Source organism: Phoca vitulina, unplaced genomic scaffold (genome assembly GCF_004348235.1).
Source record: "Phoca vitulina isolate PV1807 unplaced genomic scaffold, GSC_HSeal_1.0 scaffold19, whole genome shotgun sequence".
NCBI classification, from domain to species: Eukaryota; Metazoa; Chordata; class Mammalia; order Carnivora; family Phocidae; genus Phoca; species Phoca vitulina.
Window position 1 is genome coordinate 18,868,732 of NW_022589722.1, and position 144,179 is coordinate 19,012,910.

Consider the following 144,179-nt stretch of genomic DNA (forward strand, 5'->3'; position numbering starts at 1 on the left):
TCTGACAAGAAATAAAAAGGCAAACCACAGAATGGGAAAAAATATTTGCAAATATATATCTCACAAAAGCCTGTGTCTAGTATATATAAAGAACTCTCACAACTCAATAATATGAAGATGATCAACCAAATTTCTAAAATGGTGGGCAAAATATTGGGGAGACACTTAACAAAAGAAGATATTTGGCCCAAAAGCACGTGAAAAGATGCGCAATATCATTAGCCATCGGGGAAATTGACATTAAAACTATAATGAGATACTACATACTCACTAAAATGACTAAAATTTAAAAGACTGACAATGCCAAGTGTTGGAATGGATGTGGAGCAACTGGAACTCTCCTCTATGTGTTTTTGGTAATAATGTCAAACGGTACAACCACTATGGGAAACTCTGTGGTTCTTTTAAAGTTAAGCCCATGTACCATATAATCCAGCAATTCCACTCCTAGGTGTTTACCCAAGAAAATGCTAATATATGTCCACATAAGGATTTTTTACACAAATGTTGAGAGAGGCTTTATTTTAATAACAAGTTGTAGTATGTTCATACAATGGAACAGCACCTAGCCATAAAAAGGAATGAACTAGAGCTACTTACAACCACATGGATGGATCTCAAGATACCGTGCTGAATTAAAGAAGCTAGACACAAAAAAGTACATGCCATATGCTTTCACTTATATGAAATGGTGTCAGAAGGCAGGTTGGTAGTTTACCTGAGACCAAAGCTGTGGAGGATGGACAAACTGGGAAGAAGCACTAGAAAGACTTTTGGATGGTGAAAATGTTCTAGATCTTCACTGTGGTGGTGGTCGCAGGCACACACGCATATTTCAGTACTCCTCAAAACCAAATTCATGTATGTTTTATTGTATGTAAATTATGCCTCAATAAAGTTTATTTTTAAAAAAGACACTTTTTCATAATTGTGTGGATAATGGAATGATAGCCCGTAGCCCTCTAGGTTGTGGTGATGAAGAGAGAAGGAAAAGGCATGCAAAATACAGTAAATGCCAGGATAGAAAATGAGTTTTTTCGCCCTCCAAAGTGTTCGCTCAGGAAAGAGATGGTTGCCTATTGTGCTGTTCACCTGGCATTTCCACTGTCCCAGAATAAGACTACGTTTCTCTGTCCCTCTTCAAAGACGGGATACGTCTGTGTGACTTGTCCCATGAGACGTGAGCCCCGCACCATATTATCACTTCCGGTGGAAATGTGAAGAGCCAGGATGCATTTCCCCACACTCTCTTTCCACCAGTGCACTGGACATAGAAGCACATGTCCATATGCTCTCTCATTAGCTCCAACTTAGCCTCATGGGCAGCATCATCCCACGATTCTGGATCCCAAAAGGATCTGAGCATGTGATCATGAGTTGTTTCTCTGAAAAGGGGAGTCAATGTTTCCCAAGCATCCATAACTTTTTACTTTATCACCATGGTGCCCAGCTTTACATGTTTATAAGAAGCCAGTCTCAGCAGCTTCCACTCCCAGGAACCATCTGTACTGCATAGAGACTGAACCCACAAGCATGGCCTCTTAGGAGCTGACCAGTGAGCCTGGTTCAGAGGTCTGCATCTGGCTTTCTGCTCTGCACACATCCTTCTGTCTGGGTGCCAAAGCCTGATGGCTGAAGCTTCTGGAATACCCCAGGCACGGCCGCATCAGATGTTTCTCAGCTTCAGTGATTCACAAATTCCTATTTGAAGGACTTTCTCAGGATAGCTATATTCTTGGAGCCTCTTTTCTCCAGCTGCCTCCAAAATGAGCTCTTCCCCACCCTCAGTTTCATCTGACAGTGAGGTGTTCCTCTGGAAATCGGATTTGAGGCCATGCCTGTATCATCACCCTGCTCTGGGCTTTGAAGACATGGCAATGTTCTGTTTTTTGTGACGGAAGTTGTTGCAATGCCGGATACCAGGCGGGTCCGTACAGCCAGCCTGGCCTCCTGTGTTTCCATATGGCTCTAAAGCAGTTGCTTTGAGCTGTCAGTCCCCAGAAATGGGGCTCCCCTGAGGCCCATCAGCACAGGAAAGAGCGTATAGAGCACAGTGGGGTGTGTGTGAGTACACAGATTTGGACAGAAGAAACCCAGTCCACTGGGCCCACTGCCCCACAGCATGTGCTCAGGATGGAGAAAGACTCACTCCTTCATCCCATTCCACTCTAGAAACCTGAACCAATTCTATTCATTTTATCTACTGAGACTGAATCTTCTAGAACCTGACACCATATTTTGTTTGGAGAGTGCATTGACTTGGGTCGATGTCGTCATCCCTGATGATGTCCGCTTAACTCCTGCAGGAAAATGCCATTTACATGGACAAGGATGGTGACAAGATGGGGCTTATGATCAAGGAGTCTGACCTAAGGATCATCCCAGGGGCACAACAGAGCAGTTAAGAGCTTGGGCTCAGAAGCTGGTCAGCCAGGCTTGTATTTGATTCCAGCTCCACATTTACTAGTTGGGTGACTTCGGCAAGATACTGCACGTTTCCAACACTGTTTCCTCATCTGTAAAAATGGAGATCAGGGAATATTAAAACATAAAAGGAGCATTAGAAGAGATGATTCATGTAAAGGGTAAGCACACTGCCTGCAGCTCAGTAAACACTCAGTTAATATCTGTTGATATTATGCTGCCCTTCCCTGTGGGAAGCAGACAGAAGCTGTGACAGAGCCATTGTGATGTGTCCATCTGACTCCATTATATTTTCCACTTTTTAAGTACTACGGACTCAAAGACTTCCCAGGAAGTCAGGCTGGGGTCAGGTGACTGAGTTGCAGCCAGGAGGAGAAGGGTACACGTGATGTTCCCACATTCAAGCCTGACCCTTGAAAGGTGCTCACTTGTGCTCTCTCTATCCCCCATTTGCACAGCTAGAAACAGAGGACCCCAAGATGGCAGACCCACGGGATGGATGAAGCTCAGGTCCCTGAGTGCCTGCGCAGAGAAGACATGCTGAAGAGAGTTGCCCAGCGCGTACTGGACTTGGTGATAGTAAGAAATAATCATTTATCATATTGAGCCACTGCCATCTCAGGGCTTGTTACTTTAGCATAATAGAGCCTATCCAGACTAAAGCACAAATGGAAACTAGCACAGGGAGTGGATGGGAAAACTAGCAGGTCAAGACACAATGCATCTTCCCAGTCAGGTGGAGATGAGCACCATAAATTTTTCATCACTAGGACAAGGATTGGCACAATTTTTAAAAAATTGATTGCTCATTTCCCCCACAAGTCCCCACTGGAGCCAGACATTTGTGACAGCTTGGGGCAGGTTTTGTGACATGAAAACCTTAGTCTGCACTTTCTGGTCTTCATAGAGCACCACTGCGGCTCCACTTGCATGCCCCAAGCTTCGCATGATTGTGTGGATTAAAAACATCTTCTCCATAAATTTCAATAAATTGGCAGTGAATTTCTGCTGTGGAAACATATTCTTATTTAAAATTGCACGTCATGGCATGTATTTCATCTGGGGACCACCTGTCACAGGAAACGGCCATTTGTAATTAAGGCTACACAAAGTCCTAGATGATCATAGCCAGTCCACGTGAGAACTTGGCCACATATGTTTAGCAAAACACCACACTCCCTGAACCGTGGTTGTCCTATGCCAATGGACCAGAAATTAACCCTACAAAGCTCTGTTTTGAAGACCCCAGGGCCTTTGTATATACAGTTCCCCTTGCCTAGAATACTCACTCTTCATATAGCTAGTTCTTCAAATCTCTGCCCAAATGTCACCTCTCCAGAGATGGCTTCTCTGACTACTCTCTCTGCAAAAGGTTCCTCCTCCCTTAATTCTCTATCTCGGCACCCTGCCCATTTCCTTCATAGCACTTACTATAATCTGTTGTTTTAGGGAGGGGTTATTTGTTTGTTTATTGTCCATTTTCCCACTAGATCTAAGTAACCATGAAATCTACCTTATTTCTAAAATTCAAAGTATATGAGCTAATAAAACCTTTTCTGTGCTTAAACCAGTTTCAGCTGGATTTTCTCATATTATAACTAATTTGACAACTAAAATCTTCCTAACGAATATATCTGCTCTCTATAGTTTTATATTGTTGTCTTTCCTGACACTATCGGTATAAATTAGAAATCTTCTAATGTCAGAACACCTGGGTGGCTCAGTCGGCTAAACATCCAACTCTTGATCTCAACTCAGGTCTTGATCTCAGGATCATGAGTTCAAGCCACATGTTGGATTCCACTACTGGGCATGGAGCCTACTAAAAAAGAAAGAAGAAAGAAAGAAAGAGAGAGAGAGAGAGGGGAAAGAAAGAAGAAAGAAGAAAGAAAGAAAGAAAGAAAGAAGAAAGAAAGAAAGAAAAAGAAAGAAAGAAAGAAAGAAAGAAAGAAAGAAAGAAAGAAGAAAGAAAGAAAGAAAGAAAGAAGAAAGAAAAAAAGGAAAGAAAGAAAGGAGAAAGAAAGAAAGAAAGGAGAAAGAAAGAAAAAAAAAAAGAAAAAAGAAAGATGAAAGAAAGAAAGAAGAAAGAAAGAAAAGAAAGAAAGAAAGAACTCTGAAAGCCAGGGATTATGTAATGCTATTTTATAGATGACGAAATCGAGGCCCAAAAGGTATAACTTTGTTTCATTAGCTCTGCATCCCTTCTTTTGGGAGAGCCGCCCTCCCCTGACTTCATGTGATACTGAAGGAGCGATCATTCAAGTATACCACAAGGGTAGGCACATGATCCAGGTGGGCCAATCAGAGCATCTCTCCATCTGGACCCTACGAGTAGGCAAGAGAGAGACACGTGACCCCCAGCAAAGCCAATCACACTCCTTCCTTGGCACATAAATGCTGGGATAGTAAGCATCTCTCTCTGACTTCAGGATCACACACTTAAAGGACCTCATAACACCACTACTACCAGAAGCTATCTTACCACCATGTGGAGAGAGCCTGCCTAGGAATGAAACCCACATCCAGGGAGAGTGAGTGAAAAAGAGGCCAATGGCATCTCGTGAACCCCTGGATCTAGCTGTGCCTGAGACATACTCCTTAGACTTCTCAGTTACATGAAGCAGTAAATTTGTCTTGTTACTTCACATGGTCTGAGCTGGGTTTCTTCCACTCGCCACTGAATAAGGATGAAGTGAGCACCCTGAAGAAGCTCCATAAATATTAGTTCTCTCAATCTTCCTCCTTAAAGTGACCACTTCTCGTTAACCTCACCAACCTATCAGTTGGCATGTAAGCCATGCCCCTCCAGCTGCTCCTATTTCCTCCCTATCCCTTATATTCAGTGACTATTGCTCTGTAATGAAAGGATTACGGATTCCCATTCATAATGAGTTTTACACTCAAGGCAACTTTGTAGAAATTAGCTCTTTCCTTCTTCATGGACCCATTAAAGTTGGGTAAAGGTAGCAATCTATGTACCCATCAGACAGATGAGAAAACAGAGGCACAGAGACACGAAGTTTGCCTCATTAACAATCAGCAAGTCCAAATCGGAATTGAGATTCTTCCCACTGCAGCCCAGCTGGAGAGGCACAGACAGACGGGTCCTAATTCGGCAGGCCACATCATAAACATCCATTCCCCAACCCTCAACCTTATCAGGTGCCTGGTCATTTTAGCCAAATAAGCTCCATCAGATTGGGTTCCCAGATAAAATACAGGAGGCCCATTTAAATTTGAATTTCAGATAAATAATTTTTTTTTTAGTATAAGCATGACCCAAATAGTGCATGGGACATACTTATACTAAAAAATCATCCATTGCTTAACTGGATGTCCTGTGGTTTTATTGCTAAATGTGACAAGCTGTATCAGATGTTCTCCCAGTAGACCAGATAAGGGGTGTAAGTTGCAATTTCTTTGCAAAGTCAGACTTTTCTGATCCCCAAACACTGCTATTCAGCACAGAGCGTGACTCTAATGTTTGATACTAGGGTAGGGTTTGATGTCATTTGCTATTGTAACTGGGATCCAGTCTTACCCTATTATTCATCCCTCTTTCTAAGAGCTTCCTGGAGGGTCTGTTCATGCAAGGAATAGTGGTAAAATGGGACTCAGGGTGCCATTTTATCAGAGGCAGGGCAGTGGCTTTTCCCATTGGGAAATAATACCCATTGATCTTGGACTCTGAGCAATCAGATTAGCAGCCTGGCTGCCCTGGGAACAGAGGGGGCTGCCGAAGAAGGGACAGGCAGAGGGAGCTGAACCAGAACGAGAGAGCATGACTGGCTATTAACTTTCGATACTGTCTCTAGTCCAGTTTGAAGGAACCCAGTCAGTCGTCTCTTCTGGAACTCAGAACTGAGAACATGTAAATTTGGAAGCTGTGAGGTAAACCAAGGTGGGTCATAAAATCAGGGAGAAAGCTAGGCTACAAAAGGAGGAGGAGGAGAAAGCCAGTGTGCAAGGAGGAGCAGAAAAAAGGGCCTGTCATTCTCTCGGCTCCTCCTCCTCCAGTTCTCGTTCCTGCTGCCCTGCTAGCTGCATTTCCTTTTCCAAAAACTTCAAATAAATTCCCCCTCTGTGCCTGAGCTAGCTTGGGTGGGTTTCTGTTACTTATACCCACTCTGTCACTTACTTCCTTAACTAAGAGGAAAACAACCAAATAAAGAAGCAAGGTCCCAGTTCAGTTCAGTTCATTGCAATTTATTTAATTTAAAAATAAAAACGGAAACAAAACAAAACCAAAAAAAAAAAAAAAACGAAACGAAACGAAACGAAAAACAGAACAAAAGTCAGTTTCCAATGAAAATACAAACACTTTGGGTGGTTATCCAGCTTTTTCCCCCCTGTAGGCTGTTCTGGGCTCAAACCAATCAAATGAACAAAAACCAATTTTGACTGGAGCCATAAAGCATGTTGCACCAATTAAATTACACCAATATATTATTATAATACCTTTGAAATGTCTTTCAGACCAATAAATAAAAAAAAGACAAATTCAAATAAAAAAGTCAACTTTTTATTACCAAAACAAAAAAAAAATAGAAATTAAATAAAAGTCACAACACGGATTAAAAAAAAAAAAATGTGCAGTCAAGTTTTTTTCTCTCTCTCTCTCTTTTTTTCTTCTAGGAATGATACCATGCCAGTAAATCCCTACAGAACATCTCCAGTTTGGCAATAAGCAGTCAGTTGATCATTCACATTTGTACTCAAGACAGCAGGCCAGGGCGACACTCCCCTGAATTTCTCCCTGGAAAGTGCTCCCCATCATCTGAAGAAGCAGCACCTTATAACAGGGATGGAAAGTCAGGGAGCACTTAGCATTTTCATTTCGCCTAGGGTCTTGAAGCACTTCCTGAAAACTGATCATGCCTTAAAATTTACCTGTAAAAAGAAGTATAATTCTACTCCTTTGGCAGATGTGTAAACTAAGACACAGAAAGGCCCACAGAGGCCAGGAAAGGACCAGGAGAGCTGACATGGAATCTCCTGCTTGGTCCACCAGGTCATAAAAGTGTCTCTCACTTGTAATTCCATGGAAATGAATCAAGCATGACTTCCTTGGTTGGGGATTGGCTGGTAGGGATGATAGCACTTAATCAGGAAGCAGGGAGCTACGCGTCAGGGCTTTTGTCTCTAGTCCAGGTTTTTCCTTGAAAGGACAGAGTCAACACAGTATGTAGAATCAGAGGATGTTAGCAGAATGTCAGAAGCAGGCAGGGGGCCTGAGAGATGGGCTAGTCGCCCCCCCCTCCAGCTCTCATTAAAGGGAAAACTTAGCTTCCCAAACACTGCAGGTGCCTCAGGCCACCATCTAGTTAGCAGCACAGCAGGACTCAACTCAGACCCTCGGCCTCTGAGTGGAGGACGGTCTTTGCCACAATCCACTGTCTGGGTTGGCGGACAAAAGAGAACATGCATGTGTGGGGTTTTTCGGGGGGAAGGGGAGAAATAGAATGATTTTCCTTAATAGTGTCATTTTAGAAGGATGGAAAATACTAAACAGACACAATCACTTGGCGAAAGGAAAAAACACATCACCCAGTAGGTAGGTGTTATACCTTAGGCGTATTGACAGCTACGAACTTGGCCAGCTGCCATGCATGCAGGACCAGCAGTGGGGCAATACGTGCTGTCCGGAACAGATCACATAAAATGAGACAAGGAATGGGGAGCTTGGAGGCTGCAAGATGCCCTCCACACACCCACACTTCCCACACACACAATTTGCTATCTACAGAGTTTTTTTCCCTTTGAACCTATATTGGAGCTCAGGAAGGAGGTGCAATTGAAAGAAAGAAAACGGAGGAGCTTCCCATAACACACCACTCAGCTCGACCTGAAGGCGTGCACAAAGCCACAACCCCAGAGCTGGTGACAAGGGGAGAAATGGAGCCATCTCCTTAGGAAAAGGACAGTTTCACTCCAATGAATGTTCTCAGTGCCTTACGGTGAATTCTTTCGCATCTCCCTATAACTGTTTGTTGTCTGCTGGTTTTCCCAAAAATACCCACCCGCCCCCCAAGACTAGTCCTCCTTATATATTTTTGTGGCTAGCAGAGGTCGACCATCTTGAAACAAGGCTTTCAATTTGCCCAGGCCAGTAGGATCTGAAGTCATCCCAGATTCCCCAATGAGACCATGAATTCCAAACCCAGTATCTGAAAATGTCCCATTGTGGGACTGACATCTTATCACCTGTAATCTGGGTGTCTAGAAGTTGAATACCTAGTTATATTACTTTTTATGATAAGAGTCCTGCTATACCTCTTTCCTGCCTCCTCCAGAACCATCTGGATGGCTTCTTGGGAAATATTCCCTCTTCTGTATGCTTCCTCCCAACCCACTGTGCTCTTTCAACACCTTATTCATTTGAATGGGTGGAACTTTCTTTTCCCCCAGAGTCTAGGACTTCAAACCCATGACAGAATCCCTAGATATGGGGGGAGCACCTTATGCCTACCTTCCTTTCCTCATCCAAATATCCCACCTACACACTAACTCCCTAGAAGCAAACTCGCCCGCCTCTGTGGATTCTACACTTGGTGGATGGGGAAACCGTTTGCTATTAGTAAACAGAGTAAATGGTTGAGCCAGTTACTCCTTGGAGAAGACTGTGGACAGCGTCACATCTGATTCATGCAGGTGAGAACCCAAGAGGCAGCATTCCAGTTAACAGTGAGATGTTAAAGAAATTGACAAGTTGCCCTCTTGCTGGTGTGGATCAATTTCCATTCATCTGCACAAAAACCACCGAGGGTCCCAAGCTCTGTTACACACCAGAGTTTTGACCTCTGACACCACCATTCTTTTCCCTGTCCATCCTCAGGAGATTGTGCTGAAGAGCAAGGCAGACATCAGGAAAGAAGTGGGAGACAGCAAGAAGCCCAAAAGTCACCACAGGCTGACTCTTAAGTCCTTAGCGGTGTTCAGAGCATTCTCACTCTGCCCGAGACCCTGTCTTCCATTCCAGGTAGAGTAGCAAATTAACAAAGGCCACATGAGTGGCATGAAAGACAAGCATAGATCCCACAGGATGCCTCAACCCAACACTTTCAAGGCTTAGCCATGTCAAGGATGGCCACCGCATGGCATGAGTGCTACTGCCCCCCTTCCCTTTCCCAAGGCAGCCATTGCTATTCAATCACAGCACTCCTTCCCATGCGCCTAGGCTACTCACAGCAGCACACCCAGCAGCCACTACCAACCGATCACCGATGCAAGTTCAGGTGGCTGAAATCGACTTGCCAACCCCATGCAGTCAGACCAAGCCAGCTCATGTGAGGAGGGAAGCAGCAAGTTCTGAGCTCATCCAAGGCAGATGGCCCCAGTCTCTCTTGCCCTTCCTCCAGAAGCATTTGGATGACTTTTAGGGATATGTTCCCTCTCCCATATGCTTCCTCCCCACCCTCTTCGTGCTGGCCAAGACCACCTCCCCTGGACAGCTGGTCCTCTAGGAGGTGCCACAAAGTAAATGCCAATTAGGACCCAAATTCTGACTGGCAGCTGGCAGGACTGGCAGAGAGCCCACTTCTCCCTTTCAGGTGTTGGCTCAAGGCTGCAAACTGGGCCAACTAAGATGGCACCAATCCTTTCTCAGCCTATTGTCACAGGCCAGCAAAGAGGTAACCAGCTCACTAGCACAAGTCATTGCTCCCACGCCTCCCCCGAACCCACCCACAACCCAGCCCCACCACCCCCGGGGAGCTAGTTAAGCTTGTTGCAGATCTCCAGCGCTTTCTTGTAGACCTGAGTCACATCGTCCATGTCCATGAGGAGGGAGAAGCTGCTGTCTCCCAGCCGGTTCCGGTACCGCTTCAGGTACTGGGGTCGGGGCCGGTTCTGGAGCCCCTCAAAGTCCTGGATCTGGAGAAAGTTTTCAGCAGAGACGCAGCTGCGGATGCGCTGGCGGGCAGGGCGATTCTCCTGCAAATCCAGCAAGTCGAAGGAGTCGCTGGACAGGACGCTGTCGTCACTGATGACGCTGGAGGGCCGGCTGTAGCTCCGGGAGAGGCCCTCGGCGGGGGCGCCGGGCTCCAGCAAGGATTCCAGTGTGGGCATTTCAGGGCTGACGAGGGCCGGGTCCGTGGTCCCCGCTGAGTACTTGCTGCTGTGTTTCAAGATGCCCTTCCTGCGGCACGAGAGGCCGTGGGACGTCCCCCTGGTGGGGTCCGGGGGGCTGGGGGAAGGGAGGCCACTGCCCAGCCCGTCGTTACTGTCCAACAGCTCCGAAGACTCACTGCGCTCCGGGGACGAGTAGTAACCTGACTCTCTCTGCTGGGTCTTCTTCAAGATGCCCTTCTTGGGCATCGTGGCCGACTGCTTGGGGCTGAGCTTGCCCGGCACCTCCGCCTCAGGGGGGCTTGGGAGGGGCACGGCGGTCCGGCCCAAGTCGGGCTCCATCTTGAAAGCAGAGGGTAAGGCAGGGCTCACGACGCCTTCAATGAAGCCGGTGCTGTGGGAGCGATGTTCACTGTTGCTTCGCTTCTTCAGGATCCCTTTGGGCCTCTTGGAACTCAGCTTGGATGGGCTCTCGGGCACCGAGTCCTGGCCGGACTGGGCAAAATCGTTCTCTTTCTTGGACTTTTTCAGGGACCGCTGCCGCTCCAGCATGACCTCGGAGGCCCCGGGCTTGGCCAGGCCCTTGATTTTGGCTTCGGCCTCAGCCTGCAGCCCTGTGGAACGGTGGTGCCAGTCGATGATGCGAGCCAAGAGTGGCGACTCGGAGTTGTGGAGCGCATCACAGTCACAAACGCTGCTCTTGTAGCCCCAGTTCACCCACCAGTGGTTGGCGATGTCCTCGATGGTGGCCCGGCGATCGGGGTTCACCATCAGCATCCACCGAATGAGTCCTCGGGCGTCTGTGGCACAAGAGAAAAAAGGATGCGTCACATGGAAGCCTTTGGCCTTGACGGGGCTGACGCTGCAGGGGTGAGGGGACACGTGCACTCCGGCAGGAGACCTGGTCCTGCCGCACCAGGGAGCAGGAGCCAAAGCCTTCCAGACGGTACACGGAAAGCATCATTGGGACACAACCACAGGCCAGGGCACGGTCACACCCTGGCATGTTTTTCCACAGAAGCGAAGGAATGTTCTAGAACTACCGAGCTCTCCATCAACTCAGATCTTCATTAAATGGGGAAGGCCAGGGAACTGGAACAGATTTCAGACCCGACCCCAAGCAGGGCCCCACCATTCCTTCGGTGGATATTATTTTACCAAAAGGGAAACCAGGGGGAGGTGACCCTGGCTTTTCTGTAGTCCTCCAAGGTGGGCTTGTATAAACACGCAGTGCTCAAGGTCATGGGGAAAGTGTGTCGGCATGAAAACGACATCTAAGGCTGAGACGGTGAGAAAGAGGCTCCTTATCAAAGAGGGAAAGAGAGAAGGATGGCACACGTGGGCAGTGAGAGGTGCCATCCCCAAGGCTGGCCTTACCCCAGGCTTTTGCCAGGTGCTGAGACCCACGCCCAGCGAGCTCACCTCCTCTCCCTCTCTGACGTAAGCTGTAGCCTACCGAGCCGTCAGCTCAGAGAGCTCATCTAGATCTGCTATCCGCTTACGGCCTGGCTGAGACATTCCATGTGCACATTTCGGCTGCCAGAGAATTAGGGGAAAGCCCCGAAGGGATGTTGAGGAGGCCACAGGAACCAACTGACTCTCACAGCTTATAAATTGACTTATAAGATTAAACTGTGCTCCCCCAAAGGGAGGTGAATTATATCCTGGGAAGGCGCCACCTCCCCCTCAGGCACTTATGTGGGCTAATGAGTAGCTGGCAGGGGTCAGGCAATGAGATCGGGGTGAGCTGCACCCCTGAAAAGTAACAGGATGTTCCTTCAGTCATTCAGTAAATATTTTCTAAATTCCTGCAATGTGCCAGGAGCTGTGTTGGTACCGGTTGGGTCACCTGAAATTTCTCAAACAACAACAACAACAACAACAAAAAACAAAAACAAAAGAAAACAAACAAACAAACAAAAACCCAGGCTGGTCTACTGAAAAAAAAAGAATGCGTATGCATACATATATATATATATATATGTGTATGTATTCATTATTCACAGATTCTGTATTATAAATTCTCCTGCTCACTAAAATGTATTTGTAGCCCCAAAATCAATACCCGGGCACTCACTCTCCTTGTCATTTGTGTCCATTTGCAAAGTGGCAAAAAATTTGAGTCACCCCCAGCGTAGCACGTACGTTCCCACCTGAGGTCAAAGGGGGTGCCGCCTCCCTGCCTTCTTGTTTCCACTCTCATGCTGTAAACAGGTGTACTTCTCACGGCCTGCATAGTCCATGTTTTTCACACTTTTGACCTTTTTGTTGGTGATTTCACTGTGTAAAATGGCCCAACGTGCTAACTATGGTTCCCGAGTTCGAGAAGGCTGTGATGTGCCTTACGGAGAAAGTGCGTGTGTTAGATAGGCTTCGTTCAGGCATGAGTCACAGCACTGTTGGCTGTGAGTCTGATGTGAATGAGTCAACGGGATGTTTTAAATGAGGTGTCTCTGGACAGAAATATACATAACACAAGGTTATATATTAATCAGTTGACACCAGTACTGTGACCAGAGCTCGAGCCCTGTATTTGCCCCAGGAGCAGCGCGGTCTCAGTATTCACTCACTCCGTGCTCATAGCAACTTTGTGAAATGTAACTACTGCAAAGAATGAGAAATCAGCTGTGCGTGTGCATGCGTGGGCAGCATGTCTACATAGGAAGGTCTGCGTTAACTACTTTCCAAAGATGACCATGTGGACACACACTTTCCATCCACACATCACACCACCCTAGCAAGAGATGGAGCTTATGATCTTGGTTGCTTTGACCCATAGAGCGTGGCAGAAGTGACATTATCTGCCTGCCCAGCACAGAAGGCTTGGAAGCTTCTTCTTCCTCCACCTTAGAGCCCTGAGCTGCTGTGGAAGAAGTCGAGGATTCCTCCTGGAGAGAGGGGCCTGGAGAGGCATCTCATGGAGAGGGAGCCCACGTGGAGGAGCACTGAGCAGCTGTCCCCCAGTCAGACCCAGCCCAGCTGCCATCCAAATGTCACGGTAGGAGCAACCCAAGCATGGCCAGAAGAGCTCTAGCCAACCCAGGGAATGGAGAGACAGGGTTCCTAGTTGTTCTTTAAACCATCAAGTTGACTCAGGGCGGTGGGGGAGGTCGGGGATAGAGTTGTTATAGCAATAAATACTGAATAATGAAACAGCGCCCATGGGCCATGCCCCTGGCTGGGGGCACAGTGGTGAAAAGGAGCAGTTGCCACCCTCATGGCACTGAGTCTAATGAAGGTGGTTTATATAACCACGTAGACTAGAAAGGACTTCATGTGGTATCTCTTCCAAAATGTGAATTTATAGTGGAGAAACTGAATCCACATGGTAAGGGACTTGCCCAAGTTCACACAGCAAGCACACAGGACTCCTAGGTTGCCTGGTGCAGAGGACATTTGTTCTAGAAATTCCATTTGGGAAGGTTTGGGCAAAGCAGCCTAGCAAGCCAGCTTTGCCAGAAGGCAAAAATCTGGAGAGAAAAAGAAGAGGAAAAGCAGGAGATTCCTTGCAGATGTTAAAACAAAAGCAAAAAAGTGTGAGCTACACACTCAAAAAAGGGTAATAAGCCAACCACTCCCGCTCAATCCCTGAGCCTCCGAGGGCACGCACCTGACGGCTGCGTAGGCTCCCGGTACTCTCCGCTGCTGATCTGCCGAATGAGGTTTTTGTGATCGAAACCATCGAAGGGCATTGTTCCGTAAACTAGAGTGTAAAGCAACACGCCCAGGGCCCAGCTGTCCACCTGGAGCAGAGAGACGGGACATACAGGAGCTCAGAAGCAGGTTCCGGGATGCCTTCCGATCCATTAGATCACAGACTGTGAGCAGCCACCCCCAACGACCCCAGGAACTGAATTTAGCACTCGGTGGATGGGTTCCCACTGCAGCCTGACAACTGATATGCGGTGCGGCCGTCAGCTGCTGCAGAGCCCGACCTTTCCATCTCAGAGACCAAGAGTCCCAATCTGCGTAAGGACTTTCTTAAAAAGATTATCTCCTTGGATCCTCAGTATGATGTTGTGAAACAGGGAGGGCCTGGATTATTTTCAACCCCATCTGACAGATGGGAAGACTGAGGCACAGGAAAGCTAACTGATTTCTCCAGAGCCCCTCTCTGCCGCCTGGATGGGTGCCGGACTGGGACACGGGGCTGTTCACTCTAAATCCAGGCACCAGTGCCCTCCTGCACCTTCTTCAAATGGATCAGGGGCTGCCAACTCAAATGCTTACAAGAGCCAGGCATGCAACCAAGATGAAAAAGCAAGAGAGAATGTGGGGTACAACGTGGGAGTGCATGGATCCACCTGATGGAGGCAGCCTCCCCTTGGCTAACTGCTGCCACACAGTAACGTAGGCCCGGCACTGCCAGATCCTTTCGGGAAGTCAGAAACCAGACTTTAATGCAAAGTCTCCCAATTATTGAATGTTTGGTCCATTTTCTTTTAGAAAGACTAATGTGGCCAGATAAAGCATGTTTGCTAGCCAGATCACAGGCCGCCAGCTTAGAACCCCAGAAAGAGATCATCAAAGATCAAAGAAACATTCATTACCTATGATAAATGGACAGTGTCAGGTTTCTAGAGTTTTGTAAATGGAATCCAATGTTCCTCCCTTACATTCTTATTTTAGAAAGACTTTCTCTTCACTGCAATTGGTAGAGGCCCTTGGCATACTTCTCTTCACCCTCCAGCCCTGCCTTCAAACACTCTCCAACAGATAAATATTTGGAGGGAAACATTTCAACCCACTGAGCAGCTGCTCTTTAAAGGATAAGGAGTGGATGGATCTCTCTGTAAAGAGAACCATCCTTTTAAAGAGCATAATCGCTCGCAACTCACCCATTTTCAAAATAGCATTTCCACATACACATCTCTTACAGTGGTCCTGAGAGCTTTAAGTGTATAAAGAAATGCATTTCTCGTGCATTAGAAGGTTCGATTAAAACTGTATTTCCTTAGCGGAGCCTGGGTGGTGCAGTCGGTTGAGCATCTGCCTCTTGGTTTTGGCTCAGGTCATGATCTCATGGGTCATGGGATCAGGTCCTGCAGAGTCTGCTTGGTATTCTCTCTCTCCATTTCCCTCTGCCCCTCCCACTCATGCTCTTTCTCTCTAAAATAAATGAATAAATCTTAAAAAAAAAAAACCTATATTTCCTTAATCAAAGATACATGCTGTCAAAGATACATGCAAAAAGATATTCATTGCAGAGTTAGGGGTTTTTTGCTTGTTTTTTTGGTTTGTTCTAACGGGGAAAAACTGAAAACAATCTGTCTAAATCTAGGGAATTGATTAAATTATGGTATATTCATAAAATAAAAATTATATCATCCTCAGAAACCACGTTTTTTAGTAATAACAAATTCAAAATATGTCACAATATAATTTTAAGTCAATAAAAGGCCACATGCACATATGTATACACGTGTATATAATGATTGCCATTATTTTTTGAAATGCAGAGATCGACACTGGAAAAAAGTCTAAAAGAAAAGTGACAAAAATACTAAGTGGTTATCTCTTGTGGGGGAAATTGCAGGTAACTTCATTTTCTAGATTTTTCAAATTTTCTCCCAGGTGTCTATATTGTGGCTTTTATAACCATATAAGGAAAAGCTTTCTCCACTTGCTTGCCTTTTTGTTTGTTTGAAGTATTTCTTATATCCAGTTCCTGCCCTCCCTCCTCCCTTTGCTCCCCCACCCCCACCCCCATACACCCCAGCAACTTGCTCACCTCTGGCCCCCGGTAAGGTCTCCCATTGACAATCTCAGGAGAAGCGTAGAGTGGGCTCCCACAAAAGGTCTGCAAGAACTTGTCCTTCTGGTACAGGTTGGAAAGCCCAAAGTCAGCAATCTGCAAAGAGAAGCAAGACCCAGAGAGGCCGGTTAGCATTCCAGGGGGTACCTACCTTGAATCATCTGAGCACTAGGGCACCTGGGTGGGTCTGCCAGCTGGGTCACCATTTTTTCTCCAGTCCTTAGTCTCCATAAAAGAACCAGTCCACCCACAGGACTGGGCCAGTGACTCCCAGCCACAATCTTTGGTGTCCACAACAGATTCTGCTGGATCTGCACACATGTTCTCTTACTTACTCAAAACCGCTCCCTGCATGGACTTGACCTTCACTTCAGTTTAGACCCACTCTGAGAAACAGCCACAGAATCACAGCCCTGACGTTTCTGACGCACAAGACAGTACACAGCTATTAATCTGGGAAGTGCCCATCTGTAGCCCCCCTAAAAGCACATTGCACCCACAGCGACTTTCGAAAAGTCACACTTTGGAAAACCGTGACTGATATCACTGATACCAACCCCTTCTCATCCACCCCCACTCTCCCCAGAAGTCTATTTTGCCAATGTCGTGAGCCCAGATGAAATCTAGGACCCCAGAGTCCTAGATTTTGAGTCACCATATATCAGCCCAAACTCTGCCATTAGCCATCCGTGTGACATGGAAACAGGTCCCTTAGCTACTCTGAGCCTCAGTTTAGCCACCAGAAAATGGGAACCCAGGATCCTTTCCTGTTCTGGACCGTAGTATTAGTGTGAGAAAAAAAAAAAATCAATCACTCAAGATGAGACCATGAACGTAAACCTTTAAGTCTTCAAATTCCATACAAATGCTCTACCTAACCCTGCTTCTTTCGTACTGCACACCCCTTGGAATCACTCTCTTCTCTCCTGGTTTCTTGAAGCGTTTTATTCATTATCCTTTATGGCAGTACCCTTCCCTGTGTGAGTGTATGCGGGCGCGCTTGTGTGCATAAGTACATATAATCACATACATACACGTCACATATATACATATGTATGTATGTATACACATATGTAGCATATATAAACATACACACACACACACACATATATATAAATAATAAATTCTCCTTGCCCATTAGACTCTGAGTCCCCTGAAGCAGGTAGCATGTTCCACATTTTCCCTCATCTTTGTGTCATCCACTGTTTAGCACCTGCCCCCACCAAGAAATACTTGTCACTCGAACAGGCAAAACCCTTTGAAAAGCACAAGACAACGAACAGAATATGCAGAAGAAGAAGAAACTTAGTCACCGCTTCCTGAACAACCTCCAATGATCAGGCCCTGTTCTGAGCGCTTCACCCTCTCTGATCTAAGCCCATTTACACAACAACGTGCATATACTTCATGCCACTGACCTGTACAGCTAAACATGGTTAAAACGGCAAATTTCATGTTCTGGCTATTTTGCCTCCATTCTTTAAGCAGATCAGGAAAGTGGGGTTTAGGGAGATGTGATGAGGCATCTCAGGAGAGCTGACTAGCAGGCAGCAACATAAAGCCGTGCCTCCAAGCCTTCACTCCGGCCTCCTGAGACAAGCCACCGTGGACTTCTGCCATTCTCCGCGCGGATTTCCACTGGAGGCTTATAAATAGGCTGAGCAATTCACATGCCCAGCGAGCAGCCCAGCCCCGATGGTGCTGAGGCTTTCTTTTGAATGCAGCCCCAGAATAAGCCTATTCTAAAAGTCGCCCCTGAATGAATGAATGGAATGGCATTGAAAGCAGCTGGTGTATAACCAGCCTCAGAAAATGCATTCTCCAGGCTCAGATTGCATTTAATTGCCCGGAATTCCACTTTCTTAGCAAGGCCTCTGATTCACTTGCAGGAAGTTGGTTGGAAGCTTATGAAGTGTGCCCTGTCCATCAGAAAAGGAATGGAATGGCCACAGCCCGGGAGCACGTCCCAGGGCTTTGTCCTCGGTGAGCGCAGCCAAGGCGAGGCCCCAACACTGTGCGGGGCCCGGGGGCGGGGGGAGACATCCCCTTGCCACCCCGCGATGTGCGATGTCCGCGGCTTCCAAGTACACACACCCGTGAGAGGCACCCACCACCGCGGCGTGCAAATCCCTGCACGCACACACTCACGCCGGAGCGCTCCCAGTCCGGGCACGCTTGCTCTCTCTGCAGCCGTCCTGAGAAGCGTGTTTATGTTAGGGCCCACTCCCATCTCCACAGACTGATGTTTATCAGCCTCTCCCAGTAAAACTGTCATTTGCCGCTGACAGAAGATTCATAGAAATGTAGATTAGCCTGTGTTCTTGGCACTTCAGTGGAAAAGAAATATTAATCAACACATACACACACACACACACACAGAGTTCTCAAACCTTGAACCACCTAAACTCGGGCGGCAGCTCTAAGATTTCACGCCCTATGGAGCCTCTATCAACCAGAAGAGCAGGAATGGCCACTGGGTATAAAACCTCTCAAAGCCTCAATTTCTCATCTGTAAAGTGGAAGCAGGAAGAGCACTGACTGCCACAGTGTTGTAGTGAAAATTAAATGATGGAAAGTATGTAAAATGCTTGGAATAGTCATTGGCACAGAAAAATGGGCCTCAAGAAATCTTTGCTTCCCACCCTTAAATCCATAATAGTAGCTTTATCAACCTCACGATACTCAAAACAACACTGGTTTTTCCATTTCAGGTAATTATTTTAAAGCTTCTTCCTCAAATAAATATACTTTTTAGAAGGGAACTGCACTAAATATGAATATTAAGTAAAAGAACACAGAAGGTTCGAGGGAAAGGCGAAAGCCAAAGAGCGAAAGAAGAGAAATTTGGGAAATTTGAAAAAGCTGAAATTGGGGAAACAGTGATTTTAAACATAATAAAACAAAATAACTGAATGAAAGTCATACTTTGCTGACACACCAGTAACCTCTGGAGAAAGGTAACTACTCTGCATTTTTGCTAATGATGGGATTGTCCCCTGCCTGCTATGGGCTCCCAATTATGTCCCCACACTGGGCTGATACCCCATTCAGCCTGGGCTCTGGAAAGGAATCTGAGAAGCCAACACTCAGGTCCTTAATTTCTGGAGTTTTTGTTATTACCAAGCCGTTCTAGAGGTGTGCGCTGCTGGATAAAAATCAGAGTTAGAAAGACAAAGTAGGAAGTGATTCTTCACATCTCCAAACAATTAGCCTCACTACAACACGGATGCACCATGAAGACGCTGAGCTAAGTGAAGTAAGCCAGACGCGAAAGGATAAATATTCCGTGGGTCCACTTCTCCGCAGTACCTAAAGGTGGGTTAACCTCAGATCTCTGTGAATAATCGCTGTGAGCTCACTGGATGAAAAAGGAAGTATCCAGTTGCTGGTGGGTAAACGCTGGGGGAAAACACTCAGGAGGTCAATAATATAAGTGAAGGGCTGATGGTCTTTCGCAGTGTCTGAGAGGAAGTGCAGTGGGCTGGACAAATCAGAAGAACCTGGGGCTAGCCTTGGACTTGGCCCTCCTGGGTGATGGGCGGGCCCTGCCAAGTCACTCAGTCTCCTCATCTGCAAAGTGGGAATAATCACAGAACCCACCTCAGAAAGCTGTGTGGGGACTGAAAAACAGGGATGAAAAGACCTTGGAACAGTCCCCGTATCAGCTGATTCTAGATGACAGCAAGTCACTGCTGGTGGTTTGGTCTGCTTAACAATTGTTTGCTAAGACCCAGTGCCCACCCCAGAGCCCAGAGGAATTATCGTCACCCACTTCTGGAATAGGCATGCCCAGAGTGAGAGGCTGCACTGCACGATGGGAGAAGTAAAGGATGCGGGGTTTGAGGGTTTGGGTTCAAATCCCAGCCCTACCTCTTACCAGCACTGAACTTAGGCAGTTAATTAATCCTTCCCTGCTCCAGCTCCGGTACCAGCTGGGAAATGATCGACCCCAAGCGATCTGGGGAAGCTCTTCACTGAGGGCACCTCCAGGATGCAGCCTCTCAGGGGACCCCAGTGAGCAACCTGTCATGACTCACCACGCATTCAACTCGGGCATCCCTACGTGGGTGCTCTGGCCACCACGACACAGGCAGCCTGGCCATCGGCCACCATCAGCCACCATCAGCACTTGGAGAGTCCCTCCTGGGAACAGCTGTCTGCAAGCTGCCTACAGACAAGGTAAGGCAGGCTGAATCAAGGACCAAAACCGTGCCCTCGTGTGATGCTCTCCTAGATTTGGGGCAAATTTGGGTAGTAGTGGTAGAGGTAGAATTTATCAGGTGCCTGGCCCTTAGAGTCGAGTGGCCTTAAGTTTGCAGCCAGCCCCATTGCTAATATTAGCTGCAGGAACCTCCTCATCCATAAAATGGGGGATAATCCGACCCACCCCGGTGGAGACATTCTGAGATCCAAGTGAGATAAAGCACATGGAAGGTCTGGCACAGGACTCTGGCTTCTAGCAGAGGCTCAGGAAAGGTTACTTCCATTTTCCAGCCTCCATTCCCTATTCCTGTGCTTGCTGCTCCTTCCCTGTAGAAGGCCGTCAGCACATTTCTTTCTGTCAAACTCCTACCCATCCTTCAAAACCAAGTTCCATCACCACTACCTCAGGAAAGGCTTTTTGGTCTGGTTATAGTTAACAGACCCCCCACTTCCTGCTTAACGCTTCCAGAACACTAGACAGGGCACTATGAGGCACATAGCAGGGCCATCTGGCCCTGCCGAGAAAGGAGGATCAGGGAAGGCTTCCTGGAAGAAGAGGCATTCAAGCTGAGACTGAAAGGAGGGGCAGGCAAAGAGCAGTGAGAAGAGCATACCAAGCACAGGGATCCATGTGTGCAAAAGCCAGGGAGCCAGAGAGAGCTCAGTGGATTTGAAGAGTGTGAGTCCTACGCAAGTTGCTTTCTCTGACCACCCTAGCTAAAAGCACCTGCGAGCCTCCGCCCTCACTCTGCACAGATTCTCTTCGCCACCAGACAATTACATTCTGTATTTATTTGTCTGCTGCTTGTGTCCGCAAGTGGAATTCTAAGTCCACTAAGGCAGGTACCTTATCTTCCTCACTCATCTCCGTATCCTTCTCCTGGCCCCTTGTTATTGCTGGCTGAACAGCTTCGAGATTCCGAGCTCCATGATAAAGACCTGGAATGCCAGCATCCAGCACAGGGCCAGGTGCATAGTAGGAACTTAGTAAATATCTGTGGTCGAGTATATCCTGCCCCCAGGAGATACCCAGTTTGCTGACTGCGTAAGTGCAGGAATAGAGGAGAGAATGTGGGCATGCGTGGATACACACGTGTACACAAACACATACATAAATGGATGAATGAACAAACAAACCGATGGGTTAATTAATGCACGAATGCAGAGTTCTCACACGCATATAATCAAAGCCCAGGGGCCATATCCCGAGCTGCCCCGTTTGGCCTTGTTCAGCCTCTGAGATTTCTAGCTCATCTTAGCCCTGGCCATTCAAAGCTGCTTTTCTTGTCCACAGCAGCGGCGATTCCATTGTCATCAGGGGCAACAGGCCATTTCCCCTCTGCCGCTCTACTCTGAGCCCTGGGAGCTCACCAAATTCCCAGCCCTCTTTGAGGAGGCGAGCTGACCCCAGTGCTTGGACCTCTTCTTATTGTAAGACATTTTTACAGGACCCTTCTATGGGAATTGTCGGCATTCCATTCTCCCAGAGAGTGGGATGTGAATCTGGCCCATTTTTATTAATTGCAAATTAATGCAATGCTGGGTATCTATTTTCGTAGACATAGGCTTACTCCGCAGAGGCTTTAGCAGGCTTCTCCGGAGTACGGAATGCAACCCAAAGAAGCACATTGCTCTCATTCTTTCTGCCAACAGACTATGTGAATATTTTTAGAAGCCACGCCCTCTCGCCCTGGCCAGATAAATAATTTCCAATGCCAGATGTGCTCTTTGCAAATCAACATCAGGCTGAGAAGAGGGGAGGAACAAGCTACACAGCTCACACCAAACTACAGTGACATGCGACAAGTTTAAACCAGTAGCATTTTTACAGGCCTCCCACCCTTGGAATACGGAAGATGGAAGCGCAGCTAGAGAGGCACCAGAGGGGGCTCCAAGAGGGACCTGGCTACTCACATCCCGTTGCTTTCTCTGCCCGCCCTGGAGCCAGATGCTGATGCCAGAGGCTCACTTGAACATGGAGGCCGGCGTCTGGCCATGTGTCTGCTGCCTTTGCCACCGGTGCCCTTTCTAAATATGTTTCCAGCAAAATGCTGAGTCAGGAAGAGCCGGGCAGACACAGCCGGAAGACAAATCAACACCAGCTGAAATGCATTTTTAAAAAAATCTTGGAAATGCATGTGAGATGATGAAAGAGAATTTGCCCAGAAGTCAAACATGGGAGTTCTCCTCCTGGCTGTCATCCCTTCACCCCAAACCCAAACAACCTAAGGGTACCTACTGTGTGGCAAGCACCGGGCCACACTCCAAGGAAACAGAGACACAATAAGCCCACACTGATTCCCTGCGCGTGACCTTGGGCCTGTCACCTAGACCTATAGGGCCTCCATCATTTGAGCGAGGGGGCTGGAAAATGACCCTCAGTGTTCATCAGGCTCTAGGATTCTCAGATCCTAGCAGCATCCCTTGAACAAGCAAAAGGAAGAACCCGTGTTGGGGAATGGGAAGGTTTGGTTTCTGTGTGTGTGTGTGCACGCACGTGTGCGTTTTACCTTGGGAGATGCCAGGAGAAGAGATTCTTAAGGAAAAGACAAGGAGGAAAAAAAAAAAAAAACATGAGTGAAAGTTCAATTTTTATAATGTTCTGTGTGTCTGCTCTTAACCTATACAATGGACAGGGAGCGCAGATGGAAGGACGTGGTCCTGGGAGCTGGGAGGCCCAACACCACTACCCCATTGCTCATTCAAATGTGCCATTCCCCAGGGCTCCTGCGGCATTGTTCCCAGCACAATTGCTTTCAGAATTCTAACTATTCTTCTCCTCCATTGGGAAATTCTATGACTCCATAGGAAGCTATGTGCCTTATCACTTCTGGGACTACATCATGGGACCAAGAGGTCACACTGTCCCACAGAACCCAATCCCCAAGCCAGAGGCTCACATTCCAGGCCTTGTAAAGACTACATTTTGTTTGGAGAGCTCCGGAGGCAGGTGGCAGAAAGAATCTGCAGAGAAAGTTACCAGGGTGGATGACACAAACCCTTAGAAATGTGCCCCTCAGACCAGCACCCAGTTCTCTAGCCGTGGCCTGGCCACCACTCCCGAGGACCCAGGCACCTTCACGGCAGCTGACTCCCCGTTCAAAGTCCTCTCTGGTGACCAACAATTGGCGCAGGTGCCTTGGATATTGAGAGTTGAGTGCTAAGTGCTCTGTGCACTAAAATCCTCACATTTGCCCTTGACTCCCCAGGCACCCCGGGCACAGGGCACGCACATAACTGCTCGGGAAATACTCACTGAGAAAATGAACGAATAGACAACCACCCCCAGAGTCAGGACTGGCATCCCTACTGGACACACCAGAAAACTGAGACAGGGGATTCATCTCTCCAAAACACTGCCATTAGTCAGGGACAGAGTCGTGATTCAAATTCAAATCGCAGGCTACCCAACTCCAAAGCCACCGCTCTTGATCTTGACTCATGCACGGTGCTCAGCAGTGTATGAAGCTAAACACGGGGTATCTTGTTTAGTCCTGAATGCAAGCCTGTGAGCATCACTGTTACCCCGTTTTATAGTCACAGAAACAGGATGAAGTGGGTTTCCCCATGGCAAGCAGCTAGGAAGCCACACAGGAGGGAATTTTCTGACTGGACAGCCAGTGCTCCTGCTAGAATAATCCAGAAAGGGAGAGACCTTGAGATCTCACTTCCCGATCCTAGGAAAAACTGCTTTGACCAACTGCTTCCTCCGTATTCTATGGACTAACACAGAAAGAGGTCAACGACTCGCAAAAACAAGAGGTCATCCTGACGTGACTTCGAGGATCCTCTCAAAGGACAATGGTAACTAATGGTGGCCGCCATGATCTGCAAACAGTGTTAATCCAAACTCGGAGCAAGGCAACAGTCTCCCTGTGATGCACCCCACCCCCTCCACTGAGCGCAAGAGCAACCAGGAAAGGGGGCGATACAAGGTCGTTCCCATGCTTTGTCCGGGGCCCAGGGATGAGGCACTAACGTCACTGGTGGCCAGTTAGAGGGATCCCCTGGTGTCAGGAGTACTGAGGCCATTTCATAATGAAACCCATGCAGCGAGCTCCATTTATTTTGAAACCGTATTTGCTTATTTTGCAGCCGTGATCAAAAGGATGCTGAGAGTGCTCCGCAGGAGGTGCTTGAACCCCGTGGGCCAGGAGAGCTTGCTTCAACTGCAGCGGCAGCCAGCAAAAACACTCTCCGTGGCAGTAAACCCCCTCACCGGACGGTCTGCTCCTTTCCCAGCAGCACATACCACCACAGCCAGCTGCCCAGTTCCACGGCTGGTTCGGGGGCTGGGAGGGTCGGGAGAGAGAAGGAGAAGGCACGGCGCGGCAGGGACAGAAGGCTGGCAGGGAGAGAGTTCCAACTGTTACATAACCTGGGGACCCACTGGCAACTCAAGCCCTCAGGAGTCAGACACACACGGGCTCAAACCCAACTCCACTTACTTACTGCTGTGTTACCTCGGGTTGGTTACTTAACTTCTCTGTGCCTCGCTTTCCCTATCTGCGAAATGATGTCAATAACGGCGCCCACCTCATAGGGTTGTGAAGATTAAAGGTAAGCGATAGCAGGCGAACATGACAGGACATACACACGCAATATGTTACGGCTGTAGGTGTTTTTATGGTGACGATTGCGGACTACAAGCTTCCTGAGGACAGGGACTGTATTTTGTCATCTTTTTCTCCCAGCATGAAGATCGAGGCCTGGCATGTAGTTGGAGATCGATAAATGCTGGTCAAACTGAGATGACTCCCCGCATCCACCGGCCAGGGCAGGACGCAGCCGCCTGGCTCCGAGGCTGCAGCCTGGGGCACCTTGAGCACCCCGTTCCCCCGCCCTGCGTATCAATCCACCAGGCAAGAGCTTTACCTTAATATTGCAGTTGTCATCCAGCAGGATGTTTTCCAGCTTCAAGTCCCGGTGGACCACGCCGTTCTGCAATGAGAAGACAGGCGCGGACGTGAATGGGGCGGCCGGCACGAGAGACAGAAAGAGGGAGCGGGAGGGTGAGCAAGGGGAGACATTTGACAGATGAAAGAAATGCGCCAGCCCCGGTGGTCTTTGCCTCCATCCTTCAGGGCTTCTCTTACTGTCATAAGGCTCCCCGCCAGCCAGCGACCAGAGACAGGAGAGCATTAGTCACTTGCTGTGCGGTGAAGGGAAAAATGACTGGAATCCATTCTCCCCCAGAGCCTGTAAAACAGCAGGGGGATTCTTGGTCGGAATGTAATTCCACTGTGTGAAAGCAATAGAGTCACGGGCGGCGGCGAACAATGTCTGTCTGTGCTGGGCTTCTCAGGGAAGAAGCAGATTTCTCTGCTGGAGACTCAGAATGTGGGGCTCACGGGCCTCTCTTGTCTGTCTGTCTGTCTGCCTGCCTGCCCCCTCCCCCCCCGCCCCCCCGAGGATAGCAGAAGTCCCCCCACGGGCATTTCCTGAGCAGCTGGGAGGGAAGTTCTGCAAGACCCTCTGGGCTCAGCTAGACTCAAGGGCGAAGGGTGAAGGTGGGAGGGGCCCAGGAGACCCTAGCCACTGGGCTGACCCAAGCAGGTCGCTGCCCTACCATGTGACCTTTCTGTTCAAGCAAACTCTGGCAAGGCTGGAAGCTGGCCTGCACTGACAGGCAGACAGCCCCGCTGAGGCTGAAAAGGAGTCATTAACCAATAGGCTGCTGGTCTATCCCGCGGTAACACCTGGTGCGCACAATTCTTTGTAAAGCCCAGTGATCTTTTAATGGGATGGGGGGAGGGCATGGGCAGAGGTGGAACAGAAAGAACCAGCTACTTTGGGCTGGGCGGACAAATAGCAAGGAGTAAGTTTTTCATATCGTTCAGCATAAAGGACATTTGCGATTGAAGCTCCTCTTTTAAGCAAACCAACTGGCCAGAACATCTCTGTCTTTCGATCGAGACTTCTTTAGTTCAGAATCGGCATGTTTATTACAGTTGGTGCTTTAATTGTTTATTTTCCTTTCCATTTGACAGTCCCTACCACCTCCAAAAGCAAACCTTCCAGGATGTGTTTTGACTTCAGAAAGGCACAAACCAAGGCTCCTGGAGGAAAGATACAGAATCTAAGGTCCCCGATTTTTTCTAATTTTAAAGACTGGGAGCAGTTTTGGTTTATATTATTGCATTCCTAATTTTCAGAGTAAGATGGAATGAGTCTGACAAAGCGCCATTCATACAAAATCTCAAGTACTCACACACCTCAAATAATGAAAATATGATCTGCAGTCCTTTATGATGATGCCTGATGATAAAGTACAAAATACTGTATGATCTGGGTCATCAGTGCTTTTCGAGTCAGCAAAGAGAAGTCCAACAGTGTTCGCATGGGTTAAAGGTTTTAGATTTGAATAATATCTTCTAGTTACTTACGGAGCCGCTCTCAATTAACTGGAATATTTAACATACCAGAAGGCCCCATGTTGCAATCATTTGAACGAAGAAGCTGACTCTATTTTGGATGCCATGTTGGACTCAAGTCACTATTGTCCTCAAAGTGAAAGACTGTTCCAGGTGTGACCATTCTGGGGGAAAGTGCAAATACGATGGGAATCATGACTAACATGATTAATAATGATGAAGGCTGAAATACGTCTTGGAAGTAGCTATGTACTTCATTTCCTTCTCCAAAGACAAAGGGTGGCTTACCTGACTGTATTATGAGCACAACCCATTAGGTGTGTTGCAATAAAATGTATGTGTAGGTACGTAACCTAAGTGGATATGACCTATGCAAGGAAAGATACTGAGAGCACAGGAAAGGTCACAACCAGTAACTTCACTTCTGGATTTTCCCTCAGGTGAATCATTCAAATGAGAGGAAAAGGTTAATATATAAAGATGTGGATCACTATATATATTAACCGGAAATTGGAACCAGCCTTAAATGTCCAACAATCACAATAATTACACAGAATTTTTAGTAACATAGGAACATGTTCTGATTAAAATACTAAGTGACAAGGCAAGACGCAAATGTACAAATACATGCACTGTGGTACTCCGAATCCTGAAAAGGAGGAAGAAGGTCATTGGCGGAGAAACTGGGGAAATCTAAATAAAATCTGGAGTTTTGTTAATAACAGCGCCCAAATGTTGGTGTCTTGGTTTCCACAAATGTACTATAGTAACGTAAGTTGTTCCCATTAGGATCAAGTGAGTGGGGGGCATATGGGAGCTCTCTGTACTAGCCTGGAAACGTCACTGTACATCTAAAATTATTCAAAATAAGAAGTTCAAATAAAAAAAACTAATGTTAGGAGTAGGAGGAAGAAGATGGGAAAGAAACAAATGAAAATGTCAATCATGGGTTATGCCTGGATTCTGGAATTCTGGGTGATGGTGATTTTCTTCTATTTCATAAATTCTCCACGCAGACGATAATAAACAGGTATCACCTGCAAACTGTGAAAACAGTCACATGAGCATCAAAACCGTCGGCGACCCAGGCTCTGGCAGGGCTCGGCCATACCTTGTGACAATAGTGCACAGCAGAGACAATCTGCCGGAAGAAGTGTCTGGTCTCCCTCTCGCTGAGGCGTCTCCGCTCACTGATGTAATCGTACAGCTCGCCCTTGCTTGCGTACTCCATGATGATCACAATCTTATCTTTGTTCTCAAACACTGTGGGGGGGACAGCAACACACAAACACCCTGTTTATCCAACAAGCTCACTTATGACTCCAGAGGGTGCGAGGGAGGACAACGGAGATGTCACTGAGCAGGGGCCAAGAGCGACCGGTCAGGACACAAGTCAGGCCGTTCCACGGGCCGTTCCCGCCCAGGAGCTGGGCGAGAGTGTTCCAGCCAGGTGGACAATGACATCACCGCTCTTGTGACCAGACACACCTCTGCAACCTGACGGGAAAGGTGCCTCTCTTTTCTGAGGGCCCCCCCACCCTTCACCAGGCTCGTTCTCCAAAGCCTCGCCCACCAGAACGCCCCCCCAGCTACAGGACAGTGCAGGATAACACCTACCTTCTATGAACTGTTCGATAAGGACCTCACAAGCTACTCTGAACCCAAAAATGGGTAGTTGGACTTGTCACCTCTTTGCTCAAAACCTTTTAGACTTCTAGACTTTCCATCTCACTCAAAATAAAACCCAGTGTTCCAAATTGGCCCAGCAGGTCCTGTGTGATCCCGTGGATCCATCCTAGCCCGATTCTGTGTATTCTGCGTATTTATTTAGCTCTTCTCGCCTACTAGAGTGTAAATGAGGGTTGGTCTATTTCATTCACAGATGTCTCCCCAGCACTCAGAACACTGACAGAGGGGCTCAAGTCACAATTATCAAATGAGCGAACTCAAAACTTCCTAAGTGCATTTGGACAATTACAGGAAATAATTACTATGTGCCAGGCTCCTGTAAGGTTTTGAGTACCTGACATGTACTGACTCATTTAGATCTTGCAACAAACTTTCAGGGAAATACCACTAATTTTACCACTAGTAAAATGGGGACACTGAGGCCTGGAGAAGTTAAGAGACTTGCACAGTGTGGCTGAGCCCTCCAGACTGGACGGGGCTCATCTCTGGCTTCCAGTGTGGATGGGGACCCGTGATGCCACCGGCTGATGGCATGTCAGGACCACTGCAATCACCCCAAGCTGGGTTCCCTGCCTCAGCCCCTTCCCACGCAACCCCCACACCACCATGGAAATTGTTTTCCCAAATGCTTCTCTCTCCCACTTCCCTCTCACCAACTCTGACACTCTAGCCGTGATGCTCACACTCAGCTGGACTAAGTCCGTGGGAGGAAGAGCCAGGAAGATGCCCACAGGAGCGGGTTCGGGGAGACCACGGAGCACAGGTGCTAGCTAGGTCCTCAGCATCCCCTCCACCAAAGCCACCCCATTGCTATCTGTTTCCTACTTTGGGCTTTCACATAGATGTCCTTTGAGCAAAGAAAAAATAAATAATTGTTTTGAAACCCATCCCTCCCAAGGGACATGGCATAAAAACCTTTGTAGGGTATCCAAGATCCTTCCTAAAGGATCCCTGCCTATATCCCTCTGTCTCATCAGCTTCCACTGTTCCCCATCAGGCCCCCGATGTCCACTAATGCTGAACCATTTGCTGTTTCTCACAATCTCTGTCTCTGTCTCCCTGTCTCTGTCTCTGTCTCTCTCTCTCACACACACACACACTGCTGTTTCCCACCTCCTCCCCTCTGCCTTTACTACCTGCCTTACCTGTGGGGGAAATTCCAACCTATCTGTCAAGACTGAACTCAAATATGGCTTCTATTTTGCCTCCCTCTGCCTCTCACTGTGCTACTCAATACTTGTATGATAGCCCTTTCAAACTGCATGGATTTATTTGCTGGTTTACATATCCATTCCTCTGCCTGGACTGTGAGTCTGGACTTTTAGATGTAGAAAGTTTAAAATCAGACCCTCCTAAGTAGGATTCCTGGATCTGCCTCTTACTTGCTGTGTGACTCTGAGGGAGTTGCTTGCCCTCTCTGTGCCTCAGTTTCGTCAACTGTAAAATGTAAATAATACTAGTAAGTACTTCTTAGAACTGTTGGGAGTGTTTATTGATATTGGGTGTGTTAAATGCTTAGAACAAGGCCTACACTTATAGCATGCACCCAGTGACATTAGCTATTATTGTACTATTGATATTATTGGACCCCAGGGCCTTAGCACTGAGCCAGACTCCTAGACACACTCAGTGAGAATGGAATTGAACTGGAACATGCCCAGGCCTGGGTCCTCTGTCCTCCCACACCTTGTCACTGGCTGTTAGAAGCTCAAGCCCCTCCAGTTCCTCCTTGGCTCCTTCAAGTCCAGCCAAACCTCTCTGATAAAAGGAAGGGGGAAGGAGGAGGGAAGGGAGGACGAGGAGGCAAGAGAACGGCCAGATAAAATTGGCTGCTCCCGTGTCTGCTGACTTCGGCGTACCCTGCAGCTTTGGCTCTTGCCAGGGATTTCAGCCTGTTGTGCCCTTTTCATTAACAATAAACTCCGGAAACTGCAAAACTGCCTCGGGGTGCATGGCTCAGGCTCTGAAAATGATGGAGAGTTGGCCCGGGAGAGGGCAGCGGGCTTTCTAATTTTAAAAAGTACTTTGACAGAGAGGGAAAGTACTTTGACAGAGAAATAAATGAGGGAGGTTCACACCCCCAAAAAGTCTGATGTGTCCCTAAAGGAGGCCAAAGTCACCAGTCCCTTCAGTGATTATCAGAACGTATGGGTCGCTGGTCTCAGGCAGACAAAAGGACTGTTTCGGTGACAGGATTCCTCCCTTTCCAACTGGCCCGCCTGGTATCAAGCAGAGATAAACACGATTCATTTCAACACCAAATATTTTACTACGTGAGGAACCTCCATCAGCGAGTCCTGCTAGGCCCACCTCTAAAATACATCCTGATTCTGTCCTCGTGTCTGATGTCCCCGCTCACCCCTTGCTCTAAATCTCCATCCTCGCTGGTTTCCTGCCTTTTCTCTCTTGCCCCTCAGCTGATTTTCTGTATTCAGAGGGGGCTGGGGAACATTTCCAGATGCGCGTGCCGTGGAGCACGGGTCCAGCAAGATATTCTGGAAGAAAATGTGCCTGTGATCGAGCATCGGCAAAATGTTTTTTGGACAATGCTAATACCTGATTGCCCTTGGAGGGTCTGGTTTCTTTGACTCTGAGTTTTGCAGGTTGATTTGGCCATTTCAACATTCCTCCTGACATCCAGAGGAACTAATGGGGAGCCAATCTGGTAAACAATGGGTGGAGAGGGCGCCTGGGTGGCTCAGTTGGTTAAGCGACTGCCTTCGGCTCAGGTCATGATCCTGGAGTCCTGGATCGAGTCCCGCATCGGGCTCCCTGCTCGGCGGGGAGTCTGCTTTGCCCTCTGACCCTATCCCCTCTCATGTGTTCTCTCTCATTCTCTCTCTCTCAAATAAATAAATAAAATCTTTAAAAAAAAAAAAAAAAAATGGGTGGAGATGATAGGCGGGGCTCACGGGCAGCCAGGTGAGAGACCTGTCCAAGTGGCCACGTGGGGCTCCACCCTTCCCACAGGAAGCAGCACAGCCAAGCCTCACGGTCAAGGCCCTCATTGTAACCCTCAATTAACTAAATGCAAATAACAGTTCTAGACTTGGTACATCAGTGATTCATCAAGGAGGCCCCGTGATGTTAAGTATGAAGCTTCCAGTCCTTCCTGATAACAGTGGCACTTACTGAAGGCCTACTATGTGCAGACTCTGAGCTAATAAGCACTTTGCTTGAATTATGTCTTATGGCCTTGGTCCTATGAGTATCCTCGCTGTACACATGAGAAATTCTAAGTACAACCAGGTTAGTAACCACCATGGCCACAGAGCGAGTCCAGGGCGGAGCCAGGCCTAGGCCCGCAGTCTGACCACACATGCCATGCTCCTAGCCACTACACCATTTTACATATAGGTAACCCCCCTGAACCTCGGTCTCCTCATCAGTCAGATGCAGGGCCCTCGGTGAGCTCAAGGGTCCTGCTCCTTCCAGATGGTGCCTTTGCCAGTGCTCAATAAAGGGCAGCTATCCTCAGAATTTCTCATCTGCCTCCTAGCCAGCTTCTGCAAAACAAAACCGTAAGACTTTTGTCTCCCTGCTGCCATCACTCTTTAAAACGTGTTGTGGCTGGAACACTTGGGTGGCTCAGTCAGTTAAAAGTGTCTGACTCTTGGTTTCAGCTCAGGTGGTGATCTCAGGGTGGTGGCATTGAGCCTGGCTCTGTGCTCAGCACGGAGTCTGCTTGGGTTTCTCTCTCTCTCCATCTCCTTGTGCCCCTCCTCCCTGCCCCACATGCACGTGCTCTCTCTCTAATAAATAAATAAATCACAAAAAAAAAAGAATGCCTACTTCTGAGAAACACTTGCATATTAAAAAAAATAAAAATAAATTTAAAAAAATAAAATATGGTGTGGCTTCCTCAGAATCACAAAATTTTCGAGCAGGAAGGGCCTTAGAGACCAACTATTATTTTTCCAGAATAGCCAAGGATTTCTAATGTATAAGAGCAAGGCCTTGGGAATTTCTCCTGAAGAATGACCAGCTTCCGCACTCCTGGCCCAAGGCTCCTTGCCCATGCTAAGGTCACTATCAGCGAGGTGATAGGAACCCTCTTGGCCATTCTTCTGGCAAAAGGGGCCGCTTCCCTTGGGCACTTTTACAACTGGTTATTTATAAGCCCAGAAATCTTGTCTGTGTTTATGTTATTAGTCACTAAGCAAAAGCTTATTTTCCACCAGTTGGGAAGGGTTTCCTTTCTGAAAAATGAAAGCCTGTGTCTCTTGGCCAGACAGCTTTACCCAGAAGCCTGGTGGCTCCAGAATGGTAAGGAAAACTATGGCCCTTGACATGCCAGGCCTACCAGGAAAATCAAAACCCTGAATAGAAACTTAGCTCAGCTTGAGTCAGACCGCAGCACAGGGGCCATGTCCATGCACTGCAGACCCAGGTTTGAGTTCTAACAATATACTTGTATAAAGTACCTGCTATGGGACTGGCACTGGGGATACTGAGAGAAGACTTTACTAGGGGAAGAGTGGGAAAGGCAGGCCAGGCAGGGGGAGCAGCACGGGCAAGGGCAGAAACGGGAGCAGAACCACCAGCAGCTGGCAGGTGCTGGGGACTGAGGGACTCGAAAGGAGAGGCAGGCTATGAATGAGCCACCGAGGCCTTGAATGCCCACAAGGAGCACAGTGGGGGAGGAGTCAGATGGGCCCAAATGTTGCCAAGAACAATAAATAGATGGGACAAGGCACAGGGCAGCCCCCAGGATCCTGGGCCTATGAAATAGCCCAGAGCACCCTTCTTCCCGAGAGCCTTCCATGCTGGAGAGTGATCTCTCCTTCCTCAGAAGGCTTATTTGTGGTAACAATAGATAACACGTACTGAACAATTACTGCATGCCATGGATTGTCACATTTAATCCTAACAATCCCCTATTTCATAAATAGGGAACCAGCACTCAGATGGAGAAACAACACGGCCAGCACCGGGCAAGGCCTACCTTCTCCGTGCCCTCTTTCTCTCACTAACTATCTCCCCAAGGATATATATAAGCCAATACCATGAATAGGACGACTATAAGTCAGTACCATAGATAAATTTTGCCAATTGTCTAAAAATGGAATCATGCTGAATATATTCTTTTGTGTCAGGCTTCGTTAGCTCAATGCTGTAAGAATAATCCCATGTTTGTTCCGTGTGATGGAAGACTGTTCGCTCTCACTGCTGTAGAATACCCCTCCGTGTGAACGCAGCAAGGCTGTATCCATTCTACTGTTGATGGGTATTTGGGTTGTTTCCAGGTGGGGGTCATTACGAATAGTGCTGCTGTAAACATTCTTTCAATGTTCATCTGTATGCATTTCTGTTGGGCAGATAACCAATAAGGATTTGATCCCAAATGTATGTGACCCAAAAGCTTCTGTTCTTCCCACGACTCCCCACCACCATCCTCCATCATCCCTTTACTTTCCTTATGTAATACTCGATAAAGAGTCTCCTTCGTTAAAGAGACCAGCATCACTGTTTCTTTCTGAAAATGTTTTGTTTTGTTTTGTTTTGTTTTTTATCAATCTGGAGCATTTTCTGCTTTGTGTTGAAGGGGATACAAATGCAACAGAAGGCACAGTCTTTGTCCTGGAAGAGTTGTAATGTAGCTGGATACCACCAATAGTGTTTATGAAATAGATCAAGTGTTAACCTGTATGATACAGACTTTAAGGACCCAGATGATCAGAATCAGGGAGATAACGCACATGGCCTAAGAAAGTTCCTAGAGAAACAAGCATGCAACTGAACCACCCAAAATGCCTTGGGTTTTGCTCGACTGAGATGGTTTTACCATTGTTTTTGCATAGACCGATATCCAGACTCTGCTTTCTTCTACTGTCCCACAGAAAGGCCTTCTTCCCAGACACCAACTTGAATGATTTCTCTTGTTTTCTGTTTATTTTCCATTTCAAGGGAGAGTGGGGATTGGTTCCTATAGAAACGGCTACTTCTCCAAATTAATTATGAATTTCATCAGATGTTCAGTTTGACGGTCCAGCTCTGCCTTCTGATTGTCTCGCTTTCCCAACCACGCTAATTACCCAACTCCTAACGACTCCCTCCTGTTGCCCCCAGGGCAAATAACACAACTTGTATAACTTGAGCAAATGCGGATTACAAAATAATGCTCTGGCCTGGGAGAAAGGCTGATGAGTGACGAGATCTTGGGATATTTTAACCGTCCGCCAGCCATTCTAGAACCAAACTCACAATGCCATTTGGAAGGAAATGAGCTTGGGAAGGGAGAGGGTGGGAATCCCTTTACAGGATGCTCCATGGACAGCAGGTTACAAAAAAAGGAGGATGTCTTTCTGGTTTACATGTAACCTCAGAAGAGGAAGATTCGTTTGTTGGTTTTAAGCAAAAAAGCCAATGGCCTAGAGTGGACCAGTCAAGATTCTCCTCATGCCTTTGCCTTCAGTCAAATTAGTTCATTCTTTCCATAGGGTTGCCTCCCCACATGACAGCATTTTTACTGCCTTCCCGAAACCTCAGACAAATGGACCATTCCACTCCTCAGGGGCGTGCTTCTGTTAAAGGTCGTACGATCCTCATGGAAAGTAGCTTATTTTTCATTTCAGAAATGGAATGGTCTTTCCTTTGCAAGAACTGTCTGCAACCTAATTAGGTCCTTTAGTCAATGCAAGATCCATTTTTCAAGAGTTTCCTCCCCAGAACTAAATTTCAAGCACCTCACAGGCTCAGGGCTTCACAAAATGGTCTTCTGATCCCTCAAGTCTGAAAGCCCATGGCAGTGAGAGTGAGAAAGTTATATTGGGCTGGCAGTTCTCCCACAGCCAATGAGTTGGTCCGAGTTGAATCAATGTGTTTCCTGGTTTGGACAATGAAAGGCTCTTTTGTTCACTAATTGTCTTTTCTTAAACCAAAACTCTCTCTGGATGTTGGCTGGCATATGCAAGGAGAACCATAGCCAACCAGGCCACCCACTACCAGCAGTGGACTCCACAGAAGGTAGAAGAAACGGTAAGAAAGCATATAAGCTCCCTGCGGAAGAGGGGATGCAGATGTCTTTCCAAGAACCATTCATTCCTGCCAAGACCATCAGTGTTATTTGGGGGCCCAATAACAAATCCTAGGAGGGCAGGGGATGTGGCCAGGATAAAGGAAGGAGCTACATGGGAGAGAGAATCAATGGCACCGTGTTGGTCCAGCCATTGGATTCCATTCTCCTTCCACAACCATCCCTGGGGTATTTCCGTGGAAACAAGTAGGATTGTGAGGTGATGCGCCCCATCAACCATCACCACACACTCATCAGCCACACCCCACAGTCTCCTTGATCATTTTCGTTATTGCTCTGTCTGGGCTTTTTTGTCTCACACACACACTCACGCCATCCTGAATCTAGACAATTGGTCGGAACACCTCAGAACCACCCCAGGCTAACGTTAACGCTCTTGTACTTGACATGGTGAACTCTGAGAAAAAGCAGGCTCCTCCAATTCAGGCAATGAATGTGGTAGAAATCCATCCCCTGTAAAGACAGGGGGCGCCTGGGTGGCTCAGTTAGTTAAGCAACTGCCTTCGGCTCAGGTCATGATCCCGGAGTCCTGGGATCGAGTCCCACATCGGGCTCCCGGCTCAGCAGGGAGCCTGCTTCTCCCTCTGAACCTCTCCCCTCTCATGCTGTTTCTCTCTCTGTCTCTCTCTCAAGTAAATAAATAAATAAAATCTTTAAAAAAAAAAAAAAAAAGACAGCCTTACCGTTCCCCTCCCCACAGGACGCTTTGCTACATGGGCGCATCCCACCCTTACCAGCAGCCAGGGTGGAAAAGTCAGCCCTGTGGTTATCACACCTATGCTTCTAGCCATTGCTCACCCCACCGTGTATGGCTCAGGACGAATCCTGTCAACTCTAAATTCTGGTCCACCTGATCGTGCAAACACAGTCTTGTTGTTAAGAGCCTGAGTCCCGGAGCCAGGCTACCTGGGTTCAAATCCAGGCTCTGCCACTTACCAGCTGAGTGACCTTAGCAAGTTACCTAAACTTTCTGAGCCTCAGTTTCTTCATCTGTTAAGGTGAACACCACCGATCCTCATTGTGAAGGTTATCACAACATGCGTCTGTGTGTTAGGCTGTTATTAGTAGGCAGCAAGTCTTAGTCATGCCTGAATCAAATCCAGGATTATTAAGGATATATGTATTGGCAAAATCTACACCTGAGATCACATGTGTTCCCTTGAGGGATGAGAGGGAGGTGGGAGAACAGAGAAATAGACTAAGACTCAGGGACGTCAAAGGACTTGCAGCCAAGCCTGAGGTGGAGGCAAGCTTAGCTCTCCTAATTAGGGTCCGTTCTTCAGACACCAGTGGTGTTCCAAAGCCTGGATCTCAACCTCAGAGCCACCCCTGCCAGATGAACCCACTGTCAGAAATCATCTGGGGAGTGGGCCTCTTCCATGCCCCACAAGCCTTCTTCAATGCATGCTGTTAACCACCGAGGCAAATTAACAGAGCCATCACGCTTAAGTTCAAAAGATCTTATATTACCAGACAACACGGTTCCATTTTTTTTTCTTTAGAAATTAACTTCAAATACAAGTGGTATTATTTGAGGCACTAGAAAATATTGAATTCCAGGAAACCCGAGAGGGCGAGGCAGGACAACCAGGGAGTAGCATTCGTTTTTAGTTGTTTTATTTCTAATCTCCAGCCTCTAGAAAAATGACTTGGGTGTAATCAAATGAAAACAATGAAAATAATACACTTGAAGGTCAAACAGCTAACTTAATAGGAAACTCATTAGAAACGTGGCTGGACAGATTCACAGCTGAAGAGCTCGTGCCCGTGACTAAAAGTGAAGGAAACTCTGGTGCTGTGTTATTAACCAGGGCGAGTCCTTCCTTTTGGATCCAGCCTGCAGAGACTTCATGTGGAATTTGTGGACCTGGCAGCAAGGGGAGTGTGTTAAAATGCTCAGCGATTTGCCATGGGTTCAAAAGAGTAAACACAAGCATAATATACCACTTTGCCAAGTTCAACAAACTGTTTCATGGGGCTCTGAGTCCCTGATGAGGGCAGCAACCAAATGGCTAAGTAAGGAAACCCAAGCCCAAAGGTATCACTCACTGCTCACTGGTGATCGCTGCCAGACACACTTTCTTCTCTGGAATTCACTGATGACAAATGATCAGACCAAGACAAGTTTCGAGAGCAGGGCTCATTTCCTCTTCGTTGCAGGATTAAGTCCGTATTTCTCAGTCTGGCCAATTAAATCTGAATCCCCAGGGGGGGAGGCTCGGGCATCAGCATTTTTTACAGATGTCCCATGAGATTTTAATGTGTATCCAGCGCTCAGTATCACTGGTGTAGGCAATCTGGCCGCGACCTTCTCTTCTAACTCCTCCCAAAAGAGGGTGATACTCCAGCCATTAAGGACCTCTCAGAGCCCTAAACATCACAGCAGGAATAATCAGTGTTATTTATGGAGCATGTACCTGCCACTGTGCTTAGCGATCTTTTCCTTATCTGATTTAATCCTCACAAGTTTATCTAGAAAGTAGCGAGCTATTGGCCCCATTTTATAGGTAAGAGAACTGACCCTCAGACAGGTTAAGTCACTGGCCCAAGGTCACATAATAGCAACCGGAAGAGCAGTTGGCTCACTCAAATCGAAGCCTGCTTGGGACAAGAAAACATATACTCATCCTACTAGAACAATACCTGCCTGGGACGTAAGTACTCAATATATTTTTGTAAAAGCAATGAGTGATCCCATGAATGAATGAGAACACGGGGTAGAATTAATGACTAACAGCCCTTGTCAGATCAATTCGGCCATCCCCTGCCTTCGAAAAGGCCTCAATCAGGATCTGCTTGCTGGCTGAGAAGGCTGGGTTAGGGCACTTGACCTGAGAAGAAAAACGTGAACTGGTTCGACTGTAGGATTTCCAAATAACTGATGCTAGAAATGAGCCCTGCCTTGGTTTCTGCTCCACGGAGCAGCTGTTCTCTAACACGGTGGTTCTCAAACTTGACAGTGCATTCGAGTCACCCAGAAGGCTGGTTATTCCACACGTGGATCTAGGGTGGGCCCAAGGAACACGGACGCTGCAGCTCCAGGGTCCCTCTGAGAACCGTGGCTCACATGCATTGCTGGGCAGTTGATCAGGGTCCTGCCATTCTCAAGGGGTTACTTTGCAGGGGCAGCCACACTTTGTGACTCTGGGACCTCTGCTAGACTTTTTGGATGTGTCTTGCACCAGCCCCACTGCCCCTGGCCAAAAGTTGAGGGGCAGGAGAAGGCGGGAGGTGGAATGCCCTGTCATCCAAGCTTACAGCTCACAATACAGCCTCTGGGCTCTTCCACAGGCCCTGCCTCTTGATGTCTCCTCTGCATCTCTGGCTAGATTATTAGAGCAGTGATTTTCACCACCAGGCAAGAACCATATGCCCTTCCAGAAAAATCTATCAAATTCTCAGGAGACACAGGTAGCTCGAAAAAGCATATTGTAATGTATACTTCTAGGAAGATGGAAGGAACTTTTCACTGATCTAAAAAAAAAAAAAAGAACAACTCATCCAAAGTGCCTTTATGGCAGGAATTCAGAGAAGTTTCTAGAATACAGACTCCTTTACGTCTTCTCCTAGGCAGCAGGTTTAAAGCTCACAAGACACACATGCTTATCAAGGGAGGCATGTTTGTTTGTTTCATTTGGCTTTTTTAAGTTTCAGAAACTCTTCCAAAGGTGAGAGATCACAGCTGACCAATGTCCAATAGGCTTCCCACTTTGTTCCAGAAAGCCAGAATCACCCTTACCTAAGACACGGCACGTGATGAAAGGGTTGGCCCGTTCTAGCATACTGCAATGCAAAGGGTCAATGAAGGGATGAAATCTTGCAGGGCCAGGAAGAGAGATTTCCAGGAACAAAAACCAAGGGCATACAAGTGAAGGCACCAGCAGAATCTCCCCCACTCACTCCCCCGCCTTTTCATTCCCCTCCCCCCTCCCCAGCGGGACTGTTACCAGATGGGGTGCTAAGTTTCCCTAAAGTGTTGTGTGGCAAGACGTTCATTCTCGAGGTTTTGCAGTTTGTGTCTCCTAGGCTTTCAAAGGGGAAGCCAGGGCGAGACAATGTGCCTTTGATGTTTGCACTCGGGTCCTGAAATCAGAACCTCAGGCAAAAACTGTTTTTATCTCTTCCATCCTAGGCAGCCAAGTTGAAAGCTCTGGTGGGCACTTCCTTTTCAGCTGTTCTTTCCATATTGTCAATTCCCACCCTGCTGAGAGAATGGAATTCCTTTGACTGGAAACAGGGGTCCATCTCAGAGATGGTGCCAGAGATTCCTTTCTTCCTTTTCTCTCTCCCTTACGTTATTACCCTTAGTATCACACACTAGAAGGTGTGTGTCTATCCTCTTTTATTTACTTAGCATTAGAAACCAGTTATGGTTTGTGTTTACATGGAGTCGACAAATTTGAGGGTTAATCACCTTCACCCACAGGTCAATAGGAGAGTAACCCCAGGGTCTGGTTTGAGAAAGAAACATTTGAAAGGAATTATTTTTGAGATTTGGTGAAGAGCAGCGTTAATTCAGTGAAGTCGCAGATGTCGTGAGCCTGTGGGTACTCTGAATAATGTACAAATAACTTACATTTCCATAGACTGCAGTGTAGAAAACACTTGATCTTTGAGTTGACCAGATTTGGGCCTCAAGCTTCTTCCTGAGATGTATGTAGAAGTATTTTCTAAAATACCCACAAAGCTGACATTTAATGCTCTCATGTATTTCAGACAACAACTCCCGTGAACACCAAGAATTCTCTGTATCACGGGGCCCAGAATAATGCTTGCCCCCAGTTAGGGGTCACGGCAGACCACCGAATGACCTGGCTTGTCTTAGGTGCACCAGCTTCAGAGTGACTAGGTTCAGCGCTCAGATCTCCCACTTCTTAGTCGGTGTGACTTTGGGAAATGTACTTAACGCCTCTCAGACAAAATTTCCTTACCATAAAATACGGATGTTAACAGTTGCATTTCATGGATGTAAGGATCAACTGAGATAATACAAGCACACATCCTAGCACAGGGTAAAACTCAGTAACTCCTAGCTATTATTAGTACTATTTTAAAGTGTAAATAAAAGCTACTTTCTTCCTCAAAATCAGTGGCTTTGCCTTATTCTTGGTACAAAACCCACAGCTCTCCTTAGCCAATCTGGTCAAAATCTGGCCCTCCCTGACCTCCTCTCTCCACCACTCTCCTACTCACTCGCTCCCTCAGCCTCACAGACCCTCTGTCACTTCTGCCGACACAAGTTCCTTCCCTCCTTTGAGCATTGTTCCTGAACACACGGGGTCAGACGCATCCTTGCTTTGCCATGTTGTTGCTTTTGCAGCTGCTACTGCTGTGTGTGTGTGTGTGTGTGTGTGTGTGTGTGTGTGTGTGTGCATGCGTGCCTGTATTTTAAATCACAAAAGTCCTGGCTGAAGAAGAACTCGTAAGGTTCTTCCACAGTTCCATTCACTTGGCTAATGTCCAAACAGCCAGTTCATTCAGCAAAATCTGCGCATTGCTGAACCCAGCGAAGGCTCCTGATTGGCTGGTCAGACAACCAATCAGCTTCCAGGGAGAAGGTTTCCCTTTCACACAGCGATTGGCCGAGAGACCTCAGACTCGGCCCCCCACCATTGCTGCCACCGCACTGCCCCTACCACACCAGGGGGCCTAGAAGGAGAGAAAAGGGGATACCTGGGGCGCACAGGTGGGCTGCGGAGCCAGCAGAACAAGACACAAAAGCAGAGACATAGGGCGGATGCCCGGTGGTGGAGAAACCAAATGAGGTCAGGAGGCCTGTGTGCCAGGGCCACCAGCGAGCCATGGTACTGAATGGAGTCATGAACTGAATGGGGTCCTCCAAATTCATATGTCGAAGTCCCAACGCCCCATGCCTCAGAATGTGACCCTACTCAGAGACAGGGCCTTTAAAAAGATAATTAAGGTTAAATGAGGACATCAGGGTGGGCCCTTAATCCAGTGTGACTGGTGTCCTTATAAAAAGGGGAAATTTGGACACGGACACAGAGAGGACAGCACATGAAGACATGGGGAGAAGACAGCCATCTATAAGCCAAGGAGAGAGGCTTGGAAGAAAGCTACCCTCTGATACCTGGATCTCGGACTTCTAGTCTCCAGAACTGAGAAACAACACATTTCTATTGTGCAAGCCACCCAGCCCATGGTATTCTGTTGTGGCAGCCCTGGCGAACTAATACACCCAGCGTATCTTAACGTTCCAGGGCCTCCATCTCCGCAGCTGCAAAATGGGACACCTGGCCTGCCCCTCCCACAGGTGTGCTGCAGGGATCGACTGAGGCTCGAGGTGGGGGAGCTTTGTCAACCATACAGAATTCCACGGATGACCTCGGGAGGTCTAATTTCACTCTCAGGGCCCTGGTCCTGGGGTCCCGGGCAGTAAAGCAGATAAAGTCAGAAGCCCCTGGGGACTGTGGGGTCGCAGTTAGAGATGAAGGAGCTAGACCAGGGCCTTGGCAATCCCCTGCTCCAAACCTCCAGGGAAGAGACTGGAGTTGCCCTCCTCCACAGTTATTTAGTGGATGTGGGAGAAACAGAACATGCGTGGGAGAAGGAAAAGAGAACAGAACAGAAATCAGAGATTTCTAAGAAATGAAAAGAAAAAAAAAAAAGCCACATTTATGTCCCTGGGAATTTTCTGGATAAAAACAATACATTTTATTTGTATGGTACTCTGCAGGTCACAAAATACTTGATAGCAGTAAAGATTTTTCTTTAACCTATCTGAGGTCAAGAATCCCTCTGACAATCTGATGAAAGCTATGCACCCTCTCTTCAGAAAAAAATTAACCCGTGCACTCAACATCTAAAACATTATACACCAGCATGGTCCTATCCTGCAATGATGAAAAAGTTCTGTATCCATACTGTCCAATATGGCAGCCACTAGCCACGTGTGGCTATGGAGCCCTTGAAATGTGGTTAGTGGGACTGAAGAACTGAATTTTTAATTATTTTATTTTATTAATTTTAATTTAAATATCCATCTATAGCTAGTGGCTTCTATATTGGACAAGGCAGTTATCCAATATTCCAGAGGACTTACAAACAGCCTGAAGTTCCACTGACCCCTGCCAATGGACCAAGTTAGGAACCACTTGTAATGATTATACTGTCTTCACAATAATTATCTTTTTTGAGCTTACCAGAACCTGTATCATCTAATTTAATCCTACCAACAACCCAAAGAAAGAGGTAGAACTGTTATCCGCATCTTACAGGTGTAGATATTGAGGCCCTGAGAGGCCCCCCAACTTGCCCAAAGTCTCATGTCAAGGCCACAGTGAAGGATTTGGGACTAAAACCCAAGAGCCTGATGTGAAAACTCAAGCTCTTTCCTGAGTCCCCAAAACCTGGTGATAGGGTTTTATGAATTGAGGCCCAAGCTCCCACCTGAGGCCTCGCTGGAAATTATTTCTAGTCACCCAAAGAACTTTAAATTATGTGGTACCTATCTTCAAAGTTATAAGCAAGGGTCCTTCTCTACGCCAAGAAATCCCAAACACAGCACACTGGTCCACACTGTGGAGGTCATCCTTCACAAGTACCTTCAGGTTCCCATGGTAACCAGGCCACAGGGAGCAAAAACACTCAGAATTGTATAAAACTCACTCTCCTCCTGCGTTGTGTATCCCCACTCACTTCTAACCTCTAGAAGTTCCTCTCATTTGCAGACATACTCAGATTTGTTTTCTCAACCTGGAATTCTCCTTTCCCCAATTCTTCCTCAAAATAACTCCTTCAAGGCCCAGCCTATATGCCACAAAAGCTTCTAAGCTCCAGGACTCTATGGTCCCAGAATATGTTGCTTGCATATCTACGTAACATTCTTCCGTCATGCCTTGTAGGGTGCCTTGAATAGGAGATCCATAACCTGTTGTCTCTTTCAGTTTCTAACCACATTGAACATGGTGCTTAACACGGTCACTCAGTAGACCAGTGGTTCCCACACTTGTTAAAACATGGACTGCCGGGCCCCACCCCCAGAGCTGCTAATTCAGCAGGTCTTCAGTGAGGCCCTGGAATCTGCATTTCTAACATCCCAATTTATATGGATGTTACCGGTTCAGAGACTGCACTTTGAGAATCCCTGCAAGAGATGTTTGTGGAATGAATACATGATTGAGTGAATGAAAATTTCTCTTAAGCATCCTCTCCCCAAGGGCTCCAAAAATGAGCTTTAGAAAAATCAAGATAAAAATTGTTACCAACATTTACTTCTGGATGAGGAGCAAAAATAGAAGCAACAGGGAGAAAAAATGGCCAAAAACAGCAGGGAACCAGAAGAAGGAAAATTTAAGATAGATATCAGAAAAACTTTCAGGTTACCATCTGGTTTCCTCTTAGCCATTACTGTGTAAACGTATTATGATCAGACCATAATTAAAAATACTATGATGAGACCAAATTAAAAATAGGTTCAGTTTTCTGACTCAACCATTTATTTAAAAATATTCTGGAGAAACACTCTGATTCAGTAAGTCCAAGCCTAGAAAAATTTTCATAAGACAAAAAATAATAATTATCAGAAATGAATATAAAAATGATTACAAGGAGGGTCACAAAAGCCCTGCTTATAACCACCAGAAATTTGAAACAACTTAAATGTTTAACAAAAGAAATTAGATCCAATAAATTATGGTATGTCCATAAATGGAATACTCTATAAAGCCTTTTAAAATGTCCTTACAGGGAATATCTATTGACCTAGGAAAAGGTACAGGATATAAAACATGAAAAAAAAATTAAGTCAAAAAACAGTGTAAACAGTACGCTCTAACTTTGGATAAAAATCATATACAGATATAGAGAGATAGATAAAAATATAAATATAGCTAGAGTGCTATTTATCAAATGGGGGGTTAGAACTGAAATTATTTTGAAATTTTAAATTGTGTATTTCAATCATTTCTGCAACAAATACATATTGCTTGAGTAATTTTTTTTACAGATTTAAAAAAAAAAGAGAGATAGGCTATAGGAAGTTTATACTCGCCATTTCTTCCCAGGAAGGAGTAACAAGTTGAAGCACAAGCATTTTTGTAACTTTCTCCCAGCCCCACTCTCCTACGAACACCGACTACAACTTGGATTCCATCGGTGAAGCATCTGCCCCACCGAGAGATCCCTCTTCTTTCTTGGTACTTCCGGGACCTGCTCAAAGATAATTCCCAACTCAAAGAGCCTCCACTTGGAATAACTCATGACTCCACCACTGGGGCATCTGCGTTGGGGAACGACATTGACAATGGATCCACCGTGACCCTGATCACCCAGCAAACTGCCATTTTTTGGAAACCGTGGCTGTCTCCCCTCCCGGCTTTTAATAAGGCGGGTTGCTTAGCAACCGCCAAGAACTGGCAAGAAGGCAGAAGGCAGCACCAGCCAGAGCTATTTTACGACCAAAGTGAGCTGTGCTACGTGTGTCTGGTTGCATTCAAGGTAAACAAGTAAGAGAACACCTAGCTATTTTTGCATCATGAGGAAAAATACCTGGCTCCTGACCAGAAGGGCAATTACCTAAAAATCTTGGCAGGCCCCATTCATGGTATGAGAAATGGTAACTGATACACGGGTGAAAAAAAAAAAAATCACTGACCTTCATAAATACTGATGATATGAGGATGGTTGAGGGATGACATGATCTCAATCTCTCGTCTGATGTGAACCATGTCTTGTTCATCCTTAATTTTGTCCTTACGAATGGATTTTATAGCAACCTATAAAGTCAGGAAATGAAATGTTACCCAGAGAACTAAACAGATGCAAATCAGCCATTGGGGGAGTTTGGAAAATAAATACAGATGTTACTTGTTGGCAGAACCGACAATAACCAAAACAAAGCTTCGAAATACCCCCTGTCACGTCTTTCATTTATAGCAAAAACACCCTTCTCCTAACAACAGAAAACATCAGGTTCCAACAGCCTAGGGTTTGGGATGCTGGGTTGGTTTTTTTTTGTTTATTAGAGGGTTTTTTGTTTTTGTTTTTGTTTTCCATAAAGCAGAGGCTGCTTCATGTGGCCAGATCCATTTACTCCAGGAATCCTGATCCTTTGAAAAAAGGAAAAAGGAGAGCTCGGTTTACAGGGTCTGGATGATTAAATATGGATGGGTGAAATCAGTATCACTCAGCTCCACCGGGCAGCTGCTGCAGCAAAGACTAGAAAAAGCTTTACTGCATGGGGCTTCTCGAGGCCAGTTCTGCTCAAACGTACGGTTTTCAAGACTCCAGCCTGTGCTGTGTTTGTGCAATTGCTCAGCGGCCAAATCCTTCCTTCATCCTTCCTCTTGCCCAAGGACCTTTGATACACGTGACAAGACAAAAAGGCTCTGCTATAGAAAAATCAGGACAAAACAAAGGGAGTGACAGCCAGACTCCCTGCCCAGCCCCAGTCGATTCCCGTGCCAATGTCTGTAAATGCAAACTGTAGTGAGCTGCCAGGGCCAACGCACAGAGCAGTTCCTCAAAAGAAAACACATAAATAAAAAAGCATTAAATGACAATGGGAATCTAATAAGGAAAAACGTGTTTGCCAATGGACTCATCTTTGCTCATAAACAAGTTGCTTCGTAATTTAATCCACCCTGGCTCTAAGGGAGGCAAAAAGTACTTTGGAGGGGGAAGGTGTCCATGGGTAACAAGGAAGCCCGCCAACCAATGTGCTGCCATCTCCAAAAGCCTGCTTAGTCCCCTCCAAAGTGGTCCTCCTGTGATGTCAGCTCTCACCTGGACCACCCTCTCCTAGATGAAAGGCACTTAGCCCATCCCTCTGGATCGCAAAGGCATGAAGTGCTCCTTGTTCCCAGCAGGCCATCCCCACACCTGGATTAAGACAGGGTGAAGCCCTGTCAGCCTCAGCAGGAATGCACTCCCACCTGTGAGCATTAGCAATGCTTCTGGCTTACACCAGGTCCCCACCAAGCACAATACATGGAAACATTTCTAAAATACAATTGGTCCATCTATAACTCAGTAAGAATTGGGCAGCTATTATTATTATTATTATTATTATTATTATTATTGTTTTGCTACTTGCTGACCTCCCAGCAAATGGGGGAAATGGACAGGCAGGTCCCCATTTTTCTCCTCTGCAGAACCCTCCCCAGCTGTAATGAAATCAGTACTTGTGTCGTCACTAGTGGGGATCTAATTCACTGCTTTATCTCCAGTGCTTAACTCCGTGTTGGCACGTGGCAGGCCAGAGAAAAGCCTTAGTGTGGGCAGGTGGGCAGGTGCTAGGTAGACAGAAAGGGAAGGGGCGGGGGGCAGGGGTGATGTCTGCCGTTAGGTTATGAGAGCCCAGACCAGAGATGTGATGGTGGAACCGGAGCAAAAAAGGAAGGACACCCTAGACAGACACCACCACCGAGACAGGCACGCTGGGAAGCTGCTTCGTTCTTCTTTGGCATCTTACCTGCAAGGGGAACCGAGGAATGGACAAAGTAGACCGGAAACACGGGACGCTGGGCTGCAAACCCAGGGGCCGGCACCATCCTCCCTTAGACTGGGGGCAGACCCCGAGGCTGCATAAAAGGAGGCTGCCCAGAGATGAATGAGCTTCCAGCTTCAAGGCCCCTTTTCACCAGGGTGCCAGGCTCAAAGCCACCCCGGGCCCTCCCGACAGCCCCATTCCGTATGCAGCAAGAAAAGTCTCCCCGTGCTTACGTCAAATGTAAAGATATGACTGGAAGGCTTTATTTTGTCTGAGCTGGGACTGTGATCTTGAGAGCTTGCTCTGGGAGGAAGCAGACAGTGAACACACACAGGCCGTGGAGGATGTGGGTGGCTGTTGGACCAACTCCTGCATTCCTCCAGGAACTAAAGATGGGCCCGGGGAGAAACCACCCCTTTGATTATGCAGCAGGCTGAACTTGGCCTCAAGGAGGCCCTATTGTCAAATGACAAGAGGCATAAATTCTTTCCCCTTCCAGGGTCAGGGGAGGGTGGTGACATTCTGGGGGGTAAGAAAATAAGCCCAGTTGTCAGTTCCCCCCAGCAGTGGAGTACGTTTGCCAGGGGGATGCTTTCAGCCCAGTATGAAAAGGAAAGTGCTCACATTCTAATAAAACCCCACTCGGCACTGAGGAAACTGAAGGGGCTCCATAAATGTTAATAACCATGGTGGTTGCCCCTCCACAAAAGCTTCCCTCTTCCTGCAATGAATCTTCTATTGAAAATGTAAAAGAGGGCTCATTCTGCCCCCTCTCTCAAAGGGTTAGAGGGAAGTCAGTCAGAGACAAATGCTAGAAATCACTTAGAACCATGCAACTGTCAAGGCCAGGGGGAGACTCTCAGTTCAACTCCCAAGAGCAGGGAGCTGCCTCACCCAAGGTTGCAGAGCCCGTTAATGGCAAACCACGGACACAGTAACCCCACAGTAGTAATAGCAGCTGGGCGTGGAGCACTTCACATACGGTGCAGACCTGGTGCGAAGTGCTCTTCACACCGCCCATCTTTACCTCCTCATTCAGGCGTCAGCTCCAGGATGCCCTAGGACAGCCCTCCCTGACCCCTCTCGCCACACCTGCCCCCACTTTATCTTCTTTGGGACCTATCGCACCATCTGAAATTCTCTTGCTTCTCTGTTTGCTGCATATTCAGCCCGTGACCAAATCCAGGTTGTGGCCTGCTTCTGTAGGACCCAGAAAGCTAAGAATGGTTGTCATGTTTTTAAAGAGTCATTTATAGAAGTCCAATGCGCTATCCATTGTGCTACGGAGCCACCATCGGGGAAGGGAGGGAAAAATGAAACAAGATGAAACCAGAGAGGGAGACAAACCATAAGAGACTCTTAATCTCAGGAAACAAAGCAGTGGAGGGGGGTGGGAGGGATGGGGTGGCTGGGTGATGGACATTGGGGAGGGTATGTGCTATGGTGAGCGCTGTGAATTGTGTAAGACTGATGAATCACAGACCTGTACCCCTGAAACAAATAATACATTATATGTCAATAAAAAATTTTTTAAAAAGAGTCGCTTATAAAAGAAGACAGAGATCTATAAACATAGCTCCTGTAACGTAAGGTAGTGCCTGCTTCATGAAGTCCAGGGGAGGAACTGGGCCAGCACGCAGGGAAGCAGGGTTGCCTAACGGTCAGGGGCATGGCTGAGTCCCGGCTGAAACCACTCACTAGCTGCTGTGTGACCTTGGGCAGGTTGCATAACCTTTCTGTGCTCCAGTTTCCTCATCCATCAAGGAGGTACCCTGTGAGGATTTAGGTGAACTGGGGAATAAGATATTCCCACTCGAATCAAAAGTCTATCTCAAGATACCCACTTCAGCCTCTGGATTTGGACTGTTCATTCACTTCTTTCTTTGGAGCACCTTCCAGGTACCAAGCACAGCGCTGGCACGACCCAAAAGGGAACCAACAAGATTCTGTCCCAGCCCTCAAGGCTGGGGGGAGGGCGGGGAGTGGCAAAAATTGCACAGATAATTACGAAATTTTCCTGACGGCCAAAGGCTACCGAAGAGGCACACAGAGGTGTGGGCATTCTGGAGAAAACCTCCTCTCCAGTTTTCCCCAGTCCTCACCCACATCGACAAAGAAAGACAGAGGTAAGGAAAGAAGGGCCCAGCAGGAAGAGATTACCAAATGTCTGAAATCATACACCCTCCAAAAAAAAAAAAAAAAAAAATCCAATTTGTTGCTGCAGGAGCCAAAGAGATGTCACTCCGCCTGCAAAGTGATGGGAACTCACGCGCAGTACAGCCCCTTTCATAAATGTTCCCAAGTCTAGACAGCACCGTGTGCCTTATAAAAGGGTCTGCCTTTGTATAAGGCCACCCTATGGTTTAATGTCTAAACCGTCTGCAGCAGCAGGTCTGGCCGGGGACCTGTGAATTCTGCCCTGCGGCGCCTGCCTCTTTAAGAGGCGCACCAGCCCAGCCAGCCCCCAGCCCTCGGGAACCTGAGCGGCCCCTTCTCCTCTTCCCTCCACTCGCTTTTTCCTTTTTGGAATAATCACCACAAACCACCTGTTCTGCAGCCTGCTGGGCGTCCTTGGCCACAGTGGCTGCCACCAATGTTAAGAGCTGGGTGGCCGGGCAGGTTCTGGGAGGCAGCAGGGTACTGCGAAAGCTCAGGCTTTTGCTGGCTAGCTGACCTCAGGTGAGGTCATCAGAGCATCGCAGATCTGTTTCCTCACCTGTAAAGGGGGGCTAGGAAGCCCCCCTTCCTTGGGGCTGTTGTAAGGAGTGGGACTAATGCGAGGAAAGTACCTGGCACACAGTAGGTGTTTACTGAATGGTGGTGACAATAGATGAGGCCTGGCAGTAACGGGGTCCTGGACCATGTTTTAGGGGTGATGAGCCCCAGCAAATCATCTTATAGGCCTCTCCCCTCCCCATGCCCCACACCCATCCTCCCCATCCCCACATTTGTACTGAGGCAAGAGCAAGTTAAAATTCGTACCTAGCCTGCCTGCCTGCAGAGAGTAGGGCAGCCAGCCGTCCTCCTGGCCTGCTCTGGGGAGTGGGGGAAGTTCTGGACAGGTGGTATGTTTGCCAGCCTCTAACCAAGAGCATCACAGCCCCCTTCCCTCCAGAGCCACCTCCCATGGATGCTCACTCACTGCCACATGTCAGCCTGCCGGGAGTGTCCTAGAACTGTGTCTCTCAAACAGGGGTCATGGACACCTGGTTAAAATGCAGATTCTGAGTCCAAAGGTCTAACAGGGGGCCTGGGATTCTGCACTTCTAGCAAGCTCCCAGGTGATGACAGTGATGCAGGTCCAGGGACCACGCTTATGAGTGGCAAGATCTCAGTGCTCTGTCTTTGGCCCCGACATATCCGCATTTTAAAATCAGTGGCAGTATTCTTATCAGTGGCAGTAACTAGCATTTCTTAAGTGTCAACTGTGTGTCAGGGGGCCTTATCTCATTTAATCCTAACTACAAGCCCATTTCACAGGGGAGGAAACTGAGGTACAGAAGAGACAAATACTGCCCAAACTCACACAGCTTGTGAAAGAGAGAGCTAAGGCTTCCACTGAGGCTGCTGATTCTAGAGGCTCTGGGTAAAGCCAGCGTGGACGGCAAACATGGCAGGTGACAGACTCTCTCCCCGGATCTCAGAGAGTCTCCAAAACTCGGTGTGATGGGCCCCCTCCAAGCAGATGAGGTTTTATAGGGTCATCTGTGAGGCAGCCAGGAGGCAGCATTTGGGGTCTGAGTAGCAGAGAAGAAACACGGCCATAAACACGGCATTAGCATCACTTAGTAGGAACAAGTTTGCATTCTAATCCGGGCAATGGGAGCTGGCAGCTTCCCTGCCATTCACAAGGTGTGATCTCACCCCCGGCCACGTTCCCCGGGAGCTGCCCGGCACTGAGTCAGAGCGGCTCGGGGATCTTTTCTCACCCAGGGGCCCAGAGGCCACTTGCAGCGGAGGTGAGCAGCCAAATCAAGTTGGAGGCCAGTGTAGGGGTCCCTGCTCGTGTCTGGTTGATGGTCAGAGTTCGGGGCAAGGCACGGTTTCACACCGGCCACACAGAAAGGCTGTGCACGGCCATCACCGCGGTGGTGCGACCCAGGAGGCCATCCTGCAGCCAAAGCCCCTAATTAATTAAATGACCTCCAGCTCTTTGTGAGGAGCCTGGCCAACTCAGGACAACACTCGAGCAAGTTGCCATGATGCAACCGACCCCACAGGGACCCAAGCCAACTCCTCCACGGGGCCCATGGGCCTCTTCCTCTCCGGCCTGTTGATTCATGTCATTACATGGATGTTTTTTCAGACAGAAGCAGATCAGGAGCCAAGAGTTGTATCAACAGGCGCTGAGGAGATGCACCCCGACGCCAGGAAGTGCGGCATGTGGAAGAAAGAGCTTTTTCTTCAAAGAACAGCATCCACCGTGCACCACCAGCAGCCCTTAAACCTTACAAAAGGTTCTGAAAATAGAATCCTCTTAAGTTGGTTCTCCAGCCTCGATTTCCCAAAGCTCCCCATCAGAGATGATGTGGCCTCAGATGAGGCTGATTTCTCCCCCGCCGTGAAAAATGTGTTCTATTTCCAGGGGCGCCTGGGTGGCTCAGTCGGTTAAGCGTCCGACTCTTGGTTCCAACTCAGGTCATGATCTCAAGAGTCGTGAGATCAAGCCCTGCGTCAGGCTCGGAACTCGCGGGAAGTCTGCTTGAGAGTCTCTCTCCCCCACCCCTGCCCTTCTCCCCTGCCTGTACTCTCTCTCTCTCCCTCTCTCTCTAAAATAAATAAATAAATCTTTTTTAAAAAAATGTGTTCTATTTCCAGAATTTGAATAGCGAATTAGATTTTTATCTGAGGGGCCTGCTCAAGAGGACCTCAGAGAGGCCGGGACGTCTTTATCTACAGCCATAGGCTTCCCTTCCTCCCCACACCTCCTCGTAAAGGCCTGGGCTAAGCATGGCATTATTGCATGGGGTGATGCCCCAAGGGAAGTGGAAGTCACGGCTCAGAAACTGTGGGCACACTTACACTCCCCGTACCACCAGGGGTTTGCAAACACCAGATAGTGGCCACAGCTGACCAGAGAGGAATCAAAGGAGCGGCAGAAAAAGGAAAAAAGAAAAAAAAAGCCCGTGGAAAGTTCACAACAGTAGCAATGCCAGCAAGCGACGAGCTGGATGAGAGCATGGGATCTGATTCTCTGGGAGAGCAGCTCCTCCCTCAGAGTGCTGAGCACACCGCCCGCATCAGATCCGGGGGTTGGGGGGGGCCGCCTGTCAAAATGCGGCTTCCGCCCCCCCACCCCACCTACTGAATTCCCGCAGCAGCATTTTTTACAAGCTTCCCACGTGACTCTGCTGCACTCTGACGTTTGAGAACCGTCAGGGTAAACGCGGCCATGATGGCACTTCTTATTCCAAACTTAAAGGCTGCACAGTCATATTAAACATGAGATGATTAATGAAAATTAATGAACTGCCCATCCATATAGAGGCGACATAAAAACAAGCTGCTTTCCTGAGGGGACTCTGTGACCCGAATTAATTTAACCCTGGCAAATGGGAGGTCTGCTCCCTGGGGACAGTTTGCTCAGCGTGGACCTGTGGATGCTCGAAGGCCCCAGAAGCTGGCTGGTAATGGGGTGCACACATGCTCTGCACACAACCTGGGGCTCCCACACCTGGAAACGTAAATGTCTCCAAAGGAAGAGAGAGGAAGTGAGCCCTGGAGCCTCCTGTTCGGCCTGCTCTGTGACAGAGGATCTGGCTGGGGCTGCGAGGAGCCTCCTCTCACCAGGATCCTCCAGAAGTCTTTCCAGGCTCTGCCCTAATGAATGACCCCAGGGCCCGCTGCAAGCAAAGGCCACTGGAAGCACAAGAGATGGGACCCAGGCAACAGCAGGGCCACAGAGGGACTGAATTCACAAGGCTGTTTAGCTGGAACCCGAGTGGCCAAGCAGCTGTTTATTTTTGGACTTCCACATTTCCGAAAGCCAAATGCAACCCCAACTCAGAATTCTAAAGTGCAAGCTGCTTTTCTTCCAGGTTCCAACTGTCCCAGGGAGGGAGAGGAAGGGCCGGGCCAGAGGGCCGATGCTGGACAGCTTCGCCTGGTAGCATCTGATCGCTCTGACGCTGTTCATAACCCGGCTTGGATAAGCAGAGGGTTGTGCAACTTTTATTTATCAACCTCCAAGCCCAGCAGAGCCCAGGCCAGAACGGCTGGGAAACCACATCAGCACCTTGGCCTTGTCCTCAGTCACAGCTACTTGGCCAGGCGCCCCTGCACAGGGGTACTCAGACCAGCACGCCAGAAGCTCAGTTCCCTCCTCTGCAGATGAGGATGCCAACAGTGCCAACCCCATGAGGTTGACAGGGGTGGGGGGGTCTTAGCAGATTGTGTACAGCACGGAGGGCGGAGAAGGCACGGAGGCATATGGCACCAGGTGTAATAATCAGCAGATGTTACAGCTGCAAGGACCTCAGGATGTTCCATGCCAACCGCCTCATTTTACAGGTGAGGAAACTGAATCCCAGGGAGGTTAAAGCACAGGCCCGGGTTCACGGAGTTAAGAGCAGCATTGGAGCCCCAGTCTGGGATTAATACTCAGGGCAAGGAGTGCTCGCCAACTTCCAAGCCACAGCTAACACCAGGACTAAAACTGCCACCCAAAGATTTACCATGCACCTGGGAGGCAGGCCCCAGCGCCGCCAGGCCCCGGACTGCCGAATTACGAACAAGCTGAGATGGGGAGTGACAGATAACTCCTAAGCGTGCCGGCAAATTATGACCCTTTTCACAGCACGGCACCTCCCTCTCATGCCAGGGGGCTGCCTTCCCACAGACATGCCCGAGACACTGTCTTCAGTCCAATTCAGTCCAGAAATTGTTCCAATTTCTGAAGGCTGATTTGATATCACACACGAGTAGGCATACTTGGGAGGTTTTTATCCCATTATTTCTTAATCCGCTGAAAACACTGCTTTTAAATATTAACTTCGGACTGCTATCGAAATCACTGACCTTGGGAACGATGAACAAGGGATGCAAAAGACCTAAGAACCAAAATTAGTTTTCCAAAGGGGGAAAAAAATTAGTCGACTGAATTTAGTTGATCCAGGTGAACAGAACAAAGAAAAAAAAGGTTTTTAATTTCTTAAGATGGTAAAATATATAGAACATGCAAAAAAAAAAAAAAAAGCATGGCTTTAAATTATATTGCGTATTTTAACCATGGATGATTTTATAAATAAGTGAAAGGGAAGATTCTTCAGATGTTATTTTTATCCCGACAAAACTCGTTCGGAGAGCTGATTCGTCGCAATGAGAGTGTGAGAAGACACACCGGACAGGTAAGGAACAACTGTCAGGCTGTAATCTGTCCCCTGGAAGCTCTCACTGTCCATTACCCAGAGAGTTAGCAGGCTGGGCCCTGCTCCAGAGCCCCGCTGCAAACCTCCCCCCCACCCATGCTTATCAGCCCACTAATTACCCCCTACAAACCTGCTGGAGAAGCTGTCACAGCAGGGCCTCCAGCTATGCAAGCACAGCCCCAGGTGATGTCCGCTGGACCCCCAAGGAGCATATGCTCAGTCCCCAGCAGGTTAGCTGTGTGAGCTTCATCCAACACCCACCACTCAGTTCGTACCCTCAGGGAGACCGGGGTAGGGGTCTGTGGCTCTTACAGGGACCCCAAAGAACAGCCTGGGCAGAGAATGAGGCGCTCCTGGACATTCGTGCTTGTCATTTTCTCCGCCGGGACCCCTCCACACCCAATCATCTGCCACTAATGTCTTCAGCTGACGAGCTCCTCCGTATCCATCCCCCGCGATGGGGCCCCCATAATGCACATACAGGTCCGCTTCCCAACCTCGGTCGCCATTCACACAGAGACCGTTTCTGTTGTATTCACCGTTCTCCAGCGCCTCGCAGGTGCCTGGCATATTCGACGCCAAAAAGCTGTGGCTCAAAGGGACTCCAAGTATTAAAAAGGACCCTTAACATTTTGCTAAGTGAAATAAATCAGACAGGGAAAGGCAAATCCTGTATGATCTCACTTACACGTGGAATCTAACACAGACAACCTCATAGAGGTAGAGAGTACACTGGTGGGTGCCAGGGCCACGGGGTGGGGGAAATAGGACATGTTGGTCAGAGGGCACAATCTTCCAGCTTTAAGCCGGATAAGGTCTGGGGATCTCACGTGCAGCACAGTGACTACAGTTACCAACACCGTCTTAGGTACTTGAAGGTTGTTAAGAGAGTAGATCTTAAATGTTATCACCACGCATGCGTGCGCGCGCACACACACACACACACACACACACACACAGACACACACACACACACACATTGATGATTAGGTGAGCGGATGAAGGTGTTAACTAACCTAACAGTGGTAATCATTTTGCAATATATCTGTGTATCAGATCATCGAACCATACACCTTAAACTTACATACGTTATATGCCAATCATATCTCAATAAAGCTGGGGGGGGGGAAGGACCCTTAAAAAAAAAAAGTAAAGCAGGACATCTTATCAGTGCAGAGCCACCTGCCACTGAGTCTTCTTTTACTTACTCATCTCTCAAGTGTTGAATCCCTACTTGTCCTGAAATCACTGAGCCTGAACTTGCTCATCTCTAAAATGGAGATAATATGATGGTGTTTAGAAATGGGACCTTGAGGGGTTGATCAGGTCCTGAGGGTGGAGCCCTCATGAATGGGATTAGTGCCCCTAGGAAAGAGACCCCAGAGAGTTCCCTTGCGCCTTCCGCCAAGTGAGGACATGAGAGAAGGTGGTCATCTATGAACCAGGAAGGGGGCCGTCTCCAGACACAGAACCTCTGGGCGCCTGATCTTGGACTTCCACCCTTTGAAACTGTAAAAAATAAGTTTCCATTATTTATAGGCTAATAAATAAATAAAATGGAGATAATAACAGGATCCACTCCAGAAGGGCTGGGAGATAATTCACAACAACAGCTAACAGTAATCCTAATAATTACAGACTATCAAGCCCTGACTATGTGCCAGGCACTGGGCATCACCATGTTGCTCCACCTTTCACTCGTTAAATTCTTGCAGAAAGATTATTATTTCTGCTTCTCAATGAATATAAACTGAGTCTGAGACAGGTGATGTAACTTGCCTTAGGGCACACAACTAATAAATCGGGAAGCTGGGTCTCACAAAGCCCAATAACCGTACTCTCAAGCTCTGGACCACACCCACGAAGCAAGCCCCACAGCACCCAGCTCCTAGCGGGGATCCGATAAATATGAGCTGAATCCGAGTCTCTGAAGATACAGCCTTGTCTCCACCCTAAGTCTTGTTTTAAGCTAATTTTTAAACTGCTTCCATCTTCAAAAGCACATCCATTGGTGTTCCTTGCTTTTCTCTGTGAGGCCACCCAACACAGTCGGACAAAAGGCAGAATTGGAGAGGGGGTTCTGAGAGGTGTGTCCTTAAAAATGATGCAATCATGAGTCAATTCTCCAGCAAGCAATTTGGGCAAATCTGCTCTGGATAAGGCACTGATCTAGGCCCTGCCGAACATGATCCAGACATTCCCTTCAAGTGGCTTACAATCCTACTGGAAAGGGCAGGGGACACGGGGGCTCCTCCCTGCCCTGCAACTATTCACCCTTCTACTGATAGAAACACCCTGACTTTGCTCTGGGGATCCCAGTATGTGCAGTTTTAAAGAGACAGTCAGTCAAGATAAAGCACCCTCCCAATGCCAACAAGTGGACCCATGATCCTAGGATCTGGCTAAGAAGATTCTCTCCCCCCAGAATTGAGTTTTGAGTGGTCTGAAAATAGCTAGGCCATTCATCCCAACAACAATCTCTGAAAAGAACTAGTTCCTTGGGGCTTCCTTGGGTTTTGTCTCTTCCCCAGCCTGGGCCTCTGGGATACACCAGACCTTCCAAATTCATCTTCTCCTTAATGAGTCACAGAGTCCATTTCTGTCGCTAGCAACCAAGACCCCTAACTTCTACCGGGAGACATCAATGCGTCAGCGTGGGAAGAGAGAGCCTGCTGTGCTTGGGGCTATAGAAGTCAGAGCAGGCTCCTGGGAGCAGGTGGGATGGGGGACTGGACCAGAAGATACACGGGCTTTGGCACAGACAAGGACACTACCAATCAAGATATTTCACCCTCCTCAAGCCAATAGGCAAACACATGGGCCTAGAGATTGGCCAAGATGATGCTTTTTCTAGGACTGTAAGACCCTTCCCAGCAAAGTGTCTTTTTGTGAGATCACAGGCGAACTGATGTAGGTATGCAGAGATGGGGCCTCCTGAGAAGTCCTTCCATGCATCACCCCCACCATTTCTACCTCTGTGTCTCACTCACACTCCTAAATAAGACCAAAATTGAGTCTCACTTTGCTCATTCATTTTTCCATCCCTAAAAAGGACACATCTCCACTGTCCCCCTTGCTCACACATACTGCACACCTACACTCAGTCACCTCCTTCATGAATTGGGCCATGTCTCACTTGACTGGTACACGTCAAAATGCCAATCTTCAGGGACCATCCAGATGTAATTTTTACAATAATTTCCTCTCGCACCACAATAAAGCCGTATTAAATTGTTGTGGAGTTTTGCCTTTTTTTTTTTTCTGGCTGGTTGGGGGTTCAATAAGGATTATTTTGACCTATCTTGCAGAAAAGTGGAGAAAGTCTAACCATATTCTCTGCCAAATAGTGTTCACATCTGTATTTACCAGTTGTTGTAGACTGAATTGTGTGTCCCCCCAAATTCATATGTTGAGGCCCTAACCTCCAATGTGACTATATTTGAAGGCAGAGCCTTTAAGGAGGTAATTAAAGGTAAATGAGGCCATAAGGGTGGGGGCCTGATCCAACAGGACCGGTGTCCTTGTAAGAAGATGAAAAGACACCAGGAGCATGCACACACCCATGATAGGGCATGTGAGGACACAGTGAGAAGGTGGTGGTCTACAGGCTAGGAAGACAGGCCTCACCAGAAACCAACCCTGCCGGCACCCTGATCTTGAACTTCTAGCCTCCAGACCTGGGAGAAAAGTAATTTCTGTTATTTAAACCACTCGGTGTGTGGTATTCTGGTATCCGGCCTGAGCACACTAATACCCTGGTCCTTGTCCAATTGACCTAAATCACAGTCAACATATAATCCAACCAAAGGGAGGGTCATTCACGGTCAATACCAAGCATAGCAAGCAGAGCCTACAGGACAGGAACCCTAACTGTCTTGTTTATCCCTGTGTCCTCAATATCTAGGAAAGAGTCTGGCACCACAGCAGACATTCAATAAATAGTTGTTGAGTTGAATGTAATCAGACATGATGAATATTGTCTTAACTTTTCTAAGAATGAGAATACCCATCCACTCACTGCCACCAACCTGGCCCAGTACCTACAAGTTGCTAAAGTCAGACAACCTACCCAGATGATATCCCGGATTCCACTCCAGTCCATGTCACTTCTGTCCTGGTGGGGAAGATCACAAGCCCAGGGATGCAAGACCACGGTGCGTAAATGACCCCCACGCACTATGCATACAATGCCGTCCCGCTTCACTGTACTCTCCCCACCAGCCCGAGACAGGCTCCTCATTTTGCAGTAGAGGAAAACAGAGACTGAAGAAAAAGGGACTCCCCAAGTCACAGGTCATGAAGGCCACACCCAAGTGTCAACCGGGTACTTAGATTTTGTGGCCAATGCTGCCTCCGCTGGGCCACACCTGTTCCCACAATTTCATCAAATCCACAGAAGCGCAGGGTAAGGAAGAAACACCCTGCGTCCTGGCACTGGGATGCTTCCTTTCTCGGGAGGTTAGGCCTGGGGGGAAACTAGCTCAGATATCAGACTGTTCAAATTTCGTGGACGATCCGGCCAGGGAGCTAATCAGAACAATTTGGGTGTGCGGCTAAACAAGGACACCCCTTCCTGGATCGAGCACTGCCTTGATGGCAACATTTCATAAGAACCGTTCCCTTACAACGAAACTGTCAATCCCAGCAACCGCAGGCCAGAAACATCCGAGCTGAGCCCCACCAAGCTGCTTTCTGATGTACTGTACACACAAATACCGATATTCCCCAGATGTTCTCTATGTAAAACATTTGGTTTGAGACACAGCCCTTCTTTCCCAAAAACCCTTACATTTGTTTAATGGACTCATACAGTTCAGCTAAAATGTCCTGGATCAGACATCTGAAGCCAGCCCGGCTCTGATGCAAGCATCCCATCTGCAGAAAAGACGAACAAGTAAATAAGACAGTCTTTCCCCAAGATTTATGCTCCCTGCATCTTTAAGCAGGTCATAAAATGTAAGCTATGTATGGCTAATAATGCAAGTTGCTTTCAAGTGTGTTTCTCAGTCCATCTCCGAATTAATCTAAGACTGATGTTCCAACAGAGAGTGGGTCTGGCATGCTGAACAAGAGGCCACATTCTGCTTCTTACTCCCGCAGGAAAGAAGTTTAAAAAAATCAGTCATTTGAGCAACCTTGAGGTAAAGGTAGGGTTTTCCCGGTTTTAGTTATTCAAATATGGCAGTATCTCCTTTAGTTCCAACGCCACTGACCCCCTAACCCACACTCCGAAACACAGGTAAGAGACGGTGAAATGGAAAATGTTCTCCCTGAGTGACCTTGGCCAGCCTTGCTCCCCCCACAATGGCTCATCCTGTCACATGAAAAACAGAAGTTCATGAGATTCACGGTCAGGGCCCGTTCAGCTGTGAAGATTATAAGAGGAAAGGAAATGAACCCTTAGGAAAGCCACCCAAGAAATGTCATTGAATCCATGCACTGAGCCCCCGCAGACAGCAACCCACAATTTTCCTACTAATATTTATAATAAGCTTGGTCACAGCAAATCTTCGGGGAAGTGGAAAAATGGAAGGAGAAAGCCGTCAGAGGGAGCCAAGACAGGACAGAAGCAAGACAGGACAACTAATTTTTACCTTCCATCTTTAACTTCTGTGTCTTGTGAGTTTTCAGTATTGGGCAGGCACTATCCTCTAAAAAGGTCACAGACAGGAATGAAAGTTGATGAGGGAGAAGGCCGACAAACTATAAATAACAGACACGAGAACCCCAAAATAAACTTCTGAGGACCAGTTGGGAGAAGTTCCCCCAAAGACATCAAGAAGAGGTCTAACGTTCAAGTACTTTGTTTTAAGAAGGAAAGTGTACATACACTTGAAAAAGATTTCCATAATAAATGGCTATAATTTTTTTTAAAAAATTGGCTCTTAAATGGGTAAGCTCCAATTACCTGGAAAAATACACTTGGAGCTCTCTGTGATAACTTAGTATGTCCACTTACCAGGCACATCAGATTAACCAGTACTCTCCATTTCTTTGACTGAGGCTCATGGCAGGTTGAAGACTAGGGGTTGCACCTGCTACTCTCTGCTTTCCCTACAGCCTTCTTGTTCAATCAGCCAATTACCCACCATCATCCCAGGCAAGTCAACTGCCCCAATATGGCGGCCTCTACAGTCCATGGAACTCCTCATCTTCCAACAAGGCCAGCAAATCGTGACACGATTGTAAGCCCTTCCACCCTAAGGATAAAAAGCCCCAGATTTCAGACTTTTCTTTACTCTCTTACTGCCAAGAAAATGCAAAATGCAATAAGATAACACACAGAAAATACCCCGGAGGGGTCCCAACAACACTAAGTGCTCCAAAATGCTTTTACGATTATAGTTAACAAAGAGCCCTTATGCAATATATGTAAGTAAGAAGGGGACCCCAATGAGACCTTCAAAATCTTGAGAGGTCAAGAGGACAGTGTCAGAGGGCACAGTGAGAAGGGGCTGGGAGAAGGGGAGCAGCTGGGGCCACTTTCGAGAGGACATTTCAGGTCACCCCACTAAAAGAAGTCCCTCCAAATATACTTCTGTAGCCCCCAGGGAATTGATTTTGCAGGATGGGATTATTTTGCTGAAATAAACAGACACACAAAGGTCGCTACAACTGGGGCCTAGAAAGAAAACAAGCCAGCTGCCGCATTTACGGGCAGCTTCTGATGCAATAGGAGCAAAAGGTCCCGGCCCAGGTCCAGGGGGATGGCTTTGGACACACCAGTCCTCCCCAGAGAAAGAAAGCATACCAGGGGGCAAGGCTGGGAGCTGGGGGAGGACTTGCCTTCCTGTGGGTAAGGTCCCACTCGGCCAGGCATTGAAGGAGACATCTTCGGGAGTGCAGACCTCGGACCTCTGCAGTCAGCGTGCGCCAGCCAGTGACCTAGGGGACTGTTTAAAAATGTTGGTGCCCGGGCGCCATCCCCAGAGAGCTTTTAAAAGGTTATTCTAATGCTCAGCCAGGACGGAGAACCAGTGGTGTAGCGGGAATTGCCCTCAGCGGGGTCGGACGGACCAGAGCCAGCGCAGGTGCGGCCTTGATCCCTTGGGCAGATCAGCTACTCTTTCCCAGCATCAAGTTATTTAACTGCAAAGTGGTAGTTAACAGTCACCCCATCACAAAGCTGCTGTGAAATGAGAGGATACGTGTCAGCGGCCTCCTTCGGTGTGCCTTGCAGAAGGCACACACGTGCACCCTGTAAGTGTCAACCTTTCTCTCCTTTCAAGGCTCTTGCAAGTGGGTCGGGAATTCCGGGCCGCTCCCAATCCTAAGGGGCTTCCTGAATTGCTAAGTGGTTTAAAAAAAGGTGGGGGAGAAAGGCACATCTTTCCTTATGCTGGATCCCCACCACACATAAAAAATTCACACACACGCACACACACACACGCATGCATGCACCCCCTACTAGGTGAAATGGGCATATTCTATAGTGAAACTATGTAAAAAAAATCGAGAGTCACAAGCAGCAAACTGAGGGAAAGCCTAGTTTCTAAGATCGGCATTGCTTTTCCTGTCCAGAAGAAAACCTATCCGGGGTGAGACGCTTTCTCAGAAAGCCCCTGCCTCACCCCCATCTCCCCCATTAGGCCAAGGGCAAGTCTCTTCCACCTGGCGGCCCTGTACAGGGCTGGCACATAGTGGGCCCAAGGGAATGTCTGCCAAATGAATGAGTTAATTCCGCTCCTTAAGGCCAGGGATGGACACGTGTAGATCAACAGAGCTCATAATGCCCACCCGTGTTAATCCCCTAAACAGGCATTTGCATAAACGCACCTGAACTTTGATTCCAAGCAACTGGCAGAAAAGGATAGGAAGGTCCATCCAACACGCACAGGAAGCAGCTGCTCAAAGCCCAGTGACCATGAACAGCAGCGTCACCACATTTCAGGGTTTGAATCCCACCTCCACCTGCAGATGTGGGCAAGTGACTTAATTTTCTGTGCCTCAGTCTATCCACTGTAAAATGGGGATAATCATGGTGTGCACTTGTTAAGGTTACCATGAGGATGAATTTAGGTCAGTGATTTAACACGCGTGGGCTATAGCCAGGTATAATCACTGCTATGCAACTGTTTGCTATTATTACTACTCCATGGGAGGATATCGGGCAAAGAGATCTCACGTTTCAGGCCCACTAAGAGAACCCCAAGATCTGAGAGCCTTCTGGTTATCACAAGAGAATGTATGGACTAAAGAAAGTGGGGTGCTGTATTCCCGTGTGAATACAGCAACTAGCCTCCCATTGTCCAGCTGAGTTTTTCTTTTTTTTTTTTTTTAAGATTTATTTGGCGGGGGGGGGGGAAGGACAGAGGGAGAGGAAGAGAGAATCTTAAGCAGACTCCCCGCCAAGTGCAGAGCCCAACGCAGGACTCGATCTCACGACCCTCAGATCACGACCTGAGTCAGCTTAACCTACTGCGCCACCCAGGCGCCCCAGAGCTGTGTTTTCCAAAGTGCAGACCATGGACCAACCCCATCACATTCGCTTGAGTTGCTTGGTTAAAATGCTGCAGATTCCCAAATCTCCCTAAGTCCCACCCCAGCCCAGCTGGATCAGACTCTCTGGGGTAGATGCCAAAGATGGTGCATTTTGACAGGCACACCCAGCAGAGTCGCAAGTCCCCTCAAATGTAAGAACCACTGGATTGGCTAAGCTAGAGGATCCAGGTCTGTATCCCCCGGAGCCTCACACAAGGCCTGACACAGAGCAGGTGCTCAACAAACACCAGGTGAATCCACGCAATGGTTCTAACTCTCGAAGTGTTCGTTCAGTTTTTGGAAGGCCCACTATGTGTAAGGCCCATACAAAGCAATGCTGAATCAGACTTCATTCATTCACCTAAGCATCTTTACTGGGTGCTTACAACATGCCAGGCAGTGTTCTAGACACAAGATACAGAAAAGATGATGAATGGGGTTGCCGTTTACAGATAGTGACAAGTGCCGAGTACGGAGCTAATAAAGCAAAGTAAAGGGCGGCACGCTACTCTCATTAAACTCAGCATCTAGAGCAACTCTGCCCTTCAGAACTTCTGTGATGATGGAAAAGACCTTTTCAGCACCGTCCAATGGTAGGGAGGCACTAGCTACAAAGAGTTATCAGGCACTTAAAATGTGGCTAGTGCAACCAAGGAACTGAAGTTTTCATTTTAATTGTAATTAATTTTAACAGCCACCCGTGTCCTTATTAGACGGTGCAGGTCTAGAGGCAGAAGAAGGAATGGAAACGGGAAATGATAACACAGGCATTATGTACTACAGGGGTTGGGAGGGAGTGGGGAGTGCTTAGAGCACCATGTGTTATCAAATGCCTCTCACCCAATTACCAGATGCCCTAATGTTCTCTGGCTCCGAGAATTGAAAGAACAAGGTCAGGTACAAGGCATTGTACTTGGGCTGGAATTTTTATAGCCCATGATCAGTTGGAAGAGGTATGCAGCCCGGCCAAGCCCCAGAGACTGTGGTTCGGGAACACACTGCCACCCGCAAAGCCTTCCCACAGCTGCCAGAGAGATCTCTTTCGGCCCCACCGCTCTGTGGATGGTCAGTCATTCTGTCCTCGGCTAGAACGTCCCACTGGGCCCAAGACACTGCACGGATTTTATGAGATTTCCCCGCTTCAAGCCTAAGTACAAATACAAGCCTCCTAAATTCCACCGGAAAATTGGTGGCTAATCCAAACATTTCATAAAATTAGAACTCATTGTGGGGCTGAAAGGAATTCAGGCTGTGCCGCCACCAGAGAAATGGAAGATATTTGTTATAATTTTTTCCTTCATGAGCTGTTTTAAGAAGCAAGTGCTTTTTCTGCTTGAAATAAAGAAGGCACGTGGGGCGGGTGGGGGGCGGGTGGGGGAGGAGGGCAGTGGGAGGAAGGGGAGAGTTTTTGCTCTTGTTTTGTTTTCTCTGTGGTTTGCAAAAAAGCATCACCAGATGACAAATCAGAGGAATCCTGCCTGACTCCCTCATCCCGCAGCTAGCGGAGATAATAAACCTTCCTTCCCAATCCCGGCTGCAGCTCGCTTTTGTAAAGACGGTGTTTTTCCTGGAAAAAGGGGACTTTTGCTCCTTCATTTTCTTCTTGGGCTTTAGCCCCAGAACGTTCACATCCAGAGATTTCATGAGCAAGGGGGATAGCCGAATCATTCATTCGGGCATGCGTGCATGCGTGTCGCCAACATTGATTCACCAGGCACTGGACTAGGCACTTGGGCTACATCAGTAAGCCAAAGTGATGAAAATCCCTGCCCGGGGGGTGGGAGCGTGCATTCTAGTGAAAGAAGACGAACAAGGGAGGATTCGGTGACTGCCACTTCAGAGGTATGTGGGGACAGGGCGTGAAGACTCGCCAAGGGCAGACTCTGGAAGAGGCGGGAAAGGGGGCTCTGGGAGAGCAGGAACCCCGTCGTCTGACTGTCACTCTCCCCTTTCACCCAGAGCAGAGCAGTGTCTGACACAGAGCCGGCCCTCAACAAACACTTGTTGAGTGAATAATGAAGCCTGACACCAAAATCGGTCCCAGAGCTCTCATCTTCCAGATGAGTTACGCAAAGCTATCGAAGGGATGGATCTTGCCCCAGCTCGTGCAGCTCAAGTTGTGGCAATGAGGGGACTGACCCCAAGTCTCCTGACACCAGCCCCAGACTCATGATGCCCCACAGCCATTCGGCAAGTATTGATGGCATTCTTATTGTGGGCCAGGCCCTGAACTAGGCACTGGGAGGACAAAGATGAGTAAGACACAGAATAACTGAGATTATGGGACAGAGTTCCTCCAATTACCATTTTCACAAGCTTGGAGACAACTTCTCTGAGCTTTAAGTCTGGGTTCAACGGGTGTCTACCATCCAGCATGCAGATAAAAAGTCAAAGCAGGAGGGCTGCAGAAGCTTCCAAGGTCCCAGACCCATGAAAGGCTAGGGAACCCAGTGGTTATGACCATGACCCTGATGTCAGACAGCCCAGTCCTAAATCCCAGCTCTGAGACTTTGAGCAAAGTCATTGACCTTTCTAAGACTCCTCTTCCTCATCTGCAAAATGAACATCCTAATGATACAGAAGAATGGGAGAGAAGGCATGTCAAGTACTCAGAACAGCACCTGGCATACACCGGTCACTCAATAAATGTTTCCTGCTATTAACACTGTTAGGGAAAGGACCCTCCATCTGCTCTGGAGCCTCCTACACACTCAAGCAGGTGCACAGGACTCAGGGGAGATTTCCACTTAATTCCTCTCCTCTCCAGGATTTCTGCTACCAGCTGCATGCACGCCCATTCACACACCAGTTCCCTCCCTGAACGTCACATTTGATTCTGCCTGGAAAACCTATCATTTGACCATAAGGAAGATGCAAGGTAGGGTTCTCTCCCTAGAGTGAGCACATCCCTGCCCTGCCTTTCCATCCAAACACATTCACATGCTGGGCCCGGAGCTCACCCCATCAATGGAGGCTTAGCCTCTTCCCTCCCACTCCCTCTGCTAGTTGAAGGAAAAGTTCACTTTGAAATCTACTAAGAACCATTACAAGGTAATTACATGGCATCTGGGACCACTGAGAGTTTCTCAAAGTTTGTCCGCATCTTTTTTAATTGACTGAGAAAGTCAAGGCTGGCTGCATGAGGGATGTACTTGAGGCCAAGGCATGAAATTCTGAGAGATTAAAGCAACACACACACACACACACACACACACACACACAGACTCACAGACACACACCAGTGAATCAGTCTCCTTAAATGGACCAGCTAAGACGGGTAAGTGTGGGCCACAAAAATCGGGATCTGAAATGACCAGAGGTAGCCGCAAGTTCTAGAACCAAGAGGTGGTTGAGTCGCCTTGGGGCAGAGGTTGTATCTTGCTCTTTATTTTCTCCCCTGTGCCCAGCACAGTGCCGGGCACACAGGAGGAGCTCACCAACTATCTGAATAAATATTTTTAAATGCTACGTGGGAGAGGCAGAAGGAACACTTGCCGCAAGAAAAAAAAAAAAAATGACAGCAGATATTTCTACTCCTTCTTGGGAAGCTGTCTAGACTCATAGCTGAGAGCTGAGACAGACTTGAGTTTCATTCCTGCCATCTTCCCCAAGTGACAAAGAGAGTGGCCCTGGGCCTCAGTCCCCTCTGCAGGGAGGTGGGAATAGCTATAGCATCTCTCCCTTAGAACGGGTCTAAGCACGACAAGGACATCATCAGGTGATGTAGGTGACGCACTTACCCCGAGGCCTGGCAAAAATAAAGTGCTCCCTAAAAAGGAGTTTGATCGATTGATCAATTGATTCCCTCTTTAAGGATAAAATAGTAGTAAATGCATGAGTCAAGTCTCCCTTTTAAGTGAAGCTGCCAAAAATATCTCTTGCCCTGCGAAGATATCTCTTGCCTCCTTAGTCTTTTCCTCAACCCTCGAGTCTTGCCACCACCCCACCTGTCGCCAGGCTGAAGGAGCTGAGCCCTCCCGGGATGCCAAATGCCCCCACCACTGCTAAAGCCACGGGGAGAAAAAAATGTGGTCTTCAGGGAGAGCCACAGGCAGGACCAAGAGCAGAGCCAGCCTGGGCTCTGGCTTCACCAGGGCCCCACGGAAAGCTCTACTAAGCACTAGGTATCTTAGGGATAAGCAAAGATCCCTCTAAGCAAACCCACAGAACATGAACTTGCCCTCCTCCAAACCCCGAAGAATCACAGCTCACATTTATCGAGGACTGGCTACATGTCAGACCCTGCTCTCAGCACCATTCCTGGATCCACAGGCCCACCTAGGAGGCACGTCCTACTATTACCGTCCCATTTTACACATGAGAAAACGGATACATCCTTGGAAAGTGAGAATTTTCTATCTCACGCAGAATCTAGCGCAGAACCCACCTCACAGACGTGCTTAACAAAGCACCGCCTGCCTTGGGCTGAAGGGGGTGCGTGTGCATCCGATGAGACCAGGAGCTGGGAAGTAAGAAGGCCTCCCCACTGCAGGCTCACACTCCACATGGGGAGACTCTCCTCACACTTGTCAAAGCCTGCACCAGACCATCTGAAAAGAGTTTTGAGAAATAAAGATACTTCCCTTCCCCCGCAACAAGCCTCCTTCTGCCAAAAACCAAGCAACAGGAAATGAAATCTACATTTCACCAATTTCAGTGAATCCCAGGATTCTCTTTCTGTGAGCCTGGAGACCAGTCTGTCTCAGCCCCTCGATTTACAGGTGAGGAAAGGGGGTTCAACACTGGGGTCCCTACTGCACGTGATGCGCAGCACCCAGGCTGCCCAAGGCGCGGGCACAGCCGACGGGCTGTCCGGCCTTTCCCAGGAGGGTTTCTTCCAAGAACAACACGTAAGGAGCATTTGCTGTGGACCACACACGTTTCTAAGTGACACACAGCGCATTTATCCTCACAGCCACTCCCATTTCACAGATGAAGAAACTGAGTCGGGCTGACCATCTCAAGGTTGCACAGGAGGTTCAAGCGGGCTCTCAAACCCAGGGAGCCTGGCTCAGAGACCATGCTCAGAACCCACCCTCACGCTCCCTTCCAGAGCCACAGATGGGATCATCCACTTTCCTTCCACCATCCTGGAGAAAACACAAGAGCATCCCTGCGAATCATCCCTGAGCGGAGCCCAGTTCTTAATGAAACGGCAAGAGCCAGCAAGGACTCCCAAAGCTGCAGCAATCAGCTGTCCTTATGGCTTTGGAGCTACAGAAATAGGAGAGCTTGACACAAGCAGAGGGGATGGGAGGGGATGGGGTCTTTAGGACATACTAAGACAAAGAAGCAACTCCTCCTATTTCCCTGGGAAATTGCCCTCAGGCCCTGAGCCACTTGACTGCCATTCCCTTCCCCTCCCAGCGAAGGGGGAACCTGCCACAGCTACCTCCCAGCCCCTTCGCCCAGAAACCTCATGCTGTCTCAGTATCTCTCATGAAAGCAAGCGACGTGGAATTCTTTTCTTGAGTTTAAAAGGCAAATCATGATGGTGTTTTTTCCAGACATACATTAACTCTGCACTCCAGCCGGTTTACAATTCTTAAAGTACTTGATTTACAACCCAGGGAGAAAATGTTTTGAAAACCTTGCAAACGTACTTTGCATCTAAAGCTTGCCTACTCTACAGAGCTGATCACCAGGCTTCTCAGATGAGGGGCTGGGGTCTCCTGGGAAGAGGTGAGAGTGTGGGAGCAGCCGCCCAGGGTGGGAAATGGGCTCCCTCCTCCTCCCCCTCCTCCTCTCTGGTAGGGGTGCAGAGCTGCAGCTAACAATGCTGGGCTCTTGGGGCGCCTGAGTGGTTCAGTCGGTTAAGCGTCCGACTCTTGTCTTGGTTCGGCTCAGGTCATGATCTCGAGATCGTGGAATTGAGCCCTGCGTTGGGCTCTATGCTCAGCACGGAGTCTGCTTCAGATTCTCTCTCCCCCTCTCCCTCCTGCTCATGCTTTCTCTCAAATAAATAGATAAAATCTTTAAAAAAAAAATTTTTTTAAAAAGTGGGCTCTCCACACCTGTCCACACAGTGGTGAGGAGGGGGGTGACTCAGAAAGGGAAGAGGGTGGGGACCCAAAGGGCCTTTCCTGCTGCCTCCCATGGTCACAGAGCTCCCCCCTCAGCATTGCTGCTGCACTTCTCATTCATTCATTCCTTCATTCCTTCATTCCTTCATTCTTACTGAGCACCTACTGTAGGCAGAGCACCAGGCCACAGGCCAGAAAGCAGTGAGGAGTAAGACAGCACCCCTGTTTCCTTCTAATGGGGGAGGAAGGGGAAGGTATACACAGACAAATCATCGAAGCTGCATAGTTTACATGTTCTGAAGGAAATGAACAAAGGGCCAAGACAGAGGAATGAAGAAGTGGGAGTTTGGACACTGGTAGGAGCCTTGAAGGATGTGGCAAATTCCTAATTTAGTCCCCACACAACCCATGGCAGGGTTTTAAGCAGGGAGAGCCACGATCTAGGATAAAAAGACCACCAGCTACTCTATACTCTATGCTGGTACTTCTCACCAGAATAAATAATAATACCAGTCCTGGTTTCCTAAAGCCTGCTAGGCAGCAGGCTCTGTGTTGGAAGCTTCCAGTTCTACTTCTCACGGCAATCCCACTTGGTAGGATGCCGAAAGCTGCCCTTTCTAGGTGAGAAAACAGAAGCTCGGAGAAAACACGTAGCTTGCCCAGGGTCATCTAGCTGCCAAGTAGCAGGGATGAATTTGAACCCAAGTCCGCTTGTCCTACAGCCATGATTTCTTCCCCTACACCTCATTTAGATACTACCTTGCACTGTTCCCAGATTATTCCAGATGTATGACTCACATGCCCCAACTAAAGTCTCAGCATCTCAGTGCAGGACTTGTCATGTTCTCCAAAATGGCCAACAGTCCTGAGCACTTAGGAAGCACTCATTCAGTACATCTGGTTTACCGCTAGATTAAAAGGAAAAGGAGGCATGCCAACCCCCTATATACGTTGAGTCTTTATTACGTGTTTTTAGTATGTTGTGTCTGAATGTTACTACTCAGTCACAGAGCAGGGAGGAGTGGTGGATAATAAGAAGAATGAGGAAGACCACCAGCAAGTGCTGCCAGGTAGGGATGTGGGGATCATATGCACACAGGGCGCCCCATGGAAAAACAAGTGAATGGCAACCCGTTCTCCCAGAGCCACCCGTCTGGGGGCTGCTTTGGGCCAGGAAGGGAACCTTTTCAAATTCATCCACCTCGAGGGAAGCCGTTTTCTATTTCAGACAGATGTACCTTTTAGACTAACCACAGCCCCAGATGCACTTAATACACATCTACTGTGTGTCAGGCACTGGGCTAAAGGCTCAGCTACATCACATCATCTTATTGAACCTTCTCAACAGTCTGAAAAGTAAGAACTAGTATAAGCCCCAGATGAGAGAACAGAGGTTTCAAGGAAACTAAGAACGAGGCCAAGGTCACACCATTGTCAAGCTGTGGGATGGAATGTGGATGTGGGCATCTGGTTGACCATGGCACACAGGACACTGCTTTCCACTTCCAACACAAAATGAGCGTGAGCGTTCTGGGGACCCACAGATTGGAATCTTGAGGGCCTGACAGATATGGGGCTTCCACTCCCATCCCCACTCCCCACCCACTACCCTGAGCCCCGCCTTGTTTTGTTGTGTTTTTTTTTAAATAATAACTTTATTGAGATCTAATTTACACATCACAAAATTCACCCATTTAAAAATGTACAATTCAGGGACTTCCAGTATATTCACAGAGTTGTGCAACCATCACCACAATCAATTTTAGAACATTTCCATCCCTCCAAAAAGAAACCCCACCCCCATTAGCAGCTACTCCCCATTTCCTTCCAACCCACTCAAGCCCTAGGCAACCACTCGTCTACAGTCTGTCTCTCCGGCTTTGCCGAATTTGGACATTTCACAGAAATGGGATCATACAACATATGATCTGTTGTGACTGGCTTCATTCCCTTCGCATCATGTTTTCAAGATTCATCCGTGTTGTAGTGCGTTCGTAGTACTTCGTTCCTTTTTACTGCAGAACAATAATCCCTAAATATTCCATAAATAAAATTATGGAAAGGATCACATACAATAGTCCACAAATAAGCTGAACATACCACATTTTATTTATCCGTTCATCAGCTGATGGACATTTGGGTTGCTCCTCCTGAGGGCTCTTAGAAATAACACCACTAGGAACAACTGTGTTCACATTTCCGTGTGGACGTGTGTCTGCATTTCTCCTGGGCAGGTCTGGAAGGGGAATTGCCCATCCCCATCTTAAAAGGCAATTACAAGTTCACCGAACAGCCCCACCGTGAAGTCAACATCTGGCTGCTCCTGGGCCGTTTCCAGAGAATTTTATCAATATGGCCAGACTCCCCTCACGGGTGGGTCATCTGGCCAAGCCCCTCCTATTCCGGGGCCTGGGATCTTCTCATTCCCGCCCTGTACGGTGTCGTCTGGGCCAGCACAATGATAAATGCATTCTGCTCTAAAACAGATACTTCACAAATCATAACTTACAGATGCTCCGGGACTTTCATGTGGGAAACACAAACGAGACTTAGGCCGTCTGACTCCAGAGCCACTGAGGACAGGAAGCCGACAGGCCCGGGACGGCCGTCTCTCCCCCTCACAGTGCAGACGCGCATGCAGCAGACAGGGAATCCGTGCACGGAACGGTCCGCCCGGCTCCGCAGTGTTTGCCCGTGTTAAGCCGCATTCATTCCCAGCAATTGTTTTTCAACCCCAGCAAATCAGAGAGCTCCTTGAGGTCACAGAAGACGGCCTACGGCCTTTCCATGTCCTAAGATAGTCCCTTTTGCCCAGTGTATTCACATCAGTGTCCATCCCACAAGCCTTTGTTGAGGACCTACTATGTGCTAGGCACGATGCTAGGCACGACGGGAGGTTGAAGACAGTAAGGCCGGGTTTACCGGCAGACAAGGCACCCGGCCCCAGCCCTCCTCTACTGCTGCTTCCCAGGAGGAAGTGAGATGTCCTGCGTGCTGTGGGTGCATTTCTATCTGCAGGCAGGGAAGTGAACCAGCTGACCCCTCCAGGCCTGCTAGGGCTTCCAGAATCTGAGGCTACTCGAGGAACAAAGAACTCAGTGTGTGTCCAGGTGGAGAGCTCCCTGACTTGATTCATTAAAACAGACTCATGGCCCAACAAGCAGACAGCTCGCCAGAAGCAGACACATTAATGCGGTTCCGATCCTTATCTTCTCATACCTCAACTCTTGCGAAAACCTCCAGGCTAGCCTCCCTGCTCCAAGCCAGCCCACCAGACTGCTGGGCTCAGAGCCCCGCTGATACCAGAACCCAGCCCAGCCCATCTAGAGGAAGAGATACGGTCAAGGTCTCCGCATTCACACTGCCAGCGTCCAAACCCGGGCCCTGCTGCTGCGTGTGACCTTCACGGTCTGCAACTCAGTTTCTTCATCCAGGAAACGGGATAATAACAGGCACATTATGACAATTAAATCAGTTAATATGTACCTGGCGGTGTACCTGGCCCATGTTATAAGCACTCAGAAAGTATTAGCTGCTATTACTACTATTAAATATTATTATTACTACCCCATCCTATCTTGCCAATCTTGCTTCCCACTGCATCCCAGCATAAACCCTGCATTCTAAGTGATCTGGCCTGTTCACCCTAGAATCCCCTTTGCCTGAAATGCCCCATATTTCAGTCTTCCGAAACCCAAATCAAAGATCATCTTCAACATCATCAGCCCTCCCTAATCTTCCAGAATGCCACAGCCCTTTCTCTCTATTCCTTTCCTGAACAGTGCAGAGAAAACCGCCCCCCAGGAAAAGAATCACCCCATGGCTGGTCTTCCGACACCACGAGCAAAGTATCATGCCCAAATCCAGAGGTCACCGGTTGTGCAACATAAGGAAGGTTCTCCATTTCTCTAGCAGCAGTGGGTTTCGAAACAGACCACGTGACCCTCCAGCTGTATGACCCTGGGCAAGTTACTTAACTTCCCTATGCATCATTTTGCCCATCTGTTCAATGGTTCTAACTCGAGTGCACACCTCTCGGGGTTGTTGTGTTAAATGAGAGATGTCTGGAAAGCAGTTAGTGCAGCGGGACACACACCAAGCTTTCAAAAGTGTCAGCTGGTAGTAATCATAGTAGCTGTGGCCATACGGGGAGGGGGTGTCCCTGTCCAGAATCGAACGCAATCGAACAAACTAAGCTTCAGTAAGCTACATTCCAACTGGACAATCACCTGATATCATCCAGTCAGTCCTGTACCAGGCACTCAGACCAGGTAACTGCTTACTGCGTCTTCCACCAGATGGGGAGATCCGTGGGCCTCGGTCACTCCTGTGTCCCAGCATTTTAACGTGGAGAGCAGCATACAGGAGATGGTAATAAATCTTGCAGCCACACAGAACTAGTTCAATATCTGTAAGTACATTTTATCTTGGCTACTAGACTACAAGCTCCTTAAGCGTGAGCATCACGTCTTGCTTTAGTAAAGATTTATTAAATGAGTGATGCAAAAAATACCAAACCGAGAATCAGGTTGCTTAGACCCAGCTCAGTCACTGGGTCATTCTGGAGGATTAGGGAGGGCAGATGATGTTGAAGATGATCCTTGATTTGCGTTTCAGAAGACTGAAATATGGGGCATTTCAGGCAACCCCAGAGAAGTCCCTTAACGCGTCTATGCTTTATTTTTCCCATCTCCGGGATGAGAAGTTTGTACCATGTGTTGGCCAACGCGTCTTACTCCCTGAAACTGGGTTTGGGTCTTCAGTGCAACATGGCCCTGCAGATGACAGCCATCTGGCTTAGCAGGCCAGCTTACGATATGATAGCACCCCTCATTTGCAGTTTTCCAGCACCAGGCAAGGAGTAACTTTGGGCCAGTGCTTAAAACACCCATTTTTGGTCAAATCAGTTCCTTTGCGGAGTGAGGACGCCCCATCACCCAAGCTAGAGCTCTGGTACCCCCAGGCACACCAATGGTAAACTGGGGGCACACTGTGCCCACTGGTCCTGCACCTCCCATGCCAGACCCGCCCAGAGACCTCGCCTCCTGCTCATACCACACAGCACACTGCTCACAAGAGATAACCTGGTGCAGAGGGAAAGTTGAACTTGGCCCTTGGCGGGGAGGTGATCACATGACACCGCTCCTCAAGATGTTGTTTGTTTTTGGGTTTGGGTTTTTTGGCAATAGTTTGCACAGCCTGAAGGTCCGGGCAGTTTGGCTCAAAGAAAATGCATGCCGTGTTATGCCACAGGGGCTCCGCTCAACAACGGCCCTGCCCAAAACTGTATTAAAACAAAAGTTGTGCAAGAAACAAAGCCCAAATTCAAGGCTTTAGAAATGCATGCAGATCCTATCAGAATCTGGCTGATGGTCTTGGCTTCTTATGGGTGCACTTTTCTGCGAACCTCGCATTCCTTAATTAACCTAAAAAGTGGGTTCTTTCCCCCACCATTCTCTGAGTGATAGCATGCTGATTTTCCAATGCACCATGTCTCTCTGATGGTCTTAAAAATCTAAGGGAAAGTCTACGTGAGGTGAGAAAAAAAATTCTGCTAAAAGAAGGAACTAAACCAGCTAATTTCACCTCTTGAGGCTTTCCATCGATTATTTTATTTAATTATTACACAAGTCCACGAAACTGGTACTATCGGTAGCCCATTTTACAGATGAGGAAGCTGAGGTTTCAAAAAGTTACAGAGTGCGCACCAGCTCACGAAGCTAGTGAAAAGTTGGGATTTGAATGTCCGCCAGGGCTCTTAGCCCTTCTGCAAGAGTGCTTCCTTGTGGGGTGTGTTAATCTCTGGAACAAGCCACTTGGAGTCCTTGTGTCATGGACACCCTCCGGCAGTGGCCACAAACCACATTTGGGAATTCAGAGAGGAGTGTGCCTGGACTAGGCCAGGCCGAGGGCCACTCCAACTCCTGATCCTGCAACTCTCTTCGGAAGTGGCTTTCACAGAACACAGAAGATGATGCTGCGTGGTGCTCTGATTCAGAAGGCCCTTCCAGATGTACAATTAAAAGCCACAACATTTTCATTTTTAAACACTTCTCTGCCTCTGAGCTGCTTTCAACGGGAGTGCTGATCCCACAGCATCTCATGCCCGGGACGCCAGCCACCAGCGCTGGCAAAGCGGCTTAAAACCCCTGCTCCTCTTGAGAGGTGCCATAAAAGACATGGCAATGAAGAAGACAAATGACATGAAAACGTCACTTCGGAATTCTACCCAAAGCCCGAAAAGTCAGACCTGAGAGAGCGCTCTCTCGATTCTCCTCCACTGCACCCCGAAAGCAAGTGATAGCTATTCACTGCATCCTTAGAACCAGAAGAAAACTCCCAAGTTCATACTTCAGATGATAACGTCTTGCTGCTCTTGACAGATTCTGAGTCACCAAGTGCTGTACAGGCGAGAACGACTTGCTGACCAATTTTTTTGGGTGTTTGTTTTATTTTCTATTCAGCCAGGCACAGGGAATTTTCCACCTGACAATTCCTGTTTCTCACTTAAGTTCTTACACCATCTGTGAGCACTGTGCTCAGCAGGGGGAGGACTCAAGGCCAAGGAGGGCTTCCCATCACCAAACCTCAGTTTTCCCATCTGGTTAATGCAAGCCTTTCACCAGATGATTCTGCTAAGGTTCTCAGCTTATCTATGGAATAGAAAGCAGTTTGAGGATTGCCAGCTTCTGAGCCTGGATCTGCTACCAGATTCAAAATCTTTACATAATTTTTTAGTAAAACAAGAGATTTGGCTGAAATTAATAGCACAATGGGCAACGACCAGGGCTGGACAATAACAGAGCAGGACTGGAGTCTGCCGGCGGAGAAATGAGCCTCTCCCGTTCTCAGGGCGCCCCCTCGTGGTCGTTCGACTAAATCCCGACGGAATGTTCAGAGTTTCTGCAAATAAAGGGAAAGACACCCACCAAAAGAGAAAGGCAGGCTCCCGTCTACTGATGCAATCCCTTTCACTCTAACCTCGTCTGTGGATCAGACAGCGAGACGAATGCCTGACAGGAAGCCCCAGTGAAACTCAAAAAGGTGTCTGCCATAGACAAGATTTCATTCTTTCAAACAGTTGGCGGCAGCTCCCCAGCATTCAGGCTTCTGTGTCCTCTGGCAGATCCCAGACACACCCTTGCCACTCAACCCCTCTCAAGCTCACATCCTCAACCTGCAGCTCCGACCGTGTCTGTTTTTCATTATTCCGCTTTCCAACTTCCCAGCGCGATTCTTCAACAGCTATTAAGACAACACAAGCAAGGAGCTAGGCTTAGTTCTTGCTTTTTCAACATCCAGCCTGGGGAATATCACCTCAGAAGAAAAGCATGAATGAAGTGCACGTTTCTCAGCTTCTTCTTCCGCAGACCTGAAAGTCTGTTCCTCAAAGGACATCTCTACAACCATCTCCTCTTTAAAATGCTCAACCTACGAAAAAATGGCACCTGCCCAGAGTGAATTCTTAACTACTTGCTGGCTATCAGATTTGTTTATCGGAGACAGCTTTAAAAATACAATGTACAATGTCTCAAATTTCCAATTAATCTATGAAAGACTTCTTTTTTAAGCTATAGAATACAGTTGGATCAACCCAAACAGTGAAGCTTAGGATGAGGGAGTTATCCAGGTATCCAAATATTTGATAATTCGGGGCTAAACCTTCTGATTGGGGCCCCATTTTCTCCATAGAACGGTCCCTGTACACATTGAAAAGAAAATTACCAACATCAACCTACCTACTACTTCATTCAACAGTTCATTTTGCTTTTACCCTGTGGTCATTCGTTAAGTTTATAAGCAACCCTGGGCCCCGAAACACCCCAAAAGTGCACACGAGGCATACCATAATTAGTTCCTGACTTTGGCCCTAAATTGATTAAAATACATCTGATACGCTTCAAATCAAAGAACCATGTTAATTTTCTGCCACACACCACACAAAATCTTTCTGCAACAGTCAGTCACTTTGAACCCAACCCTCTGGCCACAAGCAGTGTGGATTTCAAGGGCCTGTTCCCCAGAAAGGAAAAGGACAACAAGCCAAGTTGGGGACACGCAGAGACCCCAAGGTACTCCAACCGCTTCCAAATGGGGCTGGGACCCTGGCAGGGTTTCAGCTGTCACAAAGAGTGGGGCAGCTGGCCCAGTCCCCTAAAGCAATTCAGCAGCCCTGCAACCAGGACCTGAAAGGCAGTGGGGTCGGCTGCAATTCAGCATCTGTGTGGCTACCCGTGCCCTGGGCATTTCAGTCCTCCCCAAAGCGGAGGTGAACTGTCACAACCCTCAGGCATGCAGTAGTCTTTACTTTTGCACCCTAACCTTCTCTCTTAAAAAACAGGCAGGAGTCCACCCTCCCTTGCAACTACAGCAGCACCGGGGTGATGGGGAGTAGGAGTGGGAGGGTGGGGGTCGCCTTCACGTACAGGACACGGGACTCCGGGGACCAGCTCCCTGCTGAGGATGTGGGTCTGTTCGGAGTTAGAGCAATAAAGCATTCCAGGGCTTGGTCTGAATGCGTGCCCGCGAGGGAGACCTCCACGGTCCCAACGTTGCAAAGTGTTTGCAAATCATAAACACTACTTTGCTGCTGGGAGAAAAACCCCCAAAATATGCGCAGACAGGATGTAACAAGTGTTTCGAGAGAGAGACACGCCTGAGTCACGGGGAGCTGGGGAGAGAGTGAGGAGTCTGTCTGGGGGTTCCCGGGAAGCCCCTCTCGGACAAGAGAGTCTCAGAGCCCCAGCCCCCCGGCCGGCGCGCCCTCGGTCCGCAGCCCCGTCTGGCCCTCGCCCCGGGGGGGGGGGAGGGGTTCCCCCACTCACCACTCGACCCGAAAACCTCTCGGTGGCCCTCTTGACTTTGCCGTAGGTGCCTTTGCCCAGGGTCTCCTGCAGCTCGTAGCGGTGCTTCAAGTTGTGCTTGTGGTGATGCCGCTTCACCCCGTGCGGCTTCCTGGGCTCCGGGGCCGCCGCCGCCGCCGCCGCGGGGGCTGCGGTGGCCCCCGCCACCACCTCCGGGGGAGAGCCCGGAGCCCCCGGCCGCAAGTCGGGGCCGTCCCCGGCCGCGGGAGCAGCGGCCCCCTCCATGTCGGAACGCAGGGCGAGCCGGGCTGGAGAGGGCAGGACTGGGCACAGCGTTCGCGGTGTCGGGGTCCCCGCCGAGGAAGCCGGGGCGCGCTCAAGGTCGCCCCCGCAGCATTGGGGAGGCGGCCCGATCCCGCTCGGGCTGCGGCTCGGTCACTGGCGGCGGCGCGGACTGCACATCTGGCGCCCCCGGCGCGCACGGTCCGCGCACCGCCCCCCGGCCGCGGCGAGCTGCGGAGCGTCGGGCGAGGTGGCGGCGGTGGCAGGGGAGGCGGCGGTGTTTGCAGGAGGGAGGGGAGAGGGGTGGCTCCGAGCGCAGGCGGGGAGTGTTATGTGGGGCGCCGCGCCCCCCGACCCCTCCCCGGGAGGACGCACAGACGGGGCGGGGGCGGGGGCGGGGGCGCCGAGCTCGGCCGGCCTCCGGGGGAGGGGAGCGAGGGGCGGCGTGGCCGGGGCTTCCCCACCTCCCCGCCGCCACCCGGGGCCCGGGGCCACCCGAGCTGGGAGGGGGATGGGTGCGTGTCGCGACTCGCCCTTTGTGCCGCGCGGGGTAGGCCGCAGCGGCGGCCGGGGGCGGGGGGGGCTTTGTCCTCGCTCGGCCGCCACCCGGACCGGAGGCTTCCAAGCCGGGGCGCCCCCTCCCCGGGCTCGCCCGCCGCAGCTACCGCGGGCCCGCCGTCGCCGCCGTCTCCTGCTCCGGCCGCTCGGCCTCCCCGCCTGCTGGCGCCCGGGCGGCGGCGGCGGCGGCGGCTCGCCGAGCCCCGGGGCGGGAGAAGCAGGAGCGCTCCGAGCCGGAGGCCGCCGGGACCCGCTCGCGATCCGGCCGGGGGCGCCACGGGCCTGGGCACCCCTTCATTTTGTTTTAGGTGTCGCCGCGGCCGCCAGGCCGGAGACGGAGGAGAGGCTGGGGGAGGGGAGCAGGGCGGGTGTTGGGTTACAGGCGGTGAGTCACGGCCCCTCCGCCGCAGTGCGCACCCCTCCCGCCCAGCCGGGGCTGGCACCCCGCCTCCGAGGCCCCCTCCTCCGGCTGGGGCGGCTGCGCTCCGCGGAGGACCCCAAGAGGGGCGCCTCGACCCCGGCCCCGCGCCCTCGCCGAGGAAAGGCGGAGGCGGGGAGGAAGAGAGGCCCAGAGGCTGAAGCTGGGGTCCGCCGCCGGACTGCCGGCCCTCCGACACCAGCCAGGACTCTGGCCGCCAGGGAAGGGAGAACAGTTGGGGGCGTGGAAGACGTGGGGCGCCCACCCTGTCCGACGACGGCTGCCTTCGGAGGTGGGCGAACCGGGGACCTCAGAGGGAGCAGGGCCCGGAGCCTTCTGAGCAAGAGGCGACTTGCAGGCCTCTTGGCCCCCTTGGGCCTTGGGAGTTTTCCTCGAACTGAAAGGCCCGGATCCCGGAGTTGGTAAGGGCGCTGTACCCCACAAGTTGAGGGTCAGGCAGGAAGGGCGTCCGACAGCGGTGAAGCAGCCCCCCCCCCCCCCCGACCACCACCACACACACACCTTCTCCTCGGAAGCTTCAAGGCAAGAGAAAAAGAGGCCTTAGGGAATTTTTTTTTTTGTGATGGTGCAGTAGACTGGGATAGGAAGAGTGAGGTATGAAGAATGTCTGGTGCCTGGTTGGTCTTTACTGGCGCCCCTCTCGACCTTCCTCTGCAGCTCTCAGGTCCATCCCTTCTGCATTCCTGCTGTCTTCACTCTTGTCTCCCCCTTATCACCTTATCCTGGACTCCTGCAACAGCCTGTCCTGCCCGTCAGCCCCCTCCCTGCTGCTAGAGAAATGGCCTAAAATGCTGCCATCATCATATCCCCCATACCTGTGCCTCTGCCACACTCTTGTCCTTATCTGTCCTAACTTCTCTCCTCCGGATGCTGACATAAACCTCTCTCTGCCCCTTCCTGCCTTCTCCAAGAGCACACTGGTTATTGCATAATACAAAGACAAAGGCCATGTCTATTCAATTCCTATGCTGTCCACAATTGCAGGGCCTCCCTGCCCCCATCCTGAAAGTGAATTCTTTTTTGTTTTGTTTTGTTTTGTTTATAAAGTCTGTAGACATTGTGCATGTAAATTGAAGAGTCGGGGTGAGCAAAGTGTGGGTTGATTCTGGCTCCCAGGTGGATAGGCTGTGTGACCTTGGTCAAATGACTTAACCTCTCAGCGCCTGTTTCTTCTCCTTAAAATAGGGAATAGCAGATCTGTTTTACAGGTGAAAAGACTGTGTCTGTAGTGGGAATTGAAACTGTTCACCAAATATTTCCTTGTTCTTTCCCTCCCGAGGGATGTGGTAGGAATCCACTACCCTATATGACTCACTTAGGCCAATGGAATGAGAGCAGAAGGGATATGCATTGCTTTCAGGGAGAAACTTCTAAGGGCCAATGGGCAATCCCAAAAGTTCAATCTTGGCAATCTTATGTTGTCAACCATGGAAGTGCAGCAACAGAGCCTCCCCCAGCCAGCACAGGGCTCTGTAAAGATGACTGAGCAAGCCCAGCTAGCATGCATTAGAAAAGTAGTGTGAGCAGATTTTAGACTTGTGTTGTGTTAAACCAGTGAGATCTGGGGGTTGTTTGTTACAACAGCGTAATGTTGCTTATTCTAGCTAACAGTGTTGCTCCTAAATGCTTGGGACTTAATCAGTATTTGTTGAATGGATAGCATTCTGATACTATTCTGATATTATTCTGATACTATTTTATGATAGTATCTGATACTATATGATAATAATAAACCCTCTGCTGTAAGGTGGCTGTGATAGTCCCTATTTTCAATTAAGGACACCATCTCAGAAAAATTAAGTAATTTGCCTGAAATCGCACAAGTCATAAATAGCAAGGCCAAGGTTTAAACCCTACCTGTGCAGTTCCAAACCTCATGCTCTTCCTCTTCTACACTTTCCATGCCACATCTCCTTAAATGGGAAGGATGGAAACACCCAGTACAATGCCTGGCACACAGTCCTCCTCAAGCACTGGGAGTTCCTCTCCAGACTGAATTCCTATAGCATTTATAATTGGAGCCACACTTCAGCACAATATTATCATGCATTGTGCTCAAGTGTTTTCACATAGATAAAGCATTTCCTCCGACAAGATCCCAGGCTGCTTGATTAAGAGCTTGAGATCTGGCGTCAGACTGCCTGAGTTCAAATCCCTATTCTGCCACTAGTAATTGACCATCTTGGACAATTCTTTTCCCTCTCTATGCCCCCCTTCTCTCATCTTCAAAATGGCAGGTGGTATTAGGGGTGCTAACAATAATAGGCGTGAGGGCTCTTGTGAGGATTAAGGGATATAATATATGCACTCAATAAATCATGGCTATTAATATCATACTTGTTTTTATTATACTTATTCTTTATCTTGCGTGACTCCTACTGGCATTGAGGCAATTATAAGCCATTTAATCATATTACTTACTTGATTAGACTCTGATTTCTGGCTTCATTCTCATTACGGGACAGAGGTACTAACATCTGAAGTTAGAAACATGACATCCACACTGCCCTACAGCTCATATTTACATAAGGCTCATTACTTGTTCTTTATTACACTTTTCTATTTTCAAAGCAATTTAAAAGAAAGTGTGCTTGTTTTCTTAAGAAATATTTGTTCAGAAAACATAGTAATACCAGTGTCCTTTATCCACCATCTACTGTCTGCCAGGACCTTTATATGTATTGCCTCTAATCACCATCATAAAACCGTAAGGTGGACGTTATGAGCCCCATCTGGCTGTTAAGAACAGGGAGCTCAAAGAGGTTAAGGTGCCTATGACCAGGAAGTAACTGGCCGAGTCAGAATTGGAACCCAAGTCTCTGACTCAGGTTTTGCTCCAACCCCTATTTTAAGCCGCCCGACATTCCAGTTCATATCAATGAATGCCTGTGCTTTGGTTGACAATCATTTTCCATTTTTCTAGATGAGGTTTTGGAAAGCTACCTCAGATCGTGACTTTTTTTTAAGAGAGAGCGAGCGTGCACGCATGCGTGTGAGTGGTGGGGGAGGGGCAGAGGGAGAGCGAGAGAGAATCTTAGGCAGGCTCCACACCCAGCACAGAGCCCAATTCGGGGCTCGATCCCACGACCCTGAGATCATGACCTGAGCAGAACGAAACTAAGAGACGCTTAACTGACTGAGTCACCGAGACGCCCCAGATTGTGTCATTTCTAACGTAAGTATATTGTTTGCTAGACATCTTACACTGAAGAACCACCTGAGAAGGTACGTATTCTTCACTGTGGCAGAAGACTGCTAGCGAACCACCAAATAGTCATGTTTGTCTTTCCACGGGGGAGCTGACAGACAGCTGCTCAGCTGGGGATGTATCTCCCAGCCTCCCTTGCCTCCAAGCCTGGCCACGTGACTACTTCTCTCCAGTGAAATATGAGCCAAATGATGTTCACTTCTTCCTAGGCCGGGGTGTTTAAAAATTGCCTAGCAGGAAACCGAGGACTCCAAGGCACCAGAGGATGGTGGAGTCACTAGATAAAAGAAGCTCGTGTCCCTGAATCTCATTGAGGAATAAAGCCACCCTTGGGGCAGGACATTGGACTGGTCCATGAGTGAGAAATAACCTTCTATGAAGTCCCTGAAATTAGAGGGTTTATTTGTTACAACAGCTAATACTGCCCTAATACATACAGCTTACACTAAGTCTGTATTTACGTAGGAAAAGCAAAATGGAAGATGATCACAACCATCTGAAGAGTTAGAACCAAAAATGCCACGTGTATGTTTTCTGTCTACTTGCTGACTTAAGGAGAAAGCAAATTATTTCGGGCCAGAATTTTTCTTTTAGTTTTTCCTGGATTACATGTATCAGAGATCAAAACAGAAAGCTGTGTTTCTTCCCAAGCTGAGCAGCTAGAGAAACAGTTAGAAGGGTGGTTAAGAGCCTAGTTTCCAGAATCAAAACCAGCTCAGTTCAAATCCTGGCTCTACCACATTCAAGGTGTGCGATCTTGGGTGACTCGGTCTTTGTTTCTCTGTTGTCTCACCTTGCAGATGGGGACATTAATAATGCCCCACTCAAAGGGCTTTTGTTAAGGATTGATTGAGTTTATGCAATAAAAAGCACTAAGGTCAGCACGAGGTAGTGGTGACACCCCATAAATGTCAGCTGTTACTATGATTTGCCACCTTCCCTATTCTACATTACATTCTATTTTGTGCATGCAAGGGTACAAGGGAAAGCCAGGCACAGAATCATGAACAGAATCAGTTGCTCTTACAAGAGTTCAACCAAAATAATCCAAACTGAGCCTTCATTTGCAACAGGTCTCATCTATTTGATGACTGAGAGGGCAGAGGACCCCGCTGGGAAGGAAGAGCATCAGTCTGGGCATCCACCATAGTATGGGGACAACCAACAAGACAAGACAGGGTTTCCAGCCTCTGCTGTCCCCAGGGGATGCCACCCAGGGCAGGTGCCTTCACCTCTCTGTGGAATGACATCACCAGGCGAGATGCCGTCTGATGACTCTTGGGGCTGACAATTCCTGATTCCTTTTGGAGATGGCAGTTTCACACTCCTTGCACGTGTCTTCTTCTCCCTTCTTTTCCCGCATGGACAAGCAGATGACTTCCAGCAGTTCCATTTGCTTTGTTTTCTCTGTCCTAAACATCATACTGAAAAAATAAGATAGCTTCTCCCTGAGGGAATAAAACAGTGGGGAGGCATTGGAAGGTTCTTTTATGGAGAAAAGAAACCGAAATGTGATCAATTCCCCATCCGCAGGAGAAGCACCGGCAGGACTCCAGAGCAGCAAACGACACCTTCCCACCCCTGGAAAGGGTGACCGCCAGAAAATCGAGAGTAAACATGTCCCATGCAGGGACACACTGGGGTCATGTGAGAGAATAACTCTAATTGGCTACAGTGGAAGAGTGTGGAGGTTAAATTGGGGGGGGGTTCCAGGCGGGGTGGGGGGATGTAAAGAGCTCATTTCCTCATGTTGCTCCCTGGATGGGTGAATGCACTCAACCATATTAGCTAAGTGCTTACCATGGGCCCATCACAATTCTAGGTACTGGGATACAGAAGTGAACAAAAACAAAGTCCCCGCCTTCATCAGGTTTACAGATAAACAGTGAGCCACAGACAAATAAATCTATTACCTGTCAGGTAATGGTAAGGGCTGGTGAGAATAGATCAAGTTAAAGAGGCAGAACATGTTGAGAGTGGTAAGGAGAAGACTTTCTGACAAGGTGACGTGTGAGCAAAGGCCCTAAGGAAGCGAGTGTGTGTACAGCCTGGATATCTGAGGGATAATATGCACATCTGGGGGAAAAGCCTCCCGGGCATAGAGACTCATAAGTGCAAAGGCCCTGAGGCAGGAATATGCTTGGCATGTTCATGAAACAGCAAGTAGAGTGAAATAGGGGAGAGTAGTAGGCGTTGAAGCCAGAGAGTTACCAGAAGACCAGATCCTGTCGGCTCTGTGGAATGATGAAAGAACTCTGGGTTTTATACTGAGGCAGGCAGGAAGCCATTGGTCGATTCTGATTAAAACAGTGACATCCTCAGAGCGAGCGTCTCGCGGGCCGTAGGAGGAAGACAGCGGTGGGGTCGCGCGTTACCCAGGAGGAAATTAAGAAGGAGCCAGAGAAACCGATCGATCGGGAGAAAATGTGCCCGCTGCTGCTGCGTGTTTTCACCACCAATAACAGCCGCCACCACCGAATGGACGAGTTTTCCCACGGACACGTACCATCCAGCGAGCTGCAGATCTACACTTGGATGGATGCAACTTTGAAAGAGTTGACTAGTTTAGTAAAAGAAGTCTACCGAGAAGCTAGAAAGAAGGGCACACACTTCAATTTTGCAATTGTTTTTACAGATCCTAAAAGGCCTGGCTATCGAGTAAAGGAGATTGGCAGCACCATGTCTGGGAGGAAGGGGACTGAAGGTGGCAGAAGTTCCAAATAGGAGACTATCTGGACATTGCAATCACACCTCCAAATCGGGCACCACCTCCTTCAGGGTGCATGAGACCATATTAAATTTTATTTACTATTTCTTGAATTATTTTTCATTCAGTTATGTAAAATAAATTCTTTTTCTTCCTCTCATCATTTCCATTAAGCCTTCAAAGTCTAAACAAATTGTAATGCGTCTATCTAGGAATTAGATTTGTCTGTGTTACAGTATGGATATTAATAGAAAGTCCATGTTTCTGGTCCTTCTATAAAATACAAAGAAAAGTGCTCTTAGCATCCTTTGTAAAATTGTATTGTTAAATACATGTGTGCAATCAAAAAAAAAAAAAAAAACAGTGACATCCTCAGACTCGGATTTGAAAAGTCTCCCCCCAGCCATTGTATTAAAAATGGACTTGGGGAAGGAGGGAAGTGATGGGGGCACAGGGCTCTGAAAAAGGCTAAGGGGCTCTGGAAAGTTCTCGCCTACAAGAACTACATACAACACCTCACCTTCCTCAGTGCCTTCCTCCTTGTGCTCACCGTGGGTCATTCCTAAAACACATATCTATCTGACTCTTGTGTCTCCCTCTCCTGAGATTCTGCTGATCTCCTGTGGCCTTGAGGTCAAAGTCCAAACTCTTAGCCTGCCGCTGGCTGGGGAAAGCATCACAGGGTAACAAGAGCATTGGCCTTGGCATCAAAAAGACCCGGGTTAGAGTCCTGATCTTAGCGCTCACCAGCTGTGTGACGTGCCCAAGTCGCTAGAGGTCTCTGACCTCAGTTTGTTCTCTTTCCTCCTTGTCCTGGATGTTATCACCTGCGTGTCAGCTCCATGAGGGTTAGGACTCTCGTTTGTCTTGTTCCTTGCTATATATTCAACACCCAGAACAATGCCTAGCACCTAGTAGGTAGGCACTCAACAAATATGGGTGGAGTCAGCGAATGAGCTAATAACGTAGGAGAGAGCATCTGCAGAGTGGCTAGTGCCCAGCCATTGTGCCCTTCTCTTGCTGACTCATGCTCATTGCCCTCTTCCCTTTAGTGGTCGAACCCTAACGGTACCCTCCTGATCCTTACCCACACCACCTCCTCCCACCAAGCACCATATTTTCTGGGAACACCTCTGTTTCATGCTGCTCCACCTTTGCACATGCTGTGCCCAATGCCTGGGATGGCCCCTTTCCTGTCCTCCAGATAACAAACTGCTACTCATCTTGGAGACCTAGCTTAAGACGTCACCTCCCCTCTGACACTGTGCTAGACAGAACTAAAGGCTCAGTTCTCTGTCCCCAGGGCACTCAGTCCCTGGGTCTCTTACAGCACTTACCTCATGGCATTACAATTATTCAGCTATGTGTCCAGCTCTGCCCAGTTGCCTGGGAACTCCAGGATGGTCAGCACGAGAACAGCACTGTCCAACAGAAATATAATATGAGCCCCATATGGCATTTTAACTTTTCTAGCAGCCACATTAAAAACAAGTTTAAAAAAAAAGAGAGAGAGAGCAATTAATCCTATTAATGTATTTTATTTAACCGAATATGCCCCAAATATGATCATTTCAAATTGAAATCAATATAAAAACCCATTGATAAGGTAGTTTACATTCTTCCTTCTGTACGAAATCTTTGAAATCCATTGTCACATTTTACACTTATAGGAAACCTCAATTCAGAGCTAAATTTTCAACTGAAATATACCTTAGCGAAAAGATAAAGTTGTATTTCACAGAAAAATATTTTACACAGCTCCAGAGTTTTTTAACTTAAATTTCGGTTAATTGTATAAAATTAAATGTTTAGCTCCCTAGTTAAAGAGCCTCATTTCAAGCACCCAATAGCCATATGTGACTAGTGGCTACTGTTTCCAACAGTGTAGATCTAGATCTTATTCTTTATTCTAATAGAAGTATAGATGTGGCTTGTAATACATAAATACTGAAAGGATGGATGGATGGATGGATGGATGGATGGATGGATGGATTTTACTAATTATACACCCTCCCTAGTTTACCTTCCTATTTCTTACTCTGGAAATGCAGAGCACAGGAAAGAGAGAATGAAATTAAGGGAAAGGTGAATCCATAGAGATCGTCCTTGGACTCCAATTTTTCATTTTGTCCCATGGGACAAAGTTCAAAGGCATCAAAGTTCTACTCTCTGATCCATGCAGCTCAGCAACCCAGCATATTCAACTCTCTGCTTAGATGTCAAAGCAAAGTGGGGTCTTTACTGACCATCCTGTTTAAAATTGCAGCCCATCTGCTCCTCCTCCATCCCAACACTGGGGCTCCTTACCCACCTTTACCTGTTTTCTTCTTCACCATTGCATTCACCAGCATGTAATATATTACACAATCTGTTTCTTTGTTGTGTTTGTCTGGACAAAGCAGGGATTTTCATCTATATAATTCTCTCATAAATCCCGAGTACCTGGCGTGTAACAGGTGCTCGATAATTATGCATGGAATGAATAAACGGATAGATGAATAATTTGAGTTCCAGCTGTTTCACCTGCTAGTTCTATAATCCCAGTAAGTAATTAAAGATTAAACCTCAGTTCCTTCATCTGTAAAACGGATGTATAGTAATATTTACCTTACAGAGTTGTCTGATAGGATCCTCCAGGGATTAATGCTTATCCTATAGGACTAAGATGATGGCTCTGAAGCATTTAATATAGTACCTACATTGGCACTGGCAAAATGTAGCTGTTCTTAGTTTGTTTAAATAATAATATTAGATTCATTCTCTCAGGTCTATACCAACCGTGTAAAGCAATCACAATTCCCCAAGTAATTCTGTCCCAAACAAAAAAACTAGGTCAGGAAAAAATAGTCTCAGGATCTAGATTTCCTACACGATTGCCTATATTTACCTGTCCTGTTTGTATTTGTATTTGTATTTCTAACCCTGGGATACAGGTCCCTCAGCCCTGCCCTGCCAAGAGCCAGGGCAGCTCTGGGTCAGGCCACTCTGTTTACTGTCACCAGGGACCTAGGCTTGAAAAGCAGGCACGAGAGGCAGGGCATTCCACGCGAGTCATCAGCCTGCCTATGACGGCAGAAGCTCTTGGCCCACCTGCTCTGGGGCAGTCACCCAGGCCTTAGATGGCCCGGGGCCTGGCAGCCAGGCTGGCCAGGCGGCCAGCTGGTGAGGGATGCATTAACCGCCTTCCAGGCAGAGGAGCCAGAAACCCCAGATTCCTCTCAACGGCCTGCTTCTCCTGCTCCCTCTCCAGCCTCATCCTCTGAAATCCTTAATTTAACAGGCACATCTCCAATCTGCCCCGCCCTTCATGACGCTCTGCGTCCACCTGTTCATTCATCCAGCCAGCACATGGTATTTGAGCGTCCCTGACGACGCAGTCATTGAGTCTGGGCTGGGGATAAAGGGTACTATCAGACGGTCCTCTGCCCTCGGAAAGCGTCTAATACCTCGCACTGATGTGGTGCTTTACAGTATACAAGACACTCTCACACGAGTGGTCTCTCTTAAATCTCAAATTGATATTTTATTGGGATTAGATGCTTTTATCCCCCTCCTCCCCAGGCAACACACACATTTCACTGGATGTCCTAAGAGATGGAGCGCATTACCTAAGGTCTCACAGTCCACAAAGGAGGAGCCAGGACTTGTGCTGACAGCACAGGGAGTACCCAAGTGACATCGCATCTCACAAACAGCAGTTCTATAAAAGTCAAAAAAAGGGGTATGTGGGTGGCTCAGTCGGTGAAGCATCTGCCTTCAGCTCCGGTCGTGATCCTGGGGTCCTGGGATCCAGCCACACATTGGGCTCCCTGCTCATCGGAGAGTCTGATTCTCCCTCTCCCCCTCCCTCAGCTGTTCCCCCTACTCATGCTCACACACTCTCTCTCTCTCTCTCTCTCTCGCTCTCTCTGTCAAAAAAAGTCACAAAGAGTCAGCTCACTAAAAGATAAAGGCCATTTAATTGTATTTTTAAGAGCTCCAAAGAGAAATTGCATGTTATACAAGGGGCCGAGGGAGACTGGCTCCTTCCCTCAGCACAATAGAAGGGGACATCAGGAATTTGGATGGATCAGGAGCCTCACCAGATCTGTCTGTCCCTTGCTCCTCCAAGGCAAGCACCCAGCCCGGGATTCCTGAAACCTCTGACCGCAGAACCCCGACTGCCCAAATTAACATGGTATGAACAAATGCTGGAAACACATGCACAGGTATGACCCACACCTCCTTCCCCCTGAAGCACCATTTCTGGTGCCCCTACCTTTATTCCTGGAGTCTTCTGGGAGAAACATCCAGGTGGCTTTACGAGCAAAACACATCTTCCCACAGCTGAGTTTCTGCCCATTAAAAACTCCATCCAACAGAGGCTTGCTCCGATGAGCCAAGGCACAAAATATCTAACAACCAGGAGCGAGAAAAAGAAGTTGGCAAAACCGAGGAGGGGTGGAAAAATTCAGCGGAGATCCAGGAGACATGGATGCCCTCATAACAGGAAGAAGGCAAGCAGTCAAAGCTCTTCTTCAAGAAGCAATTTGGCAGAAATTCAGAAATTATGGCTGCAAGTAGCCAACCCTTCCCTTTTTATAGATGGGAAAACTAAGGCCCAGGGAAGTTCATGCTCTTACAGGGTGACATGAGGGCGATGATGTACTCTGTGCAAAGCTCATTACCTGTATGGTCTTATTTCATCCCTGCAAGTCTAAGACAGAGGTATTATTGCTCCCCAGTTTTACGGATAAAGATAGAGCAGGAAAAAAATCAAATAAGAACAATATTTATGATATCTGAAGATTATGTGAAATTCAGATTTCAATCCATAAATAAAGGGTTATTGGAACACAGCCCCACCCATGTATCTACGTATATCTATGCCTGCTTTCGAGCTATAAGAACAGAAGTGAGTGTTCTGACAGAGACTGTCTGACTGTCAAAACCTAAAATATTTATTACCCAGCACTTAATAAAAAAATTACCAGCTCCTGGGATAGAGACTCAAAGAACTTGAGGAACCCTGGGAGAGGTGCCTGGGTGGCTCAGTCAGTTAAGCGTCTGCCTTCAGCTCAGGTCATGATCCCAGGGTCCTGGGATCGAGCCCCGCATCAGGCTTCCTGCTCAGTGGGGAGCCTGCTTCTCTCTCTACCTGCCTCCCCACCCCCGCTTGTGCTCGCTTTCTCTCTCTCTCTCTCTTGCTCTTGCTCTCCCTCTCTCTCAAATAAATAAATAAAATCCTAAAAAAAAAAAAAAAGAAGTGATATGATGGGCGAAAAATATGGAATATGAAGTTAGAGGACCAGATCTGTCACTGACTATGTGATCTGCAAAAGGGGGGTTAATAATAAAACTCCCTGTGGGGTTTGTTACATGCATGAGCTAAAAAGCTAGATGCAAAAACTTTCTGCACTGCAAAATGCTCCACATTTGTGTCCACTGTTGTTTATGAGATTAGAGCCAGTTTAGAGTCCCGACCTTCCAACTCCTTGTCCTGTACACTTTCCACCATATCACATAGTCTCTCTGGGCCTTGGTTTCCCCATCTATTAAATGGGCATAATGATACCTTTCGTCATATAGACAGAGTCAAAATGAAAAAAAAGAGCATGTTTGTGAAAGCCACTCATAAAATACTTTGTATATGGTTAGCTGCAGGGTCTCCTACCTCCTGTCTATAATGAAATGGAATGCCATGAGTTTTCAGCGTCTAGATCAGAGTACTGGGAGCCAAAATGAAGAGCGGAGAAAAGGACAGGACGAGAACACCCAGCCTGGCTTCAGCTTGGCCTCCTGCCCTTTCCAAAAGAGCAGCCACCTCAGTGTTCATTTGAAAGAGGAGCTGATTGGGTTCTCAGCACCTTCATTATGCCAGGAGGGCGTTGAGGGAGATTAATGTGGCCTTGGGGTATTTCCACTCCGCAGTCCTATCCAGCCTTGCATCTGCTTCTGACCCCTGGACTTCCTCAGGCTACCAGCAGGCTTTCTCGTCAGCTGCAGTACCAGCCGCTCAGAGCAGGCATACCGCAGGGGATGAGGAGACTCCGGCCCAAGGGACCAGATCCCGACACGGACAGAGAGGACCATGGCAGCCACCTGAAGAGTTGGGAAAGGGAAGCAAGGATCTGCTGCTGAGGCAGGAGATGGTGACCAGCCCACTAAGTCCACACCTGGCCCCGGGCAAGAATACAGCAACTGTCCAGAGTTTGGGCCCCAAGACCTTTACCTAAAACGTCCCAGCAGCTCTCACCAAGTTGCTTGGGTCATGGGCCCACCTTCTGGCTCAGGTCTCCATTGGACTGTGTGGCTCCTTAGCATCCAGCTGCATTTATCCAAAATAGGCCCAGCCAAAGCCAAAGGGAATAAAGGACAAAGAAAGTCCAATGCAGGAGCAGCTATGTATATTGAGAATGAAAGCTCCCGAGTCAGATATGGGTCATGTCCCAGGCCCCTCCATTGCTAACTATGTGACCTTGGGCAAATTGCTTAACTTCTCTGAGCCTCAGTCTCCTCTGTATCTACAAAATTGGAATAATACCTAACAAATATAATTTAAAGAGGATTATATTAAAGTATGTCTGGCACATAACAAGGGCTCAAATAAAGGGGAGTATTGTCATTTTTTACTGTTATGGCCCCAAGTTCTCCTCAGGCATCTTGGGAACCCTTTGTCCCTCAGATCAGGATGCAGTAAACCACTTGCTAAATGTGAATGAATGACTAACAAGGAAAAAGTAGTATGCTTTATCCTGTTCTCTTGATAACATCCAGGAGAGTTGTGCTATCTCATTATTGAGTCCAATTTACAGATGTAAATGTGGGGCCCAAGAGCCTACATCATCCATAGACATTTGTAATCCAAGCCACAGTTTTAAATGCTGGCTTCTGTTGGGGCCTCGGTTTCCTCATCAGTTAAACAGGTGCAATTGTCAAGCCTATCTTACTGGATTGTCAAGGGCATCCAATGAGAGGAGGCAATGTGAAAACTTCCTTTTTGTGGTTATTAAGCGTAAAGGTTCACTCTCCAAGGAATGTACTTTAATAAGACACAACTTAGCCAAAAGGATAAAACTCTAATTATAGAATTAGATAAGCTTGAGACGTATCCACGCCGGTAAAGGAGAACTGCCCATTATTTGTGCAAATAAGTGGTCTATGGCAATGATGGCCAGGACAAGGGTGACCTAGTCCTCTGAGGGTGTTTTCCTGGATTCATAGAGTCCAGGCTTGACTGTGGCCTCTTGAGTGAAACCCACAGATGACAGAATTGCAGAGACAGTGGTCTCCACAAAATCCACGCTCATTCCTCTAACCGAATCATCCAGCATAGTCCCCATTTACAAGCACCCTGTCAGAGCCACAGGGGTCTAAGGCTATAGTGAGCTGTGTTTGTTCATGTCACTGGCCTTGTCATAAGTAGAAACCCATCAGAGGCTGCTTTTCAGATCACACACACACACACACACACACACAATTAGGATTACTTAACATTAAAAGATCTTCCAATATAAAGTTATCTAAACTGCCTAGACTAAACCTTCCTATGAAGGTGCATACATATGTTCCTTTGGGATAAAGGACCTAATCAGTGCCTTAACATCCAGGACAGTACCTGTCAGAACTGCTCACCTGTAGGAATGGATGTCCTCTCTCACACCTCAGCAGCTGTCTCAGCCATCACTGTGGGTTGGATCTGGTACAAGAGTTCTCGTCAGGGCATGATCCAGAACGTCTAGCCACAGACCTTCAGAGTTACTTAGGACAGTGGGGAAGGGGTGCAGAGGTGCCCAGAGACAGCCCCTGCAGGGCCACCAAATGCCATCTAACTGTGAAAGCTCAGTTCCTGGTAGTGAGGATTGGTTTCCCTGGGGTGTTGCTATTCACACACTCATTCTGATTGGCTGTATGCAAATAAGCAAACTCTAATATGTTGATCCTAGATATGTTGATTAGCAGTGCTCAGGCTGGCTCTTCTTTCCCCACCCATCTCTCTGTCTTATATGAATGTATACATTAGGCTACATTAATATGCTGATGCTGGAAAGATGCTGGTCCGTGCTGGGAGGAAGCAGCCCTCATGTGCTGATGTTGAATCCAGAACTGGGACTTCCAATTAAAAGCATATATACTCATACACTCTACACACCCCATAGTAGGGGTTCAATAAGTATTCTCTTTCCTGGTTTGATTTGCTCCCTTCTCTCTACCCCCAACCATGTGGCTGGCTCCCCTCCTTTGTAATTCCATACCATCACTGCCCTTCCCATTTTGTGGAATTATCTATCAATTTGTTCTTCTCCCTAGACTGTGAGCTCTTTGAAGGCAGGATCTGGGTCTCCTTTTCTTTCTTTCATTTGCTTTTTTCAAAATTTTATTTAAATTCTAGTTAGTTAACATACAGTGCAATATTGGTTTCAGGAGTAGAATTCAGTGGTTCATCACTGACATAAAACACCCAGTGCTCATCACAACAAGTGTCTTCCTTAATACCCATCACCCATCTAGCCCATCCTCCCCACACATAGGCTCTTACAGGGTGATGTATGGAAGTGTTGAATCACTATATTGTATACCTGAAACTAATATAACACTGTATTTTAACTAACTGGAATTAAAATAAAAACTTAAAAATAAAAAATAAGAACAGAGGGTATTTCTATTCTTCTCTACCATTTTTAGCTTATTGGCTTTTTAAAAATTCTTTGGGTTATTACCTACCTCATGGACACAGATGGCTGCCATGGTTCCAGACATCACATACTCATACTACTGCTTTCAAAGGAAGTAAGAAAGGGTGGGGTGAGGGGGTCAGCCAGGGCAAAGGGGAAGCTCCCTTCATATGTCTTTCTGTCCCTTTATGAGCGATGAAAATACTTCCCAGCACACCACATCAACCAACACTTGGTCCCATAGTTACACTTAGCTGCAAAGCAGGCTAGGGAAGCAAATACCTGGCATATTCAGGCTCCATATTAGGAGGCAGAGAAGGCGAAAGGAGGTTGGGGATGGCTGCTAGGGAGGCAACCAACAAAGGTTCTCAGAGACCTGATTTCCATTAGACATCAAAAAATTCAACCCAGGGAACCAAATGGTTAACTTGAAGGAGGGACTATAAATACTAATAACCTGTTGAACACTATAGAGCAGCTTAGTATTAAGTACTTGGCGTACATTGTCTAATCTTCTTAACACCCTTGAGTGACCTTGAGGCCACTAGTGTTAGACCCATTTTATCTTCGACGAAACAGAGGCCCAGGAAGTTCAAATTACTCACCCCAAGTCACACAAATAATAAATGATGAACTCCTGACTCAAAAGTAAAGCCTCTTCATCTCAACACTGGAATACAGATAACTCATAAGGAGGTTTCCCTATCATGGTTCATACTGTTACATAATGCTTTACAGTTTACAAACCTTTCCTACATCCCAGGTCATTTGATCCTCAGAATAATTTGTCAAGGTAAGAAATATCATGCTGTAGGAGGATGTTTAGTTGTTCCACACCATTCTACTCTTTTCATTTGTGGTGGTAGGACTCATGGCCTTTAACTGGATACATGGCACTCTAGAATACAGACTGTATTTTCCAGGCTTCTCTGCAGCCCAGTGGACCATGTAGGTTCTGAGAATGGGATGTGAGTAAAAGCCATATGGGTAGCTTTGGGATCATGCTTTTAGAGGGAAGGGAATCTTAACCCTTCCATCATCTTGGAAGTGAATCTGATGATAAGCCATAATGAACCACATGGAGGGTAAAACTCTACAGAAAGGAGACACCAAGTAAGAGCAGCCCAGCCAACTAATACAGCAGCTGTGGTCTCTCTGCCCTATTTCTTATCTATTTCTATATTATTTAAGCCACTGCTATTTGAGGTCTCTTAGACAAGTGAATCTGTGTTCTGAAATAGTCCCTAGATGAATTTTGGTATAACTATCCTGCTTATAGCAATGTTCTTGACCTCCCACTTCACCCAGAAGTATGATCTCTCCTTAATTTATGCTCAATGACCCTGACTTCATGGCCATGGGAGTGGACAATAAACCCAGATGGGCCAATCAAAATCTCTCTTCTAGTTATCTGAAATGAATGTTAAGTGATTCCAGATCAGTCTGGACTGATTACTTGAACAGAGAAGAAGTAAACTCAAGAGCTATGGGGTATCCATCTTCCGCAAGTTATAAGGACCAAAGCACAGAAAGTCAATCTGTAGAAAAAGAATGAAGCAGATGGGCAGAGACAAGCTGTATGGTCCTAGATGAATTCCACACTCCTGGTTCTAGTCTCTTCCTAAGGCCCAGCTGTACCACTTGCTCAAGTTCTGTAAAGCATCTCTGGATCCTTACAATAATTCCTCCTTTTGCTTCCATAGTTCAAATGGGTTTTTATTATTTGCCAACATTATTCTAAAGAATGCCATGAGACCTGGGGTGCCTGGGTGGCGCAGTCAAGCACGTCTGACTCTTGATTTTGGCTCAAGTCATGATCTCAGGGCCCTGGGATCGAGCCCCGGCTCGGGCTCTACACTCAGCAGGGAGTCTGCCTGAGGATTCTTTCTCTCCCTCTCCCTCTGCCCCTCCCCCAGCACTCTCTCTCAAATAAAGAAAGAAATAAATCTGGGGCGCCTGGGTGGCTCAGTCATTAAGCATCTGCCTTCGGCTCAGGGTCCTGGGATCAAGCCCCACATCAGGCTCCCTGCTCAGCGGGAAGCCTGCTTCTCCCTCTCCCACTCCCCCTGCTTGTGTTCCCTCTCTCACTGTGTCTCTCTGTCAAATAAATAAATAAAATCTTTTTTAAAAAATAAATAAATAGGGCACCTGGGTGGCTCAGTCGTTAAGTGTCTGCCTTCGGCTCAGGTCATGATCCCAGGGTCCTGGGATCGAGCCCCACCTCGGGCTCCCTGCTCGGCGGGAAGCCTGCTTCTCCCTCTCCCACTCCCCCTGCTTGTGTTCCCTCTCTCGCTGTGCCTCTCTCTATCAAATAAATAAATAAAATTTTTAATAAATAAATAAATCTTAAAAAAAAAAAAGAATGCCATGAGACCAGTAACATTATGCAAGTGGCAGAACAGAGACTCACCTTCTCTAATTCCGTGTCCACTGGTCTTCCCACAGCAAACCTATTTTTCATAGCTTGACTTGCAAACCTGCTCTCACTTCTCCCTTTTCCTTTCCAATGGACACATCCAGGTAGGACAGGGTTCAGGACCTAAATTCCAATCTGGACCTGGCCCCCCTAAGATCCCCCACTACTTAAAGTAGGAGCTAGGTCTCAGCTTTCTTACTTGTTTTCAGAGGCTCCAATGCATTTTAGGACCTTTTGTAATTATTCAGACAGATGAGTGAAATTTCAAATTTTACTCACATCACTGTCCTAACTAACCCTTCGATAACTCCCATTTCCTGCAGTTTAACCCCAAAGACCTTGACCGCTGAGGCCTGTCCTCCTTAGACTGTCCCTTGCCTGCTCTGCAGCCGTGAATCCCATCATGTGGCTCCAGCATCCCTGAGCTGCTTGTGGCTTCTTGTCTTTACTCATGCTCTTCCTCCCATTTCGTGATCCAGGGACGTTGGCCAATTACACGCTTTTACTAGTCAGCTTTTCCTGCAGTCACAAACAGCCCCCCAGAATCTCAGGGACTTACAACAAGACATGTTTATTTCTCGTGTCTGGGCTTCTCTGTCTTCTGTGGCTCTGCTGGGCCCAGCTGGGCTCAGCCTCAGGCCGCGGGCCAGGTGCAAGTCTGTCCCACATGTCTCTTCATCGCAGGCCCCAGGCTAAAACAGAAGTACGAGGGGTATGTTAACCTCAAGACAGAGGCAGATGCTCAGGAGGCCAGGCCAAACAGGAGCGCATTGCAAGTCTTGGACCAGATGTGATATACATCATTCTGGTCCCTTCTGTTGGCCGGTGCAAGTCACGCTGGGGAGTAAACATCCATGAGGCGAGGGTATGCACTCCTCCCATGGAGAAGTAGGGGGACCGTGAATATCTGATCGATCAAGATACAATCAGTACCACACCTCATGTCTGCATGTGATCAAGAGGGCTTTCCCTCATCCTCTGGGAAAGAAGAGCATTGAAAAATCACTTCCTCCCTCCACAGTCCCTAGCTCTCTGAGTGGGGAGGTAGGAAAATTGGGACTGGCCCATGTGGAGTCCCTCCCAGGGAACCTGTTAGCTTGCAAACTACCCAAGGTGATTTTCTCCTCTCCTCCCACCCTGTGATAAACTCACCAGAGTAGGACTTAACCCGTGCAAAAGGGTGAGGAAGCCAGTCTATTAGTGAAGCAAAGGAGCAGGACCACCACACCAGCCTCAAGCCCAAGCTGAGATTTCCAGCTTGGCTTTCCTGGTATGAAACTGATCTCACCTCTATCTGATTGCTGTATTCATTTCTCAGTTGGTGCACGATGTGAAGGGGAGAATTGGGTAGGGTCTCACCAAGCCTCCAACACCAAGAATGCTCTGACTTCTCCCAGGCCCCCATCTGACTAACAGCTACTAATTATAAAAAATAATTAATAATCATAGCTTACACTCATATAATGTCTATTATGTGCTAGTCACCATTATAAGTGCTTTTCAAACATCAGTTCATTTACAACTCATGCAAACACTATGAGGTAGGCACTACTTCTAACATCCACATGTTAAAGATGAAGAAACCGAGGCATAGAGTGGTCAAGTGACTTACCCAAGGTCACACAGCTAGATCAGTGCTGGATTTCAACTTGGGCAAAATGGCTGGAAACATAACCTTAACCACTCCACTTTACTGCCTCCACCTCCACTACACCCCACCCCGCTCCCAGGCTGGATGAGGGGAGCCTTTGTCTTATTGGTGTTTGCAACACCCTCCACAAACTGTTATCCCCACACTGACCACACTGTATTAGAATGACCTGTTTATGAGTCTGTCTTCCCTCTTGGCTCTGAGATTCTCCAGGGCAAGAACGATATCTTATTCTTACTACTATATTCTCTGTTAAAGATGCTTCTATGTATTTATTCAACATTTTCTGAGCATGACTAATGGCAAGCACCGTGCTGAGTGCTATCTCATTATTTCTCCCATTCACATGATAGTCCAGATGATAGCAAACTTGTACAGTTAGAATGGCAGTTGTTTGGGGGAAAAAAAAAAAGACCTCAATCATTCCCTTCCTTGAGTCTGGGCTGGCCTTAAGACTTGCTTTGGCCAATAAAATGCAATTGGCAGCTAGTTCCAAGCTTGGACCTTGTTCTAGGGGCCTTGTCCACTTTTATTCTCTTGAGGCCTTGGGCCACTGCCACAGGGACAAGCCTGGGCTGGGCCAGCCTGCTAGAGGATGGGAGGCCACATGGAGCAGACACGAGCCAACCCAACTGACGCCATTTTAGACCAGTCAGCCCCCAGGCCATCTTGAAGCTGACCACAGAGGCGTGAGCCAACAGCTCTAAGTCCCACCTGCCCAGAGAAGCAAAACCATCAGTCACATACAGTCTCATGAGCTAAATAAATGGCTGTTGTTCTTAGCCACTAAGTTTTAGAGTCATTGTTACACTAAGACAGTTGGCAATCCTGGTGTGCACAAGATGGGTAGTGAAAGGTGCAGTAACTGCACACAGACCCTATTAAGGATAAAATGGGGAATGACCCATTGTCAATGAGGCCCAAGACCCCAGTTCTGCCTCCTCCTTTTTTCTCTCACTCCAAAGATAGTCACATGGTCTGCAAGATGAGAAAGGACCACAGGGGTTCCAAATGCTCTGCGAAAAGAAGCCCAACAGCCCAACAGGTCTTTCATTCCAGGCTCCCAGGATTTTAACACACTAGCTCTCAAACCCTATGATAAATCCTGTTCTACCAAGAAGCGATTATTGTGTACCCCAGAATTAGAACATCTCAAAGGAATGTTCAATGAATAAACCAAAGTGCCAGGAAAGCCTCTTATGTAATTCAAAGGGAATGAAGCCAGTCCCTCTGGAAGTGACTTGGATCTTGGAGAGGACACTTATCTGTTTTTCTGGTTAGTGATGAAGGACTCGGCGTCTGTAGAAAAGGATGAGAACTTTGCTGTTCTCTCATAAAGTCCTGGCTCCTCTGCCCCAAAGCTTTTTGATTTTTCACCTACTGGGCTCTATCTCAATAAACTCAGATAGCTCTGACCCCGCAGGGAAAAAGGAGCTGTCTTCTTTATTAGCTTCTTCATTGCTCCACTGCATTTATGTAACCTGCCAGTCATCTGAAGATGCATTTCTAGGAGTGTAAGTAGTAGGACAGAGACAAGCCTTTCCTAGGAATAGCCTTTGTCATTTGTTCATTTAAAAAAAAAAAAAAATCCTCTTATGCTGGCACTGGGGGGAGGCCCTGGGAGTAAACCAATGAAAAGACGTAGGACCTGCCTTCCAGAAAAAGAAGGAAATGGAGAAGGAAGACAGAAAGGGAGAGAAGATCTTATAACTTCCATGGTTTTTGTCTCTTCAGTGAGTGTTTTTGGTTTATTTTGTTTGAGTTTTTCATGTATCCAGAGCCCAGCATTGTGCTGGCTAAGGAAGACAAGAGTGTTGAGGACATAAAATAAAATTAATAGTTATGAAATGTCATAAATTTAGAGTATAGTGATGGTTGCACAACTCTGTAAATATACTAAAAGCCATTGAATTAAACACTTTAAACAGGCAAACTTTATATGTGAACTCTATCTCAATAAAGCTGTTACCAATAAGCAAACAAACAAATAAATAAATAAAATAGAACACATCTTAAAAAAAATTCATAGTGATTGCTGTTAATAATTATTAAAATTTCCTTGGTTTTGTTTTGTTACTTTTTTATAACAAAATATACATAATATAAAACTTACCATTTTTACCATTTTTTGAAGATTTATTTATTTATTTGAGAGAGAGAGAGTGCACACAAGCAGGGGGAAGGGCAGAGGGAGAGAGGATCCCAAACAGGCTCCACACTGAGCGCAGAGCCAACCCAGGGCTCCATCCCAGGACCCTGAGATCATGACCTGAGATGAAACCAAAAGTCGGATGCTTAACCAACTGAGCCACCCAGGCGCCCCTCATTTTAATGATTTTTAAGTGTACTGTTCAGTGGCATGAAGTCCATTCACACTGCTATGCAATCATCACCACCATCCCTCTCCAGAACTTTTTCATCTTCGCCACCTGAAACTCTGTTCCCATCAAACACGAATTCCCCGTTCCAGTCTCCCCCTCAGCCTCTGGCAGCCACCATTTTGCTTTCTGTCTCTGTGAATTTGACTCTTCTAGGTACCTCATATAAGGGGAACCAAACAGTTTGTCCCTTTGTGACTGGCTTATTTCACTTAGCAGAATGTCTTCACGCTTCATCCATGTTCTAGCTCCTGTCAGAATTCCATTCCTCTCTAAGGCTGAATAAAATTCCAGTGTATGTATCGACCACATCTTGTTCATCCATTCATCCATCAGTGGACACTTTGTTGCTCCCACTTTGGGTGACTGAGTAATGCTACTGCATCTCGATGTGTTTCTGCTTTCATTTCTTTGGGGCACGTACCCAGAAATGGAATGGCTGGATCACATGGTAATTCTATGTTGGATTTTTTGAGAAGCCACAGCGAATGCATCATTGTACATTCCCATCAGCACTGCACGAGGGTTCTCTTTTCTCCACATCCTCACCAACACTGAGTTTTTGGTTTGTTTGGTGTTTTTTTTAATAACTGGGTGTGAGGTGGTAGCTTATTGTGGTTTTGGTTTGCATTTTCCCAATGATGACTGATGTTGAGCTTACTGGCCATTTGTATATCTTCTTTGGAGAAATGTCTATTCGAGGCCCTTGGTTTTATTTTTCATGACTCTATGCTACTTTCATGACCATGTTTTTGTGCCAGGCAGTCTAGCAAGCTCCACAGGTGCATTATTGTATTGCATTTAACCTCACACAAGCAAATTTGGAAATATTAGTCCCATTTTCCAGGTGAGGAAACAGGCTCTCTTTAAGACCTACCACCCACAAAGTGGCAGAGAGCACTGTGAGGAGGCCTGGCTGACCTCACTGAGCCACAGCTGTATTTCCGCATTTCCGGCAGCAGAGAGACCTGTGGGAAGGTTGTGGGGGGAGGGGGGCTAGTGCCCAACCTGGCCCTGGGAGCACCGGTCTTTGTGTCTCACACACTCCATGTGCTTCTTTGTCACACTTCCCTCCTCCACTTCCTTCCTTCCTTCCTCCTGTCTCTCTTCTCCGATTTGGAGCCATTAAATGTCTCCTGCCTGCCAGCTAAGATCTGATAAATTCTTAGCACCTCGGTGAGAATAGCTCCCTTCCCAGGAGGATTTCCATTTTCAAAGGCATAAAGTGGAAGAAAAATGCCCCGAAAGACCCTCTGGAGAGTCACCCCTGGAGACCTGACTAGGAAAGTGGAATCTAACCTGGGGTGAGTCGGCCAGAGAAGGGGGGGCAAGCTGACTCCAGCCCCCACCCCATAACCCTGTGACTGGTTTCTTTTCTTTTCCCACAAGAAGATATGACCCAACGACTCCCTAGTTCTTAATACAATGACTTGTTGGCATAGCTACAAACTGAGCACCTACTATGTGCCTGGCACTGTCTAAACACCTTACACAGATTCACTCATCTAAGCCTCCCAACCACCACTGGGCCCATCGAGAGACAGGGAAACTGAGCCTCAGAGAGGTGGAAATAACCAGCTCAGACTCCCGGCACCTGAAGTGGTCCAGCCAGCACTCCAGCTCACGTGCTCTGGCTCCAATCCTGCACTTAGCAGCTTCACCTCGCCTACTGTTCTCTTACAAGACTTTAGAGACAGATATACATGATAGATACATGGATGGATAGATGAGAGATAGATAGATAGACAGATAGATGATAGATAGGTAGATAGACAGACAGAAAGAAGGGGAGTTGGGGAGGGCAGGAGAGAGGCTTTTTCTCCATTCCTGACTCTTACTTACTCCTAGATAGCTACACCATCAAAATCAGCCTCCTCCAGCTCCTCGCCAGCCCCTCCCCCGGAAAGGAAGTTTCTGTTGTCTGTTTGTTTGCACCTCCCATCACCAATCCATTGTGCTCTTTCTCAGGGAAAGGGAGCCCCGGGGCTGACCCCTGTGGGGTATACCACCAGGGTGCCCTTGACCTCTGGCTCTCAGAAGGCACAGGCAATGGAAGGACCAGCAAGGGCCAGAGGGTGCCCTACTGCTGGCAGTTTCTACATCCTTCTATGGCCATGGATCCTGCTCTATAGCCCCCTCCAAGGCTATAGCTTTTCCAAATCAAATCCCTCTGCTGTATTTGTTGGCCCCTACAAACATGTGCACAGATATATACATATATACACACATGTGCGCACGCGCACACACACGCATACATACATGTGCGCAGATATATACATATATGCACACGCACACATACATACATGTGCACGTATATACATATATACACATGCGCACACGCATACATACATGTGCACAGATATATACATATATACACACATGCGCACACAAACACGCGCACGCACGCATACATACATGTGCACAGATATATACATATATACACACATGCGTGCACACACACCTGCACGCATACATACATGTGCACAGATATATATATACACACATGCGCACACACACACGCATACATACACGTGCACAGATATATATACACACATGCGCACACACACGCATGCACGCATACATACATGTGCACAGACATATACATATATACACACATGCGCACACATGCACGCACGCATACATACATGTGCACAGATATATACATATATACACACGCATACATACATGTGCACAGATATATACATATATACACACATGCGCACACGCATACATACATGTGCACGGGTATATACATATCACATGCGCACACGCATGCACACATACATACATGTGCACAGATATATACATATATACACACATGCGCACGCGCACGCATACCTACATGTGCACACATACACGTGCACACGTAAACACATGTCCACACACATATGCACATGTACATACATATACACATGTGTGCATACACACACACCCTTAAATACTGGGCCAGCCAAAATTCTCACACTGGTTTTCTCTGGGCAACAGGATTATAGGTGATTTTTTATTAATGCATTTCTATGCATTAGAGATTTTCTATGATAATCATGACTTCAAAATTTTTTTAGTGTTTTTCTGTTTTCAAAGAAATGCTGGTCCATGGGTGAGAAAGCAGAGCCAAAAGTGGGGCAGGCAGTTATGAATATATTTAGGGGGCAGAGTTCTTATTTCCCCTGAAATCACACTGGGGAGGGGGGCCTCCCCTGCCTTTGCAAAGACCCCTCCTCAAGCCCTCCTGTGGCCATCACGGAGCTCTGAGACTACTTCTGCTTTCTCACCAAGGCTACCTTGAGGCCATGAGCTTTGGAAAGGCCCTTAAGAGCCCTTCCATGCCTCCAAGATGACCAGAAGTGTCAGCTAGCCCTCTGCCTGGGCCCTTGTTCCCCAGGAGCCTCCCCAGCCCCCTGCTTTCCATCTGTGGGAAGAGACCCTGGACTTCCCAGGCAGATGAAGTTACAAGTCAGGACAAGAAGGGCAAATACCCCTTATGTAGGCAGAGGCCAAGCCTGCAACGCCCACAAGCCCTCATGGGAGTCGTGCAGTGAGAAAAATGTGTGTCCCAGGAACCAGGTCCTCACTCCCTTAGTCTCCCCATCACCCCACCCCCACCCCGGAGGGGGCTTCGTTCAGTCCTCTCTCAGGACCTGCTGTGAGATCCAAGACACTCTCAGGCAACAACAGCAAGTCAGATGGACACGTGTTGCCGCTCCCAGGGTTACAAACATTTTAAATAGAAGAATTCTAGAAGGCAAGCCTCAAGAAGGCCTTTCATGGAGGCATTTCAGGCAGTGGTTGGGGCAGTCTGCTGAGAAACAGAGGGGGTCACGCTGCCCTTGCACCAGATCATAACCAACTTTGCACTGCATTTCAAAGTAGGACCAACACAGGTCAGCCAGGTCACTGCCCACGGCTGCCTCGGAGGAGAAGCTAATCTAACAAGGATCTGGCAGCACCGGAGGGAGGAACCAGGTATTGAGATGTGAAATTGGGTTAAACTAAGCCCTTCTGCCCTACTCCTTGGCCCTGCGGAACCTACCTGATGGTAGTCAACAACCTCTGTGGGTGGTAAACAGACCCAAGCCCAGATGTTTAAGCATCCTGTGTTCTGCACCTAGCCGGCTCCCAATCTGCTGTGTGATCTTAGGCAAAATACTAAACCTCTCTGAGCCTTGTATCACGGCTAGCAATACGAAGCAGTTGGATTAGGGGGCTCCAGGGTCTCCTCCAGCTCCAATATGCTATGATGTCCCCTGCCCTTCCCTCTTCCTCCCCCTCCTGCTCCCTCACACACACACACACACACACACCAGTCCCAAAGAACACATCCCAAGACAAAGGTAGAGTTTGGGTCAACTCAGTCCAGAGGCTTCTGGGAACTGCAATAAGCCTGCAGCCCACATTTGGCCAACTGTGGCCAACTGTCTTAGGGACTGAAAGAGCTTCTCTTTCCAGGTCAACCAAAGGTCCAGGCCTAGATAAAAGACCTGCCCCACGCTCAGCTAGTTGAGTTGCTCAGCCCGTGCCCAGGATTAACCAAGGCTCCTCACTGACTCCAATTTCAAAACAAAACTTTGAAAGAGAACTGCATTTAGTGGAAAATCCCCCAGTAACAAGGCCCCTGGGAGCATTCTGGGAACACCATCTGTCAAGCATCACTCGCACAACCTGTGACCAGAACAGCCTTTCGGTGTCAATACCAATCATGATCATCGTATCTTGTGTATTTAGACAGTGGTACTGACCCTTCAAAGCCCTTCATCTGGGCTCAATTTGGCCTCATACAAACTTTCCGAAGTAGGCAAAGCAAGGGACTTTCAAGTAACTTAGTCCTGTGTTAGAAATGAGGAAACTGGAGCCCAAGAAGTAACAGAGGTGAAAAGAGAGATATTCAGAGCAGGAACGGAGTCCCCTAAGCAATGTTCAATGAGTTTCCCCACACCAGTACCTCCCCAGTCTGCAGATGGCTGCCCAGCAATGATGTTAGATGGTCTTGGATGTTACCCCAAACCTGTATTCTTTAGTGTCCCTAGTGATGCACAGACAGCTTTGGGGACCACTGCCCACTATGCCGTGTGCACAGAATCTGGGAATCCTGGAAACGCGAGGCTAGAAGGACCAGCCAAGCTCACTGAGTGCAACCACCTGCTCAGGGCAGATCCTCCCTCTGCAGCGTCCACAACTGCTGAGGACACAGGTTCCGACACAGAGACAGAGACCAGCTGAAATCACAGCTTGGATGAAGGAGGAGCTTCTTCCTCACCTAACACTCCGGGGCTGATAGGGCCACTCCTTAGGGTTGGGGACACAGGTTCCGACACAGAGACAGAGACCAGCTGAAATCACAGCTTGGATGAAGGAGGAGCTTCTTCCTCATATAACACTCCGGGGCTGATAGGGCCACTCCTTAGGGTTGGGGACACAGGACTCCTCTGCTTGAATTTTTAGGGCATATTGCAGTTTGGGCCCCCCGGGAAGCAGTCTCCATGCTGGAGTTTGGCGTGCAGGATCCACACTTGTGGAAAAGGGGCTGGACTGAGTGGAGGGAGGAGTTGGGCTGTGATGTCCTTGCAGGGTTGTCCAAACTGAGTTGAGGGAGCCAGGCCTTTATACACACACAGAGACTAGTCATTGGCTACTGGCTGCCCTTGGGAAGGTGTGTGACCTTGGGTCAGAAGACTCTCTTCAGCTGACAGCAATTCTCAGCATGGGCTGATGGCTGAAGGCAGGCAGCTGTGGGAACGAGCCCTTCGGTCCTGAAAGGTAATCTGAGCAGCACAACATAGCATCCACTATGAGGCTGTAATGTGTAGAGCTGTGCCCCCCAAAAAAATCCATATGTTGAAGTCCTAAGCCCCAGTACCTCAGAATGTAAATTTATTTGGAAATAGGGTCATTGCAGATGTAATTAGTTAAGTTTAGATGAGGTAATACTGGAATAGGGTGGGCCCCTAATCCAATATGACAGGTGTCATAGTGCCAAAGGGGAAATTTAGACACAGAAGTGCACACAGGGAGAACTCCATGCAGAACAAAGATTGGGGTGATGCTTCCACAAGCCAAGGAATGACAGAGATTGCCAGCAAACTACCAGCAGCTAGGGAGGAGGCACAGAATAGCTTCTGTCCCACGCCTTGATCCTGGGTTTCTGGCCTTCAGACTGTGAGACAATAAATTCTGTTGTTCAGGCCACTAAGTCTATGGTACTTCATTATGGCAGCCTCTGGAAAACTAACACGGAGATGTGGCTTTCATCCACGTGGTCCAAAATGGCTCACCGCCATGTCTGCATTCCAGCCAGGGGAAAGGAGAAAGAAAGGGGAAAGCAGACAGACCTCCTCCCTCACCTACAGTCACATCCCATTGGTCACACAACCTGATCACATGGCCACATTTGCTGCCAGGGCGGCCGGGAAGTGGAGTCTTTATTCTGGACAACAATGCGACCAGGTAGAAATTCTATTACTAAAGAGGAATGAGACCATGAATAAAATGAAGTGAATCCCTTCAAGGAGCTCAAGTGAACTGGGGGCATAGACATAAAAACAAACATTTCACTGGGGCGCCTGGGTGGCTCAGTCATTAAGTGTCTGCCTTCGGCTCAGGTCATGATCCCAGGGTCCTGGGATCGAGCCCCACATCGGGCTCCCTGCTAGGCGGGAAGCCTGCTTCTCCCTCTCCCACTCCCCCTGCTTGTGTTCCCTCTCTCACTGTGTCTCTCTCTGTCAAATAAATAAATAAAATCTTTAAAAAAAAAAAAAAAACCCTGGGTGCCTGGGTGGCTCAGATGGTTAAGCGTCTCCCTTCGCCTCAGGTCATGATCCCGGGGTCCTGGGATGGAGTCCCACATCAGGCTCCCTGCTCCTTGGGAGCCTGCTTCTCCCTCTGCCTCTCTCTCTCGCTCTCTCATGAATAAATAAATAAAATCTTTAAAAAAAAAAAATACTTCACTTAGTATTCTGCCAGGAGGTCTCCAAGCAGGAAAGCATAGGGATAGTGAGAGCAGAAAAGAAATTCCGTCTCATTCTGCCTGAGAGCTGGGGAAGCTTCCAGGAGGAGGTGACACTGGAGCTGGTCCCTGTGGGACAGAGAAGACATTCCCAAAGCATATTCAGTGGGCAGTGCACAAGGAGCTGTACATCCATGATCTCGTTTCGTGTTCAGGACAACCCGGCAAAGTAGCCATTCTAATCTCCATCTCACAGAGGAGGAATTTGAGCTAAGTAGAGAGATTCAGTTACCTTGACAGGTTTCTTGTCAAGGGTCACAGGACTAGTAAGAGGCAGGGCAAAGGCACAAATTAGGTCTTCTAATCCCAAACAGAGGTTCTGTTTGTAATCCAGATGTGAATTGGAGGCCCCCATCCTTGAGATCTATATAGGACTGCTGTCAGGAAGCACACACACAGACAAGGACACGAATCCTGTCCGATCTGTGGGCACATTCCCGGGGACTCATTCACCCATGGTCTCCTATCTCTGCCTCCAGAGTCCTGGGCCTTCATAAGCTGTCTTGGCCCATTCTGGCATCACACTGGATTTAAACCCTTCACCTGTTTCCTAAATAAGTAAGTAAAATGTTTAGCTGGCAGAAGTAGTGGGGAAGGGTCACAGTTCTCCTGCATGACCACTTCCTGACTCTGACCCCCAGCTCCCTGTGTCCCTCCCCAATACCCTCCTCACCCAGCTCTCTTTCAAGTTCCACCACTTTCTTTGAAGCTCTGGTGATCCAGGAACCCCTTGTTCAAATCCCCCATTGATAGTCCTGGCCCATAATTTACTTACGGATGCTCAGCCCTGCAGCTGCCTTTCTGTGCTCTGTTCTGTACACCCGGAGCTAGGTGTCTGCAAACTACATTTCCCAGGGTCCCTTGCCAGGAGCTTCCTGGTTGGTTCCACCAATGGGAGGTGTTGGTGGGAGATGGGCGGGCAGGTGGGAGGAAGTGAGGAGTTTCCACCTCTGGCCCTGGGGAATGGGGGGGGTGTGACTGCAAGGACTCGCCATAGTGACAACAGCAGTTGGGTGATGCTGGATGCCAGCCGCCCTGACAGAAGCAGCTTCATCAGCGGGGGCTGAAGAGGCCTCCCTTCAACTGACCCAGACCTCACTGCGACAACACCCCCAACAGGATGCGGCTCCTGTCCGGCGCACTAAGCTCTGGTGCCTGAGCCGCTTCCCGTTTGTTCTTCCCGCCCTCCTCCTCCTCGTTTTTGTTTTTCCAGCCCTTCTAACATCTTTATAACAATACCCTGAATTAAATTCCCTCTGTTAGAAATACCTAGTGTGTATTTTATTTCTCGACCCAGTGTCTTCAAACTCAACATACATGTTAAGACTTTTTTTGCTTCTATTTTTACGGGAAAATGAAGATTATATTCGACTATTTCCCTATGCCTCCAGTGAGTCACACTAAGATCTGTGTGCATGTTCTCAGAAATATATTTTGGGTTATTGACACAACTGGAACATATAGTACTTGGAAAATTACTACAAATAATAGTCATTCAATAACTGGGCCATTCTTGTTGTTTAATATTAATTTTAAATTGCCAAGAGGGACCCATTAAAGCCACCTCAATTGAAATTTTGGAGTTATGATCTAATATCATCCCTCTAATAATAGTTTGCCCAGGGCACTTTATAAAAATATCACCTCCTCCTTCAAAGCAGGTATCCATGTGTGGTCTGTCCCCACCCAAGCTGGGAGTTCTCTTCAGTCAGATCAAAAAGGAATTCATGTCCCAAGCGGAGGACCAACAGTGGTGTGGCAATAGCCAGATGTTGGTCCAAGGTGATATGAAAGGGCAGGAGAACGATCTTTGAGTGGTTGGTACATCTCCCAGTGTCCAGAAGCTTCTGCTTTGTTGTTTATTCTAAACGATTCCAGAGTTGTACCCAGCCTAGATAAGGAAAGCACCCTGGATTTTGGTGAGTTCCTAATACTCTTGGTGTGCGCTCCAAGGGGTCCACCCCTGTCAGTTTCATCAACGTTTTCACAATGGTTCTCTCCCTACATGGAATTCCTATATCAGCTCTCACTTTTCTCCAGGGTTTTACTTACTGCTTCACCCAGGTAGCCTCCACTGCCTCAAGCAAAGTTCTATTAAAGGGATCTGGAAATAGTTCAATGGAAACCATGAACATCACGGTCAATTTAGATTACACTGTGGTCAGTAAACACACATCTCTCCTCACCTCCAAGACTTCCCATCCTACAAGGATCTGACAAAGGCACAGCTCTGTTTGCATAAAGTCCTCTTTTGTCAGTTACCTTGTGTTGAGGGGTGCAAAGAAACCAGTTGGAAATTCAGCACAGGCTGGAGGTCAGGGTACCTTTGGGAGGGGGTCAGGCTGTCACTTGAGTTGGGGCCAGGATTGAAGTAGGAGGGAGTTGGGGAGCCAACAAAGTACCATGACAGGCTCAAAACATACTTTAAGCTAGGACCGGGGGAGGACCTGTGTGTCAGAACATAGGAGCCTCCACGGAAGCTTGGGAAGGAAACATGACCTTCCCCTGTTCTCATGCATCTTTCAAATAATGGTGATGGAGTCACTCATTTCTTCACATCCCGAGGAGCCACAGCTGCCTCACGGCAATGCTGCCCAGTGGTAACATTGTGCCCTCTCTGGACTCAGATAGACCTGAGTCGGAACACTGGCTCTGGCTCTTATTACCGATGTGTCTTGGGCAAATGGTATAATCTTCTGAGCCTCGGTTTCTTCATATGTTAAAAAAAAAATGGGGGGGGGCGCCTGGGTGGCTCAGTCGTTAAGCGTCTGCCTTCGGCTCAGGTCATGATTCCAGGGTCCTGGAATCGAGCCCCGCATCAGGCTCCCTGCTCGGGAGAGCCTGCTTCTCCCTCTCCCACTTCCCCTGCTTGTGTTCCCTCTCTCGCTGTGTCTCTCTCTGTCAAATAAATAAATAAAAATCTTTAAAAAAAAAAAAAAATGGGGGTAGTAATGCCTCCCTCAAAGGGTTGCTGTAAGGACGAAATGAAATCATGGATCAAGGCATAGTGCCTCACTTACAGAAACACTGGACTAACCAGGTCTTGGCAATAAGCACACTGCCTGGTACCTAAAGTCCTATTAAACGCTTTTTGGCCCCTCAGCCCATACCCCCATGGCCCCTCTCTCAGAACCCTGACCCACGGTGGGCCAATTGGGTTTTGTCCATCTCAAATGTATAACTCGTACAAGAAATTCTGGTTCTTCTCTGTCGGTGCCTGAACCAAGATGACAGGTAAGAGCTGAGGAGGTCATTCTGTGTCCTGGGTCCAGAGAAGCACTGAAAGCCTGTGGGAGGAGGGAAAGAAGAAAACAGAGAGGCAGAATGAGAAGCAGAGACGAGAAGCTATTGCCGGGGGAGTGCGAGTTGGGGAGAATTAAAGGAGGAGGAGAGAGGGAGCACATATTTGCTTTTCACAAGATGCGCTAGGATCCTCCCACTGAATCCCCTTTGTGCTTGAGTGACTTGCTGAGCCCAATCTAAGACATCCATTCCTTCCTGTCTCCCCTCAGCTCGCTGATTCCTCTCCCATCCTTCTGGTTATGGGCATCCTGGTTCCTCCTTCTGCAGATGAAAACGTGAGATGTAGAGAGCTCCAGTGTCTTGTCAAAGGCACGTGTCTGGTAAGCATCCGAGTCAGGACTCAAACCTTCATCAGTCTGTCTCCCTGAGAAATGAGCATGGATCCAGGAGTCAGAAGACTGGATGGAGGAGTGGTGCTGCCACTCACCAGCCACCTGACCCAATCCGGTCAGCCGGTCGCTGAGCCTCCTGCCTGCCTGTTTTGCGAAATGGAAATCACGAAGTGTCCTCCCCTGCCCTCTAGGGTTACAGATGCAATTCCATATGTGAATTCACTTTTAAACAACAAAGTACTGTACACATCCTAGCCATTATTCACTCATAGATCTTTCTATATCTTTGCCTGCCTAATTAGACTAGATTTGAGATAGGAGTCTTGTCTACTTGAATGCCCCCCCCCCCCAAAGTACTTGGAAGCCTGCTGGCCCTTGGAAAATGTTAAATAACTCCAAGTTGGGAAATAACAAACATATTTATTTTCCTAATGCAGAAGATACAGATTTCATAAGGAAAATAAATATGTTAAGAAATTACTCAATGTCTTAACTCACGTTCCCAGCTGTTCTTTGGAAACACTGTGGATGGCATTTGGGGTGATTAACAAAGAAGAAATAATTTATGTGAGTGTCTGTGTGTTGTTTCTTGAAGTAGCTATTAAAAACACAACTGAATAGCATGTGTTTTTCCATTCTCTGGAAAGCAAGAAATATAGAGCTGTTTTTACTCAAACTTCTCCAAAGCAAATCACCTTTTGTGATGGAAAATGTTGCCCTAAGGAGAGAGCTTTTCAGAAAAATTCTGAGTAAAAGAGAACAGCACCAAATAGAAGCCCTGTTTACTGAGAACAAGAGCCTTGCTTAGCAGGTCTGAGTCCGTTCGCAGCCTGGTTCAATCAGCTGTCTCTCATCAGCAGGAGCGTTGAAGTCAGACAGACCTGGGTTCAAATCCAGCTGTGCTTGCTGCCCGGTATATCTCATCACCTCTCGAAGCCTTGGTGTCCTCGTCTGTAAAATGGGCATGAAGTACTTTCTTCACAGGCTTCTGGAACGATTAAATGAGGTTACATATTTAAAGTACCCACCATGTTATAAACTCTGAATATTTCACTATTTCTGTAGTGGTTCCCAAGGTGTATAATCCCAGTGAACAAAGAACACTGGCCTGCAAAGCACCTCCTAGGTATAACGACCACGCTCTTCCTAGTGGCGCTTACTAGAATATTCTAGTCCTCGAAACTGAGATTTTAGGTCTCTCATCCTAGTCTCTAACAGAACAGGGATTGGGTATAGAAAGGTAAATTCGTTTTCTCGTTTTTATTGTTCAAAACAACACTGGGGCTCCTGGATGGCTCAGTCGGTTAAGCGTCCAGACTCTTGGTTTCAGTTCAGATCATGATCTCCTCAAGGTTGTGGGATCAAGCCCCGCGTCGGGCTCTGTGCTCAGAGCGGAGTCTGCTTCAGATTCTTTCTCCCTCTCATTCACTCTCTCTCAAATAAACAAATAAAATCTTAAAAAAAAACAAAACATTGCCACATATAAAAGGAAGATGAGGAGGAAACCCACTAACCCACACGATACTGGCATTTGGGATGATTAACAAAGAAGAAATAATTTATGTGAGTGTCTGTGTGTTGTTTCTGAAAGTAGCTATTAAAAACACAACTGAATAGCATGTGTTTTTCCATTGTAACACATTTTCCACTGTAACACATGAGGCGGGAAAGGTGGGGAGAAGGAGGAAGGGGAAGTGGACTGAGAAAAAAGGGAAAAGAGAATCTCAACTTCATCTGTAATTTTTAAAATTTCATTCATATAAAAATATTTAAAACAAATAAGATAAAATGTTAACAGTAGTAATTCAAGGCGGTGGGTACACAGATGTTTGTTATAATATTTTTTGTACCTTTCTGTATTTTCCACTATCAAAATCACTTCCAGCTAGCCAAATTATCCATTATAACCATAATAAATTTCTAGTGTAGAGAGAACTTCACCAGCATCCTGGCTACCCTAACAATTGATGTCATTTATATCCTGGTGCTCTTTTTTCTTGTCTTGTCTTTACGCATGGGCATAGACATTTTACAGAGCACAGTATAGAACCCATTTCCACTTAGGGGTCTGCAAGGATGGCAAAGTAGCATGCTGCCCCAGGGGCGTGTTTCGTTGGGCAGTTTGCTTAACACACATAAAAGGGCACAAACCTTATTGTTCACATTACACCTGAGAACCTGACTGTTCTGGCATGTGATTGTTCTATGGTCTCAAGGGCAGGCAGTCTCAAGGAGTTTTGATGTTGTTTTTACTAGCCTGGTCCTTAAATTTGTGAGTTCTGCATCATAACATACCGCCTTCCTGTTCGAGCTCATCATCACTCACTGACCCATCAATTCATTCCAGATGTCTGTCGTGCACCTCTGCGCCCCTGGCCCCCTGCTGGGCTCCAGGAAAATGAGTCGGGCCAGGTGGCCCCCCCTCCAATAACTCAGGGACAGGTGTGAAAGTCAGGCAGGTAGACACTGTCTGCACCAGGGCCTTCACATGCCCCTTTGGATTCTCACAACTTTGAGAGAAAGGGCACCTTGGCTCCTCCAGGGAGAGGAGACTTGATTCAGAGAGGCTGCGTTCTAGGATCTGTCAGGGCAGAGACAGAATTCAAACTGCACTTCCTGATCATAAGTCCAGGGCCCTCGCCCCCAGGCCTCCAGCCAGAGCCCTTCTGTAGACCAGAGGAATCTCCCTAACGGAGAAGATACTGGGCACCAAGAGAGGCCAGTCAGGGAGATAGCTCAGGGGGACAGATAAGCTGGTTCTCTTTAGACTATACCCCATGGCCCACTTCCTTCCCTATGGCCTCATAGAGGGGTGTGCCTGGATAAATGAGGAGAGCGAAGAGTCTAATTAAGACATTCCCAGGCCCAGAGTGAGCTGAAAAGAGTGACAGCTGAGAAGAGTAATCGAGAGGAGGCCTTGACCGATTATTGATAAAAAGCTATAGAATGTATGAAATGTTCATAGACTCAAACTCAATAATAGGATATATATTGTGGTGGTGGTGGTGGTTCAACACTAGGCACCAGGCCTCATTTCAGCACTTACTACTGGATCCTTACATTCTCTTAGCAGGGACGCTTTTTACCCATTTTTTAGAGATGAGAAACCAAAACTCTGAGAGGGTATGTGACTTATCCAGGGTCATCCAGCGACTGACAGATGGAGCTGGCATACAGGCCTTGGCTGTCTGACTCAGAAGCCTATGATTTCTGAAACAAATAATGCAATATATGTTAAGAAAGAAAAGAAGAAGAAGAAGAATGTAGCAGGAGGGGAAGAACGAAGGGGGGGAAATCGGAGGGGGAGAAGAACCATGAGAGACGATGGACCCTGAAAAACAAACTGAGGGTTCTAGAGGGGAGGGGGGTGGGAGGATGGGTTAGCCTGGTGATGGGTATTGAGGAGGGCACGTTCTGCATGGAGCACTGGGTGTTATGCACAAACAATGAATCATGGAACACTATATCTAAAACTAATGATGTAATGTATGGGGATTAACATAACAATAAAAAAATTAAAAAAAAAAAAAAGAAGCCTATGATTTTCCCACCAACCATAAGCAGCTGCCTCTAACTTCTGGGAACCTAGCCTAAGAAGATAATCTCAAACTTGGAAAAAACTCTATTACGTATAAAAAAGTTCACCCCGGGGCTATGTAAACTTACAAAAATGGACACAACCTAAGTGTCTAACAGTTCATATTGTGCCTGGCCCACCCTGGGCCCTCGACAACCATCTTTCAGATGAACAAAAAGAAAATAGTTAAATCATGAGTTGCCAGTCTTGATGGAGTATTAAATGCCCTTTACTAAGTGCACTTAAGAAGAGTTTGTGATAGGGGCACCTGGGTGGCTCAATCGATTAAGCGTCCAACTCTTGGTTTCAGTTCAGGTCATGATGTCAGAGTTCTCGAGCCCCATGGCAAGCCCCACGTTCGGCTCCATGCTTATCACCCCAGAGTCTGCTTGGAATTCTCTCTCTCCCTCTCCCTCTGCCCCTTCCCCTGCTCACGCACACTCTATAAATAAATAAATAAATAAATAAATAAATAAATAAATAAATAAAATCTTAAAGAGTTTGTGACAATATCTTAAGTGCTTGTTATAGGAAAAATCAGGATACACAGTACTTGTATTCTAGGATCCCAATTATATTCAAACACATTTTGTGTAGACAAAAAGGATGCAGGAAAATATGACATAGGGCTTCAGTCTCTGTACTTGGCTTCTTAGTTTCAGACTAATGAAGATTTCATTTTTTTTTCTTCTTTCCCTATTTTCCAGAGTTTCAATTATAAGTATGGATCACTTTTATAATAAAGAAGAAACACTGTCTTATCTCAAAGAAAACCTGCCTTCCAGAATTCCCATCTCAGACAATGAGGACATGGAACTGGAGCCTGCTGGGAAAACTGGAACATTGGCCCCGCCAAATGGCCAGCCCAACAGGCAGGCCCCAGGGGAGCCCCAGCTTAGCAAAGTGGCCAGGCTGAGATGCAAACCTTCTTGTAACCACTATGCCACATGGTCTTTGCAAGGTATGGCAGAGGACCCAGAGCCGCCGGGAGCACAGATCCTCTGAGGTTGCCATCATGGAGACCCCCAGCCCCAATAATCCCCAGATCCAGCACCCCAAGCCCGATCTCGCCAGCAGTCCTGAGTTTTTATCGTGTGTTTATGTATCCTGTGCACACACGATAACCTCATGGTTGTGGAATATTAGAATCAGAAGACATCTTAGAGATGACTTAGTTCAACCCTCTCTTTGATGAACGAAGATACTGACACCCAGGGAAGTAAAGGGACTTGCCCCAGGTCACACAGATGAGCCCAAGTCTGTGTTAGCTCTGCTAGAACTAGAACCTGAATGCCCCGGCTTCAAGCCCACTTTCTGTTTTTCCCTCTCTACACCAAATTCTCCCCAGTTCCATTTCATTCTCCCAAGGAGAAGCAGTAGTCCCACATGGCAGAGAAAGCAAGCTTTCTTTGTTCCATAAAGATTTCATTTCCAATATTCAAGGGATTGTTGCAAACGACAATAATATTAAGTTATTAAAGCAACCCCAAGTAAAATGAAAAAGCCACTTCTCAGAAACTGGCTCCAAAGTCATTTTTCAGAAATTAGAAAAAAAACAAAAACAAAACAAAACGAAGACTAGAAGAGGGCAGGAATAACACAATCGATCCAAACTAAACACATGTAAGGTTGAGGGCCCCGCCAAAGGGAGGCCGAAATAGCCAATTTCTTCGAATTACCCCCATTTTCCATCCCCTAATTTAAATGAAGACTGTCATTTTATTGGCTTGCCAGCCTTTAGGAAACTTGACCCTGTTCATTTATCCAGTTACCTCCCCATCCCCAGCTCTCCAGCCAGAGGAAAGCAGGTGGCCAGGCTAACTCACTTGCTCCCCCTGGGGCTCCTCCGTTTACATCTCTGCCAAGGAGCCGCTCATTTCTTTATTTGCTTACTTTTCGTTTTCTGACATCCTTAAAGTCCAACTTCTACCCCCCAACCCAAGGGCAGAAACTCCAGAGTCAGCCTGAACTTGGGTTTTAAACCCAGCAGGGCCATAAACTACCTGGATAGCCCTGAAATTTGAGTTCTCTGAGCCTCTGTTTCTCAGTCTATAAAATGGGGATAATTAAATTATACATGACTTTTGTGAGAAAGAAATAAAATTATGCATGTAAAATAACTAACACATAGTAAGCGCTCATTCAATAAATGCGAGTGTTCTCCCACATGACAGCTTGCGTGACATACATATCAATCATCCCTTTAGCTCGGGAAAACTTCCTGGTTAACACTCAAAGTACCACAAGAGATTCCAGGTTCTTTAAGGACACAAAGGGGAAATCGTTACCAAAAAATAAATGGAAAAGTAAAGTTTCCCCTTAAAAAGAAAGCAGAATTAGTAATCCTAAGAAATGCGAACAGAAATGCAGTTGGATAAGAGTCCAGCTAAAAGCACTGAGAAGTCCTGCAGAAAGAAATCGATATCCCTTGCTTAACTAAGCATGTTCTAAACTTACTTTTGACAAGTAATCCCTAATAATTCCCAAAGAGCCTGCATTTTCTTAACACACATTTGGAACTGGTGCTCATTATTTTAAGAGTATTAATAGCTATCACTGGTTAAGTTGATGCCTACGAGTAGAGTTGTCTCCACTCACACATACTCGAGAGCCGTTGTTGTCCGAATGAGGTGGTGGTCTCTAAGGAGTTGCCCACCATCCACAGGCAGTAAGGCAGCCTGTCCCCAAGTCTGCCCAACCCTGCAGCCCATGACCTTTCCCCAGAACCACATGCCCTCCCAATTTTTATCTAATTTCTACCCTTTTCTCCCCAAACTGAGTTGCAGCTAGTTCTTCTCTCTCCTCATATTCCACTGACTCAAACATTTTACCAAAACTCCACGATCAAGCTGATGTAGAAAGTTCTTTAGTGAGCAAATACACACTGTGAGCTCTCTAAGACACTGTCCAGACCGCATCTGCCTCTAGACCCTTCTTTCACAAAGCATCTCATAGGACACGCTTCTGGAAATGCTTCATTGGCATTTCCATCGGAAGTCACAGGGGAGGTGGAATTCTGGTTGTTTTAGCGGAGTGGAGTCTTGATTTTTCTTTACTGTGTGAGTGAAATCGAAGTCAGGGACCAGGTTCTTAAACAGTTCTGGTCACCAGTACTGTACATCCTTGAGCAAATCCTCAAAACTCCTCCTCTTGAGACTTCTGATGTGCCAGCTATGAAATAAACAGGGTATTCTAGATAGCTCATCTTTGGCATTCCCAACAAGCACTTAGGCAATGAGATAATCCAAGTTTATTTCATAGAAATTTAGGTTCTAAAGTCTAACTGCCTGGATTGGAATTCAGGCTCAACCCCTTACTGTGTGATCTTGGACAGGCTACTTAACCTCTCTGTTCCTCAGTTTCCTCATCTGTCAAACGGGGTTAAGATCATAGAACCTGATTTGAAGGATGAAACAATTAGAACAATGCCTGGCACAAGGAAGTGCTTGATTAATGTTATCATTATTAGCTTTAGCCTTGTTGCAAAGTGATGCCCAAGAGGTTACAAATCCCCAAATGCCCCGGTTCCTGGATGGAGCTGACCTTTTGCCCAAAAGTTTCATTCCCTCCTCCCCTTCTCTCCCCCCTCCTCCTCTCCATTCTTCCCCACCCCCAGCTCCCCACTCTGAGTCTGAATCCCTCCAAGAGGGATCTCAGAGGAGCCTAAATGGAAGCTGCTCTGCCTGAGGATGGAGAGGCCAACCTCCCACAGCTGGACCAGGCTCACAGCAACCAGTTGAGCCACACAAGGTCGGAGACAGCAGCAGGGTCACCAGAGAGATTGAACAGGTCACCAGCCCATTCATGGACACCTGGCTCCTGCCTGTCTACAAGCCTTGGGGTCTCAGGGCCCATTGCAAGGGCAGAGTCTTCCTGCTGGGCTCAGCCACCAGGACTCCACAGCACCTGGCTGCCCAGAGCTGCCCCCAGGAGGGGCTCACAGCAACAGGGGGGTTCCTTGCTGCCTCTGGACCAGGGAGGAGCCGGCAGAGGGAGGAGGGGCAAAGGTGGGGGGCAAGCAACAGTTAAACATGCTAGGATTTCTGCCATGAGCAGACTCTTTACAATTGATTAAGCGTAAGCACTGGGGAGAGAAACAGGTGAGCTCAAACACAGCCACACCCCTGTGCCACCTACGTGTCCCCGTGTCACCTGGCCCTTCTGTGCCTCTATTCACTGAGAGGATAAAATGAAATGATACATGGAAAACTCTTAGAAGAATGGTAAGCTGGCAATAAATCTTAACTTATTATCAACACTCATTTATTCCTCACAACAATCCTCTTAGATAAAATTACTATTTCCATCTTCCCAATGAGAAAACCAAGGTTCACAGAGCTCATAAGCTTTGGAGGCTGGGTTCAAATGCAGCTCTTCCCCCAAAGTCCGTGATGTTGCAATATCCCTCCCGCACTGGGGTGTCAGACTGTCCCTCCGTGCACATCCCTCTCCGGTGCACACACAAGCTGCGAAGTCTGCCAGTGCAGCCAGGATCTGCTATGCGTGGGGCACTGACCGCAGGGTCAGGGACACAGTGGGAAGGGACCGACATCATGTCTACCCTGGTGGAGCACAGGGTCTGTGACTGAAACGGAAACAGATCGAACCAACAGGAGCGAGGGAGTAGAATTCCAACGTGAGACGAACGCTCCAAAGCTGAGCCAGCCGAGGTGAATTTCTTGCCCCACGTGGCTACTGAAATTCAACTTGGAACTAATTAAGATGAAACAAAATGAAGAATTCAGTTCTTCAGTCACATGAGTCAAGTGCCCAACGACCAACACAGCCAGTGGCTACCATCCTGGTCAGGACAAATAGAGAGGCTTTTCATCCTCATGGGATCCTCTAACAGAGAGCATTGCGTGAGAGGAAAGGGACCAACGCTGGGAGCTATGGGGGTTCAGACACAGAGAGGCTTCCCCGAGGAAGTGGAATCGGAGCTGGAACAGAAGGAAGAGGGGAAATCCACTGCTGAAGAAGGTGGGGGAAGGGCGGGAAAGCATGCTAGGCGAAAGGGACAGCATCTGTCCAAAACCTACGCTGGGGGGCGGGGGGTGGGGAACAATGAGACTAGAATGAAAAGAGAGGGAGTGCAATGGTTCAGAACGGAGTCTCCAAGAGGCTGGCTGCCTGGGTTTGAATGCCAGCCCCAGGTCTTCCTAGCTCGGTGCCGTGGGACAAGTTACTTGACTTCTCTGTGCCTTACTTTCCTCACCTGTAAAGCAAGAAAAATAATAGTGCCTCCTTCCCAAGGGTTGCCCTGAGGATTGAAAGAGCCGGGCATAGCACCGTGTGTGTGTGTGTGTGTGTGTGTGTGTGTGTGTGTGTGTGTGCCATTATTATTCCCAGCACAAGATGAGCTGGGAGAGGTAGGCAGGACCCAGGCTGTGCAGGCCTAGTGGGCCAAGGGAAGAACGTTGGTCTGTAACCTAAAAGTAAGGGGAAGCCTGAAAGGTTTTAAACAGTGAGGGCAGAAGGTAACTGTGGGCAGTGAAGAATCACAGCCCATCTGAATCTTAACACCAGCCAGGCATGGGAATGCAGGACGATATTGCCGGGCCTGGCAATTTTCCAAAAGAGGCTGGAAATCCAGATTTTTGTAGGTAAAATTTCCTAACTTTTTTAAAAGTAGGTCCCTTACTCCCAAATTTTTAAATGTCTTGAGGGGCAAACCAACCACCTGCTAGGACCTCTGGTCTACCCACAATCCGCAAGTCCCCAAACCTCAATAAGCCAAAGTCTCTAATGAAAGCCACATCACCTGGCAAGCCAGCTGGCTCCAGAAAGAAATCAGTGATTGCCTAGAACAAGAGTGGCACATCAAAAGAGTCGCCAAATGAAATCTGAACCATATTGCTACATGATGGGGCTAGAGGCCCTCAGGGCCTGGATAAAAGGGCCCAGCGATAAAAATGTGCACAAGCTGCACAGACTTTTTATTTTATTTTTTAAACTTTTGGTGGTTAAAAAAAAAGAAAGAAAATATATGAAAGCCAATATTCTCTTCTCGCTGAGGTTGTCCAATTAATATATGATCAGCCTCTGCATTGAGGTCATTCACCCTTCCATTCAAAAAATATAGGGAGCAGGTGTTCATTTGGGAGGTCTGCAGTTCCTGTCATTTCCTGGTGCCTGGTTATAAAACCAAACCACTTAATCAGGACATGGCGTTGGGTGGGAGAAAGAGAGGAAAGACTGGTGGGATGAATAAAAATTCGAATGAAAGCCTTAGGCCTGAGCAAGAATCGGGTATTTTAGGTTCTCATTCTGGAGATCTTAACCCTCCTTAACCATTGCTTTTCAGTGGAAGTTTTTCCTCCAAAAATATTGAATATCTAATGTATACTAGGAAGTGGGATACACAGCCCTGGCCTTGTGCTCGGATACCTTCCAGTCAACCAGTTGGTGATTCCATTCTTCCAGATGAAGGGAGAGACCCAGCTAAGCACGTATACTAAATGGTAAAAACAAAGAGAATAAAGAAAAATTTGAATGTCTTTAGCTTCGAATTAAGTCCCTCCCTCCCCGTGCAATCCCTCAGTGAGGAAAGAAAGATGGGCATTAGGTTCCTCAGGGAACACTTCATGAACACCGGGAAAGTAGAAACTGTCTCTGAAGAAAGAAGCTTCTAGCACTTCCTCCAAGGGTCAAGCCAGGGAAACAACGTAGAAACACTGGGTTGCTATTTACGAAGGGTGGGAATTTTATAGGGTGAAGTATGCCTGTTTGGGCTGGCACTGAATCAAGCTGGAGATTGGAGCTGAGGCTGAGGGCTGCCAGCCTCCTTCCCATCTCCCCCTTTGCCACCACAAATCCTGTAGATGCCGGAAGGGCCGGTGATGGGCTGCCTTATAGGACCCGTATGTCCCAGTCCAGCTTTGAGAACAGAAGAGGAGAAAGGGTCCAGATATGAGGAGAGGGGCACCTAAATCAGATTAGGGCAGAGTGACTAACCTGTGATCTATAGATCAAATTAAGGGGCTCCTTGAACTTGGACGAGAAAAAAAAACTTACCTTGATTTTCACTAACCTCTAACTGAAATGAAGCATGCCTTTCTATTTGCGTGTAGGCAACAAACCACAGCGGTATTAGCAGTACCCGTGCCCTTGCCCCAAATTGTAATCACAGATATTCTCATATCACATTTCATTTGCGGCAGAAACCTTGGAAGACATCTATGCGCATCATTCCATCAAAAGTTGCTGCAGGATCTTGTTATGCAATGCATTAATAAAGAAGCACGTATATATGACTCTATCACTAATTCATTTTCTTCAATAGGTTCCAAGGCATAAAAAGATTAATAGCCCTCAACCAGAGGATGCAGGTGTGTCTTTTGAAGTCCCGGCTACTTTGAATTGAAAGGGCATGAATTTTAAGGGCAGGCAAAGGACGGGGGCGGGGAAAGGCATCTGGGGCTAGGGAATAGCATTCAGAAAAGCACATGCTGTTCAGACACTGTATCTGTTTGGCGGGGAGAGTTGCGGGATCAGGAGGTTGACAGTGTGACCAGAAGGCCCTTTGGCTTGGGCCTCAACATCACAGAGGGCCCCCAATTCAGGCTCCTGAACCTAATCATCCAATGAGATTGTATGACTATTGAACTTTTCATGCATGTGTTGAAAGTGTTAATTAACCAAAAACATCTAAAATATACCACAATTTTCCTAATCTTATTTTGACATGTCTTCATTTTTCTTCGAGGCACCTCTCTTAACCTCTGAGGGAATGAAGTTGGCCAAGAGGGAAGGATTTACTGGAGGTGGGTAAGAAGATGAGGTCAGCAAGGTGAGCAAGGGCCGGATCAAAGAGTTGGGATTTGAGCCTGAAAATTACGGATATTTTTTTTTTGAAGTTTCTGTTTATTTTTGTCTTGTTAATGTCATTCGAGTGACATAACCAGTATACTGCTCATTTGCTGACTTCCCTGCCAACGCCCATCCCCTTTCGCCTTGCAATGGTAGCTCAGATTTCTTTTGGAGAACCACCCCTCTATGACTCTTAGAGGTAGGGAGCAGTGCATGTGACCCAGAACAGGCCAATCAGGTCACAGAATCCCCCAAGCCACAGTGATTGATTTAGATGTAAGCCTATCACAATAATTTCATCCCTCTGACCTTATAGGGATTGTTTCAGGGATGGACACTTACCCAAGATGGTCCATTTGGAGTAAATCTTGGGATTTGTATAAGCACCACTGGTAAAAGAGTGTCTTTATTCGGCTGCATTTGGCCTAGGAAGGTTTAAGCCTAGAGTAGTTATCTTATTGCCATATAAAGCCTGAGAACGAAGCCAAAGGTGGAAGAGCAGAGTCGGAGATGGAGAGAGGTAGGATGCTGATGATAACACTGCACCTCTGGATAAAGCCAGGCCACATCCTTTCTGGACTTTTCAGTTCAATAAACTGATAGGCTCCTTTTTTGTTTGTTTGTTTGTTTTTTTGTTTGTTTTGGTCTTATGCCTGTGGAGTTGGGTTTTCTGGACACTGCAACCAAAAAGAGCCCGAACAGATCCAAGCAGATCTGATTTTAGAATGGGCATGCCATCGGCTGGGAGAGTAGTGATCAAGGTGACCCTGCCTTGGAGGCCAGAGGACGCAGAACTTCACAGTGGGAGACTACGACTCCACTTTCCCTGGGGAAGGCTGCAGTAACAGGTAGCCCCACCTCCAGTGGCCTACAACAACAACTTACTTCTCACTCACATTGTTCGTTGGCTGCAGGCTGACTCTGGCTCTGTGGCTGCACTCCAGAGGTCTTCCCCATTCCAGGATCCAGGCCGGGGAGCAGCTCCTAATGTCATTTCATGGCAGAAAGGGACAGAACAGTAACTGAACCACACAGGGGCTCTTAACACGGCTGCCCAGTGTGTCATGTCTGTCAAGTCTGCCCAGACTCCATTGGCCAAAGCGAGTTTATGGCCAATTCCAACATCAGCGGAAGAAGAGCTGGAATCTGGGTGGCAATGGGCGGGGATGTATAATCCTCTTACGAGAAAGGCAGTGACTAATTGGAACAATAATAGTAGGATCCACTGCCAAGACTTTGGGGTGATTTGGTTCAAGCACCTCATTTCGCAGAGAGGACACTGAGGCCTGGGTTAGTTAAGTAACTCGTTCACAGTCACTTGGTTTGCCAGTGGCCAAGCAGGGATGAGGACCTGGCTCCCAGACTAGAGCTGTCCCCTGGGCCCCAGCTGCTCCCCTGAAGTTCCACTTTGGCAAGTGAGGAGAGATTGTCCACAGTCCACTGTTTGTCTGCCTCCATTCCCTCACACGCTACGTTTCCCAGCACAGGGAGCTGGATGACAGGCAGGGCAAAAGGGAAAATTCTCCAGAATCTTAATTTGAGTTTGTTTCTCCCTGGCCTCCAGCAAGAACAGAAAGCTGGTTCAGGGTGATCAAACAGAACCGTGGAAGCAAATTCAAGAAATTATGATTCTACAACATTTAAGGACTTATGGATTTAGATTTGGAATTGGGGATTTGGGGTTCCTTCCTTTTATTCTGATGTTTAGCAGCTTCTGATCCCACAGAAAAGAAAAAATAATGGTGAACTGAATATCTAGAAGGTATCAGATGCTGATAGATCTGATATACATGTAACCTTTATTACATTATAATCTCTCTGGTCACTTGGAATTTTTTTAAAATATTTCTCAAGTGACATGCTTCTCTTCCCTTTCTATCCCCTTTTTATAACACTCCTGAGAATACACAAAATATGAAAGAAGCCCTGTTACCACTACCAATATTTGATCAGCCAAATATTCTATAAAATATTTTTCAAACACTAAGTGTATAAACTGATTACAGATGCCAAAAATTTTGGAGAAGTCGCAGTCTGGAAAACCCATTCACCTCAGTGCAACCGGGACTGAGCTTCCAGATCTGGGCAGGGCATTTGGGTTTGTGCTCGGCTTCTCCAGGCTCCCTAGCTGGACCTCTAAGTCTCTGATCCAGAAAGAGAGGGTGGACTAGGTTGCCAGGAATAGTTACTATTACCACTGAGGAAATGGATGAATTCTATACCCTTTACTGGCCCTCACCATACCCTCTCCCCTACCTTCCTCTTCCTGCCCTTGCCCCCGTGACTTTACTGTCTCTATATTCCTTTCTCCCAGACACTCCATTGATTCTTCGAGGGCCTCTCTTCACCCAATTTCCTCATTAACTAGCGCATTAGCGTATCCAACCCTCAAGATAAACTCTGTGTGACAGATGTTATTATCTTCATTATGCAGATGAGGAAAGTGACTCTCAGAAAGGAAAATGATCCATTTCAGCCATATGGTTGCCAAGCCAGCATTTGTTTGTTTTTGTTTTGTTTTGTTTGTTTGTTTAATTTTATTATGTTATGTTAGTCACCATACAATACATCATTAGTTTTTGATGTGGTGATCCATGATCCATTGTTTTCATATAACACCCAGTGCTCCATGCAGTACGTGCCCTCCTTAATACCCATCACCGGGCTAACCCATCCCCCTTCCCCCCACCCCTCTAACACCCTGTTTGTTTCTCAGAGTCCATAGTCTAGGGCCATACCACCCTGAACGCGCCCGATCTCGTCCGAGCCAGCATTTGAACCACATCTGCCAGACTCCAAAGCCACAGATGCTGCAATTCATTCATTCCCAGATACAATAGGGGACCTACCATGTCCAGGTCCTATATGAGACTGGAAATAAGTGGTGGATAAGACCAAACTCTCATGTAGCTTATTCAAAACTCACTCAACAAATATTGTCAGAACCCCCGCCATGCGCCTGGGCCGTAGTAGTTTATATAATCTACTAGTAAATGCAGAAAAATTCACATGCAACTAACAGCGTGATTTGCTAAGTGCTACAGGACTGGTGAATAAGGGGTAGGGGAGAACAGAGAATGAGTGAGAGACACAGTTTCTACTACTTGTCTTGTACTGGGTTTGACAAACCTTGGAATAAGCCTACCCAACCCCACTCTCACTGAATCTAATTATCTCCTTACTTAATAGCTCATCAAAAGCAGGGACCTGCAGGCATTTAGGATATACTGGCCTTTGGCCTATTCTTCACAGCTGGAAAGAAATGTATTGGAGCAGTGCCTTAAGCCAGAGTCAATTTCTGTGCAAGAAGCCAGGCTGTAGACTTGCAGCTCAGTAATGAGAGGGTGCCGGGAGAAAGCCTGAGATGGTTCTGGAGCAGTCCAGAGCTGGCTCTGCAGTCAGTTACTGATGGTGAGTGAAAAATGAGGTCAGCCCCTGACAGCGAGGCCCGGGAGAAGCAGCGAAATACCACAGAACCCCCATTCTCTATGGTCCCCAGGACACGGCATCTAAAAATAGACACACAATACCACTGGATCTGCTGTAGATTTCACAACTGCTGGCCCAGCACAAAACGTTTGGCTTTGGCCAAATCAGGATGCAATGAAAACCCGCCGGGAAGCTGAGCATGACCAAGATCAACATTCACCAGGACAACAGCAATCCCTCTGTCCATCAGGCCTTGACCATGATGCTAAGTTACCCACTGCCCTAAGTCCTTGTTCAGCTTGCTCTGCAACTTACAGAAAACTTGCTTTGCAACGCCAGGGACTTTCTAAAACATTTCATTTCAGGGACACTGGGGCAGAGGTACTTGTGGAAGTTTGCCCTGAGAACTAGAAAATAAGTGAGAAATGTCCATGATTTCAGTATAAGGGGAAACACAACTTCAAGTGTGGGATGTGGGTGGGATGGGATAAGAAAACATTTTAAGGAGAAAATAATTACAAACACATGAGAGGGAGAAAGGGCATGGCCCAGGCTGGAAATGTGCAGGAAAGGAAAATGAAAACAAGAAAAGATTTGGCATTATATTTGTGGGTTTAAAACCAATTTCAAAGTTGACAGTTCTACTCTACTGGCAAATATCTGCTTCTATGTTTTATGAGATAGTATTTACTGAGTAGCTAGCATGTGCCAGGAACTGCTGTCAGCCTTGTGCGTGTATCATTCCATCTCATCCTCACACCAACTCTGTGGGAGCACACACTCAGATTATTCCCATTTTTTAGATAAGGAAATTGATTCACACCCTTCAAAGCTTGAGCAGATCTTAGCAATGATCTTAACCAGCGGTTGCTAAGCTGACTTGTGCATCGGAATGACCTAGGAAACCCTAGAGCATCTGGGGACCTATTCTAGACACCACCACCCCAGTCAGCATGCGGATAGGAGTGGGTCCAGGAATCTGTGTTTACGGAGCACCCCAAATGAGTCTCACGTACAGCCTGCTCTGGAATCCACTTACCAAGCCAACTGACTTCTTTGTTTTCCAGACTAGAAAGTTGGAGCCCAGGGTGTTCTAGAGATGTGCCCAATATAAGCAGCCAGCTGGCAGGAGAGTCAGGCCTAGAACCCAGAGTTTGTAATATGGCACTCTTGCCAACATATTATATGTTCCTCACTGGAATCCTACATGGGGAGAAGGTAGTTTCTTTCTCTCCCACCAAATCACTACACTTAACATTGCTTTCACCCCACTCTTGCCTACACCCTTCAGCTGAACTCAGTGCAATTAAACAAAGCTTTGCTGAGCACCTACAATGAGCTACACACAGTATTGGTGCTAGGAATCCCATGATGAACAAGACTCGTAACAAGCCCTCATAGAGCTTACAGAAAGAACATCTTTAAAAATGTAACAACTTACTGAATAAACTGGAATCAGCCAAAAGCAGTTTTATTTTCTCATCATTGTCCCTTCAAACCTGCTCTGACTTCCTATTCCTTGGAAATCTTAGTCATCGTAGATGGATTCTATAGCTATTCCAGTCACTCTTCGGTATTAAAGGACAGCCTCAATGTCAGGTAATTTGTAAAGTCCCATTTGGTCTAATGACAAAACTCCAACCTCTCACCCAGTTAAAAATTTCTCCCCACTGTGGACTTGGGACTGGCTCAGGCTCAGAAGCTGCAGGGGAGAAGGGGATTGTGCATGCTCCTTTGCTGGTTCTTGCCTTTCTCCCTAGCTCGCTGTGCTCTTTTAGGCACCTCTAGGGCAGGGGCAAGGGGCTGGGAATCAGTAAGCAGAGATGGGAGAGGTAAAGAGGCGAGGTCTTTTGGAGCCAGGGTCATCTCTACTAGTCAAATGTCCTCATTAATGCCGAGGTCCAAACAGTGGTTATTTCTCACCCTGAGGACTTCCTCCCCACTCCCTTCTGCCAATGATGGAATTGGCCTCTTGCAATTCCCTAATGTGGACCATGCCTCCCTCAGCTGACCTCTCAAGCCCTGGCTACCAGCTCTCTATCCTATTCACACATTCTCTGTTGGGGCTCACCTTGTGCCTCACAAGGGATCTCTTGAATGGGGACCCCTTTCAAAATCACTCAAGTCTGGGTCTCCTTCTTGGGACCATATCCTGGACCCCGTTTCCATTGGGAGGACCATTCATACCAGTATGTAGTCCATCTTCCTATCTTTCTCAGCGAGGCAGCTCTAGTCGGCCCTTCTCTCTAGACCCTCCAGGCATGAGTTGTGCACCAGTCACTGTGTCAAGTGACTTCAATGCCAGGGATTTTTTCCAAATGATTCTTGGAAGTCCTCCTCATCTAGCTTGGAGGAAGGGGAGAGAAGCACACCCCTCCTTTCCCTCACTCTGTGTGCTCTCCATCTCTCAATTAATCCTCCCCACCCCACCCTATGGTACATCCTCCAGGTGGGTGATGAGCTAAGAATTTTTTTCAAGAAAAACTGATTTCACAATCTCTTAGCGTGAACTGCACAGATGGTCTCAACCTTTAGGTACTTTGCCAAAACACCAAAAGTCAAATTTAACAACCTGTTACACAAGAAATTACAAATTCAGGGTACAAAGGGAACATAATAGCAAAGGCATGTGGGACCAGCCCACTTTACCCAGTCCCAAGGTAAAGCACCAAGTCCCTGCTTTTCTAGAGCCTTTCCAGAGAGCAAATGAGTAGCTCTTTGCTGTAGCTCACAATTCACCCATCTCACCCCAGCCAAACAGCAGCAGCTTTGCATACTACAGTATATATTTAACTAGACATGTGTGGACTCTATGTACTTCTGTCCCTATCTTTAAAATCATAGATTGTACCCCAATGTTCATAGCTGCAATGTCTACAACAGCCAAACTGTGGAGAGAGCTGAGATGTCCATCAACAGATGAATGGATAAAGAAGATGTGGTTTATATATATATATATACACAATAGAATATTACTCAACCATCAGAAATGATGACTACTTACCATTTACATCGATGTGGATGGAACTGGAGGGTATTATGTTGAGCAAAATAAGTCAATTAGAGAGAGACAATTATCATATTGTTTCACTCATATGTGGAATATAAGAAACAGAGCAGAGGACCGTAGGGGAAGGGAGGGAAAACAGAATAAGAAGTCATCAGAGAGAGAGACAAACCATGAGAGACTCTAACTATAGGAAACAAGCTGACGGTTGCTGGAGGGGAGGTGGGTGGAGGGATGGGGTAAATGGGTGACGGGCATTAAGGAGGGTACATGATGTGATGAGCAGTGGGTGCTATACACAAATGATGAATTATTGAACTCTACATCTGAAACTAATGATGTACTATTATAAGTTGGCTAATTGAATTTAAATTAAAAAAAAGAATTTCAGTAGAAAATTCTTAAAAGCAAAAAAAATTTTAATTTATTAAAAAATCATAGATTGTAAACTCCCACGAAGGTAGTCTAGGACATCTCTAGAATGATGAGGATGATGATAACAATGATGTTGCCAATGACAGTGATGATGTCAGTTAACAATAATGATAATGATTAGGGGTGAGGGAGCAAAGAGAAATGATTGGCTCATATGTCCTATCTTTTCTAACTATAAATATACTGTCCAGCCTTCTAGGTCCAACTTCCATCAATACCATTCCAAAGATGTGAAATATTTTATCAAATACTTTCTGCGTGTTAAGGAACATATTGTAGTAGCCAGACTCCAAGATAGTCCCCAGTGATCTTCACCTCTGGTATTCACATCTTTGTGTGGTCCCTTTCCTTCCTGAATAGGGCTGACCTATGTTACCAAAAGAATATTGTGGAAGTGATTGTGTGTGACATCTGAGGCTGGGTCATTTAAAAAAGAAAAACCAAACCTGCAATTTCCAACTAGCTATCTCTTTGAACACTCATTCACTAGACAGCCAGCCGCCATGTTGTGAGGGCACTCAGGCAGCCTTCTGGAGAAGTCCATGTGGTGAAGAACTGAGGCCTCTTGCCACAGCCACACTGGTCCCCGGCCATGTGTGTGAGCCGTCTGAGAACTGGATCCTCCAGCTTCAGTGAAGCCTTCACAGGACTGTGGTCCCTGCTGACACCTGGACTATAACCTCATGAGAGGTCCTGGGCCAGAAGGAGAGACCTTTAGTGCCCAAGTTAAGCAATTCCTCAAGTCCTTACTCAGAGATACTGTGTGAAATAATAAATGCTAGTTGTTGTTTTAAGCTGATAGGTTTTAGGGAAATTTGTGGCACAGCAATAGATAACCAACATATTATGATGGTTAAAAGCCTGGTCCTGGGGCGCCTGGGTGGCTCAGTCGATTAAGCGTCCAACTCTTGGTTTCGGCTCAGGTCATGATCTTAGGGTCATGATATTGAGCCCCGTGTCAGTCTCCACCTTCAACAGGGAGTCTTTGTGTCCCTCTCCCTCTGCCTCTGCTCTTCCCCTCCCCTCCCGCCCCATTAAATAAATAAAATCTAAAAAAAAAAAAAAAGCCTGCGCCTGCATTTACAGTGTGGCATTCAAATCTCACCTGTATTAATCATGACTGTGTGATTTTGAACAAATAATTCAATGTCACTGAGCCTCAGTTTCCTCATCTGAAAAGTGAGGAAACAATGATGCTTGCTTCATAGACTTTCGAGAAGATTAAATTAAAGGTGCCCATAAGGCAGTCAGCACATAGACTGGCGTAAGGAATAAATAAGTATTAGTTATGATTGTTAAACTCCTCAAAAGCTTTCCTGAAGTCCCATATAAAATGAGCCCTACTTTCTCTGAATGCTGAGAGTATTCATTATTGTTTTTAAAAAAACAGAAAGGGAATGGGGTTGGAGTTTCCGTTATCTGAGCACGAATCTCTATCCTGGGGACTTGACATGCATTATCCCAGCTGATCTTTGCCCAGTTCTGGGTGTAAAGGACTTGCAACCTAGGCGTGGGAGGCATGTTCAACCTAGAATTTTGCCATGTGTGCCTTGTCCAGCAGACAGATGGGGCTAGCCTGCCAGAAGTCCACATGCATGAGGGACCGGGGAACACCGAGGAACTATGCCTCCTTAAGGGAGCAGAAATCCTTAACCTGGTTTAGCCGAGTAAAGATGACCATAAATCCTTTGATACTCTACCCATTGAGAGGTGGGATCTATTTCACTCCCCCTGAAGCTGGATTGGCCTGTGCCTGCTTTGACAAATAGAGCGTGGTGGAAGGGACTGTGCCAACTCCAGATCTAGCCTTTGAAGAAGACTCACCGCTTGCTCTTTGGTCTCTTGGAGCCTCCAGATCAGACCAGCCTTCAGACAAATGCCACCTAGTGATTCTAGTTAATACCACATGAGCCGCAGAATCGCCCAGCAGAGCCCTGGCCAAATTCCTGGGCACAAATTTATGAGATATAATCAAATATCATTGTTTTAAGCCACTAAATTTTGAGGTAGTTTTTTACGCAACATAAGATATATGTGGGACATCTAGGGTCCACTTATCCCAAAGTGCCTATGGATAGAATTCAGGGAGTCCATAAATTTGGAGAAGAAAAAATTTGTATCTTTACTTACACAACCTCTACCTCAAATATAGCATCGTTTTTTATTTAGAATGTAGGCAGCAAACTATAGTAGCATTCGCTGCCTCTATGACTCAGACACTGAGAAGGGATTTATAAGCTTTTCCCACTGCCAAGCGGGTTCATGACTGGCTCATGAATGTGTACACACGCACACACACACAGTGTGAGAATGCTGGACGAAAGATTGGAAACACACAAGCGAGGACCCAGGGCAATGGGCCAGTGTTACATTAAGAAGGATGTGTCGGGGCATAAGACTCTATTCCCAAACTGTCTCTGACTCCAGCCTGAGCCCCAGAAACAGGGAGGCTGCATTGAAAGTGGACGAAAGAGCTACTTCAATGAGATAACAGGGAGACCCAGTCCAAAGTGGCACTGTATGGCAGCTCGAGCAGAAGCAGACAAGTCAACAAGAGCCGGAGAAAAGAGGAGCATGTGGTCAACGTCTCCAGACCCCTGAAAGCATTCTGTGAACACAGGCTTGATTTTTCATGGGGCTACTCTGAAATAGTTGGGGATAATCGTGAACTAGTCTATAGTGTCACAAAATACAAGGGGGAAAGAGTAGAGATATTTTGGGGGGACTATTTGGTGACATCATTTTTCTCCCATGGTGAAATGGCGCTTTTTTAAAAATATTCTATTTATTTTTATTTGAGAGTGAGCGAGAGAGAGAGAGTGAGGAGGGGAGGAGCAGAGGGAGAGGGAGAAGGAGATAATCTCCAGCAGACCACACTGAGTGCAGAGCCTGACATGGGGCTCAGTGCTAGGACCCTGAGATCATGACCTGAGCTGAAACCGAGAGTTGGTCGCTCAACAAACTGAGCCACCCAGGTGCCCCAAAATGGTTTGAAAACATGGGTTGTATGACATAGGCAAAATGATCACCATCTGGCAGGGACTCAAAGAGAGTCCATGACTTAAGAAATTGAAGTGTAAGTGGCAGAACCGGGATTCAGACTCAGGTCTGCCCGGCTCCAGAGTCCATGCTATTTCTGCAAAGTTGGTCCAGTCTCCCATCCTATTGCTCCTTCTCAAGGTTTCTGGGTTTTCTTAACACATCTTGAGTTCCCAAACACCTGTGATGCTGCTCATGGTGTTCTTTTTGCTGATTGTTCTCCCCCAGTTCCTCTTCCCCTTCCCCTCACGCCCCTGAAAATCCTTTTCCTATGAAGCTTTTCCTCATTCCATCAGAAGCGTTTATTGTTCTCCTCTTTATGTTTCCATAACCCTCCATGCATTATGGATTTTATCACATTGTGAGATTTGGCCTCTTTGTCTCCCTGACTAGATTCATAATAGAATTATTAATAATAATAGTTACCATTCACTGAACACTTACTAGATTCTATTCCAAAGACCTTATGTTTAAGTCACTTAATAACACCCCTATAAGAAAGGCAGTACCATTATCCCTATTTTCCAGACACGGAAACTAAAACACATAGAGCTGGACCAACTTGCCCAAGGATACCAGGTACTGGAGGGCAGATCGGGGATTTGAACCCATGTCCACCTGACTCCCCAGTTTACATTCTTCACCCCTAGGTTATAAGGCAGAGATCATGACATGTCATTCTCTGTTTTCTCTGCACCCAACACAGGATCTGGTCCTCAGTGTAGACTCAATAAATAATCACTGGATGAATGATGGCATAAACACATCATCTCTGCTTGTGTAATGCTGTACTCAGCTCTGGGTCTGGTCCCTAGAGCATGGGAACATGACCACTAATATTTGTTGGTTGATTCACCAACTGAATAAGTTCTTTTTCAGCTCTGTGCCCAGTGATGGGGGGTGAGGGGGTGAGGGGCAGGACTACAGAAATGAAATCATTCTCCTAGACAAGAATTGTCACAACTCTTGATTCTGAAGTCTCTGTTCTTTTCTGGGGTCATCACCACCAAAAATCATTTTGAAAAGCCTAACCAAACCCAAACACTGCCAAGTTCTTAGACTGACCCCCTGATATCCTAGGGAGTCCAGTGAGCAAACCAAGGAGGAACTGAACATGTCATCTGTGGCCTTCATGCTACAACCATTTTCCAAACCAGACGCAGTGGTCTGGTCTTGAGGCAAGCCAAACCCATAAAAAGCAGACTTAGCATTCTCGAGCCACTACTTCAATAAAACGATAATAATAATGAGTTGAAAGAATAACTGCTTCTAGACCTTTATTTATGAGACCCGGGGCCAGCCAGGCAACTTCGGTGTAAAACCTTCTAGGTGTCACATGTGACGGGGAAAGATGAGGTGTGAATATAGATAGAAAAGGATCCAGGTCGAGACACAGAACACAACCAGCACCTATGGGCTCCCGGCCATCAGAGCCAACTTCCCTGAGATGTGGGAGTCAGTGGGGACGTGGACCAAGTATTTCCAGCTCTCTGCCTTCTGGACATGAGGTCAGATTATTCTTCTCTGCCCCCTGTCAGATGCAGCCATGGCTTTGCTCTGGCCTCTGTGATGGGAGTGGAAGTGACGAGTGTTGCTTCTCATGGCCCTTGTGGGGGTCCAGGAGTCTGAGTTGCCATGGAGCCTCCATCAGCCTGGGCTCCCAGGGACTCCTGAGCTAACCTTGCTAACCCCCAGTGGGCAGGCAGCGTGAGGACAAATAAATCTTTGTTGGGCAAACGGGTAAACCACTGCGATCAGGGGCCTGTTTGTTACCTCAGCCTAACGAACCCATCCTGACTGATAATGAAGGTGACCTCTCAGAGGGAATCTTAGGAGATAAAGGAGCCAGGCTTCAGGAAGCAGGGGGATGAGCAAGCTGGGGACAGCAAATTCAAAGAAGCTAAAACCAGGGTGTGTATGAGGAGTGAGGAACAGTGTCTCAGGAGGGAATCACCCTGGAAGCAAAACTTTGAGATAAGAATTTGGATGTAAGGGATTTATTTGGTGGTTGATCCCAGAAACACCGAGAAAGGAGAGAGGAAGTGAGATGGAGAAGGAAAGGAAGCCATTATAGGGAGGGGTCTTTCACGAGTAGGTTGCCCCTGGGGCTCAGTGCCACTGGGAACCTCTGAGAGATGGAGCAGAATACGCCCCAGAGCCATTCCCCTGGGGTATGTGGAGGCTGAGATGCTTATTTGTCAACATTGGCCAATGGCAGAGGCTGGTCCCCAAACATCAATCCCCAGGCAAGCCAGCAGGCAGAGCCGTAGGCGCTCATGCCTGTGGGGTGCCTCAGGCATGAAGTGGGATGAGACGTGACAGGAGCAATGGGCAGGACACAAACAGTATCTGTGACAAAGAGTGAGGAGACCAGTGTGGCTGGAGAACCAGCGTATGCATGTACACAAGGATAGATTATAGGAACCACCCCAAAACCACAGGCAACATCCCCAGACCAAACAAATTCTCCAGGCTCTTCCTCGCTTATCAGGATGACACAACCCCTTCCTACCTGTTATCCCTGCCTCCAGCCTCACCCTGGTCGAATCCATCCTGCAAACTCAACCAAAATGGCCCATAAAACACAAGAAGCTGACAATGCCACGTCCCTGCCCAAAATCCCTCAGTGGTTTTCCATCTCTGTCAGGATAAGCCCAGAGCTCACTGGGGAGGCAGACAAGGCCCTGTGTGAGCTGGCCCTGCCCATCTCAAAAGCTCATCTCTCCTCCACTCTCCATCTCAACCTTGGTACCACAGCCACACCAGACAGCTGAGCATCCCCCACTGCCGCGGTTCCCTCAAAGCCCGATGCCTTTGCAAATGCTGTTCCCTCTGCCTAGAGTTCTTTTTTTTTTTTTTTTTTTTTATTTGAGAGAGAGAGAGAGCACAAGAGGGGGGAGTGGGAGAGGGAGAAGCAGACTCCCTGCCGAGCAGGGAGCCCGATGCGGGACTCGATCCCAGGACTCCAGGATCATGACCTGAGCCGAAGGCAGTCGCTTAACCAACTGAGCCACCCAGGCGCCCCCTCTGCCTAGAGTTCTAACGCAGCTCCCCTCCAACTCTGTTCACCTGGTCAACTCTTATTCATTCAACAAATGCTTTATTTACGTCATACAATGCACCAAGCAAGCTGTAAATAATCAGATGGGTCCTCCTATACACAATGAAGCTTATGGGGGGTAGGTGGGGTAGAGACCAATAATAAAAAAAAAAAAGTATATGAATAAGAAAATCAAATAATAGTAAATGCAGTGAAGCAAAAAAAAAAAAAAAGAAGAAGAAGAAGAAGACACAGAGTGATGATCCCCAGTGGGAAGTGTTGTGACAATTTTGATTTAGTGATCAGGGAGGCCTCTTGAGGAGGTGGCATTTGAGGTGGCTGGTCTGAACTACAAGAGGTTGTCAACCATGTAAGAACAAGGGCAGTGTGTTCTAGGCGGAGAGGTAACAAGTGCAAAGGCCCTGAGGTAGGCAGGAATTTGGAGTGTTGGCATAACTGAAAGAAGGCCATTGTGGTGAAGCACAGAAGCCAAGGGAGAGAGGTAAGAGATGTGTTTGGGAGGCAGGGGCCCCATCATTATGGACCCTAGGGATGGTGCTGGACTTTTCCCTACCATCTTCAGTTCAGGTGACACCCCCCTGTGCATCCCTCCCTATCCTCTGGAGAAGGTGAGGGAAGGAGGGGCCCCTTCTCCTAGCACCCCTTTCATAGTACAAATAATCCTTGGTACAGAGGTCCCAACGGTTCGATTGCTTTAGGTGCTCAGTCGAGGCCTTACCTCTACCTGGCTGTGTGACTTTAGACAAGTGATTCAACCTCTCCACGCCTAGAATGTCTCCATAAATTTCTGTTCTCTCCTCTGAGTGGTACTGAATTAACTCAACTTTGCAGGTTAATTAGGAAGAACAGTAAATTTTTCTCCAGAAAAATTTTCTCCAGAAAAAGATTTTTCTCCAGAAAAGTGTTTTTTGAGTCCTTCCTTTGTACCACAGTCATTAAGAATCTGAGTTTTGAAAGTCAGACAGAACTGATGTTGCATCTGGATTCACTGCTTTCTTGAGCAATTTATTTAATCTCTGTGAGCCTTGGTCTTCTTTGCTGTAGAATGCAGCTCATATTTGGCCCTACCACATAGTGTTTGGGGAATGAGTTTGTGAAGTCTTTAATCACTTACCATAGCTTTTGCACAAAGTGAAGCTCCACCTATAGTTTCTATAGTTTTTTTTAACCAATCCTCCTGACCCTGTGGGGGCTTGGCCCATCTCACTGCTTCCCCTGTAACGAGGCTAAAGTTTGCACCACAAGGATCCCCAGCCACCCACAAATTCTGGTGCAGTGGAAAGACGGAGGGGGGCCCAGAACTAGGAACGGAGTCCCATCTCAGTGACCAGCTCTCCCACTTAACAGCAAGTTCCCTCTGTCCTTTGGGTCTCGCCTGTGACTGAAGGCAACTGCTTTTCAAAAGGGCCTGTGGAGGACACGGTCCCGCAGGTGGTAGGTGTGATCCCCCGAAGATGTCCCCATCCTCATCCCTGAAGCCTGTGAATAGGTCACCTTCCACAGTAAAAAGGATTTGGCAAATGTGATTACATTAAAGACCTGCGATGGGGAGATTATTCTAGATTATCTATGTTGAGTCCAGTGTGATTACAGGTCCTTAAAAGAGTTAGAGAAAAGAGATGTAAAGAAGAAAGCAGAGTCCCAGCGCGATGCTCTGTGGGTTCGCAGAAGCCTCACTGCTGACTCTGAAAGGGGAAGAAGGGTCCATGAGCCAAGGAATGTGAGCGGCCTCTAGAAGCTAGAAAAGCCCAGCAAGCAGTTCCCCTCCAGAGCCTCCAGAAGGAGCACAGCTCTGCCGATACCATGATTTCTGCCCAGTGACACCAATTTCAGAATCCGACTGCCAGAACCCTAACAGAGTAAGTTGGCGTTGTCCTCGGGTGCTAAGGTCATGGTCATCTGTTACCAAGGCCCCGGAGGAAACCGATGCAAATCCCCTCTGAGCAGGTGCTTTAAAAGCCTTTCTCTGCCTGCCGGCTCTCACACTCCTACCTCTAGCCCTGAAGGCGAGTGACCTGGCAGGTCAGCAGGTAGTCCCAGCTCTAGCAGAGCGGAGAAGTATAAACACAGGGCTTTTGTACGGGGGCCAAGGGTCACCGAACCTTCAGGAGACCAGAGCCACACGTCACCGAAATGGAACCGGGAGCTTCAGGATTGCAGCTCCCCAGGATGCCCGGTGCCCGAAGAAGGTCAAGGAACTTAGGATCTCTCCAACAACCAAGCATTATGCTTTCCACTCTTACTCAGAACCAAAAGATTGTGTCCGAGCCCCACGGAGAACGAGACCATCTGCAGGAATTTAGCACAGCCCTGGCTATTTCCCATCGAATGTGAGAAAGTGCTAAGAAAAAAACAAACAAACAACCAGCTTCCTTTCAACCATCACTGACAGAGTTGTTCTCATCCTCTGCAATTATCCTGTGTTATTGTTGGGTTCCTGTGTTTTTCTTTTTTTTCTCCATAAACAGTGTAATTTTGAGAAAGTCCCTTGGAGAAAGGGCAAAAAGAAAAAAAAAAGGTTGTTTTTTGGGATGTCTCCTCGTGGTTTAATACTGCTGGGCTCCAGGTTTTTCTGTGGAAACATTCCATCGACATTCTGCCACGTAGAGGGCTCTCACCTGGCACAGGGAGCGTTGTCTTTGGCTGCTGGATGGGTGGCCGGGGGCACCCCTGCTGAAGGCAGCCCCCTCTAGTGCTCAGCAGAAGCTTGCTTGGCGAGGGAAGCGGGGTGGGCCCTGGCAGGTGGGCAGGGCGGAAATGAGAGCTGGGGGCTGGGGCTGGCCCCCCCACCAGGCTTAAGGGGACACCTGTTGGCAATAGCCTCGCGAGGGAGCCCTCCAGTCAGCCGGGCACTTCTGGAAGACCAGGTGCTTTAGAAACATGGACCAAGAAAGTGCTAATAAAAAAGAGAAGAGTCTAGTGTGAGGACAAGGGAGGGCGGGTTGGTGGAAGTGGGTGAAAAAGGGAAAAGAGGAATGGGAGAGACAGCAGAAGGAAGGGAGGAAGGGAGGGAGGAGGGAGAGAGAAACCATTAATGTAGGGATGATACATATTATTTTTCAGAATTTATGGCTGGGAAAAAGACTCACCCCCACCCCCAAACTCTGACATATTCTGAGAGATTCAGAGATCTGTGTAGCTTAAGGTCTTCTCTTCCCTAGGATACTGGGGCAGGGGCAGTCAGTCCCCTTCCAAGCTCACCGTTTATTGCAGACGCCAAGCTCGGGTGGGAGACCCCTTGAAGCTGCTCTCCAGCCCTCTGCCTCTCACTACTAAAATATGCCTACCTTCTGGAATAGGCTGACCAGATCCCACAGAGCAAGCTGCTAGGTCAGTTGAAGGTGTTAAATGGCCGGTGGAGGATTCGGGACTCAGCTAGTTGGTAGCTGGGGAGTCGCTGGGGAGAGAGGCTTGAAAGAAACATTTGAAGGTAATGAAACTGGTGATTCTTAGCTGGGTGGATTACAGAAAAGGCAAAAAGGAAAGTGTGGAGAACAGGAGAATTTTGCGATGTTCCATAAGGAGAAGAAAGGGATGACCAAAGGAAGGGCTAGATATAGAGCCATTATAAAAACAGATCTCTCAGCTTTATCGATCCCATTTTCATTCTGGAAAACATAGAACAGGATAATGAACAAGATAAAAGTGATCCATAATCCTGCCATCAAGAGATATCTTTTAAAACAACTTTACTGAGTATAATTGACACACATAAAGGGCATGCTTAAAATGCAGTATTTGCAGGGCACCTGGGTGGCTCAGTCAGGTAAGCATCTGACTCTTGGTTTTGGCTCAGGTCATGACCTCAGGGTCATGAGATTGAGCCCCGTGTCAGTCTCTGTGCTGGGCACAGAGGCTGCTTGAGATTCTTCCCCTCTCCCTCTGCCCCCATCCCCCTGCTCACGCGTGCTCTCTCTCTCTAAAATAAATAAAATCTTTTTTAAAAAATAAAATGTACTATTTAGTAGATTCCGGACATCTACACCCATGAAACCACCACCACAATCATGCAATGATCATATTTGTCACCCCACAAAGTTTTGTCCTACCCTGTCCCAACCCCCACCCCCTTCCATCCCTTCACATTGTATCTTCTCTTCGGGCTTATTAGCTATAATATAACTCTTTGTGTTGCGATTTTTGCAGATGCTCTAGGGTTCTTAACATACATCTTTAACTTCCCACAGTCTCCCAGGTGGGATTTTTTTTCTTTACATACCTTAGCCTTTGTAATATAGGCGTGTATGTATATATTCAATAAATCTTTACCCGGGGCATAGCAGGTGCCACGCACTGCACGAGCGTTGAGGATACAGTGCTCACCCAGACAGACATGGTTGACATTCTAGGAGATACACCAGAGCAACAGATAATTACGTAATGACCACGGTTCCTCAGATCTAAGATGGCGTTGCTCGTAAGTGGCACCATTATTTTACGTACCACTCAAAAAGAAAAACACCAGTAGGGAAGTGAAAGGCCAATGTGCTTCTAGTGTAAATTTAGGGACTCCAGTGGGATTTTGGACTTGACCCTCAGAACAACACAAGGCACTGTAAGTTTTAAGCAAAGGAGTGATTAGATGTGTCTTGTTAAGACATCACTGTGGCTTCCAGGTGCAGGACGGACTGGGAGAAGCAAAGACACCAGTCAGGAGGCAATTCCAAGGGTCTGGAGTGAGAAGATGGCGGTTTGGACCCTAGCCATGGCAGTGGAACGCAGGAAGAGTTCTTGAGAAATATTAAGTAAGATGCATCAATCAGACTTGGTGACTGGATGTGGACCGTAAGGGGGGAAATGGTGTGAGAATTCATGTTTCCGACGTGAGAAACTGCATGGATGGAGAAGCCACACACTCTGATACAGTACACTGGAGGAGAAGGTTTCACAGGAGTAAATAATGAGCTTATTTGAGGCACAATGAATTTAATAAGCTTGTACCTTCCCGTGGGTCTTGGCTGCAATCAACACAAAACCCTGGCTTGGGAGGATATCAGGTGGCTTACCAGTTCATCAGAAAGACCCGAGACCCAGTCACTGAAAATATTCCGACAAGAGAGAAGCAAAATTCATGTGAAAACATCCAGTGGTGGATGCTGCCAGGGCATCACCACCGTGGGACACTCATCACCTCAACCCTGGACACTCAATTTTCTTCAGCATCATTGTAAATAACCTCTGATTATCTCTGCACCTCAAGACTCACAGCACTAAACACAAAGTTTACGACTGGCTGAGAATAGAAGAGAGACTACCTATGCCCCTTCCCCCAAATAGAACGGGTATTCCAATGATGGGGAGTCAGCTGTGAGGTATCTGGACAACAGGTAGAAATGTCAAGTACACCTTTAACCAGAGTTGGTCCAGAACTCAGGAGAGAAGTCTGGGCTGGAGACAAACCCTTGGTGATAGATGGCATCACCCCGGGAGAGAGGATAGAGCAAGGGGAGAGGACTGCTCATGACCAAACCCTTGGGTCTGGTCAAGGAAGAGAAGACAGCATAGAGCCCAAGAGGCAGTGGCCAGAAGTGTGGAGAAACGTGGATACCAAGGAAGGGGGTACTTTCCTTCTGGGATTTTTTTTCCCCCTTCTGGATACATCAGTCTCCGTAACATAGGCACAAATGCATATTTTTAACAAATCTTTATCAGGTGCCTACTTATAATGTGCTAAGCACTTTAATCCTCCCAAATGCTCTGTGAGGTAGGTCCTATTATAATCACCCCCGTTTTACAGGTGAGGAACCAAGGCCACAAGAGGTAACTTGCCCCAAGTCACACGCCCAGACAGTCGAGCGCTCCGGAGCCCATGCGCCTAGCCACTGCCCAGCTCCTTCCCCCACTAGCTCCAGGAAGTCCCAGGGTAGTAACAGAGAGTGGGGTGAGACATCCACAGCCAACAGATGCAGGAATAGGCTGGAAAAATGGGAGGCATGGTAGGAGGCTCCTGAACAAGGCTCCCCTAGCCAGATTTGTACTTCTCATGGCTGGCTTTGGGTGAGGTTGGCAGCATTAGAGGCCACTGGAGCTAGATAAAGGCCCAAGCACCCAAAATACCCATTCATCTCTTACTGACAAGCTAGACCCCTAGTGTTCCCTTCATCTCACTGTCCCTGACTTCCAGGACACCCACGCAAATGGCTCCAATAGAGAAAGACCCTGCCCAAAGCTAGTGGGGATGCCAGGACTCTGATGGGGTTTCTAAGGCAGGTTCAGCGGAGCTGGGCTGAGCCAGAAAGGGTTTTGCCTGCAGACTTCACCTTGTATCTCTGCCAAGGAGTGCCCTGAAGCCACCACAGGCTCTGCAGCAAGCCGTTTCTGGAAGGAATTTCCATCAAGAAACAAATAGACTCTCCTATTACAAAATGCAGAGACGGGCAAACCACCAGTGTGTGGTGTTTGTGACTTCAGTTGCTCCTTTGGGATTAGGCATTCGCCCCCACAAGGGCAGGAGCAGATTATAATGCTGGATTCCGAACTACTTGGGATGGTTTGACATATTGCCCATCCGGAGCTCGTGACCCTAAGAGAGATGCTTAAAGGCTCACCACCCCCCCACCAACACCCTGCTGGATTCACTAAGAGAGATTTGAGCCCCTACGAAAGAAAATCCCCCCCCGCCCCCCCCCCCCCCCCCCCCCCCCTCTCCCCTTTCCCCCCCCCCCCCCCCCACAAACCCCCTCTCCCACTTCTGGCTTCTTCCTTACATAAACCTATTTGAGTTCTTGGCTAATTCACTCCAATTCTCTCCTGACAAGATCGCAGAACCTTGGAGCTAGAAGAGGCCGTCAGGAAAAACCGGGCCAACCTTACTCCGCAGATCACAGCTACTTCCAAGCAGAGTCTAGACTAGAACCCCCAGCTCCCGGGGCCAGTCCCTCCTCTGTCCTCTGCACTACACTGCCCTCTTCTGGCAGTAGAGGGAAATTGCCTTTGGTCTGTGTCTCATTTTCCAGGCTGTCCTGAGGCTCTGACCCACCTCCTCAGGGCAGGTTTTCTCTGCAGAGTGACTCCAGGGCCTGAGGCTCTAGGTTGTGCCTCTCTTTGCAAATCTCGCTCACTCTCCCTTGCAAGCCCTCCTTACCTCAGGGAGCCCAGTTCTCCCCAGGGAAGGATGGGAGGAAGGTAGACATCCATGCAAGGAGGTAAGGAAGCACCACGAAGCTCCGTGGAGCTGGAGCTGGGCTGATGAGACGGGCTACCCTGGGCCTTGGTTCTTGGCAGGAGAAACCATACTGCACCATGACAGAACCCAAAGATCTCCTCTGATAAGAAACTGTGACGTGGCAGGCCTTAAAAGAGACTCACAAAGAGCCCACAATGTCCATTTCTCAGGGTCACGATTCCTATTAACTCATCTCATTCACTGCCAGGGTCAAAACTCCAAACGCCTTTGAGAGCCAGACAGCTGTCCTGAATGGAGGCAGAAGCAGCAGTACGTGCACGGCGGGAACTGTGAGACTCCAGAGGACGCAGGTCCGCCCGAGGGTGCTCAGACTCAAATCCTAACCGTGCATTTTGCTGGCCAGCGATAGGCAGGCTCACTTCGCCAGCCTCCTACATTCAACTGCCTGCCTTGTGGTCAGTGTTGAAGTCCTATTTACTGAGCACCTTCTTATGTGGCAGGCACTGTTCTAAGCACCTTGTGTGTAGTAACTAGTCGGGCCTCTGCCAACTCTAGGAGGTAGGTATTATCATTAGCATCATCCCCATTTATAAAGGGAAACTGAGTCACGGGCGCTTCAGTAGCTTTCCCTATGTCAGATTGAACGTGGGATGGCTGGGATTTGGACTCAGTCTGGCTCCAGAACCCAATTTCTTCACCTCCAGTATTATATGCACAGTAGAAGTATACAGAGTTGTCTCCTTGGATATTATGGGGTGCTGATTTTATCTCTATAGGAAAGGGAGCGTGACTTCTAGCGGACAGAGAACAGCCATTTGAGATAAACAAATGTGAGTCTGAATCCTGGTCCTACTGCCTGTGTGACCCCAGGGCAAGTTAATGAGGCTTTCTTAGCTGCAGTGACTGACCCGCAAATCAGAGATGGCCATTCTTACTCCCTAAAATAATTGCCAGGGTAAAGTGAGATAATATGTGTCTATCTGCCTCATGATATAAAACACAGATACACAGTTATGGGTGGTTGCAGTTCATGGGCACCACTGAGCATGCCGCACTGGACTGAGCTCCCAGGGTCAGTGCCCGCCTCTCGAACCAGCTGAACATGGGAAGGATAAAGGGCCTTAGGACTCTCTAAGCTTCTACTAACAAAAGATTCCATTTAACAAAACCTTTTATCATTGTCTAAGTTTTCAGGGGGAGCTAATCAGAGGGAGAGGATTCATATTACAAAGGTGTTTATGTCACCTAATAATATGGTCTTTTATTTTTTTAAAAAAGATTTTAATTATTTATTTGACAGAGAGAGACACAGCCAGAGAGGGAACATAAGCAGGGGGAGTGGGAGAGGGAGAAGCAGGCTCAGAGCCCGATGCGGGGCTCGATCTCAGGACCCTGGGATCAGGGCCTGACCCAAAGGCAGACGCTTAACAACTGAGCCACCGAGGCGCCCCTCATTGGTCTTTTAAATAGTGGATTTTCTTAACAAGTCAGGAAATGACAGATGTTGGCGAGGATGCAGAGAAAGGGGAACCCTCCTACACTGTTGGTGGGAATGCAAGCTGCTGCAGCCACTCTGGAAAACAGTATGGAGGTTCCTCAAAAAGTTGAAAATAGAGCTACCCTACAACCCAGCAATTGCACTACTGGGTATTTACCCCAAAGATACAAATGTAGGGATCTGAAGGGCTACGTGCACCCTGATGTTTATAGCAGCAATGTCCACAATAGCCAAACTATGGAAAGAGCCAAGATGTCCAACAACAGATGAATGGATAAAGAAGATGTGGTATATATACACAATGGAATATTATGCAGCCATCAAAAAACCCCAAAATCTTGCCATTTGCAATGACGTGGTTGGAACTAGAGGGTATTATGCTAAGCGAAATAAGTCAATCAGAGAAAGACACGTATCATATGACCTCACTGATATGAGGAATTCTTAATCTCAGGAAACAAACTGAGGATTGCTGGAGTTGTAGGGGGTGGGAGGGATGGGGTGGCTGGGTGATAGACATTGGGGAGGGTATGTACTATGGTGAGCACTTTGAATTGTGTTAAGATTGATGAATCACAGACCTGTACCTCTG

General features: G+C 47.6%; 1 protein-coding gene and 1 pseudogene across 2 annotated transcripts; one reads left to right on the plus strand and one right to left on the minus strand.

The window, feature by feature from the left end:
• Positions 1-5,729: 5,729 nt before the first annotated feature.
• On the minus strand, positions 5,730-78,213 carry NUAK1 (NUAK family kinase 1). Of its 2 annotated transcripts, none has more exons than XM_032416135.1 (7): positions 77,697-78,213; positions 45,165-45,285; positions 27,935-28,086; positions 25,325-25,390; positions 16,223-16,342; positions 14,102-14,234; positions 5,730-11,291 (listed from the first exon to the last, which is right to left on the minus strand). In XM_032416135.1, the coding sequence occupies exons 1-7, from the start codon at positions 77,958-77,960 to the stop codon at positions 10,138-10,140; spliced, it is 2,010 nt and encodes a 669-aa protein (XP_032272026.1). In that variant the 5' UTR covers positions 77,961-78,213; the 3' UTR covers positions 5,730-10,137. The 2 variants fall into 2 exon arrangements, with proteins under 2 accessions (XP_032272026.1, XP_032272027.1); XM_032416136.1 differs by lacking the exon at positions 77,697-78,213 and adding an exon at positions 46,983-48,291 and having other exon boundaries at positions 5,731-11,291.
• Positions 78,214-84,478: 6,265 nt separating this feature from the next.
• LOC116640099 lies at positions 84,479-84,960 on the plus strand (annotated as a pseudogene).
• The last annotated feature ends 59,219 nt before the right edge of the window (positions 84,961-144,179 follow it).

Coding starts and splice junctions, on each gene's coding strand:
- NUAK1 (XM_032416135.1), bottom strand. CDS start 77,960: ATGGAGGGGGCCGCTGCTCCCGCGGCCGGGGACGGCCCCGACTTGCGG. Junction 14,235..16,222: donor GACCTTACCGGGGGCCAGAG/GTGAGCAAGTTG, acceptor TCTCTGCTCCAG/GTGGACAGCTGGGCCCTGGG. Junction 11,292..14,101: donor GGAGCCTACGCAGCCGTCAG/GTGCGTGCCCTC, acceptor CTTGTGCCACAG/ACGCCCGAGGACTCATTCGG.